General features: G+C 37.9%; 7 protein-coding genes, 1 long non-coding RNA gene and 1 pseudogene across 9 annotated transcripts; 6 read left to right on the top strand and 3 right to left on the bottom strand.

Annotated features, from left to right (window-relative positions):
- The first annotated feature begins 44,631 nt into the window (after window positions 1-44,631).
- LOC125242206 (zinc finger and BTB domain-containing protein 43-like) lies at window positions 44,632-48,730 on the top strand. 2 transcript variants are annotated; one of them, XM_048150928.1, is made up of 5 exons: window positions 44,632-44,761; window positions 44,847-45,074; window positions 45,199-45,344; window positions 45,840-46,407; window positions 48,108-48,730. In XM_048150928.1, the coding sequence occupies exons 2-5, from the start codon at window positions 44,870-44,872 to the stop codon at window positions 48,413-48,415; spliced, it is 1,227 nt and encodes a 408-aa protein (XP_048006885.1). In that variant the 5' UTR covers window positions 44,632-44,761; window positions 44,847-44,869; the 3' UTR covers window positions 48,416-48,730. The 2 variants fall into 2 exon arrangements, with proteins under 2 accessions (XP_048006885.1, XP_048006884.1); XM_048150927.1 differs by lacking the exon at window positions 48,108-48,730 and adding an exon at window positions 46,739-47,982.
- A 56-nt stretch (window positions 48,731-48,786) lies between these two features.
- LOC125235765 lies at window positions 48,787-53,743 on the bottom strand (annotated as a pseudogene).
- A 580-nt stretch (window positions 53,744-54,323) lies between these two features.
- Window positions 54,324-69,597, top strand: LOC125238196 (gamma-tubulin complex component 3 homolog). The gene is made up of 18 exons (XM_048145472.1): window positions 54,324-54,500; window positions 54,771-54,937; window positions 55,214-55,327; window positions 57,146-57,290; window positions 57,650-57,841; window positions 58,006-58,088; window positions 58,652-58,769; window positions 59,960-60,091; window positions 60,439-60,529; window positions 60,689-60,846; window positions 62,137-62,332; window positions 62,864-63,003; window positions 63,353-63,559; window positions 64,859-65,076; window positions 67,616-67,757; window positions 67,997-68,111; window positions 68,393-68,567; window positions 69,160-69,597. Exons 1-18 carry the CDS (start codon window positions 54,434-54,436, stop codon window positions 69,190-69,192), a joined length of 2,493 nt encoding a protein of 830 aa, XP_048001429.1. The 5' UTR covers window positions 54,324-54,433; the 3' UTR covers window positions 69,193-69,597.
- Window positions 69,598-69,661: 64 nt separating this feature from the next.
- Window positions 69,662-70,546, top strand: LOC125241941. Its single transcript, XR_007178800.1, has 2 exons — window positions 69,662-69,882; window positions 69,925-70,546. It is a non-coding gene; the product is annotated as an uncharacterized LOC125241941 (long non-coding RNA).
- Window positions 70,547-71,381: 835 nt separating this feature from the next.
- Window positions 71,382-86,077, bottom strand: LOC125237603 (splicing factor 3A subunit 3). Its single transcript, XM_048144758.1, is given in 12 exon segments — window positions 71,382-71,587; window positions 74,995-75,196; window positions 75,772-75,964; window positions 76,182-76,270; window positions 76,272-76,311; window positions 76,745-76,905; window positions 77,504-77,725; window positions 77,973-78,064; window positions 78,678-78,750; window positions 84,811-84,969; window positions 85,218-85,265; window positions 85,871-86,077. Coding segments are annotated over 12 exon segments (1,509 nt in total). The 5' UTR covers window positions 85,967-86,077; the 3' UTR covers window positions 71,382-71,453.
- A 313-nt stretch (window positions 86,078-86,390) lies between these two features.
- LOC125237601 (glucosidase 2 subunit beta) lies at window positions 86,391-88,595 on the top strand. Its single transcript, XM_048144745.1, has one exon. The coding sequence runs from the start codon at window positions 86,458-86,460 to the stop codon at window positions 88,033-88,035; it is 1,578 nt and encodes a 525-aa protein (XP_048000702.1). The 5' UTR covers window positions 86,391-86,457; the 3' UTR covers window positions 88,036-88,595.
- Window positions 88,596-89,361: 766 nt separating this feature from the next.
- Window positions 89,362-102,121, top strand: LOC125236564 (probable ATP-dependent RNA helicase pitchoune). The gene is made up of 9 exons (XM_048143411.1): window positions 89,362-89,887; window positions 90,335-90,484; window positions 91,325-91,489; window positions 92,193-92,331; window positions 92,935-93,097; window positions 95,609-95,761; window positions 98,317-98,484; window positions 99,487-99,664; window positions 101,640-102,121. Exons 1-9 carry the CDS (start codon window positions 89,638-89,640, stop codon window positions 101,681-101,683), a joined length of 1,410 nt encoding a protein of 469 aa, XP_047999368.1. The 5' UTR covers window positions 89,362-89,637; the 3' UTR covers window positions 101,684-102,121.
- A 66-nt stretch (window positions 102,122-102,187) lies between these two features.
- LOC125236554 (probable ATP-dependent RNA helicase pitchoune) lies at window positions 102,188-118,735 on the bottom strand. Its single transcript, XM_048143398.1, has 11 exons — window positions 118,551-118,735; window positions 118,171-118,251; window positions 117,861-118,013; window positions 117,427-117,687; window positions 116,650-116,799; window positions 116,137-116,301; window positions 115,634-115,775; window positions 114,679-114,838; window positions 110,764-110,916; window positions 109,944-110,114; window positions 102,188-102,564 (listed from the first exon to the last, which is right to left on the bottom strand). The coding sequence occupies exons 1-11, from the start codon at window positions 118,639-118,641 to the stop codon at window positions 102,235-102,237; spliced, it is 1,857 nt and encodes a 618-aa protein (XP_047999355.1). The 5' UTR covers window positions 118,642-118,735; the 3' UTR covers window positions 102,188-102,234.
- A 146-nt stretch (window positions 118,736-118,881) lies between these two features.
- On the top strand, window positions 118,882-124,829 carry LOC125236543 (WD repeat-containing protein 36). Its single transcript, XM_048143387.1, has 8 exons — window positions 118,882-120,064; window positions 120,270-120,439; window positions 121,090-121,326; window positions 121,663-121,851; window positions 122,235-122,430; window positions 122,612-122,690; window positions 123,335-123,494; window positions 124,108-124,829. The coding sequence occupies exons 1-8, from the start codon at window positions 119,127-119,129 to the stop codon at window positions 124,809-124,811; spliced, it is 2,673 nt and encodes an 890-aa protein (XP_047999344.1). The 5' UTR covers window positions 118,882-119,126; the 3' UTR covers window positions 124,812-124,829.
- Window positions 124,830-144,179: the final 19,350 nt, after the last annotated feature.

The following is a 144,179-nucleotide window of genomic DNA, read 5'->3' as shown; positions in this document are numbered from 1 at the left end:
AGGCATTAAACCTATATTGTGTAAGCTCTATAGGGCTTGTGGTTTGTTTGCAATCTAAATGGTGTTAAATCTCTCATTTATGTGTACATCACAAAGTTATTTAGTCGAAACCAAGTGAGGCCGATCTTTGCTATAAAATTATGTTTATACAACTACAAATTTCTACTAATATTATAAATGTAAAAATTAGGAACTATTTCACATTTGTCTATTAATAAGAACCGATTTAACACTAGCACATTACATACATATACCTGTATTGTATAACTACAGTTCTCACACTTGAACACATTAACCGAAAACTAAACTCACTCTAAAGTACCTTCTCTCAAATTCTAGCACTCGAGAAGTGTAAGGTACACGGATAACCAATATAATAGACAGAAGATGTACGTGCAGCATCAAATTGCAAATGTATTTCAATATAATGTGTACGCGTTGGTTCGTGGGACTGAGCCCGCGGCGCTAAGTAATATTTGTTCAAGTGCAGAGCACCGATAAACTTGCCGCCAAGTCGGGGCCTCTATTCTGTCATCTCCTTGGGTATCTGTTCAGTATTCGTTCGTTCATGTATGTTCATGTATTCGTGTTTGCATGGCTGTAACGTTAAGTGTCAATCATGTCCCTATCGATATGAGTTTACCTACCTATGGATAAATGAATGCTTAGGAAGCTTATTTACGTACTTGTATAACTATTTATCAGTTGGATGTTTGTCTTAATCAGTATTAAGAAAGTATCATTGTTATAACAAATACTAACAAAGACTTATGAACTGATGGTGATACTGATTTCTGAATTTTAAACCCCACTTTAACCAAATGACAAACTTCACTCGGCAAAAACCGAGCATCAGCCGATCGGTGTCCGAGACCATACTCTACAAAAACTTGCGGGGTTTAATATGAAGAATTTTCAAGTCCTCGATCGGGCGGGGGCACAAGTTAAATGTAGTGTAAACAGCGCTAGTTATCGCGACACAGCGCGCCAGTAAATCTTTCAGTGCTCTGCTTGCGCTGTTTCTCATGTCAACTACCGTCACTGCACTATGCCCTGGCACGGACAACCCGATTTCTTCAGCTTTAATTCGCTTAACTTGCCAGTGCAGTAACTAATCGTACTGCAATTTAGCCTTTTCACCGAACGTTTGCGTTGCTAGATTTTAAGTTTACTTTGCTCAAAATATGGCGCATTTAAAACGACTGCTCTTACTTCGCTGGCTAAATAGGTCATGGAGATCAACTTGTACTACATATATGACCCTGACCAACCCTATAATCGAACGATATTAATTTAAACGATCCTTAATAATTCTTCTTCATAATTAAACCATGATAATTAAACCAATCTAAAATAGTTAGCTGCCTTGTTCTGCAGCATATTCCCGAGAGGCCTATCACAATCAGACCCATAAAAAATATGGGCAGAGAGAATTTGAAAAAATCATTAAGATTGTCTAGCTAGCCCCAAATACGAGCCCCAATATCTTTTACTATAGATATAGTATGGATAGAAACTACTTCATCTAATATTTAGGTGCAAACAAGAAATCGGAGCTAAACTAAAACAACTTGCCGAAAAGTTTCAAAGTTAGTGCCCATAAAATACGAATCACGATACTTTTTGTTCAACAAGTTTTAACTTCACGCAAAGAGGATTATAAGTGAGCAACCACGTTCGACATACATAACATGGTTATGAGATTATTAGTGCTCCATATTATTAAAAGACTGATCAATCTTATCATTGTGGAATCTCACACACTTATTATTGCTGCTAATGTGTGCAGACTAAATGTGCATTTTTTTTCTTACGCCAATTTATGCCTTCCTGTTTCTAACATTTGCCAAAACGCAAAATAGTTAATAATATACGTATAATATATTCTATTGAAACACTTTATTTCAAATTGATTCACTAACATTCCACATTTTACAAGACTCACACAAGATTTACAGCCTCATTCAAAGAACGTCGAAACATACTGTCTAAAACTCTGGATACAATCATATATAATTATATCCGATTCACATCGTATTTATAGTTATTTGTTATACAAGGGGGCAAAGTTGTATTTTAACGCCGAGTGTGGAATTGAAAAACGAGCAAGTGAAAGGATTCTATAGTTGAACCACGAGCGAAGCGAGTGGTTTGAAAATAGAATCCTGAACTTGCGAGTTTTTTTAACACACGAGAAGTAAAATACATTTGCACCCGAGTGTAACACAAAACTTTCCCCTTACTATAGCGAGGAAACTACAACGCAAAAAATGCGTTTATCACTGCTTCCAGTAGTTCCACAGGTGGTAAATCATCTTTATTACTAGATTCACCTACTTTTATCAATTTTAAAGCAGTTAATTTGACTTTATTCAAGGTTAAATTACTTTACCCACTAGTGGATAAAATGCGTTTTTACCCGCTGGTATTAAAGGACAAAACACGTGTTTCCGAGCTAGTGAGGGGAAAAGGTAATTTTTAACGTATGCTAAGTTCAAATCAGGCAGAAAGCAAACTATGTAGTAATCTATATTTCACAGAGGCTTACAGCTAGTCAAATATAGTTAGTTATCTACATACAGAACAAACAGGGTGCTACGGTCTACGGCGTAGGCGTAGCGTAGTTACAACGCTACGCATGCAACATTGTGTCTGCCTTCCATGACACTCTTGCTAAAAAAAACTCAAAATATATACAGCTATATTACAAAATCACCCGTGATCGCATCTCCTTGGAAATAAGCAATATCTACTGTCTAATAAATATAATAAGTTAGGTTCGGGCAAACTATCCTACCAATTAACCTACAAATTAACTGTCATCCACTACTTTGTATTGTTCAATCAGTCTTGAAAAGAGAGTTGCTTAATCGATACTAATGATTGTTCTTCGCTCATAAATGCTTTAATATTAGCGGGTAACAGCTGTAGCGGTTTTAACTTCTCGTCGGATACCGTGCGATAAAGCCTGGCTTGTTACTTGAATCGCTTCGAAAATCCCGGCGAGCTGGCTGCTCAGTCAAACCAAAAAGTTCATGCGCTCTCTGACTATGCTTTACTATAGAACTATTAACTTACTGGTGCGCGGTAAGCAATGGGCACGTCGGCCCACTTTAGTCGAGAAAAGTTAATCTATGAACAAATATCGAAGCTTCTACTATAGAACTAAAAGCCAATATAAGTTCGTAATTTCAATGCAGCTTCATTAGTTAGGATATGCCAGTAGTTGGTTAAATCTTTGTACTCAGTTCGAGTATCATGAGCATTAACCAATAATACTTATATTTTCATTTAAATGTAGGTATCTACAATATGTTGCATAGATTACAGATACAGGGTGCTTGTTTATTCATCACTCATCTACAAATGTATGGAGTGAATATGTTATGTATAGCTCATACGGAACAACTTTGAAAAATAATTATTCACCAATAAAAATATTAATCTTGAAAAATAAATCACCAATAAAGAAAAAATCGAGTTCAAGCAGCCAAAATGTATGGATCAGCCAACGTTATTCGCTATTTTAGGCTAATCATGGAACAATAATTTACGGAGTGAATATATGCTTATATACTGAGCAACCATAAAAATTACTCCATGTTTACTACTAGACTTAGTTGAGTCATCCATGTGAATTTCTTTTTAATCAAAACATACTTTTTCGAAGCGACTCCACTTCAAACAGCAGTTTGAAAACATTTGCAATGCATTAAAAGCTCAACAGCGTAACATTTCCAATTGTGGACATGCAGCGTGGAAAAGGCTCGAGATTGGTACATAATATTGCAATCTCCGTGTGCAAACACTCGGTATGCGTTAGGAAGCAATACTTGCCGGCGCCCGCGGTACGCGGTTGAACCGGCTGCGAGGCTGTCTGCTCTCATAGGTCGCAAGAGCCTGGGAGAGTCGCTTACAGTACAGACGATTATTGGTTTCTATTTGCTCTTCTGTGAGAATATGTCTGTGGTTGCGTTTTGACAAAAAATTGACATGGCCCTTTTCATATATTTATTCATATAAGACGACGAACCGCGGCATTTAGACCACGGAAATATTTTTAAAAATGATCGTAACAATGTCACCTATAAGCTTTCTGTTATTACGCAATGTACGTGCCTCACGCAACTATCCGTAATGATTTCAATTTTACTCATTATTTTCATCTTCCCAGCGCTCTTTAACAAATTGGAATGACTCCATGCGAACACCAATCCCCTCTTTCGTATTTAACCACGTGATGCCGCCTAGTTTCCGCGTGCGTGGACATCTATAGTAGGTAGTTGAATTATTTATCTACCCCCAGTGCAGTCTTATGAGGTCTTTGAAGACTACAACTGATGAGAAGACGACAATTTTAAAAGAATTGTATCAAAATGTACCTACTAACTAGCCAAATGTAAATTAACGTGGTGTTGAAAGCAACACACGATTTTTTTATTAAATCATCAAATTTCACACAGATTACTTCGTAATGCAATTCAACATCGAAAAAAGTGGCCGTTGTGTGAACCAAGCAACCATAAAAATTGTTGAAATAAGTAACTTTTTTTACCTTCATTTATAGTTTCATGGACAGTCCAGTCAATCTAAATACGAGCGTAAAAAATCAGTCCACCCAAGAAATACACTCTTATTTCCCAGGATACATCAAACTTGTTATTTGAGTCGTCGATCCATCTTCCCGTTAACACCCGCGGCTAAATTCGTATGAGTCTGGCGCTCTATTAAACTTAGTGCAGGGCTGCAGCTGTGCGTAGCCTCGCTGGGGTTACTATAATAGTACCAAAGATTTCTAAAGTGACATTAAGGCAATTTACTAGATATTTTGACGACCGCTCTGGCCCAGTGGGGGACCCTGCCGGCTAAGGCGATGGTCAAGACTCGAATACCGGTAAGCATTTATTTGTGTGATAAACACAGATATACAGTAGCGGAAAATAATATATCATATTTTTTTCGGACTCATTTGCATATTTATTTCATAAATTTTAAAAAAACGGCTATTGGGATGTCGACGAAATTTACATTATAGGTGCGTAAAAAAGGTTTGGGCAACAAAAGGTTCATATTTAAAACAATTCGTAAGTCTGAGTTATGTAGGGTAGCCCTGTAGGTCTCCAATAGTAAAATAATGATGTAGTGTAATTTTCTTACCAACGACTTCTGAGATTGATAAATCAATCCATCTATTATTTTATTATATTGTTAGTTAGATTCGCTTTTTAGTGTTTTTATAATCCCGGTAAGGGCATTTATTTGTGTGATGAATATCTAATTAATTATATTCAATTCTAAGTACATGTCATATGAGAAATAATAAATAACAACGCAATTGGTTGATGAGTTTGCATCACGTGCATTCGTGCACAGCGGCACTGACACCGATGATCCGGCACCATTTTTTGTGCCCACGTGCCAGGTCCTTCCAAATTAATATATAAATCAATGTATAATACCCTCTCATTTGCCCATTAATTACCCGCCACTTACCCGCCACCCCGGTCTGTTGTGTCGCACAGCGTACCGGTAATTTCGGATCAATTCCCAATACATATTTTAATGAATGCACATTTATTACCATTATTTCAAAATGACAGTCAGTTTGCATAACTCTCTCTGTAAACCAAAAAGTTTGATTATTTTATCCCCTAAGAACCGTTGCATTCGTATTACATGATTTATAATCTTGATATTGTATAAAATGTATGTGCGGAATGAGTGTAATGTTTGGCGCCCATTATGTGAACGGGCTATACAATATACATGGGTAAACATAACGTCATTGGCGGTTCAAGAACGTTTTTTTTATTCTCAAGTCACGTTTATTGACGACCGGTCTGGCGTAGCGCGTAATGACCCTGCCTGCTAAGCTGCGGTCCCGGGTTCGAATCCCGGTAAGGGCATGTATTTGTGTGATGAGCACAGATATTTGTTCCCGAGTCATGGATGTTTACTATGTATATAAGTATTTGTATATTATATATATCGTTGTCTGAGTACCCACAACACAAGCCTTCTTGCAATCTGTGTAAGAATGTCCTATAATATTTATTTATTATTATTTATTTACTTACGGGTCGATCGCGGTAAAATATCATTAAATTAAGTACCTATTTACATTTTTCCCACGTTTAACACAATATTTTTTATTACATAGGTACAGGTATGTAGGCACTCGTATTGTTACTTATACCTAACAAGCACCGAGATGTAGGTACGGGTACAAACGGCTTTGCAAAGGCAATTGGATCAACGTTCTCGACAGAAATCAATTTCCATACCCCCTTATCGTAGGTCTAGATCTTGAAGCCCACTCGTAGTTAATTAGGTGCGAGTATTCATTTCCCTTGTTCCCGTTCAATTGACCCGGGCACACAGTATGCGACGGGGTCGGAACACCCCACCACAAGGCGTCATTTCTCAAATAAATCGTTTATAATCAAGTGTTGACGTCATCAACAACTGTCTACGGGCCGACGTGTAATTTCCCGCGCGTCAATTATCAGGCCTCCTTCGAGACTCGACTCGAGACGTTTGTTATCACCGCATTTCAACTTCTCTTAATATAATTCAACTGTAACTGTCAGTTTTCAGAAAAACCGCTTATTAGCTAAATTAGCGACCCGTCTCACTTCGCAATGGTTACAACTAAAAAACCTTAACAAGTTATTATTATTTTTTAGTTTATTATTCGGAAGAGAAAAATGTGGTGGGGACTTTTTTAACAAGTGATAGAAAGCTATGTAATTATCTCGTATTATTATTAGTTCACGTCACAATAGCTTTCGCTCCGTAGCGAACCAAACGGAACTGTAACTATTGCACTCATATGAAAAAGTGGAAATAGATGCATCCTTTTCTTTAGGGTGCTATAGAAAAGGATACCCATTGTTTTCTTTGTTCTTATTTACTGACAGACTTGTTTGACAGAGTTTATATAGAGACACAAAGCGTTTCAATATCGAACCGTTGCGATACCAGAGCAGGAATGCAGTCAGTAACTGATGAAGATTTAGTTCGGTAGGTATCTCATTTACCTACATTTTTAGGGTTCCGTACCATAAAGGTAAAAAAAGAGACAGCCTCTCATGGTGACACTCTGTCCGTCTGTCTGTCTGTCACATTATTAAATATCTCCCAAGTTTACCTATCTAAATTTATGTTTTTTTTTAATATAATGAATATTTCTGGAAAAATAAAATCGTACACGTATCTTGAAAAGTAAAAATAAAATACCTTTCAGATTTACATTTTCAATTTCAACGCCCTTGCGGGTGTTTATTGTACCTTTTTTTTTTAATACTACGTCGGTGGCTAACAAGCATACGGCCCGCCTGATGTAAAGCGGTCACCATAACCTATGGACGCCTGCAACTCAAACAGTGTCACATGTGCGTTGCCACCCTATTAGAAACTTGTACATTCCCTTTTGCTGTGTTAAGTACGCAGCAAAAAGGAGTGCACAAGTTCTAAGGAGGGTTCGGGTTGCCGACGACTCAGAGGACAATAGACGGAACAAGTTAGTTCCGTAAATTCTCACAACACTATGAGTAGGGTCTAGTGCTATTTGGCTGCGGTCTTCTGTAAGCCGGAGGTACTACCCCAGTTGGACTGCTCTAGATTCGAGCGAGACGATATCCGCTGTGCTGTGCCCTACCACACAAAGCGGAATATCATTCGCTATGCCCTACCTCCTACAAAAGTTTCCTCCTGTATTTGTTACATAATAACAATGAAAGTACCTGCTTTCAAATAGAGGAAAAATGGTTTAAATCGGTTCACGCAATAAATAAATAAATAAATAATTATCGCATAAAAATCATCGTACATGAACTAGGTTACGCACATTATTTTACTTTTACTTAATGTGCCGATAGATGTCGCTGTACGTTGAACGCTCATTTCCTACATCGCGTTTTTCTTTATATCATAAATTAAATATAACAAGATCATACCATCCCATACATTAAAATGCGACCGCCTGAGACCGCGCTTACACTCCACCACACATAGATGGCGCCACAAAAAAAATGTCTTGTAGCTTTCGATTATTCTTGTAGATGGCGTTAAGTGTCACTTTTGACATAGATTTACGGCTCGGAATTGACACTTAATGCCAATCTACAAATAATCGGTGGCAACAAGGCATTTTTTGTGTCGCCATCTATGTGTGGTGGTAAGCGCGTTCGTAGGCGGTCGCATTTTAATGTATGGGATGGTATGATCTTGTTATATTTAATTTATGTTTATATAATGAGATCGGTTCAGGAGCGTCCTTACGATATTATGTCATTAACTATTGAACTCGAATAGCCTTGATTTCTTTTGGACGTTGTCTAACAATAAAATTGTATATCAAAATATTACTTGTTATGTGGAAAATTGAGTCTTGAGGGATTAAGTTAAGTTTATAGAGGTATATGAATACATTTGATGATTCAACTATTGAAAGTTTGTACGGAACCCTCAGTGAGCGAGTCCGACTCGCACTTGGCCGATTTTTTTAAAGAGCCTATTAATACTTGTTTCGACGTTCATTATAAACAGTATTTTGGTAAGCCTCTTTTGTGGTACTGGGCGGCCATCAACTAATATTGTATTATGCGTAATCCACACGGATACATATAACACTGAATGAATGCTGATATTATTTTTAATGATAGTAGTTAATTATTAATATTGCAAAATTTGTAATTATTGCAATATATATTTGTATTTATTTATTTAAAATTAGAAATATTTTTTCTAGTTACTGCATGGAATAAGAAGTAAAACTAGAGCCGCGGCGAATGCCGGCATAACGCTAGGAGGATGATGACTGGAATAAGATGTATATATGTAATAACACTGTTTCAAGCACGTTGCCTGACCTACGCAGTCTTAATTTAACCAGATAGGTCTGGTAGTACTCGTAACTCCAAAGTGAACGAGACTCTTCGCGTTGAATGGGTCGAATAGAATTAGTACAGTCGTATCCTCCGGCTCTCATTATCGGTTTACGACCCCTACTCTCGAGAGCCTCAGGCGACACTGACACCAACAAATCTGTAACCTCTTATCTTCCAATCCGCTCCCAAAGGAACTTAACCCGAATGATTTCCGAGTCATTAAGCCACTTCCAAGCGCCCTAAGCAAGATAGACAACATCTGACTTAGATGCTTATCGCTGAAGCTGGCTTACAGATTAACCAATCCCGCAGCTACACCGAATTGGAGTTATCAGCTGCGTACACCGAGAAATCGTGCTATCTCTCCGCAGAACAGGCTTACCCTTACTCCAATCAAACTAAACAAATCCTACTAATCGTATTTCTATTCTGTATATACAGAGAGTTTCGTAAGCGTGGGATTATTCCGAATCCAGACAAGACCGGAGTTATGGTCTCGTTACCTCGAATGACTCCAAATGAACTTGCTTTTAAGATTACAACTAAATACAAACTAAGTAAGTTTCGGGCCGTCAAACATCAACATTGCCTTACACAGTAGGTAGAATTTTGATTCAAGAGGAGTGATGGAGCTTCTTGGGATTTTATTTTTTTTCCATTCTGTAAAAATACTGAAAAAATAAGTATACCTACTTTGTAATCGAGTTATATAAATATAGACGGAACCCATGGGCCGTAGTTCGACTCATCCTTCGGCTTTTATTTAATACGTGTATCTGTAACGGGCATTCACTAAACTACTTTTATTGTGCACCGCAATTGCTCGGCTGCGCCGTTAGGTGAGCAATAAGAGCATCAGTCCCGACGGCCAGACTATTTATCTTACGAGGTATGTTATCAGTGCACTGTTGCAGCTGGCTGCATTCTTCAGGGCGATTAATTGCGCCGCCACCCTCCATTTATAACGCCATCTTGATTGGGTAAGTACAGACATTACAGATTGTATGAACATGTTTACTTGGAAGTTTATACGAAGAAGAGACTTTTTGGATTCCGTACCTTAAAAGGAATAAAAGGGAACCTTCCGTATGTAGAGACCCTTCATCTCGAGAACGCGTGTTGGTATCGAGTTAAAATTAAAAACATAGCCAATTGAAGGTACATACTACATAGGTTTACAATTCCTTGAAGCTGTAGAAAAAAAATAATTTATATGCCGTGATTTTTAGGGTTCCGTAGTCAACTAGGAACCCTTATAGTTTCGCCATGTCTGTCTGTCTGTCTGTCCGTCCGTCCGTCCGTCCGTCCGTCCGCGGATAATCTCAGTAACCGTTAGCACTAGAAAGCTGAAATTTGGTACCAATATGTATATCAATCCGTGGGTCCCACTCGGTAACCATTTTGGCCCACCGTTCAGGGTGCATGCGGCAGACATGTCCAGCCCAGTTCCACTTAAGCGCAGCGGTCTTGACACCTACATCTGCAACTCGAGTTCTGGAGCGCAGTTCCGTGTTTCTGATTCGATCAGTTCTGCGAACACCCAGTATACTGCGCTCCATCGCTCGCTGGCAAACCTTGAGTTTGGACTTTAGAGCTTCAGTGACCACGTTTGAGCGCCATAGGTTAGGATAGGCAGGATACACATGTCGATGAGTTTGCGCTTGAGACACAGAGGAAGGTTACCCTTCATTAGCGCCTTCATGGACCAGAAGCTCTTCCAGGCGTTATCAATACGTCTATTGACTTCTATGATTTGCCTGTTTTCGAAGGAAGCTATCTGGCCCAAGTAAATGTACTCATCAACATACTGTATATCCTGCCCATCTACCGTGACCCCATGTTTTGCCCGATTGGTCATTAACTTAGTTTTTGCTCTGTTCATTGTGAGTCCAACTTCAAGGCTCGCTGTGCTGAGATCAGGGTGGAGGGTGCAGGCCGGGGTTCAGGCAGACCGAAAAAGAGATGGCGGGACGACTTGAACGCATTTTATCCAAGCTGGCAAAATTACGCACATGACAGGGTTGAGTGGAAGAAGCGAGGGGAGGCCTTTGCCCAGCAGTGGGACACTACAGTAGGCTAATAAAAAAAAATGTATATCAATCACGCCAACAAAGTGCAAAAATAAAAAATGGACAAAAATGTTTTATTAGGGTACCCCCCCCCCCTACTCGTAAAGTGGGGGCTGATATTTTTTTTCATTTCAACCCCAACGTGTGATATATTGTTGGATAGGTATTTAAAAATGAATAAGGGTTTACTAAGATCGTTTTTTGATAATATTAATATTTTCGGAAATAATCGCTCCTAAAGGGAAAAAAAGTGCGTCCCCCCCCTCTAACTTTTGAACCATATGTTTAAAAATTATGAAAAAATCACAAAAGTAGAACTTTATAAAGACTTTCTAGGAAAATTGTTTTGAACTTGATAGGTTTAGTAGTTTTTGAGAAAAGCACGGAAAACTACGGAACCCTACACTGAGCGTGGCCCGACACGCTCTTGGCCGGTTTTTGTATCTACACTGGGCATCAATACTTACCTACTGTGAACTATGAAATTTGGAAAATAACACCTTATTATATAACATAACCAGGAAAATAACCAAAAACTGTATATTAAATTAATAGAAAGCTAAGGTACAGCGGGGCAAATCTCGACTGGGGAGCAATTGTAACTGATCCATTATTACACTATGATGTTGAGTTCTACATGTATCCACTGAACACGCCTACCATATAACCGGTGGACACTCTATTTAATAATGCAAACATTGTAAAACATGGAAAAAATGGACCAGTTACATTTGTCCCCCAGTCGAGATTTGCCCCGCTGTACCTTATTAAAAAAATCTCGACCTTGGTCGGTTTTTTTTCGACTTAATTACCTACATTTATAATTACTAAGTTAAGATCAGAACAGCCAATGAAAATGGTGTTCAGTTGCGATACAGAAATTCTTTGAATATAACAAAGCGTCTAGACTACTCGTAGCATATATCAATTTGTTTTGTTAGTTATACTACCAAAGACCTTTACAGGGGACAGCTCAATCACATTTTTTGCCATACGAAATTAAACCTTATTACTGAAACAGAAAGTCGATCGTATCAGACTAGCGAAAACGGTCCACATGAGAGGGCATTGTTTGGGCTGGTGTCCCTCTCGCACGTGTTGCCAGTGTTAATGAGGTTCCCATATTAGTAGTATTTTTATCTGTATATTACCTGACTTTATAACTTCTTATTTTATTTTAATGTTATAATCAAACTAGGGTTTCGATATATTTCAATAAATTTGAAAATAATTATAATGTAATTATTTTGATGCCGGTAAATCAAAGATTTGTATAATTAAAAAATACTTTCAATTGGCTGTTAGTAGATTTAGTAGTAACTTTGAAAATTGACTGGTATCCCCAATTTATGACAGTGATGACGTCACTGAATAATGTTGACATTGTCAGCAAGTGCGAGAGGGACACCAGCCCAAACAATTACCTCTCATGTGGACACACTTTTTGACCTAACTAAACAATCTAGTTTAATAATTCTAAATCTATGTATACTACATAGTCTGTTTGCGGAAGGTAAAGTAAATAAATACAGCTAAAACATCACTAGCGCAAATTTCCTAAACAAACCACAAAATTGTTAAAGTTAAACGAAGGTAGTTAAGTTTTATTCAATTAGTAGATTGTTAATCTACTCGGAGTTTGTGAGAGGTTCCACACATTAATTATCTCGCGCTGGCATCTTGCAAAACGGACACGGGTTTAACAAATATCGGAAGCCCCCAAACAAGGTTTCCTTTACTTGGAGAACACTTAGTCAGCCCCAACTTGGAACAAAAGAGATTATTTCACGAAACACACGGTCTATTTTTATACTGCTACTGTTTGGGATGAATAATTTGAATCCCGACAAGGGCATCTATTTGTGTGACGAACACAGTCTTTTGAGGAGTGTGGGTGTTTTTATTTAGAGTATGGGTATTTACTATATTATATACTCGTATTTTTTATATTCATTATATAACAGGTACCTACAGCGGGGCAAATCTCGACTGGGGAGCAAATGTAACTGGTCCATTTTTTCCAAGTTTTACAATGTTTGCATTATTAAATAGAGTGTCCACCGGTTGTTTATGTATATGGTAGGCGTGTTCAGTGGATACATGTGGAACTTAACATAGTGTAATAATGGAAAAAATGGATCAGTTACAATTGTCTCCAGTCGAGATTTGTCCCTCTGTACCATATATTGTACGTAATTGTAATACATACGTATATGTCGTCCTCTAGTGCCCAAAGTACAAGCTTTGCTTAGTATGAAGCTAAATTGCTTTTTCTACTCCAGCACTTAAATCTGTCAATTAGATTATTGTCAGCGGTATCCAAATTAAGTTCATTTGAGTAACGATAGAAAAGTCTATTTGTCTATAGGTTCATATGATAACTGCTGAGCAGTATTCATATGAATATAGGAGTTCTGTAAGTTTATTTTTAAAAGTACAACTTCCATTTATCAGGTATGTTTTCATTTGCAATACTTAATAAATAACTCTTAATAAATAATATAATATTTAGGTTCATAATTTAAATCAAGATGAAAAAATAAACTGAAATGCGTTTTACATATTAGATATTGCAAAACAAAGGTAAAAATCATAAGTTTATCAAATAATTTTACATTTGACATTTAAATATTCTTGAACGCAACCACATTTTTCGTAATTGAAAACCGGCTTATTTTCTATTTCTCTTGTCTATGGCATGAAGAGTTCGGTTAATGTACGACCCAGAAATGTACAGCCCAAAATCGGCGTCCACTTTTTTGGACGCGAATTACGGGGTCGTATAATACTGCCGCCCTGTAAAAAAAGTGGCTTCGAATTATCGCCCGGACCAAACGTGTACAGCCCGGGAATGCCCAACCCATCAATTCACGGCCCAAGAACTCTCGTACATCATGGACGCCAATTCCTGGGTCGTAAATTCTTGGGTTGAGCATTCTCTGGCTGTGCATTATTGGTTCCCGCATTTGTAAACTTTTTAAAAAATTATTTGAACTATTTTAGTGTTTTATACTTTATTTTAAGTCGACGTTGTGCAAAAACTTAAGTAATTATGAGTGATTCTGGTGAACAATATACTCCCCAAGAAATAAAGGCTATGGCGCTCAAAGTGACTGACAATTTGTTACATGAAAAGTCGGATACAGCGTAGCAAAAATGTTATGATTGTTTTATGACATGGAAATTGCAAAAAAATGTTTCAACTTTCTCTGAAATCGCATTGTTGGCATATTTTGAAGAATTGTGCAACAATATCTCACCATCAACATTTTGTGGACAGAATACTCAATGCTACGACGATCCACACAAATATTCCCATTCATTATATGAAGTAAGTAACTAACCCATTTTATTATTCTTGAATAGGTATTTATGTGGCTGTCGTAGAAAAAGTATAGTATACAATCGTAACATTATGAAGGCTATAAAAGTCTCGTACCTTACTTAGGCCACTCGGCAAGCCTTCGTGGCCTAACCGCGGTACTCAACTTTTATAGCCTTCATAACGTTACCGTTATATAATATACTATTGTGTTAGATGAATTTTAGTTTATTATTTAATTAGGGGAAATATGTTGAAAACTGTTTTATGTTCTTCTACCAGCCATAAAACTACAAAGCTCTCTAAAGTATCAAATACAAACGTTTCACTTTTAAATTACTTTTACTTGTAACTTTGTTGTGTGAACGTAACAAAGTTCTGTCGTATAATTTTTATTGTCTAAACGTCACGAGAGTAGAACACTTGCAGTTACAGTTGCGAGTTCGTCGTTCGTCTTGAAACTCGAACCGCGGATCTCAAACTTTCCTCTCGAGACATGAAACTTGACTCCGATGATAAGATTAAAATATTACATCGGCTTCAGAAACTCCAAGCGATGTTACTCCTTTGACTTACTGACTAGTCGGAATTCGTCTGTAAACCGTTTCAGACAACCCTGAGGTAATAAAGTGCGTCAATATTTTATGCTACCTGTTTATTAAAGCATTTTTTATACATTGAACGATGGTTAAAACAAAGCTGTTAAAAATGTATCTCACTGTATTTTTCTCTGTCCAGTGCAGATACAGAATATAAAATAAAAAAAAACTGAACGCTTTTATAGACACATGTAACAACGAGCTATTTTATCGCTTTTGTGGATGACTTACTCCGTTAATTCAACTACCTACTTAATCCATTTTTAACCAAAACCTTGCATACTCACATTGTTGCAGTATATAGAGTAGGTAAGTATTGTTCAACGTTTAAGGGGCACTAAGCTAGTTTTATACATGTAGAGTGCACTACATTGTAACTCTCGAAACAACAAGAGACAAAGTCTGGGACCTGAAGACCCGGGGCGAATACTTGCTCTTAGCATTCAAATGTGTATCCTGATTTATTCGTAGCTACTGGACTTGCAGCTTCATTATGGCGAATACACCACGAACGGCTCGTCAATTATTAAATAGGGTAACTAATTTGGCTGTAAAGTGCACCAGGCAAAGAAGCGTACTTACAGGAGGCGGCGGGGGAGGCAGGGCGCAGGCCTGGGGCGTTCATCTAATGAGCATCCTGCCTCTCACAATGTACCGAGATGATATTCCGCGGTGCCCCGACGACTATTATTATATTCCGCCAAGCGACCCGCCCCAGGCGTCCCGCGCCGTGCAAGCCTTTTAAAATTAATGTCTGCGTCTATATTTGTAGTCTTTAAGCTAACCTCTAATTTCTAATACGGTGATGTTTGTCGTAAACATGACCTGGTTATATTATATAGAATAAAATATGTGCATACATAATATGAAAACTGTAAGATGTACTCAACTATTCATAATATTTTAGACTCGAAACCCAAAGAGCTATGGAGAGCTATGGGGCTCAGCTCAACTAGTTGGCTTTTGTAACAATTATGCCAGTAGGTACTTAAAATAATCTCAACTTAGTACAAATTGTACAAAATCAAAATACCGTTTTTTTGTAAAATGCGTAACTGAGTGTAATAAGTAGATTAATTCAGCTTTATCCATTGTGAATTCATGTTCAAAGAGGAAACTTGTATCTCGCATTCTTTTCCGTGAAAGGCAACGCGTGTCAACTGGCAGACATTTATTAAACGTCGCTCGAAGTTGCAGTAATGTTTGAACAGAAAGAGTTAGTTGGCCATTTGCGATTTATTCCTAGGTTGTTAGTCTACCCAAGTGCAGTTTAATTTTTTATAGAATGTTTTTTTTTTGCCGACAATACGGATTTAATAAAATAAAGTTAGTAACTGAAACGATTACATGCAGATATATAGATTGTGCAAAAAATTGTTTTCGTTGAAATATCTACTAAAAACACAGTAACCGTTACATAAACACAATCTTTCAAAACAAAACGAGGAACTCATAGTACTTAACTGCGATAAATATTAGTTTCATAAAAATGTCTCAGAAATGCAAAATATAATTCATATTTTTACTACATTTAAAAGCCCTTTCGCAATCTTTATTGAAAAACTCTAATAAGGTGTCCAAAGTAAAATCCATTGACTTGTCAAAGGCACTCCCTTCCGCTCCAATAGGCGGTCAGTTATAAAATTACAATGGCACGTCACTCAGCTTTAAAAACCGATGACAGTTGGTATCCATTAGATGGTGCCGAAGTTTCAAAGAGGAAGCCAATAGAACGGTGGAAATAAAAAAGTTCGCCCGAGTTTGTCCGGAGTGTCAGCCGAAGTTAGACAATCGGGGGTGGAGGCTGCCTCGAATCCTTGCCGGTTATATCTACACCTGAACACTCCGCGCTGTCACTAGACCGACGCTGCGCCGCACTTTCTTCGAGAAAACAATTTTATTTCAAATTAAATTTGGTTTAGATTCTTTGTCTTCAAAATTTAATTGATTCTAACAGGGTTTTCTCTCATAATTTATAGAAATGAACCGGGACTTAAGTAATCGCGTAATACCTACGTTCGTCATTGTCTTGCGTGATGATATTAATTGGCATGAGGTTCACCATCGCTACGTGCCACTAGAGGACGCTATGTCACGTTCCAAACGACAACTAAATAGCAAACGTAAGTGTACGCTAGTAATTATCGAATCATATTTACAAATGATTGGGACAAAAATACTAGTTACCGTAACCGGAACTAGTGTTCTAATTAAATTATAAATCAGGGCTTGATCGCATAAGTACATTGTATTTATAAATTTGGATGACAACGATATTTCAACGGGCCAACGACAAAGACTACGATAAACGTATTAAGCGAGTTAATTTAATAATGAGCGAAAATCGTGTTAATTTTTAGGGTTCCGTACCTCAAAGAGGAAAAACGGAACCCTTATAGGATCACTCGCGTGTCTGTCTGTCCCTCTGTCACAGCCGATTTCTCCAAAAGTACTGGACCGATTTACTTGAAATTTGGCACACATATGTAAACCTGTGGCCCAAAGACGGACATGTAATTTAATTAAATGAAATTTAATCACAATGAAATTTAACCTTTTGGGGGGTAACATTGAAAATTAAAAATCAAAGTTATTAAAACTATATCGTGTTACATATCAAATGAAAGAGCATTTTATAAGCATTTGAAGTATAATTTTTTTATTTTTTTATTTTGGTAATTTAGAAGTAATTTAAGAAAATACGCAAAAAATGACCATTCCCCCCCCCCCCCCTTATCTCCGAAATTACTTAGCGTAAAATTTTCAAAAAAATACACGAGATAGCCCTCTACCTGTAGATTACAGGAAAACCTATTAGAAATCTACAGTCAAGCGTAAGTCGGACTTAAGAGAAAAAACTCAGATTACGAATTTCACTCACTGCCGCTGCAAGTAGTTACTAAACGTCTTAAAATGTTGTAATCGCGTTGGACAGGTATAAAGAAATTAATTTCTGTTTCGTTTGTTATAGAAATTGTTAAAAAAAAAAAAACATTTTCCAAAATGACTTAAGTTCCTAGTAAAAAAGAGGCACTTAAGACCGTTTAGAACTTCACTGACCATAACATTGCCCACATAGGTCCAAAAAAGGTGTATATATACGAAAACAAAAAAATTGTGCCATCGACAACCAAAATCAGAAGTCCATTTTGCTCTATCTCTTATCGTTTCCGAAATATACGCGAAATCTAAGTACGAAATTTAGTGTACGTTGCCATTACATTTCGTCAGGCGCTCATGACCTGTTTGTATGGAAATGTCGAAATCCGACTCGCACTTGACCAATTTTCATAGAAAGTTGTGTTTTATTATAGTTTTGAAGGAAGTTTCTTGTTTTTAACCACCAACGCAAAAACGACGGAGTGTTTTATAATAATTTAAGGTTTGACGCTTGACATGTCTGTCTGTGGCATCATAGCTTCCGAACGAATCAATCGATTTTGACTTTGTTTTTAATGTTTAAGGTGAATTCGTCGACAGTTTTTTTTGTACCACGTAGGTAGGAAACAGGCATACGGTCTGCCTGATGGAAAGCGGTCACTGTAACCTATGGAGTATGGACGCCTGCCACTCAAGGAGTGGCACATGTGCGTTCCCGACTCATTAGAAACTTGTACAAACCTGTACTTAGAAGGGGCCTGGGTGCCGACGACTCAAAGGACAATCTATTGTCCTAATTAGTTCCGTAGGTCCTCCCTCGTTGAGCTCTGGCTGCCTTAGGTACTCACCGGCAGGAACACAACAATGAGTAAGGTCTAGTCCTATTTGACCGCAGTCTTTTGTAAAGCGGAGGTACTTCCCCAGTTAGACTCTGCTCTACCTTAGATTGTATTCAATTTAGTATTAGAGTTATCAGTCAAGATATTCAAATGCAGCGTCATCTATTATTAGTTTCGACAACTTTTCATGTAACTTTCCATGCCTAAAGATTCACACAAGTCTCAAGTCGCGTAAATTACTTAGTAAATTTTGCCGAGAGATGGCGCTAAATACAATAATGCTCATTAGAGTACCTATTATACTTCTAGCCAAAGACATTATATAACTTGCCGTCGCGTCTCATCGCATCGTCTACTTCCATATCGATATAAGGTTTGATTTCGTATGCATCGCATCACCGTCGCGCGACCATCGCGCAACCGTCGCCCACGCAAGCCACGGCGTCAATGGTTCGCATGGAATGGCTTAGCTTTAAATCTCAAAAAGACTCACTTTGTGCATTTTAATCTTTCGGGCCGCATGACCACGCCGTTGATAGTTCATATTAATGGGAAAATACTTGAATAGTGTGGAGCGTTAACAGAGCATTAGTATGAATGTATAGTCCCGTCTGGCAGAAAGCATGAAACTTGGCATGTATATAGCTTATAGGGTTATAAGACAAAATTGAAGTAGAAACACGCCGAGGTGTCAATGTTTCCCCTCCTTCTCCCCACTTTTGTATGCCTGTTTTCAGTTTTTTTATATTTCCATGAAAACCGTAAAAGCTACAACAATAACGTCTAAGAGAAGTATATTCTGTATAAAATTCTCTACAATATTGTCTTTGGAAGTATATAGCTAGAACTTATAATTTTCAAACTATGCTCATTTTCCCTTTGCCATATTCGTGTCACCAATGACCAGTAGGATAAGTAAGGCCAGCGACTTTGCACTTTTGCCTGTGGCGATGCTGCTTGGCAAAATTGTTCCTTGGGTCAAACTGATCCGATTTATCCCAATAGTCATGAAATCGCACGTGACTACTCCCTACAAAGAGAAGGGCAAGGGGCCGGTTCCCTCGATGAAATCTATGCAATACTTCTTCTTGCTCATAGTGTGATGGACCCTGCCGTCTATAATAAATTGCCGCAATATGTGGTTGAAGTACCTAGAGTGTCGAACTTTAAGTATTGCTTAAAAAATTGGCTGGTCGAGCACCCGTTCTACACTTATGACAATTTTTTTATTACCTAATTAGAAAAATATTTTTGTTAATTTTTTATGTGAATATTGCATTGAGGTATATGTACTACGTAGTACATATACCTCAATAGAATATTGCCTAACTTTTTGTAATTTCAATCTTCTGTCTATTTATTTTCTAAGTATTATTGTTGTATGAATATTATTTTTTTAAATCAAATCTTGACGTGTAAAATGGCGTTACAAATAAATGAGTATGAATGAGTAGTATTAGATTATTTTGACCATTAAAAGTTTGTACTAGGCTTATGCCGTTTCGTTCGTTGATCGGAGCGCTCCGATCTCGTTCAATCGCTCCCATGAACTAAGTAGTTCGCTCTTTTAGGTCTTTTGCTCATTTAGTTCAGCCAGACCAGCGACCACTGCGGTCGGAAAGATCAGAACGAATGGGACCGAATAGTGTCAAAATTATACAAATAGTCCACAGATAGTAACATTCCGGGCCGAAAGGTTGTAAGTAACCGAAGTTTAATATGAAAACTTGACTTTTTTTGTTGCTCTGCTAAGTAGCTCTCGCTCTCGGTCGGCGCAGTCACACATTCGTTCTCGATCCAAACCGCTCGCGCTCGCCGATCCTATACTGAACTAAATGAGCAAAGACCGATTCTCAGACCACGGAAAGATTCAGTTCATTTCGGTCATTGATGGGATTTTATTCCTAACAGTTCATAGTTCGTGAACGACACAAGCCTAGTTTGTACGGAACCCTCGGTGGGCGAGTCCGACTCGCACTTGGCCGGTTTTTTATCAATATACTTACTAGTGTATTTGTTCTCTTTAAAAAAGGTAACAGACTTTTAAATTAAATACATTACTTATTGCTTAATAAATTGCTTACATCACACTGATCAAGTGATCACACATCACTACTAAGTTCTATTAAATAGGTACGCCAGTAAGTATAACTAACTCAAACCTAAATACCCACTGTAAATACGTTACCACGAAGCGTGGTACATTACATTTTGTGGTTCTATGTATGCTTTAATGGGTACCGTCGTACCAACCTACATAATTAATGATGGCAGTAATTAAAACACTGTAAATATGAAACGTGTAGTTATTTTAAGAGTAGGGAGGATAGTACATAATATATAATGAATAGATTTGTCTAAAAATGTTTTCTAATATTATTATATTCTACACCAATCAAAACTTATGATCATGACATTCATGATTCTCAAAAGAAAAAACAGTGCGTGGAGTCCTGGAGTCCCTCCGCGCGGAAGAACTGAAACTTCATAAGATAACCCCGAAAACATTTTTCAAGTGACCATCACGTTTTTGCGTTTATTAGTTATGTCCATATTTTACTGTTTTAAATATTTTACATTTCTATTTGCTAAAATCATTTTGCACTCGATCTAAATATAAAACACACGCACATTCGGGTCGCTAGTTAATGAGTAAAACAAATTAATTATTCACTAGGCGATACCGTTAAGATGGTGCTATTGGTGCCCGAACCAGATGTCGCACATTCCAACCATTTTGTCAAGTGACCATCACGTTTTCGCGTGTAGTTACGTTTATTTAAATATATAACACACACATTCCAACCAACCATTCCACCATTCAAAATCATTCTGGGCATTCTGTTCTGTCACTGACTGAGTGAATAAGTGAATGAATGGAATGAGTGAGTCGCTTTGAGCGAATGTTACGCGCACAGACAGAATGTTACGCGCTGAGTGAGCGGTATTTCACGCAATGTAACAATGACTGAGTGTTACGCGCTGTCAGTTGGAAGTCAAAAACTTCAAAAACTTCAAAATTTTTATTTGCTAAAATGCACGTACATCATAATATAATGGTGGAAATATATATCAGTGCATTGACCCATATGGCATGCAAATCATAAATATACCTACCTAAATTAAAACATTCATATTTACAAAACTATTTACATCATATTTACACGACAAAATTAAAGTTAGAAATAAAATGCTATAAAATTATCTGAGGTCAAAATAAATAATTAAATTAGGTAATATTATATCAAGTAATTAATTTAGGCGAGAGGCTGGCAACCTGTCACTGCAATGTCACAGTTTCGTTTTCTTTCAACCCCTTATTTGCCAAGAGTGGCACTGAAGCTTTAGTAGTTTCATGTGTTCTGCCTACCCCTTTATGGGATACAGGCGTGATTGTACAATGCTCATGACATGTAACCTGGTGTTATTAATAAACTATCTGTATCTGTATGTATGTAAAAGTCATTCCTTAATATTAAAAAAATCCTTCATTGATAAAAACAGTGCTCATGCAAAAACTTAATTAACAGTTTCTTAAAAACGACTTCATCATCTACCAACCTTAATGATTTAGGCAAACCGTTATAGATTTTCGGCGCCATTGAGAAAATGCTCTTCTGGAAAAGAGCTGATTTGCCAGGAACAGGGTAAAGTTTATCACAATGTCTTACGCTTGCAACACGTGTGTAAAGGTGTAAATTTTTTCGTACAAACAATACTGTCTCTAAAATATATAAAGCAGGCACAGTTAGTAGGTGTAGTTGCTTAAAGTGTGGTCGGCAGCTGGCATTATATCTCAACTTACAGATCGATCTTACGCATCGTTTTTGTGCTTTGAGAACATCGTCGGCTTGGCTAGAGTTCCCCCAGAAAATGATACCGTATCGTAGTGCAGAAGATACATAGCCGTGATAGGCAGACATAACAGCATCGCGATTTACAGTTTTACTTAGCATATATAGGGTACTGATTTAAACTTTCACGATTATTACACATCATTATTTTTAAAAATCGGGACTTAATCGCGTATAACTACATATTAAACTGACCTCCAACGTTTCAAGGACGGCGTTGTCCCCGTGGTCTCGGAGAAGACTGGCTTGAAATGACATCAACACCTTCTGACAGCCGCGCGATTTTTTCGAACTACCCGCACTTGGTTTTGATTATAAACTTGAACTGTTTGCGCACTAGGGATGTTACTCTGTCGACATACAACACTGACGATATTTGATTTAACGACTGTCGATATTATTTTCGGCTTACACTTATTAATGACAGGATTCCATGTGGATGAGATCCTAAAACCTGACTGACCAAGTACTGTACCAACCTTATCCGTCACACCTTTAACATACGGCAGAAATGCCGTTAAAGGTGTGACGGATAAGGTTGGTACAGTACTTGGAAAGTACTCTATAAAGATGGTGTACACGCCATTATCCAAAGTTGCAGGAAGCCTAAGATCACCTAAGGACGTTATACCGTTTCAATCACCTGGCGTTTATAAAATTGATTGCAGTTGTGGTAGCTCCTACATTGGAGAAACTAAGCGCACCATAGAAGAAAGGGTAAAGGAGCACATCGCGGCTGTGAAAAATCGTCAGGTCAACCAGTCTGCCGTGGCTGAACATTTGTTAGAGTCAGGGCCAAACCACTGGATCGAACTACATGACCCTAAAGTCCTTTCCACGGAACGCCATTTCTACAGTAGAAAAGTGCGTGAAGCCATTGAAATCAAAAAACATCGCAATTTCAATCGGGACGAAGGTTTTAGGATCTCATCCACATGGAATCCTGTCATTAATAAGTGTAAGCCGAAAATAATATCGACAGTCGTTAAATCAAATATCGTCAGTGTTGTATGTCGACAGAGTAACATCCCTAGTGCGCAAACAGTTCAAGTTGATAATCAAAACCAAGTGCGGGTAGTTCGAAAAACTCGCGCGGCTGTCAGAAGGTGTTGATGTCATTTCAAGCCAGTCTTCTCCGAGACCACGGGGACAACGCCGTCCTTGAAACGTTGGAGGTCAGTTTAATATGTAGTTATACGCGATTAAGTCCCGATTTTAAAAATAATGACATATATAGGGTATACGAATATTTCATTGGTTTGTTACAGAGACTATCAATCAGTATGAGTCGCCCAATTCATTTTATCGTCTATGAGTCGTCAAGAAGTCGCATTAGAAGTTTCACTTCAATATTGAGTTACTACACAATACACATCTATAAAATAGACGCAGATATTTGCACATAGTTGAGTAGCTTTGACAACGTGACGTGTCTCGCTATATCGTAATACTGCAAAGGATTCGTATAGGAGGTGCAAGCACTAATTGCTCGCCCTTAGAGTTGGTCAAAGGCGCCTAGCCTTATCAGAGATAACATACACTAGAGAAATTTCGTCGGGTACCACGGCGGGCGGGTGGTCTAGTGGTGAGGGCGTTAGCCGCGTAAGCTGAAGACCCGGGTTCGATTCCCGGCTCGGCCACCAGTGGGCCCTGTCGTTTTTTCTTTTGTGTATGATATCTATTTAAATTTATAACGTGACTACTTACATAGTCAATTCTTAGCCTTTAAGAACAATCACTGTACAATTATGTTTTTATTAATAAATTATTTGTATTTGTTGTTGTTGTATAGTTTGACACCGAGACCAACATATAATAACTAATCTCGTCTCTATTTCCTTAGGACTCGTATAGTGTCAGACCCGTCTTATGTTTAAGGCGATTACAGGGCCGCTTAAGCCTTAAGACCTTCTTGTTGACACTTGATTGTAGGTAGGTACTGTCGAGTGCTGCCAGCAAACAGATCGCCGGCAGCTTTCACGCCGAGAGGCGCTAAGCGCAACCATTTCATGAAGTAATCCGCGCTCCGAGGGGCATTAGCGCGCCTCCCTTCCCGCAAACCCCTTCAATGCAATGCTGTGCTATTATTACACTATCTGCTATTTGTATGAATTTCCGGTAGACGGAACAATTGTTTAACAAATATTTGGGAGGCGTACGAGGAGGTGCACCCAACATACAGATATCATTTCAATGTTTTTCATTAAATAATTATAAGGTGTACACCAATTCAATGCTTCTTTTACCTATGACATGAACCAACTCAAAAATTACTGAACAGATAAGTATTTATGTCGCTATTACTTATTTACTCTTGAGGAATGTTTAGGTACTTAGTAAAACGCTGTCCAAGCCGTTTGAGATATACAACACAATGATAAGTCATGATGTTGTTTTCTGGTTCATTGGTCTACAGAAAAACCCACGTGGCATACGCCCATTGTTTAAGGAAAACTTACCATACCCATTTTTATGTAGAGAAAGAAAAAAAAACCGGCCAAGTGCGAGTCGGACTCGTCCACCGAGGGTTCCGTACAAACTTTCAGACTTCAGTTAAAATAATTTCAAATTTCTCAGAAGTTCTAAGGCCGGCAACAGACAGTCTTAAAAATTCATAATCTTAAAAAAAATTTGTATGCAAATTGACAGTTTAAACTGACACTGACAGATCTGTCAGTGTCAGTTTGCATAAATTTTTTTTTTAAGATTATGAAAATTAAGACTCGTCTGTTGCCGGCCTAAAGACTGTATACAGTATGTACTAATGAGGGTTTACTGACGATTCGCCAAAAAACGTTTCCCAAAGGTTCACATCCCAAACTATTATTCCCAAATTATCATTTCCCAAATAAACGTTTGGCAAAACAACTTATCGCAAATTGACATTTAGCAAAACTTTTTTTGGCAAGTATTTGTTTCCCAAAATATTTACTTGGTCAAATTTCATTTTACCAAATATTATTTAGTCAAAGGTATTGTTAGGCAAAATTTCCATTTCCCAATATATTGTAATTAAATGGCGCACTAGAAATTTGTTTGTTGATTTTATACTTTTGTGTCCAAGATTTGTGTGAAATAATGTGTATGTCGTATTTTTTTTCCTCCTACTGCAAATGTCAAGGATGACATTTTCGCTTACATGTCCGGATACATTTTATTAAAAAGAAACCTTATGTTTTCAAGACCATTATGTTCTATTAATTTTTAATTACTTTAAAAAGCCATTTCCAGTTTGCTCACTGTCAACCTAAGGGACCGGCCACATCAGAGCGTCGCGTGTCTCGGGGCGCGCAACGAACGTCCGCGCCACGCCGCCTCAGTGTAATTCAAAAAACGTCTCCTCAGTACATTTTGTATAGGAAGCACGTAAGACGCGCCGCTTGACGCTCTGATGTGGCCGGTCCCTAACACGCTCCTCCTCGCTTCGCTCGTCGTCGCACCTAAACTGACCCTGTCGCACACGACTTTTCTGTTACAATAGTAATAAAATTATTACATTACATTTATGCCTTATAATATTTATTGTCAAACGTGGTTTTGCATGGTGTAATTTGTAGAAACATTTTTTGACAAAAAAATAGTTGACAAAATAGTTTTGTCAAGTAATCAATTTGACAAAAATAAAGTTGAGCAAACTTTTCTTGTCCAACTGAAGCCTTGGGAATAAAACTAAAATTATCATTTGACAAGTTAAAGTTAAATTTGGCAAAAAAATCTTCGGTAAATTAAATTAATCCCGTAGGAATGAAAATGCAAATGCCTAAATATTTTCGAAATTTGCAATGTGAAATTTTGCCATTAAAAACGTAATAATAAAATTTGACTAAGTAAAATTGCGCCAAATGATAATTTGACCAAACAAATTCATTGCGAAACATACGTTTGCCAAACAATACTTTGGGAAATGAAACTATTGCGATATGATTATTGGGAAATGAAATTTGACGAAACGTTTTTTGGCGAAACGGCAGGACACCACTAATGAGTATTATTGTGTATAGCGCCATCTCACGGTGAATTCGCTAACTAATTTGCGCGATAATTAGTATGTTGGTTTTTCAGGGATAATTCTTTATAATGTTAAAAGATTTCGGCAGTTTTTATTTTATTTGAAACAAGATATTACGTAAAATACAAGGGTGGTTAAATTGAAAGCGAAAATCTGAAAAGTTTTTAGTTAATTAAAAAAAACGTTTCTAAAATACAGACATGCTTTTATTTTTCCTGTAATATTTAGCATCAAACCAATGTTTCGTAAAATTTTGATAATTTTTCGTTGGTAAACTTCGGAGATAAGGGGGGAACGGTATTTTTTTTACATTTTCCTTCAAAATTCTTTTTTTTTATTCAACAAAAAAATTATAACAATCAGTTTTGATATGTACAATTTGAGTTCTTTCTATCGATACCCCACTTGACCTAGTAACATGGCATTTATAGTTTGCCCCCCCCCCCCCCCCTTTTCATTTTGGCCATTTTCTATAATTAATATTAATAAATTTAAAACAATTATATCTTCAATTTGTAGAGGTTAATAATGTTCATAACTATTCCAAATTTCAAATCGATAGCATAAGTAGTTCTCGAGATATTCAGAAATGTGACAGACGGACAAAGTCGCACCATAAGGGTTCCTTTTGTACCTATTTGGTACGGAACCCTAAAAATATACTTGAGGTGCGAAGTAGAGACGACTAGCTAGTTCTAGATTCGCTAGTAAAATTAATAAAATACTGTCGCGTGTCATGAATCATTTTAATCCTTTTATCTCCAACTTTTAACCAGCAGCAAAACAAAAAGCAGTTACTAGAGCGTGTCTGCCGCACTTACAAAGCAGGTGGCAGGAGGCGATGGTGGTCTAGAGGATAATACCTCTTTAGAGAGGGAATTATGCCGCAGAACGATTTTGCTTATCACTGCCTGCCGTCTCCGTTTCGGCGCCTAGCTATTTTGTTACCGGCATTACTACGCGTCGTGCTCTCTAATATACGAGTATAGTGAGGACCTTTACAATAAACAGTTGCTATTTATAGAGTTCACATCAAAACGTCTCAACGACTGCGAAGTGAACTGGATGGTTAAGCACCATGTCTAAATGCTAATGACTAAGATTAATAATATACCGTAATTTGGGGTGAGTTGGGTCAAAACTGACTATCAAACATAGATTTTAAAATGTTTTTTTTACAAATTAGGTTTTTTACATAAAAAGTCTTCCGGCTGTATGAAATTTAGTTTGTCTTGGAATATACAATGTATCTGCATTATGTAATTTTAAAGATGTTCGTAAACTAGTACCACCCCGAGTTTGGGGTGAGTAGAGACGAGAATGAGGTGAGATGGAAAATGCTAAAGGTGATACTTTCGGATTTTAAACAAAGCCTGACTTATCAAAAGCGTATTTTAATTATTTACCTTTAAAAACACAGGCCTAAAGTGTAACAAGTCTAGGAATTTTATTACAATAATTATGATAATTTGAGTTATATTTACACCAGTCCGAATAGGTTTTATTTTATAACTAGGAGGAGGAGGAGGAGGGATGTTTTCTGGGGTTCTGATTTCAAACTCAATGAAGGACCAATTTGGAATGACGGAGATGCACTTGACAAAATTCGTCATAAGTGTTGTTTTATAGTTTTTCAGGGGTGCTGATTTGGTGAGCGACAAAATCACCTTAGCTTATTTACTTCATATTTAAAATCACAATCAAATTTCTACCGTCAATCAGAGCAGATTCCGTATTAACGATAATTAAATACCTCTGTCAAACTGAAATTATATTTCACACTTATTTGTCCAAAACAAATTCCTCTGAAGCGAAACCCTTCAGCCAAATATCTAAAGTAAATAAGTAAACAGAAATGTTGTCATAGGATTCTGTGGAAATACCTTAAGTAGCGCCTCGGTGACGTCTCCTTCACGGCCATTACATCTGGTAACCTTTAGGAGGGATTTGCCGCAAAAGCTTTTTACCTAAAAACCTCTTTAGAAATGTCCAAAACAGACAACGTGTTGATGTAGAAATCAGACGGGATCTTAGAACACTTTGTACTCAGAAAATTGCTTTAGAATCTTAAGTTGTTTATGGTATTTGCTTTTGAATGAAAGTGTAACGCATTTACGCTTTCGTACCACACTAAAGACCCAAACGGTGTTAAATCGTTATTTTTAAACAGATTTCTAAAAAAGAAGAATAAAGCTATTTCTATTTCTATTTATAGACATAGACATAGACATTTTATTAATAATATTATAAATATTACACGTTCATCAATAAAATTATTTAACAGATAAAAGAAAAAAAGAGATAGGTATATTCAAACCAAAACATGGAATGTCATTCCGAATGTGAGGAAGTACCTCCACCTTACATAAAACCCCAGCCAAATGACACTAGACCTAGAGTGTAGTGTTCCGCCAGTAAAGTAAGGATGCCAGAGTTCAACGACAACCGTACGATGTTAGGGCCGACAACGCGCATGACCTCTGAAGTTGCAGGTGCTACGGAGACAGCTTATAGTAGACAAACCGTATGCTTGTTTGGCACCGGTGCAGTATAAAAACGGAGTTCTGTAAATCTAGTTCAGATGAGAATCCAGTGATGCTGAAATGCATGGAAGAATGCAAATAGGACGGAAATGGAAAGTAGAGCGTTTGGATAAAAGGCACTTTTTCACCACTTGGTGAATATCTCCTTTCGGTAATAATTAACCTCATGTAGATTAGCAGACAAGATTTTTTTTATCGTATGCCATAACAAACAGAAAAATATTAATCTTTAATACTGTTGTCAAAAAATTGTAATACATCTGAGCAAATCTGATCCAAAGCATACCAAGCACATGTGACATGTGTAAACAAATGTAGGTATATTATATGAAGGTTTAGTTCCCGTCGTCATCATTTAGCTAAAAGCTGCTGGCCATTGTCTCTTTGGATCCTTCCCAAATGCCGGTTTGAATGACCAATATGAAAACAAAAAGCCACTAGATATTGATGGTGCGAGTACACATATTGAAAGAGACCATTAAGAATATGACAACCTACCTACATAAAGTCAGTTCAACCTTACTTGTCCAATATAGTAAACAAACGAAACGTCAAATATGGCCAAAGACAAATTACTAGTGATTGGAAGTGTCGATAAAATGATGTACTAACGATAATTTTGCTGCTGACGTCATCAGAGGATTTTCATTTTTACGTCACACAATATCTATGTTAAAACCAAAATTTAATTCTTTTTCGTCACATTTGCAATAATCCTGTGAAAAAAGCTTGTCTCACTTTCGCTTTCTTCAGAAACATGATTAAACTCGGGTCTCGGAGTCATCGGTGAATATTACATAAAACATAAACACGAAACTGAATACAGAACCTCCTCTTTCTACGTAAAGAAGTCAGTTAAAAAATCTGATAAATTATTGTAGTTAATATCAACGCATTTTTTCCAAGCTATACAAACTCAAACGTTAATATCGATCATTCATAACGATAAGTTGTCATCCCAACATTACGACTCATAGATAATCTAGACTTCGTAATGTCAGTAGTTTTTTATGTCATCCTTTCGTAATTACAATTATTGATGAAAATCGTTTTATAAATGATATTATTCAGTGGTTTTTTGATTGATTTCAATACTTTGTGACTTTATTTAAGTGTATAATAACATTTTAAGTGATGGTTAATGTGTAATTCCAGAGAAAAGTGAGATAATGTTTTTCAGCAGTGTTTGTTGACATGATTGGACAAGTAAGGCTGAACTGAGTATACACTGTTCCTCAATATCTATAAGTGCAGTCCAGACAAAGCTATTGTAACAAGACGAGTGTCTGTTTCTAAAAAGAGGCATTGATGTACATTTTGCAACCCTAAAGTCCTCATGAATATAAAAGACCTGATTACAATTCAAATTTATCTTTATTAATTTCATCATCTTCCTCTTATCGCGGCATTTTTTTTATACCACGTCGGTGGCAAACAGGTTACAGGTATACGGCCCGCCAGATGGAAAGCGGTCACCGCAACCTATGGCATTTGCCACGGCTCATGGGAGCCTGGGGTCCGCTTTGACAACTAATCTCAAGATTTGGCGTAGGCATTAGTTTTACGAAAGTGACTGCCATCTGACCTTCCTTTATCTTTATTTAATGTCAAATATTCGGTCTGATTAACATATGGATCTCGACAACGTTTTGACATCTTAACCAGAAAGACAGATAGATTGTAGTACTTAGTTGTATCGGTGTTGAAATTTGTAATAGCCTAATATATAGATATGTAGGTAATCTGATATATTATATTGTAGCACGCATTCTCAAGATTAAAAATGCCTTTTGCTTTCACTGAATTCAATCTACAGGCGTAACTCAAGTGTCGACAATCGGATTATAGATTTTCTTAGAAATAATTCACAAAATCCATCTCGGGTGGAGATGTAATCTACATTTCGATTGTCGTCTTCATTACTTTCGTATTCTGAGCAGTAGATTTGTTCGAGGTTAGGATTCGAGGCTTAATTGAGGTCCATTCAACTGAGTTATTGATAATAAGCGGTCACTAGCCGCTGGGCGGGCGCGTCTGCATTCAACTTTCTGTCATTTCTGAAGGCAAGTAATTACACTTTTCGTTGGCTCCCTTGTGGGTAAGCTAAACGAGGAAAATACCTATATTTAGGCTTGTGGCATCATTTTTTATTTATTTATTTGTTCAAAAAAGGCAACGAAATACTACTAAGAATACGAGGAAGGACTAGACCAAAACATGAATATTTAGGTATTCCGGCTCATTTCGCCGCCTCAGATATTTCATGCCTGTGTAAAGTACCTACGTACTATTAATGCGTACAAATACTCGCGAACAATAATAACCGGCAATAATTTCTCATGATCTAAATATCATATAATATATCAAACTCGAAAAATTATACAACTATAGCACTTTTATTTTGGTACTTGTACTACTGTAAGAATAAATTTAATGACTGAATTTAAAGACATACTGTGTCGTCAGACACTTGATACTATCTTGTATTTAGATATGTGTGCACAAAAGTACGTGTTACCTAAATTATTTATTTATTTTATTTCATTTATGCAAAAAAATATTTTAATACTTAATAATTTTTATTTGAGATAACAATATACTAAAGTACCTAAATAGTCATTTTATTTCAATTAAGTACTTTAACAACCATCACAAAAATCAAAACAATCAGTCGCGCAAATATATGTGCCCTTTGATGTGCAGCCAACCGCAAACGCTTGTGGCAAAGGTAAGACGAATGGAAGCATGAAACGGGCGAGTTAGCGGTCTGGAGATAGACTATTGAGGCTCACAATGGAGCCAATCACGCGGCCCTAAGACCTCAAGAGGCACGTCCTCGCACTTCCGAGTTGAGACTTCGTTGGATTCGGTCACAAAAATACGATATCAATTCCGGGTGTGATAGATCCATAATAACGTAGTTAATCTCGCGGGAACGTGCGGTGACTTAAACAGTGTCCCAATAACAAAACAATATTGAATTAATCAAGAAAATATTCATTAGGAAAGAATGTGGAATCAAAAAGAGGCCGTGACCGGCCTAGTTTTAAGCTGACTATATTACTTAGGTTTTGTAGGATTGACCTATTAGGGAAGACAATTTCATGACCACATTTTACGCTCATCGTGGACAACATGAAGCAAAAGCTTACAGATTCAATTTAATGTGTTTATATAAAGCAGTATCATATCACGTAAGCCAGTCACCGATAGGATACGTGAGTAAACGGGGGGTAACGTAATCATCGTAATCGAATAGCCCTCGACTCATAACCATATCGAGTTAGGGATATCGATTAGATCTATTCGATACACGAGAGCGGAACCGATAGCCAAATAAACTAGCGAGCCGCATCGATTACCTGTCACCGGCAGCCCTGGAGTGGACGCTGGACTCACCGACTCACTGCCCCGCCAGGGGATGCTAACGCGTTGATTCTCTATTTATCTATGGACGTCGAGGTTTTACAAACTTGCTCTTGTATGCATACAGTTTTATTTAAGTCAAGCATGCAAATGCCAAACATAATTCGTGGATGTGGATGCACGCATCTTTGTGAAATCTTAAATTTAGGTAAGTAATAGATACCTACTTACTTGCACTTCAAATTATGAACAATATCTGGGCGACCGAGCTTCGCTCGGTTCTATTTTAATATATCACGTCTTTAGATAAAAAAAAACTCTTATAAATTTAATTTCTGGCCGGGATTCGAAACCCTGACACCTACGATCTATCTGCGTACATTAGACCGACCTCGTGCGACTGAGCTAAGCGGAATCGATGCGCGCGCGGCGAAATTAAGGACCATATTTTACGTTTACAAATGCGAAAGAAAAACTCAAAAACTCGAAAATTCGCGTTTTCCGGGATTTAAGGTTACGCTAGATCGATTTTTCACCCCCGAAAACCCCCACAAAACAAATTTCAGCGAAATCGTTAGAGCGGTTTCCGAGATCGTCGGTATATATAAATAAATAAATAAATAAATATACAAGAATTGCTCGTTTAATAGTATAAGATATGTAACGTTATAAATTAATATGTAGTTAACATTAGGAACAGTCGTGATCAGAAATATCAGAATAGAAAACTTATGCTAGAAAGTTTCCTCGGCTTTTAATAAATGGCCCATTCACCGCATACTTTCCTTTGCATGAAGGGGACTACTTTATCGTTATAACTCGTGACACCAGAAAATTAAAAGTGCGGCGTCATGCTAGGGCTATCTTGTAGGAAATAGGGTGACTGTGCTCTTGCAGAACTTAATTAATTGGTGGTCGGGACACGTCTCTCAATCGATGTGGAAACTTTACTGCCGTTTAACTTTTTTGCGATTCCAGAAGGGTCTTGGCATTCCTTGTTTGTTGAAACTTTATTTTAAGTAAGTGATCAGGTTTCAAATACTCGTAACTTTGGGCATCACTCTCTACTTTGAGACATATACAGGGTGTCCCAAGACTATGGGACATGAACGGAAAGTACCTTAAATATCTTAGATAGGGTATTTTGCTACAAGAAGACTTTATTTTATTTTTAAAACTAAGTAAAACTCCATTCATAGATTTTTAAATAATTACATGGTTAAACCGGGAATCAAACCCGCTACACGAGAAAAAAAAAACATCCTGTAATTTTGTCATACCGATCGATAGGCTTCATCATAAAGATTATCTTTCTCTAAATAACATAGTGTGGAGATAAAAGGAAGACCATGAATTTTAACATTTTACATGGCAGACTCCTTAGCCTTAAAATTTGTCCATACATTAAAAAAAAAAAAAAAAAAAAATTTTTTTTTGAATGCAGTTTACCAAGTTTTAAAAATAAAATAAAGTCTTCTTTCAGCAATATATCCTATCTGTGATATTTTAGGTACTTTCCCTTCATGTCCCATGGTCTTGGGACACCCTGTATAATATAATTCTATCCAAATTATAGAGTTTTGTTGTGAGTTTTATATTATTTGGCCCTGTTTATTTTATTTATAAAACTTTGTAAGTCTTACTTTATGACTAAAATTTTAAAATTTTAAAAAGACATTACACAATTACATACATACATACATACATATAATCACGCCTGTATCCCATAAAGGGGTAGGCAGAGCACATTAACTACTAAGTTTCAGTGTCACTCTTAGAAATAGGGGTTGAAAAAAATCTAAATTGTGACATTGCAGTGACAGGTTGCCAGCCTCTCGCCTACGCCACAATTTAACCCATGTAAGACATTTCTCTGAAACCATACATTTTGGATGAACGCATATAAGAAGGCAAATCGGTAGCTCTTTGTTATTGCCAATAAATTATTGGGTTGCTTTTGATCCATAAATAAATAATGATGTAATTATGCATCCAACGCATACACCTACGTACTACAGTAGTAAATGGATAGGTACGTGACATCAAACAGGAGAGGAGTAATGAGGATAAAATGTTCTTTAAGTCACCGATTTCCATATATGACTACCCAAATATCAACCGACTTACTATTCTTTACTGCAAATCAATAAAAAGGGAATGAGTCTAAACGCTTGCCTTTAAACACGTAAAGTACACGTAAAGTAGCTACGTCATAAAAATCCCAGTTGTAACCCTCCGTACTTGCAAGTTTTATAACCATTCATTGAGAGTGCTGACAATGCTCTAGCGGTCCCAATATGACGACCTGCCGGCCTAGTCGAAATGAACTTCGTTGACGCTAGACGCCGATCGAAACGCAGTCTGGCTCTGTCGCGAAAATATGGAAGTGCGATAGAGATGGCTAACTACGATAACGATATTATCATGAGCGTTTGTGCATTTGGCTACGAACCCTGACGAGATTTCTCTCGCTAGACTTTCAACAAACGTGTAGCTCACAGAAGACTACCCCCTCAGGTGGCAGAGCTACAAGTTGCATAGGGGAGAAGTGGCGCGGTCATTTTATAAAACATTCCGTTAAGTGGCAGGCGCCGGGAGCCGGACTCTGGGAAAAACAAGCTGTTAAGTGGCAGGGACCGGCTCCCGGACCCCGTGCGACGATATACCTAAATATATAAATAAAACCGTCTAAAACTATATCTAGCTTACTCATACTTGCACGAACTATTCGTCATTAAACAAGGACGGCATTCAGTAAAGGTTTAACACCTTCAACTTCAAAACAACTTGAAAAATGACCCAATTTGATTGGACCACCCGCCTGCCATATTTGAGACACGTGTTTAAAAACCGTTTTTTTCGCAAAAATTGTACTGTAATATGTTAAAAAAAGAGATATAAGTGTAAATAAATGTATATCTAAGTCCCTGGATTACCTTTTTCTACAATCTACTGTTTTTATACCTAAATAAAGTTACTTTAATACATGGAAGTGGAAAATGTAGCCATCTGATATTTGATCGAGTCCGTCAAAATTCACATAAATGGAATGTATTTTTTTGCTATGGAATAATTTTCGCCGTTTCATAATGAATCCAGTGATATATGGTTTATGCACAACATCCCTACATTTTTTGAGTAATTATAATTTTTGTAACATAAGTAACATTCGCGATGACCACCCGCGAGGGCCCCGCCACTCAAGGGTAAACTTTTTCTGTCATTTTATCGGTATCCTTGCCACTCAACAGCTTTTTATTTCAAGTCCGGCTCCCGGTTACCTGCCACTTTACGTGCGGTCGGCTCCGGGATTTCGCCACCTGAAGGGCTACAAGACGTATCGCGATAAAACGTCCCAAATAGTGCGATAGGGACGGCCAGATGTTTTAACATTTATCGCGCGACCATGCTTGCCTGCCTGGATGAAATGATGTACAATCTTAACGAGCGAATTTACACTTAATCTTATTTCATTGATTATATACCATGAAGGTGGCAAACAACATACACAGCCCGCCTGATGGTAAGCAATTACCTACTGTTTAAGCTGGGATAAGCAGCTTTCCATAAGGTAAACTGGACTAAGACTAAGGTGAGAACACCGTCTAAATTAATTTTAAAGCAGTGTGCCTTACGTTCAAGCCTGTAACATAGTCAGCGTTAAATTGTTGCCATTTAACTGACTGATGTTGAACTACTAAATCTAAATAAATATATATTTAGTTTGACTTACCTTTCCTCTGATGCAGTCGCTATAGATTTTTCTTAGACGTGAATCACTAGCACTTTTATATACACTAAAACTATATTCTCAACTAGCTTTTGCCCGCGGCTTCGCTCGCGTTAGAAAGAGACAAAAGGTAGCCTATGTCACTCTCCATCCCTCCAACTATCTCCACTTAAAAAATCACGACAATTCCCTCCGTTTTGCCGTGAATGACGGACAAACAAACAGACACACACACTTTCCCCTTTATAATATTATTAGTATATGGATGTATTTTTCGTCCATATTTTAGTAGAAATTTAACCATAGAAATAGGATCCGAAAATGCGAAATAGGATGCGAAATGATAGGTCTGTGAATTTCAAAGAGTAATATTAGGTGAATTTAACTAACAAATGACACCGCGTCATAATAATATTTCCTCGAAACTGACATTTTAAGAAAGCAATGAGTAACTGTCATAGATTCTTTACTATTAAGCCGAAAGAGGTCAAAAATGATTATTTTTAAATTCAATTATAAAAACTTAAGTAGTCGCGAGCGGTATTTAAAACTTTAGACACCGCGGCACGACTTGCATTATATTTAAGCGCTATTAACATGCGCTAGCGAATAAAGCAATCGTTTCACAAGCACTATCTGGTGCAATGAGGTCGCATCGCACTGACTAGATTAGGCTCATTATGCTATATCACACTAACATGCTAAGCCCGCTGAACATAATATACAATATGATGTTTAGAAAAAAAAACGATACAATAAAGGCTGCGTTCGAGGTTGGTTCGAGGTGACGCAGCGCTACATGCTACATGCTACGGGGACTACGGCGTAGCAGTCGTAGACTCTGAAATCTCTGAATACGAGTATTGTAAGCTACAGACTGCTAACTTCTTATCTTCGATTGAAGTAAACAGTCCATTATCATTTTATAAACCGCTAATCAAGATGTGCGGTCTAATGACAACTGTGACATCATTTAGTAATCAAAACGGCGCGGCGATAGTTGTTCATGAAATAAAACTATGAAAACGGATAAAATTGCAGAAAAATAGTAATAGGTCATTTCTAGTTTCTGTCCACATATTCTCACTTGCGTTCACGGGCAGAAAATATATAATATTATAATTTTATTAACATGATACTTACGAATATAATATTAATCAGTAATCAGTAATCATTTATTGCTATCATAGGTACCTACATAGTTGGTACATTTCAGTATAGCACAGCTATGAACCCTGTAAGGGCACTGCAAATATAATTCTTAATACCTATAATACGTTACATGTTTGCTTATTGCTATGTGATCATTTTGATGTTGTAATATAGGCATTTTCGTTTTCAAAGAATTCCTTCATGTGCAAGTAGATACGCAGGTATATTATTTAGGCAATAAGGATTAAGTACCGCAAAGAAGATGTAATATTTCAAATTCCTCAAATAGTCGTAAACTGGCGTTGGAAAGAAACTAGCACACCTTTAGCACACCTTTAACATTGACAGATTCCGAGACATATTTAAAATTACAGGCAAGAATCAACTTCAATACAAAATTTGACACGCTCGGCCCCTATACAAATATATGACTTTGTTTCTTCTATCTAAATTAAGTTCTGACAGATCAGTATCATACTTATCGGAAATCTTATAAGAATTGTTTGAATCGGGCCTTAAAGTTACCTACACTTTTTCCTTTGCAAAAGTTTATACTTACTCGCTCATTATTAAAAGTCCCGTCACCTATTCAGAATAACAGTGAGTCTAATTTAAGGTTTCCGTACCCTGAGGACTGAAAGGGGTCCATTATAAAAACTCGCTGTCCGTTTCTATGTTCACGCAGTTTAACCATTAAAACCATTAACTTTTAGGAAGCATAAAAAGTTAATTGTTCATTCAAATAACCGAATCCTAAACCCTTACTTGAATTGATTCCATAAAACCTTTTTGTGGTACATATTAAAGTTATGTAAGAACATTTCGCAAAACTTGCTGGATTATATTTGTATTGTATCTTATACTATATCGTATTGTTAACAAAGCGGGTTGTTAGTAAATGCCAACTCAGCTCAGCAATATGATTAAGACTGATAATGACATTTAATCAATATCTCGAAGACATCCATTGAAACAAAACAATAGTTGACTAGCACTGTCAAAAACAGAAGTATCTAACTATCTACTATACGATACTACAAGCCCCTATTTGAACCCATTTCGAAGTCGCTTATTGTAGGTACTTTTTATCTACACCTTTTTTTTTGACCGAGTGGGAATGCTGTTACGCACGAGGTGTGGGACTCGCCGTTTCTTTCCCCTCCCCTAGCGAGAGGGGGGAAACTTGGCCCTACCCACTAAACCCACTCCGGCGTTCCATCCTCTTTGCCGTTCGTGAGGGCGCGCTGGGATCGATGTATGTGTCATCACATCATGTCATTAGTCACCACGGCGCCCTCCAGCATTTCCCGGGCTTGCGGCCAAGGCACGCGCATAAAGAGGGGGATCAGAGACGCTTGATCCCCCTCGCTGGCATCAATCAGGGGGGTAATACCCCTTACGGCTCGAGGCGAGCGTACGCTCTTCGCCTTCGACCCTGCCGCCTGCGTCGTAGCGGAAGAGCGTCTGCGGCTGCTTCTCGCTCCCTCTCTGCTTCTTCCTTCTGCGATATGATCACTTCGCAGAAGGAAACCACCGCATTCCAGTTTCTCTCGCTACCCAGCATAGCTTCTACTACGCTGCGTAGAGAGAGGTCCGCCATCCCCGTCGCCGCCCTGAGGGAGGCTCTTTCAACAGCCCAGCGACCGCACTCTTCCAAAGTGTGCTGGGCTATGTCGTCCGCTGCGCCGCATTCGTGGCAGTGAGGCCCCGGCTCTCTCCGTATTCTGTGCAGGTAATGTCCGAAACAGCCGTGTCCGGACAGCACCTGCGTCATCCTGTATGTTAGGGCCCCCCTCCTGCGACTGAGCCACTCATCCATCACTGGGAGAATAGCACCTATGGTTCGGATTCCATAGGCGCTATTCTCCAAGGTATCCCCCAATTTTTCTATCAGGCGCTCCGCGGCAGCCCGCTCCCTCCTCTCGGCTTCCTCGGCGTCCGGGACCTCTCCCCACTCCCTGGCTTCCACTTTAAGCCGGTACCTCTCCGCCAGCACCCCCGCGTCCAGCTCCCAAGGTGGGGTGCCGGCAAGAAGGCATGCCGCTGCGTGAGAGGTGGTGCGGTAGGCCCTCACCATCCTTTGGGGCACTAACCTCCGTGGCCGACAGAGCAGTGCCTTTGCGCGTGTCGTCAGTCGTTCAGCCCAAATGGGCGCTCCGTAGAGCGCCATGCTCCTGACGATTCCCGCATATAGGCACCGACATGGGGTATTCGGCCCTCCCAGATTAGGTAATAGGCGGCCCAGAGCCGAGGCCGCCCCCACGAGGCGAGGAGCCAGTTTCGCAAAGTGCTCTTCGAACGTCCACTTTCTGTCCAGGACAAGACCCAAGTACTTGATGTGGGGATTGAGCTGGACAGATTCACCCCCCACCCTAACTGCAGTGCCCAAAGGTAACCGGCCCCACCCCCTCGTTCACCCGAGGACCATAGCCTCGGTCTTTGGTAAGGCAACCCGGAGCCCCAGGAGTCCTATGCGCTCCACCGTGAGCTCGGTCACCACCGCCGCCCTCCTGAGTACCTCATCTAGCACTCTTCCCCGCACAGCCACTAGTGTGTCGTCTGCGTAACACACGGTGATCATGCGGGGAAGCTTTACCCCGGATTACCCAGTCATAGCCGAGATTCCACAGGATTGGACCCAAGACAGACCCCTGCGGAACCCCGCACGCCGTAGCCCTCGCACTCCTAATACCCCTCTGTTCATACAGCACTACCTACCTATTACTACCTACTATTAAAATTCACCCAACTCATCAGTGGGAAAAGGCACAACATTAATGGCGTAGCGTTAGCATTCCGCTCGCAATCCGCGCTCGTTAGTTCCCGCCAGCGTCCGCTGGGCGCAACGCCAGCGTTCGTCCGGCGCACTGCTATCATTGCGTTTTGCGTTCCGCTAACGCTCTGCCTATACGCTCTCAAAGTACAAACGGGCGTTCGTTATTTATATAATAGCGCTCATCGGCTCGGATATCCGGTCAAGCAGATAAACTAGAAAAAAAAAACCGGCCAAAAGCGTGTCGGGCCACGCTCAGTGTAGGGTTCCGTAGTTTTTTTAGAAATTGTTCAACCTATCAAGTTCAAAATAATTTTCCTAGAGAGTCTTTAAAAAGTTCTACTTTTGTGATTTTTTCATATATTTTTTTAAACTTATGGTTCAAAAGTTAGAGGGGGGGACACTTTTTTTTTGTACTTCAGGAGCGATTACTTCCGAAAATATGATCATTATCAAAAAATGATTTTAGTATACCCCTATTCATTTTTAAATACCTGTCCAACAATATATAACACGTTAGGATTGAAATGAAAAAAAAATACTCCAAAGTTTACGTGATTGATCATATTGGTACCAAATAGGCTAGTTTCCTATACTGAAAATTGCTAAAAATAAAATATTTTATACAGTGCACGAAATGAAGCGCCACAAAATTAGAAAGAAAATATGGACAGTTATGTTCAAACATAATTTCTATTTAATAAGTCAATATATTAAGAATTAATGATTAAGAATTAATATATTGACCGTGAGGATATTCTTTGCCGTGACGTCACTCCGCAGTATGACAAATGGGGGACAAATGTTATTCGCGTCCGCAGGAATAACCTACCACAACCCTGCACGTGTCCCCTGGGTGGTGCTAAAGAGTAACAAACACAGAGGCGAATAAAATAAAATAGGCAAATTATACTTATTGCGATGAATGCGAACACAAATGCGATCAGCTCACAGAGCACCATGACTAGAGATGTCGGACCTTCAGTCCGCATCTTGCAGCTAAACATAGAAGGGATAAGTGCCGCTAAAAGCGACTACCTGCTTAAACTATTGCATGAAAACAAAATAGACGTAGTCAATATTCAGGAAACACACAGCAAAGATGACGCAGACCTCGAGAAAAGAGGCAAACTTCCTGGGTATACGTTAGTGAAAGCAGTCCACCATCCCAAATATGGCATAGCAAGTTACGTGAAATCCAGTCTTACTGATGTACATCTAGTGAACTCCAGTAATCAAAATATGATTTTCTCCATAATTATACGCATAGGAGACATGACAGTCACAAATATCTATAAGCCTCCGAGGGTAAACTGGGGAGAAGATCTTCCGACGAAGCAACCTCACCCGTGCGTGTATACTGGAGATTACAACAGTCACCACACTAACTGGCGCTATCGGCAATCTGATGAAAACGGAGAGATTCTGGCTCGGTGGGCAGAGTGTTGCGACCTCCATCTGGTCTACTGTGCCAAAGACAAAGGTACCTTCCGCTCCGCCAGATGGGGTAAAGAATACAACCCAGATTTAACTTTCGTCTCTAAAGACCATCTCCAGCAACCTTTACCGTGTCACCGCACCCTGCTAGCAGTATTCCCTAATAGCCAACATAGATCAATTGTCTTGCACGTTGGTCTCAAACTGCCACTTATAAACTCGATGCCCCTACCTCGTTGGAATTTCAATCGAGCAAACTGGAAAGATTTCCAAAAACAGTTGGACACCGAACTTGCAGCAACCCACTTAGAACCAACCGCTACAAACTATGAAAAATTCGTAGAGTTAGTACTGAAATCAGCTAAATCAAACATCCCTAGAGGCTACAGAAAGGACTATATACCCGGCTGGAATCCAGAAAGCGAGGAACTATACCAGCAATATCAAAAGTCTGGTGACCATAACATAGGGTCTGAGCTTCTGAAATCTTTAGATGCTACACGGTACAACAAATGGAGGTCAACTGTTGAGGACATGGATTTCAAGCGGTCCAGCCGCAAGGCATGGAGAGTTCTAGATAACCTAACTGGTAAACAACACCAAAAAAAGCAGACTGGCAGTGTTAAGCCAGACGCTATCGCCGATCGTATGGTTGAAGTAACCAGAGCCAAACGTGATAAACTTTTTACTAAGAAAATAAAGAAGGACCTCAAGGCACTTAAACATAGCGCGCCAAGAAACCATCATCTCGCCAGACCTTTCGAACTTAGTGAAATAGTTAATGCCATTAAAACACTCAAAACAAACAAAGCTGCTGGTCCTGACAAAATGTTCAACGAGTTTATCCGTCACATGGGCCCAAATGCTGTGAGCTGGCTATCTGCGCTGTTTACTTATATCCTCCGGAACAATAAACTGCCAAAACAGTTCAAGCTGTCCAAAATAGTTGCAGTACTAAAACCGGGAAAGCCCGAGGATCAACCCGAAAGCTATAGACCAATTGCCCTGCTAAGCTGCACACTTAAACTGCTTGAACGTTTAATATTAGCTAGAGTCGAACCGTACATAGAAGCTGCTACTCCACCTGAACAAGCTGGGTTTAGAAGTGGGAGAAGCTGCACGGACCAGGTACTGGCCCTTACGACCCATATTGAAGCTGGATACCAATGTGACTGAAGTATGGAAAACTGAATGGACTACTGCTTCCGCTGGCTCCCACATAGATCCGACTTCTAAACCATTAGGTTTCAACCTCCCCCGTAAATTGTGGTGTCGCTTAAATAGACTGAGAACGGGTCACGGCCGCTGCAATTACTGTCTGCACAAATGGGGGTGTAAAGACTCTGCAATGTGCGAGTGTGGCGAAGAAGTCCAAACTATGGAGCATATAATTCAGCGATGCCCTCTGAACTCATACTCGGGACCACCAGAAGACCTGCTGCGCCTAACACCCGACGCAATTGCGTGGCTGAGCTCACTGAATGTTGACATTTAGTTTAAATTGTAATTGTATTTTAATGTGTATTCTCTGACATTCATATAACTGCCTGTTTTTTGTGTATGCCATACGATTAAATAAACTCCGCAGTATTTCATAGTAATTCCATATTAGTAAATCGTTTTGACCACGGTTTTGACAGTTCTTAAAAAGAAGCTGATTTGACTAACTTAGTAGGAAACTAGCCTATTTCAGCTTTCCAGTTCTAACGGTCACTGAGATTATCCGCGGACGGACGGACGGACAGACATGGCGAAACTATAAAGCGCGAAATTATTTTTTTTTTGAATTGCCGCTTTTATGGAGTTTAGAAATATAAGGAGCGAAAGCTTTAAGTATCAGAAGTGCACATATAAAAGAAAAGATAGGTGGCGCTGCAATAGCAGGGAGATAAGGGTTTGACAATCTCTTAGCATTATCGATAGTGACCCCGCCTACAGAGCAAGAGGTCCCGGGTTCAAATCCTGATGAGATCTTTTTTATTTTTTTCTACTAATATTTTTCTTCAATTTTTTTTTATTTTTTTAATGTCCAAAAATATTTTGTTTTGTTACTACTTTTCGAAATTTCATTCGCAAGACTTACAACATTACCTAAGAATCCTAACATGGGGCAAACAATGTTAAAGGGCTTAAATTAACATTTGTCTGAATAAAACAATAAATAAACACAAATAAAAATACACAAAAAGAAAATTAATGTATAAAAAAAAACAAAAAGCAAGAAGATCGCTGTCAGAATCGAACCCGAGAACATCTGCGTATGAAGCCAGCGCACTACCACGGGACTACGTCTTGACTTGCTCAGTCTGACGAAATCAGCCTAGAGAAAAGAACGTCTAATGTCATGTCACATCGCTGAAACATTGCTAATACACGTAACACGATCACACCGCGGAAAAATTAACTGTCTCACTCTCACTTACAGGTGAATTGTATTAATGAATTGGTTTTGAATAAGAAAGGAAATGTATTGAAACTTGAATTAAATATATCTCTTACAGGTTAATATGTGGATGACCTTGGTACGGAGTAGTCGTGTGTTAAGTAGCTAATAATCGATCGCACCGTACAGCGACCATGGACTTTTTTTCACCTAAGTGTGAGCGAGAAACAAATAACTCTTTCTCGCTCTTTCGTAGAAGATTGTATGTGGATGACAGCCAGACTTTCCAGACTGTGACTTTGGTCCGGTCCGAGGCATGTTCGGTCGTGTATAATGTGGTCCGCTGGAAAATAATTAAAGCTAGGAACATACTACGCGGACGTCCGCCGTCGCGTGACCGCGGACGCGAATCTAGACAATGAATATACACTTAACCGTGCAAACTATCGGTCGTCGGTCGTGGATATGGCCTTGAGCGCACGGGCGTCCGATCGAAATCTGGCTCGCTGGATGTTTTGGTCAGCTGAAGCCACGTCCCGAAGACCGTGCACTAGTGAGTATTATATTCCTTGCCGCGCACACTGATCGGTGGACGTCCGCGTAGTATGTTCCTGGCTTAAGTCTATCAACTTTCAAGCCATTTCCATGAGTCACCTGTAAGATTCTTTCTAGTAATAAATAATAATAAAATAAAAGTTTTTCATGTGGATAGGCCCACAGATAGCGGGCGCACCGTCTTACAGCGTACTGTAGTGTAAACTATGCTTAAATGATTTACCACAGACAAAGCAAAAAGCATAACCAAATTAAAAAGTTAAAGCATCACGACAGACGACCGACGCGCTACGCGAGATGTCAGTTTGCTTCGCAAAATTAAAATTGCTGAATTAGATTGCGAATACTGCCGAGGAAGAGTAAATACCATTTTATAACTAGTTAAGTGAACAGTTGGGGTTAAAGAGGATTATAATTATCTCCTTAATATCATTCTTATTTCAGATGCAATTTGAAACTAAATAAAAATGGATCAACAATTCTCATTGTCTTGGAACAACTTTCATGGAAACCTAACAAAAGGATTCGCCGGCTTATTAGGAAACGGTGAATTTGTGGATGTGACTATTGCGGTAGACGGTCATTTACTACAGGCTCACAAAGTAATCCTATCGATATGTTCGCCTTACTTCAAGAAGATGTTTCAAGTAAATCCGTGTCAACATCCAATTAGTAAGTTTTCATTTTATTTATAGACAAAGTTCACGTACTTATTCATAGCAGTATGTTTCTTGGTCGAGTGTTGTGTACTTTTTAATTTTTGATGTTTGAATTCATTTGAGATGTTTTGTTGCAGTTGTCTTGAGGGATGTTACTCACAAAGCCATGAGGGATCTGTTACAGTTTATGTACAATGGAGAAGTCAGTGTAAAGCGAGAAGATCTCACTAGTTTTTTAGGCACAGCAGAGGTTCTGCAAATCAAAGGATTGACTAATAAAGAGGTTTGCTTTTATATTTTGTATGTTCCCACTCATAAACAAATAGTACCTATAGCTATAGTTTTAATTTAGACAAAGTTAATTGCTTGAATTAAGCTGAAATTTCCATAAATCCTATATACAAATCAGTTGATCTGAGGATGGCCAGAGAAACACTGATAAAATGCAACTTCATTCTAGTCGAGACTGATACTTTTCCTCAGGGAGATATTGCTCCTGTTGCACAGGCCATAATAGAATTAGATGATGTGTCTAGCCCATTGCACATGTGAAAGTGCTAAATAAGCACTGGTGCATTTTGTAAGACAATATGCATAAGGAGTATAAAAACTGTAGTTCTTATTAAATTCTTTGTAATAAGTGGTTCTTATTAGAGTAGTTAAGTCTATTGAAAGGATTTGTTTGTTTTGGGGCACCAACAATATTTTTATTTTTAGTTAGTCTTCTCTTTCCGAATAGACTCTAACTAGAATTTTTTCATATAATATTACTTTACAGACTGATGAAGAAGACAATGAGAGAGAACAAAACTTATCTAAACATGATAATGAATTACCCACATCCACTCCTGAGCCCGAGCCATGTCCTACAGAATCCTTTGAAAACACTAGAAGTGATGACACCTCCCAAAATGATGTACAGGATATTTTTAAACAGCAACAATTTATGGATAAACTCCAGAGGCTAAGCAATTTAAAAAGGAAATCTGAAGAGTTTCTTCAAAAAAATTACTACACGGAAATGCTTAATGTAGAAAAGAAACCCAAAACTAAAGAAAAACAAAACATTCATGTGCATTCCAATAACTATGATAATATAAGAAATATGTATGATCTACCAGTAGATGCCACGTCACCTTTCAGCACACATATAGCCAGAACAATAAAAGATGTCAATGAAAAGAGTAAAGAATCTGAAGGTGCATTAGATCTAAAAACTGAATGTGATGACAGTGACATCATAGTCACTGACCCAGCAATTTGCAATGATCCAAAGAATTATGATGCATCTCTGGAAGGACAAAAGGATTTATCAATGGGACTAGATTATCACTCTCCACAAGATAGTAAGTATTTTGATATTTTATACATTTCTAAAGTATTTGTAAGTTAAACACTTAGTTATATAATTTCCACCTACATATTCATAAACATTTGTTTTTAAGTTATGCTTACCTACTAATGCTTGTTTGTTTATTTATGGGTGTCTCAAATATTGGGACATCCATGATTGTGTTGAAAATGCAATCATTTTTATTTTCACCAACATTATGCCAATTTATTTTGCAATGCCTTCATACTGTGAAAACACGATGGCATTTTCAACATTACTGTATAACTGCTGAAGTCATTTATGTTTTGCAAATGCTGTAATGAAAATGCCCATCGTGATTTCAGATTGTCCCAGTCTGAACTCACTATTCATCGATCTAAAAAACTTAGTAAATGGTAAAGTGGCTAACAACATGTTGAGAACTAACCCACATGAAGAGTACTCGAGCCACAGAGTGGAACATCGACTGGTTACCATACCACAGAAAGAAGATGGCAAAAAGAAGTACCCCCAGAGATCTTGCAGGCTATGCTGGAAAATCGGGAAAAGGCGTGATACCAGATTTATGTGTAGTGCCTGTGAACTACCATTTTGCAAATCCCCATGTTTTGAAATACATTTTAATGATATACTCAAAGTATCACAGTTGCAAGGAGACTATTATGCTCCATAGGCATCAAACAATATTTTTACTATTATATTTACAATATTAGACCTCTAAAGAGGTGTCTTAATTATGTAGTTTAAGAGATAATTGTAACGTTTTAGTGATATTTTTATTGAAAAAGATAATTGAATCATAGATTCTAAACATTTCTGATTTCTGGGACCAAGAAATTCAGTAAGCATATAAAATTAATTCAGGAAACTCTTTTAATAATATTGAATGTTTATTCTTAATGTTAGGTTTTAAAATATATAATTAACGTAATTGACAAATAAAAGATAGAAAACAATGTTTTCTCCTGAAGTACCTAACTAAGAAGCACAATAAAATTTATGTAATTGACAATTAACTGTGATAGTGAGCTTCTTCAGCTCTGAAGTGCCAATTACGCTAATGTAAAATTAAAAAGCACTAATGTGCGAGGAAATTGTTACAATCTTCCTATATGCATTTATTTGTATGAAAATTCATACTGTGCCATTGTTTCTGCCATCTCAAAAGTACGTCAAAGACTTAATTGCTCATATTCTAGTCTAACGATTATTTATTAAAAATAAGCTGCCCAATTGTTTGCCTTATATCAAGAATATTTTGATAATAAGGAGACTTGGTTTAATCTTAGTATATTCTTATCTTAAATCTATGATCTCTACATTTTAAGAAGATAAATTCGTGTTTTGTGACTGAAATAAGATTCACATTCCTACTACCTATTTGAAATGATTGGTTTAACATTGTCAGGTAACCACTGTAAACCTTAATCAGCCAATGTCAAGGAAAGCAGGCTTGTGAGTTGTGATGCTATGATATCTACATTTATAATTTTTTATCAATGTGTGGTTTTGTATTCAAGTGTGGTTTGAATTTAAGTGAATGTATTTTTATATCGCATTTTCTACAAATAAAACTTATAAACGACAATTTGTCTATATTTTTTGCGATCATAAAATTTCCAAAATGCTTAAATTATTTTGTCATGATAGAATGCCTATTTTATAATATATATTAGGAGTTGGTTGAAAATTTATTTGAATCTATTATTTCAGGTGCCCTGTCTCTGGTTGTGAATGATACGTGCGAAAATCAACAGTTACCGGTGCGATATAAGTACATATATAGCCGAAAAGGACATAAACAGTTAGTGCATATGAACTTTGTGTATACAAAACACTCGACAACGCACGGTAAGACGTCGTGGAGGTGCGTCCAATACTTCTCATTAAATCGATGTCCAGCTACTGTCGAAACTATAGACACTATGATATATGCCGTCAATCATCAGCATAACCATGAAGATTGTTATGAGAAACTATCAAAGAACAGCATATATGAAATGAACGTTTTGCCGAAATAAGAAGTGAAATTGATCAAGGTCTCCTGTGTCAAACTATGTGTGAAATTGTATTTTACATCCTTGGAATCTAAAAGATGAACTAGTAGGATGATGTTATGTCGACATTCTAACATAGTTACTGAACACATCTTGATACGTAGGTAACCTAAATATTTGATAAAATTACGAAGTTCCTAAATTAATTTATTTTATATTACATTAGTTAAAAGTTTTGACTTAGATTTTGTACTTATACATAAGTAAGTATATTCAGAGTATCTCCCATAGAATAATCTAGTCAAAGATTTATATTTAATTCTTTATCGTAAAATCGACCCGAAAAATAAGGAAAAAAAAACATTATATAATATACATTATTCAAAACATAGTCGTTTCATTATTCAAATAAGTAGTTTAATAAATATTTCTCCATCTCTGAATTACTTATACTCTACAGTTTAGCGTGTTTCGTGTTGGCTGCACTTTGAACTGCTAACATAGCTGCTTTTCTTTTTCTTGGTCTGTGCTTTTTATTAAAACCCACATCTGAAAAAGAAAATGAAAGTAATTTATCACGAATCTGAAAGAAAGAGTATTCGCGCCAAAAGCCACACGTGAAACGTCACAAATTTATAACGCCATCTAGTTCACCAATCTAATTTTTAAAATATCGAAATATATTCAAATTAATCTCAATTTACTGCGTTTCAACTTTGAGCAGCAATAAGTAAGGTCGAGTTTTCACATTTATTATTATTAAGAGCCCATATTGTCCCACTGTTGGGCAAAGGCCTCCCTCAAATTCCTCCACGCATCCCTATCCCCTGAAGTCTCCCACCAGTCCTCGTCAAAGGCGTCAAGCTCGTCGCGCCATCTCTGGCGAGGTCTACCGCGACGCCTTACAATTTGTGGTACCCAATGTGTGGCTATCTTGGCCCACAGGGCATCCGGCATCCGGCAGACGTGTCCCGCCCAGTCCCATTTAAGCTTGGCAGCAGTTGCAGCTACGTCAGTTATTCCCGTTCTGGAGCGCACATTTAGGCTAGCAAAAATATCTGAACACATTTTAAATTCCTAGGTTGAGGAGGCTGCAATTTAGACAGCTGAAAAGCTCTCTTTATCATACCTAATAGCAAGCGCGGATCCAGCTTCGTGCCCAGGGGGGGTCACGTGGTAAAGGCCCGGGGCCCCAGGGGGGGTCACGTGGTCTATTTGTATGGCCAACTTAGGCTCCAGGGGGGTCATGACCCCCATGACCTCCCCCCCCTGGATCCGCGCATGCCTAATAGGGAACTTGACTGTAGTTAAAATAAAATATTTTATACCGTGCACGAAATAAAGCATCAGATAATTATTAGAAAAACATGGACAGATGTTATTTTTAAATACAATTTCTATTTAATAAGTCGGGTAAAAATATATAAAATAACTGAGTTGACTGTGACGTCACTCAATGCTATTGCATATAAATTCTATATTATACCAAGTCGGTCATTTAGTAAAAGTTCCAAAACATTTTTCTAAAACATGTTTTTTACAATTGTTCAGTTTTACTTGAAATATTTTTTTTTATTTTCGAAGCTGAAATTTTTTGACTTCTTAAAAAGAAGCTGCAAAGTAGCCCATACTTGTGTTTTTTAGGTTAGTGCCTAGAGGTCAAAATAAATCAAAATACTTACGTATATCGACATCAGGCTTCTCTTTCAATCCAAAAGATCTTGCAGCAGCGTTAAGATCTAAGGTCAACAAGTTGAATACGTGTTTCAGCTTTCTGACTTCGAAAGATCTAATGTAGCCTTCCATAGCGTCTACAGCTAGCTGGTGGAAATTGGGATCGCTGAATGCTGCGTCTAACTGCAAATAAACAAATCTTGGATATTAAGAGTCAATAGAGAAATCTACGCTGATGAAATTCAGTCAAATCTAGACTGTACCTTTGGCTGTAAGTTATAATAGCGATTCCATGATTCAAACTTGTCCATGAAAATTTTAGCGTCTTGTAAATGATCCACAAATTCTCTTTCTTCTGGCCGCAGTAACAAGACTGCGTTCCCGGCAGCTCCTATGCCCCTTGCAGTTCTTCCAACTCTATGAATGTATTCCTGGAAAAATAACAAATAGAAGGGGTAAATATGTAAATCGACCGGCTTTTTATAGCCATAGACTTTGCCTGCTTCATGACGTTAATGTGTGTGTTAACTGTGGTTGATATGATGACTGTGATGAACCCATATGGTTTTCAGGAAAATGCAGCATTTACACCTACAGTACAGTCCTATAAGTACCTTACCTATCTATGAATTTAATAAAAATACTTACATTTGTATCAGCTGGAGGATCAAACTGGACAATCCAGTCAACTGCTGGTATATCCAAACCACGGGCTGCTAGGTCTGTGCAAAATAATGCCACATTCTTGGAATTATAGAAATTTGTTATTGTTGCTGTCCTATCAGCTTGGTTCATTTTCCCCTAAAACACAAGAATGCTTTTAGATACTTCTAAATGACAACATTAAGTTTGGAGCTCATTAGACAGATTTTAAGGGAGACTGCAGTTACTGGCCAAAGAGGATTGAGTATATAGAGTAATTACTGTCAAAGTAAAAAGTAATGACTTTATTAGCTTCATTTCAATCATATGCCCTTTGAGCTAATAAATGTTCACTGAGAATGTACAAGATTCCCAAATAGATGAATGTGGTGCCATCTAATGAAGATATCAGAGTTGATAAAACTCTTTTCCCCTCACTAGCTCGGAAACACGTGTTTTGTCCTTTAATACCAGCGGGTAAAAACGCATTTTATCCACTAGTGGGTAAAGTAATTTGATCTTGAATAAAGTCAAAATATCTGGGCGACCGAGCTTCGCTCGGTTCTATTTTAATATATCACGTCTTTAGATAAAAAAAAAACTCTTATAAATACAAAAACAAAAAAAAAGACAAAAAACAAAAACTTAATTTCTGACCGGGATTCGAAACCCTGACACCTACGATCTATCTGCGTACATTAGACCGACCTCGTGCGACTGAGCTAAGCGGAATCGATGCGCGCGCGGCGAAATTAAGGACCATATTTTACGTTTACAAATGCGAAAGAAAAACTCATGAAAACTCGAAAATTCGCGTTTTCCGGGATCTAAGGCTACGCTAGATCGATTTTTCACCCCGAAAACCCCCACAAAACAAATTTCAGCGAAATCGTTAGAGCGGTTTCCAAGATCGTCGGTATATATAAATAAATAAATAAATAAATAAATAAATAAATAAATAAATATACAAGAATTGCTCGTTTAATAGTATAAGATTAACTGCTTTAAAATTGATAAAAGTATGTGAATCTAGTAATAAAGATGTTTTACCTCCCGGGGAACCACTGGAAGCAGTGATAAATGCATTTTTTGCGTTGTAGTTTCCTCGCTACAGTGAGGGGAAAAGTTTTGTGTTACACTCGGGTGCAAATGTATTTTACTTCTCGTGTGTTAAAAAACTCGCAAGTTCAGGATTCTATTCTCGAACCACTCGCTTCGCTCGTGGTTCAACTATAGAATCCTTTTACTTGCTCGTTTTTCCATTCCACACTCGGCGTTAAAATACAACTTTGCCCCCTTGTATAACAAATAACTATTGTTAGATTTGCTTGTCTGTTATTGTTGATATTCTATCTTGTGTTACCAAAGACAGGTATAGGAAAGACTGTCAACGTGTGCTTGTGGTTTGCAATTTGGACAATGTTAAAAACTACTTAAAAACTTATTTTTGTTGTATTTATAATGAATACTTACATGAATACACAATACTGCTGCTTGACAATATTTACTAAAGAATTCATAGTGGAAAATAACAGACTTACAACTGGAGAAAAAGACCATTACTTTTGAAGATGCTGTTTTCTTTAGTAATTTATGCAACCAGTGTAATCTGTATTCTGTCTCGCATATTGCATACCTGCAACACAAAGAGTTAATTTCTAAAATTGTTACAAATGTAAGCAACACCTTACACGGGCACGTGACTCATAAAAGTTTCTAATTTTGGAGGTTTATGCAATATGGGTTGCAGTTGCATCACTGCCAAGGAAGGCTATATTTATATCACTACATTACATTAGAATAGTTACCAACCCCTGTTTTAATCCTTCAACAGTTGCCCTTGTGTTATCTTCACTCATGTTAATAGATTGGACATCATCTTTCATGGCTGACTTTATCAAAGCTTGTGTTGTTTCTGCCTCTGTAGCACTAAATAACAATGTTTGTCTTTTTCCTGAAAACCAGAGCATGACATTTTAGACATTTTGTAGGGACTTTTCTTATTTTTACAAGCTTTTTATTTAATTTAGACCTGTCTCTTGTCTGTGTGTCTGATTTAGTTAAAACTTTGCATACTTTTATTTTGAATATTATGGAAACCAATTAGCTGATTAAAATTATGGAGACTGGACACAGCCACAGCCGCCATAGGATCTGATACTATATTAGAATGTATATAGTAGATATAAAAGCCTCTACCAAAACATAAACAAAGAGATTATTGGTATTTTAATGTAAACATCATTTCAATACTCACTTGGAAGTCTGCCAATAATTTGTTTCAAATCCTCTTCAAACCCATACTGAAATATTTTGTCAGCTTCATCCAAGACCAAGCAGTTAACAGTGTATAGTCAAATTCTTTTGTGCGCATATGGTCAAATAATCTGCCTGGAGTAGCAACTACTATATGAACACCTGCAAATTTAAAAAAAAAAGGTTTATTGTCTTTATTCATCACAAAAGGATGACCGGGTCACCAATCATGAGATCACCTCACAACCTTGATACTGGCAACAGTCTCAATAGACATTAAACTGAGTGGCATAGTCTTCTGCTTGTGCTTGCTTTTGCTCTGCTTCTGCTGTATGTCTGAATGAATTGAACCATTATTTTATGAATGTTAACATAAAAAGATGACTAATCTACCTGTCGATAGTTCTGCACTCTGTTTTTTCTGTTCTCACCTCCTATTACCAAACTCGATGTAATTGTGCTGTGATATGAGAGTAGGTCTTGCAAAACTGAATAGGTCTGTGTAGCTAACTCTCTGGTGGGTGATATAACAATACACAATGTACCTAAAAAAAAAATTGGGCAAATATGAGTTGTCAGGATTTCTTTCCTAAAGAATTATTTAAAATTTAGTTTCAAATGAGTCTCACTGGCGATTGGACTATCCATAGTGTGTTTACTTATAGATTCCACAACAGGAACCAGAAAAGCCAATGTTTTTCCTGAACCTGTCTTTGCTGTGGCTACCACATCGCGACCTTCGAGAGCTATGGGTAGTACTTCTGCTTGTACCGCAGTCATATGCTTAAATCCCATATTTTTAATGGCCTTTAAAGTGGTTTTCGAAAGTTTATCGCTTAAGCTTTTAAATTTTGGATATATTTTTTCTTCGGACATGGTAATTTATTTTAACATGAGCAGTGAAAATCTGATAAAGTTAATAGAGATACTTAAGGAGGAATATTGCACTAGATATTAACTTTTTTTGAAAAGCTTTTTGATATAAATTGGTACCGCGAATACAACACAACACCATGTGCGTGACAGTGACACTAGTGACAGTCTGACGGACAGTACTGACCATTTACCAATGATGTTCATTTTTTTACAGTTTCGTACAAAGTCCAAATTTAAGTAGACATTTGAGAAGCTAAAGTTTATAATAGGATATACTTATTATATGATATTAGGAGCAACTTGCCTAAGGAAAGGATTTAGTTATTTTATAAGTTTAAGTATTTAGAAGTCTTAAATTTCAGGCAATATTTACTACGAATATAAAATTGTTTTAGAAATAAGTACAATTTGGACCTGTCAAAGATTCTGACAGATCGTGTAAGCCACCCTAAATTCTCTATGGTATAAATGGTTGTATTTGGCATTATAATTTCGTCTCAATCAACATTTTAAATTAAAATAACAAGTGAATTGTGATGAATTTACTTCTCATTACCACTCCAATTGTTATCTAAGATTATAACTACTAGAAATATGGATTTATCAAGTAGTATAAGTGAAAATCTACGCAAATTATGCGTGGTATTATCATCAGATCCAGGTATGATTCCATTTTCAAAATAATGTTATAACTGTCAATTAAATCCACAAACTTGCTATCTTAATTTTTATATCTTTTAGAATATTATCTTTATCGCAGTATCCTATGAATAGTATCCAAGATTACTTTAGAAGTCTGATTACATTATTCAAAAGAGGTATTGTGTACATATTTACTGCTTCATTGCCTATGGCAGTAGACACATGAACATTAAAAATGCAATTACTAAATGTTATTTAACACTAAAGAACATTGAGTTACTATTTTAAGATGCGGCTCATGAGTTAGCAGTGACATACCTCACACCTACTGGTAAGAAGATTCGGTCGATTCGAGATGAGAGGCAGCTGTGTTCCAAGATACACTCTCATCTTTTGTCAGGATCGGCCAGAGATGCAGAGAAGTTTGATGAATGCTATTCTAAATTGAAGCAATGTGTAAGTTATTTTTGGTTTACTAATCTTCCTTAAAATAATATTGCTTGAGCAATAATAATAATTTCTAGACAAAAATTGTATGTGGTTCATTTCCAAGTTAATAATTTACCATACTTTTCAACTGAAGAGGTGGAAATTGGTCTTTCAAACAAACAGTAAGATGAAAAGTATTATTACAATAAATGAAAATTCCAATGGTTCCTCATTTCATAAGTTGCTGAGAAGTTATTGAAATTTATGTGAACCTTTATTTTTTAATAATTTGTAATATTTCAGATGGTTTTCAAACAGCGGGCTGCAGTACTAACTTTACTTCTGACATTGTCAGAGTCAAAGCAAGACAAACAATCCACCCATCAACTTTTTCCCATTCCAAATTTGCCTCCATTAGTAAGTATTATGGCTTTCTTTCTCAGTTATGTTGTATATTATTTTTCAACATAAAAACACATTTACATGCATGACATACCTATCAGTAAAACCAATGTGTCACGAAACTTATTATTATTATTATTATTTTGCTAATGCACAGGCAGCTTATATATCAGGCAGGTTAATATTACCTAGTCCAGTAGGCCTAGCACATGATTGCCACGAGAGTATGTTGCCGCGAGATAGACTACCCATCCTTATGTCATTAACCCTTTAACCGCCAGAGTCTGATATACACGGTGTTTCCGGTATCACTCAAAACCTCAGACACCCCAACTGATTTTTATTTTTTTAAACTCATCTAGAGTATTCATCTTTTAATCTGATCGTTACTTTTTTTTTAATTGAATTTTTAATTTTCTGTACAGCTCTACTTGACTTTTAGCTCTACACTCAATAAAATAATTGCTAACTACCATCATAAACCATAAGACTATTTATTTGTGTACGTTACTGCAACGACATAAGGTTTACCAATAGACAGCTAAGATGTCACTGTAAAACACTTTAAAGCTTTGTCACAGTAAACTTCAAATTGGACAGGTAATCGCAGTAAGCAAATTAACTCAATATTCAAAATGACAAGGTTGTAATTAGGTACGAGTTCAATTTGTTATGACTTATGATAAACATTAAGATTAAACTGACAAACAACGTCAAACTAGTAGCGGAAAAAATAATCGTCCAAGTAACCGGCCAGTATTAATACCCCTAAATACTGAAAAAAGGTAAACAACCTCTAGCAATGCGATATACACAATGTTGTATTACGAGTACAATAGAATGGGCACGTAAAAAATAACTAATAATACTAATTTAAATAAAAATATTACCCCCATCAAGATATAGCTCAATCGATTCTACTCTCGATTCTGAACAAACTGTTTTCAGGTTTTTAGTGTTAAGTGAAACACGGTGTATAAGACATCACATATCCAGCTCATTCCGCCATAGTCTGATAAATAAGACAAAGATCTGATTTGGTTTTTACAGCCCATTTATAACTCCCATAACTATGCCAACCTTACTCTGCGTGGTACAATACCTGTCGGTGGCGACACGAGCACGCTCGATCAAAAATTTCTGGCGGTTAAAAGGTTAATACAGTTAGAAGAAGACGTGTCATCTATCTCGCGGCAATCATGTGCTAGGCCTACAGATGGGATAAAATAGTTTTATACATATGTAATTTCTTGGGTATTATTAGTTGACAGATTGACTATGGTGGGGGGGTCCTAATATCTCATGCAAAGTGTGCCGGTGTGCGCGGTGTGGGTGGAGGTTCATTTACATGGTGTGGGAATTCGCACATTATTTTAGTTACACTGTGTACTATTGTGGTTATATACAGATCAGAAAAATCAGTCAAATACCACAATGTAATGAAAAGCACATCACAAGTAAAAGCACCATGAGAATGGGCCCTTACTGCTAAAAGTTGTTTTAAAGTGTCACACCCATTAAATTTTAATAGATTTATTAACAGCTTTCGTAACCAAGAACCCGCCTAGTGGGCAATCCTGAACTTTGCTTGGCATCTGAACAAATAAAGCCACTGTGCATGTTCTCGCCATACAAGTAGGCGGTTATAAATTACGATCGGTTTCTGACGTAGTGCGCCATTTTTAGTCTGGTAGTAAATGTGTTAAATTATTTCCCAGAAAATTATTTAAATGACAAGAAATCGCGATTGTTATAACTTGTTGTGTTCTGTATTATATCCTAAAATGATAAAGATAAAAATATTATTACTCATTGTTATTTTTTTGTTCTTAGCAATCTGGTAATGGCATACCAGCTTCCGGTACTAGCAGCAAAATAACTGTATCATCAAGTTGGGACAACAATGTACTAAAACAGGGCTCCAACCAGAGTCTTCCATCAAACCCTAGCAACATGGCATTAGCTCTACCAACATCAGGTAGGTATAGTTATTATTACAGGTATTCCTTATTTTACCGCATCTTATGTCCACAGCATATTATACCATTAAATAAATAAATATTGGAGACACCTTACACAGATCAACTTAGCCCCAAACTAAGCAAAGCTTGTACTATGGGTGCTAGGCGACGATATACATACTTAAATAAATAAATGCATACTTATATACATAGAAAACATCCATGACTCAGGAACAAATATCTGTGCTCATCACAGTCATCACACAAATAAATGCCCTTACCGGGATTCAAACCCAGGACCGTGGCTCAGCAGGCAGGGTCACTACCGACTGAGCCAGACCGGTCGTCAAACATTATCTACTTATTTAACTTTCAGATGCATTAGCTCTCGAGCGTGATCGTAGTTGCATCCGAGACGTGGTGTTAGCAGCCACCGGGATCAAGTCCCGCGATGCGTGCAATGGACCCCGACCGATGCAGATGCTGTATGCTCGCATAGCGCACCTTGGCTTCCTCCATGACCGGCTCAAAGAGTTCATTGACCCCAACTCTGGCTTAATGCCTCAAGGTATTAAACTTCTGAAAGTTTTGTCATGAGAAATTGTTTCAAGTTCAACCTTAATGGCTATCAAAAGAGTTGAATAAAATAACTGCCTTTTCTAACAAGCAAAAATTGTAATGTTAGACAAAATATCCATAGTAGTAATACAATGAGAAATTGGAAATTTTCAGGTCTAATGGGTGAAGGCTTAGTGTCTTCAATAAGAGATGAGCTTACAGAGTACTATCGCAGTGTTGCTCTCCTCCAGTCACAGGTCAGTATTCAATCATAGAAATAATTTGTGTAATTTATGATCCCACTGCTTAGATCAGACAACACCAGGCAAAAGCTTTTAATATATGTATAACTAGACTCGGACTTTCTCCAGCGGCACGTGGGCCTTTTTATCAAGAACTTCAGTAACCAAAAATTTAAATTTTGAAAAAACCCCCGACTGCGACATAGTAGACCGATTTTCATGAAACATGGCTAAGAACACTCCCGATTAACTCAGCTTTCAGACAAAAAAAAACAATCTAAATCGGTTCATCCCTTCGGGAGCTACGATGCCACAGACAGACAGACAGACAGACAGACAGACACGTCAAACTTATAACACCCCGTCGTTTTTTCGTCGGGGGTTAGTTAAGCACTTCAATAAAATTTCCTCCACTCAGTAAATAACAGTAGGTATTTAAAATTACTGTAGCCACTGTCGAACTATTCGGCTATACTCGCATGGCACGTTGTATCCGATTCGCACGTCTTTCTGAGTGTACAGTGATACAGTGGAATCTCAGATTTTGGAATGAAATATTAATGTTCTGTACATTTTAGGCAAGTGAAGGAGATGGCGGTGGAGCGACTCTGCGAAGGATTGCAGTGTGGGCCCAAGAGCCTTTACATCGACTGACGTGGCTTGCCAACATTGCCCATACTGCTTACCATAAAAAAGGTACATATCGATGACCGTAGTCTCAAAGGGCGTAAGGGACAAAATGGCAAAAATGAGTTATGCTCAGATTTTTTTTTCTCTATCGAATGGTATATTTAACGTCTCGATACTTTTAAAAAAACGTCCGATACGCTCTAAAAAACATCGGCAGTTCTACCAAGTTTGAAAGAGCATTTTGCCGTATCCACCAAGCTAAAAAAAAAACTGTTGGTACGTTTTGGCGTAACTCCCCAACCTCATGTACGTTATAGGGCGGATCATTTTTCTAAACTTAAGAAGTCTTTTAACGATGGGTGTGGATTTGGTGCTCTATAGGGTGCTAATAACATAAAAACTATTAAATAATGGAAGTGTCTCCACAAAGTTATCGAAAATAAATTAAAAAGCAATGAGAGACAGACAGACACGCCAAACTTATAACACCCCGTCGTTTTTGCGGTGGGGGTTAAATATAAACGGATGCGGTAAACAATCCGACCACCATCTCGTATTTTCTTGGAAACATTTGACGTATTGTATAGGTCGTGCTGTTTGAGTCTATTTTTTGTTATAAAATATAAAGTAATGACGACTGTATGAAAAAGAGTTAAGTTTAAAATAGCGACTATTATTAGTAGAGATGGGCCGAATATTCGGTAAATATTCGGTATTCGGCATATTCGGCAAGTTTTTCAATGTTCGTATTCGGCCGAATAATTCGGTTGCATTGCCGAATATTTACCGAATAAACAAAGTAAATAACTAATGAAGATCTTACGTATTCCACTGGATAATAAGCTCCTATTTTAGTAGCTTTTTAAGGAACTGCTAAAAAGAGAGAAACCTGTGTCAAAATATAAATACAATTGTTTTGTAAAAAAAGTTGAAAAGTTGAGAGTTGAGAAGAGCTCAGAGTCGTTTTAACTAAGTTTAAGTTATCCTCTAAATGATAAAAACATAGTTGTGGTAACATATGTAACTATTATCAATCATTTAATAGTTTAAATTAACATCCCCTTTAAAAATATGGCGTAACCGAATATTCGGCTTAATGTTCGGTTCGGTAAGAGCTGAACCGAATGTTCGGCCGAATATTCGTATTCGGCAAAGTCCATATTCGGCCCATCTCTAATTATTAGCTACTACCATTAATAGCGAGTATTGTCAAATCAATAAATTGAGAAAATTACAATTGTAATTATTATCTTTAGGTGGTGAACTGGCATCTTGCGTACACCGCTTCGTGAGGCACGGGGACGAAAGAGTAGTGGTCCTGGCGCGGCGCCTGCTCACTGCGCTTACTTATCCTCTGCTGCTGATGCTCACAAGGTGGCTTTTACATGGTAAGTTCTTTTATTATTTATGGACATGGTGAATTTTCTGCGCAATCAGTCATAAGCCATGCTGAAAACGCTGTAGTGCTTAAAAATTTATCCAGTTATCAGTATTTTTATATGTAACCTTTAATTCTTCAAGAAAAAAAGAGTATTCCCATCATAAAAGCCGGCAACACATTTATAACCCCATTTGCAGCAGGGCAATCATGGTCGCGCTCACTATTTGTAAGTGCGATAGGGACGGCCCGATGTTTTATCATTTATCGCGCGACCAAGGTGTCCATGGGTTTCGGTAATCTGTTGTGTTTGAAAAAACTACTTCACTCTGTAGTTTTCAAAGTTTTTTGTTTCAGGTGAAATTGACGATCCCTTCAATGAATTCTTCATCGAGAGTAGAAGCGGCGTAGAAATAGAAAGAATGTGGCATGACAAATACAGAGTCAGGTGAATTTTCTTGATTAATTACTGAATATCACTTGTGGCTCCTTCCAGTTTGCTTAAAGCGACAAAATTAAGAAATACAGAATAATTAGTTGATAAAATAGCCTTCGTATTCCATTGAAATAAACATAAATAGCACATTCAGTAACAAGTTTGTTCCAGGGAATGGATGATGCCATCTTTCATATCAAAGGAGCAGGCGGCGCAGATCCTCGCCACTGGCAAGAGTGTCGTTTTCATGCGAGAGGCGTGCCCCAAGGGCTCAACAGACCCCACCGACCACGCGGAGTGCTTGGAGGCCTTGTTAAAGCATACCACTGGTCAGTAATTTTGCTTGAATTTTGTCGCCTAGTTCATTCCATCGATCAGCTAAGGTACAGCGGGGTTTCGTGAGGCGGTCTCACGTCATCGTATTAGGAATAAGGTACAGCAGGCAAATCTCGACTGAGGGGCAAATGTAACTGGTCCATTTTTTCCATGTTTTACAATATTTTCACTAAGTGTCCACCAGTTATGTATGGTAGGCGTGTTCAGTGGAGACATGTAGAACTGAACATCATAGTGTAATAATGGAAAAAATGGACTAGTTACAATTGCCGCCCAGTCGAGATTTGCCCCGCTGTACCTTATTCCTAAAACGATGACGTGAGACCGCCTCACGAAAATGGGGCGCGAACCGACGCAGACGTCACAACGCATCTGCGTAAAAGGGCTACACCCAGAGGTATATGGAATAACATCCACGACTTCTAGTTAACGACCCCCTTTGATCGCCAAACATTCCAAGTGACGCGTGCGGCTGCAGCATCAACCTTCGTGTAGTTGACAAGATTCAGGATGACGCACCATTCACGATGGATCTATGGTCGGAATGTATTGGGCTGTAATTGTGGGCCTAAATAAGTTTGTCTTAGTCCGATTTCGCATCATCCGATCCGATATCGGATGTCGGAAAGATTTCAACGGAATAAATCCAAGATGGCGCCTGTAATGTATGGGATATTGGTCCTACATCTGATATCAGATCGGATAATGTGAAAACGCACTTAGTATATATTAGGGTGGAGCGGATGTTAGGAATGAAGAAATTTTCAGCTTTTTAAATCAACATCTTCTGGAAAAATTTTGAAAATCTCATACAAGAAAATTCAACTTTTAAATAAAAAATGTTTTTTGCAGTATTATGTTAAGTATACATTATTGATACATATTATTACAAGAAACTACCAAAAATTGCGAAAATAGTTAAAAATCGCCGATTTTCAGTATTTTAGCGGCTATTTTGGCGAATGTATAGACAAACTTTGGCGATTCGTGACGCTATTTTCAACTTTTTGTAGTTTCTCATAATGATATGTATTCAATAACATATACTAAACATAATACTGCCGAAATTTTTTTTTTATCTGAAAGTTGAATTTTTAATGAGATTTTCAAAATTTCAACCCTAATGAAAGATGTTGATTTAAAAACCTGAAAATTTGCACTTAGTTGATTGATAACTATTAGGTTTGCTAATTCAAGAAAAGTGTTTTTTCGCTATATATGTGGCAATTGTTACCGGGATGAATAGTTCAGTTCTATACCAAAACAATAATATCTGTTCTCAGAATCCAATTCGACGATACCATGGTGGGAAGCGGAAGGCTTCCGGTCATCGGTAGCGGACGCACACTCGGCCGTGTCTCTACGGTTACTAGACGCACTTACTACACACCACCACATAGTCGACCACTTAGTCGCACATCGCCGGTACCTGCTGTTCTCGCAGGGTGACTTTGTTCACCATCTCATGACGCTGTTAAAGTGAGTATTAAGATTAAAACTAAAACTTAAATATTTTTGTACAATAGGCTGTTTCCTACTAGTCAAATGAGCTTCTTTATAAGAACGGCTAATACGATTTGCTAATACGGAATTACTATGAAATACTGAGGAGTGACGTCACGGTCAATTCGTTTACTTTATATCTTTCTCTTTGACTTATTCAATAGAAATTATGTTTAAACATAAGCACTGTCCATATTTTTCTTCTAATTGTGGTGCTTTATTTCGTGCACTGCAAAATATTTCATTTTATGTGTAGGAAACTAGCTTTTGTTTTACCTCGAGACGCAGTCACAACCGTCAACACACCATCATCAACAAATCTTGAAGCATGTGGTATCTGTTCTCGCAAGGTGATTTTATGAACATGAATGCAAAATTATGCGCCCGTAAAAGAGTGTTCTCACCCTGATCAAGTGTCTTACGGCACCGTTATGCGTGTACTGTAAATAAATAAATTTGATTTGATTTGTATTTGCTGACATATCAACGTGTTTTTTTGTGATTCAGGGACGAGTTAAACAAGCCTGCGACGTCTCTGTTCGTCCACAACCTCACTTGTACGCTGGAAGCGGCCGTGCGCGCTACTTCTGCGCAGTACGAACCGCCGCATGTGTTGGAGAGTTTACAAGTCAACTTGTATCACAATGGTACAGACATTTTACAGTTAACATGTCAAATTGATCCTAAATATGTGCAGTTTAACGTTTTAGGTCATTTTAAAAATGCGTATTTTTCTTTGTTGTGATTCAAGAGTAGGTAATTGACACGGAACTAAAAAATATTGTAGTCTTAGACTAACGCTTGGATTTCGCTCACCAAATACTATTTACTACGACTATGTCTATCTGTGGAACCTTGTTATTGGCTCATTGTTTCTATGTTATAAGCCTTATTGTAACTTTAGCTGTAACTTTTCCTTACAAATAAAATATAATGTATAAGTATCTCCCTCTCCTCTGAGTAATTATGAAAGTATAGTAAGTAAAATATTCACAGGCGACGGGCGCGACGAATGCGGCTGGGACGTGTTCGCGCTCCAGTATCACGTGTCGGGCCCGCTCGGCACTCTCTTCCCGCCTTCTTGTGCTGCGCGGTATCGCGCTTTGTTTAGCCAGTTATGGCGCGTGAAACGGATAGAACAGAGCCTTTACGACGCGTGGCTAGATCACGCGATATTGCAGAAGAAACTCAAGCATATGCCAGGTAGGTACTATTGTGTAGAGATTTAGGTGGCCCCTTCTGACACGCGCGCTGTTCAGCCAGCTGTTCAAGCTGCCAGTTTTACGATCATCATCATCAGCCTATCGCTCCACTGCGGACATATCGCGCGATCTGTTCATCCAGCCAGCCATCCCGCGCAAATCGTCGCTCCACCTTGCCTGAGGCCGTCCTACACTACGCTTGCGGATCTCCACTCAGCACAGTCTTTACGATGCGTGCCACTTCAGCTGGATCGATCACTTTGCCATACTGCGATCCCGAAGAGACGCCGAGCATCCCTTTCCATAGCAGCGACTTTGAACTTGTGGACCAGCCGTACCGTCAGTGTCCACGTTTCGGCCCCGTACGTCATGACGGGTAGGACGCACTGATGTGGGATCGACGATGTAAAAACTCGACGTGAATATTCTTCTGTTCAATTAATGTCTTTAATGCTTCATGTACTGCAGAAGAAACTCAGCATATGCCTGGTGAAGGCTCTCGGAACCGGTTTATGTTTTACCGGTTTATTTCGATTTTACTCCGAACTTTGTAAAAAACGCGAACGTTATGAGAACTTTATTTTAACCGAAATAAACCGATTTATTCGACGAGCGGCGAGACGCACCGGCGCCGCAAAATGCCTACGTTCACGCAGCGACTTTTTTGTTTGGTTAGAACAATATTACCTATCATGCTGCGGAATAAACCCGTTTATTTTGTTAATCGAACGAAACCTTTATGAAAGCGTTCCCCTAAAAACCGGTTTATAAATAGCGGTTTTTCGAGCGAAAAAGAAATTTGAAAATTTAACCGGTCTCCGAGCCCTGTTGTGTATTAGAGATCTACATTCGGCACATAGTTCGTCTCGAGAGTATTCTTTAGTGATGTCCATACCCAACCACGAGGATGCTCTAGAATAATGTGGACATCCCTAAGCTTTTACTAAATTAACGAACAGGCTTCTTACGCACTTGTCGCCAAGCGGACTCCAGGGTCTCATGAGCCGTGACATGAGCTGTGATAATAGGGAACTTGACTGTAGTTAAAATAAAATATTTTATACCATGCACGAAATAAAGCATCAGATAACTATAAGAAATGCATGGACAGAAGTTTTTTTTTAAATCCAATTTCTATTTAATAAGTCGGGTAGAAATATATAAAGTAACTGAGTGGACCGTGACGTCACTCAACTCGATTTCATATAAATTCCATATTAGCAAGTCGTTCAAATTCGTTTTGACAGTTCTGATTTGACTAGGAGGCAAGTAGCCTATTATATCCACGTTGTATTCGCAGAGGTGTGGGGCCTGATGCGGCGCGTGTCGTGCCTGCGCGCGGAAGCGCTGCGGCTGTGCGGCGCGCTGCAGGAGGCGAGCGGCGTGGCCGTGGAGCCGGCGTGGGAGGCGCTGCTGAGCGCGGCGGCCGCGCGCCAGCCGCTCGACACGCTGCTCGCGCTGCACCGCGCCGCGCTCGAGCGCCACGCCGTGCACGCCATGATACACCACACGACGCAGGTACAGAGTTCGTTTACTCTTGAACACTGAACACCACTTTCATATTATGGAACATAAAAAGTGGTCCGATCGATTAAATCAGAAAATGTGTCGTAATTGTGGTAACACACAGACGCCATGCAAGGAAATTACCCTGCAGCAGCTTGGACTGTGTATGTCAGATGTATGCAAAAGAGTACCATACTGTCAAATTTTCTATCTCTTTCATTTTGAGCGTGACGTCAATGATTAGTAATATTACTTTCAATATATTTAAAATTTAGATTTTAATGAGGCCATTTCGAACGGTGTTTATGATAGATATCATGTTGACAATCAATCTCCTGACCGTCTCGCTCATACCAATCCTATCATATATTTGAACGAGTGCGACCGAAACAGTTGAGTATTATTGAAGATTTTTGAATGTCTAAAATCTTATTGGTAGTTGTCGAAAACCCGCTTTTTCCATAAAGTGTTGGCGCGACGTCAAGTGGGTGATAGGCGTACGAGCAAGTACGCGTTGGATGGTCGACTACTATGCGCAGCGGTTTTTACGCGTACTTACGGTGACACACAATCGAAAAAGGTCGTCGAGCCATAAGTACGCATACCTGCTCGTATCGTACGTTTATCACCCACTTCAGTTCAGACTGTGTTTCGATCGGCGTTTAGCGACAATGATTATCAGCTCGGCTTCATGGCTTTACGAACCTTAGCTCGGACCATCGAATATGAAACTTATAAACTTCTTTATATACAAGGGTATTAAAGAAGTTTATAACCAGGTGCTCCATGACACCATTGCACCAATCTGTCGCCAGCACCGCTACACTTCAACGGCCAAGTCACACAACATCCATACTAATATTATAAATGAGAAAGTGTGTGTGTCTGTTTGTTTGTCCATCTTTCACGGCAAAACGGAGCGACGTATTGACGTGATTTTTTAAGTGGAGATAGTTGAAGGGATGGAAAGTGACATAGGCTACTTTTTGTCTCTTTTTATATCCCCCCACTTCCTTAGAATGGAGGGTGGAAGTTTGTGGAGAGATTTTCGAATTTAACGCGAGCGAAGCCGCGGGCAAAGGCTAGTTAACTATAATAATAAAGAAATCGCAGTAAGGAACTTTATGTAGATTTCATTACTTTTTAGAGATAGACAAGCAGCTCCATCAAGACGGCTATTTTGAACAGACTGTTTTTGGTGGGATATACATAGGCATAGGTATATAACACTAACAAGGTATCTATTGTCTTAGTCCGTTTTCACATTATCCGATCCGATATCGGATGTCGGAAGGATTTAAATGGGAAAAATCCAAGATAGCGCCTGTAATGTATGGGGTATCAGTCCTACATCCGATATCGGATCGGATAATGTGAAAACGCATTTAGTCTCATTAATTATTACTTATGTCAGAGTTTCACTAATTATTTCCTTTTATTCATTTATTATCTCAGTTTAGGTTTATACGAGTACCAAACGAGTAGTATACGAGTAGAAAATATATTACCAAAACAATACAAACTATCATTAATTTATTATAAAAACGTAAAACGTAATCCAAAGTGTCACACCTGGCGGCCTAACTATCCGCGTTGTGTCCAAGACTACATGTTACACATGACTCTCTACATGTTAGCTGAAATACTGTCAAACCATTCACTGTGATTACTCAGATTATTATAAGCAAAATGATTATCGAATGAACTTTCTGGACAATTGAGATGCATGGGCGCAGTCGAAACCAGCTCGCCTCTTCAGCCGTGTCCCGTTGAAAATCGGAAAGATTCTTTTCCTTAGCACATTTAATGTTTACAAATTGGATTCGCCTTCTGTCACCTAAACTGGTAATTTTATGTATGAGGTCATTGGTCATACAATTATTAATTTATACAGTTATTAATTCTGTATCTCTACTCGCATTGCTGCTGCGATTCTAAAATATTTAATATCCATATTATGAATATTCAATAAAGCATACAATGACATTTGTGATGTGACATGGATGTCACATCTGTTGGCACAATGATTGCGTTTTGTTGAACGTATTTGAGCTCAACATATAGGTTTATTATCACTAAGTATATTATATTAATGAACAACGAAACGGATGTGACATTTTCCTAGTCCACCAACGTCATCTAGTAATTTTATTTGGAAATAATTAGACAACATGCGAATTTTTTGAGGGGTGCCTCGGATGAAACGCGTCTCTTGCTATTGAGAACTTTTCCCTCAAAACACCCATGACATTACATTACATTAGACATAGTTCAATTTTAAAACGGGTCGAACAAAAACAATGTCGTGCAAGTTTTAGCTTACTCGTGTACTTAGTTTTACTCGTGTATAATTTCAAGCAAACCTTGCTCGACATTTTACGCTCCGTAACGATAAGCACTATCGAGAAAACGAGAAGTACGCGTTAGCGGACCCCGCGACCGAATGTACCTATATGCCGTGTAAAAGTGCCCCTGTGACCTATTTGCTGAAAAAAATATTTAGATTTTTTGAATGCTCGACTTTTTAGTAAATAGTTCATGTTCTTTACAGGAGCTGCAGTCCTACCTTGGAAACGTGCTAACAGAAACCCTAGCGTTACGGCGGTTCGAAGCGAAACTAAACGCTGGAATCAACGCGGAACTAGACCGGAGGGACAGAATTGAGCAAGTGAAAGCCGAAAGAGTAGCAAGAGGTTAGTTCAGTATCCTTTTGGATTAGATTACTGCCTGTATTGACCACTAGCCCAATGTAATCGAACTAAAATAATGAAATGCCTATGTAGATACATTACAGTACGATTATATCAATTAACAATTCGGGTTTTATATCTATCTTGCTCGCTTAACCGAAGCCGAAGGGTAAAAGCCGAATCGTCAACTGATTTTAAACGCACTGTAAGCATTTTTTTCTTAACTTCAATTACTGTTTTAGGTGAATTCGCTATCACGGCCGCAGAAGAAGCAAAGGATAAAGAAGAGAGGAAAGTGTTCCACCAGTTTTTGACGAGTAGAAAAGCTGATCTGAATGTTTGGGCTCGGACTTACAGGTAAATGGGCTAATCAAATCTTAGACTGATACCTTTCATATCTATGGCGTTACTAAAATTATTTCTGGAGTTACCAAGACAATATATTAAAAATTTGTATTTTGTTATAATATCAGAGATCGTTAGCGCATTGGTCACGTTCTCCATAATATTAATTGGATTCCAAATAAAGAAAAGCTAAACTCTTAAGAACATATTAAATTACTTTCATAGAAAATATTAGAATTAGTTGCTTAGTTTCGTGACCTAAGATTTATTAACATCCCTTTAATCTCTTTCAGGGTACACGTAACATCGCTGATCCTTAAGCTGGCCCTACACGGTGAGGTGTCACTTCAGACACTCGCCTTCCGGCTCGACTATAGCGACTTCTACAAGCGCGGCGACGCCAAGCTGCACCACCCGCTCACCTACCAGCACAAGCGGCTCAGCGAGATCGGCGTCAGCTTGGCTAAGGTACCTACCCGCACTTGATTGTCATCAGTCACTTTTACGCTAGGGTTGCCACTCTGCCTACATACAACACTCACGACATCCGATGGTATGAGACGGGAAGTTTTCTCACGTTTACACTTGCTAATCACTGGATTCCACGAAGATGAAATCCCTTGCCCTTCATTTTGATTGAAATTACGATGTTTCCTGATTTCAATCGCTTCACGTACTTTCCTGCTATAGTAAAGACGTTCAGTTGAAAGGACTTTGGGATTATGCAGTTCAATCCAGTGGTTCGGTCCTGACTCTAGCAAATGCTCGGCAACCGCAGACTTATTTATTTGTCGTTTTTTGACCGCCGCGATATGTTCTTTGACCCTTTCCGCTATGGTGCGTTTGGTTTCTCCAATATAAGAACTACCACAGCTACAGTCAATCTTATAAACGCCTGGCGTCTGATATGGAATAACATCCTTTGCTGACCTTAGTTGCCCCGCCACCTTCGACAACGGCATGTACACAGTCAATAATATATTGACAGGCAATAAAAACCTCTCATATTTGCTTGAACTTCTTGATGATTTATTAAGTATTTAAAATGTTTTGGTTTCAGAGTAAAGTGATAGATCGGTCCAAGAAGAAGTGACGTTTCTTAATCACGAATCCAAAGACAGCGCCTCTGGGATGCTTGCCGTGTCCGGAGTTGTTGTCTTCGGATCAGCTGACCGGGACCTTACAATTAAAACCAATATAACAAACTGTTAGACACATCAACGGTCAAGCGTGAGTTGGCCTTTGGATAAATATAAGATAAATACTTTGTAAATCCTGACCAGAAATATATGTATGTATTGTCAGGAGGGCGCTGTTATTCTGATGTATGGGGTGACAGTTCAGTTTAGTAACTTTAGTATGAAGATAACCTTACCACAAAATTAAAATTTTGAAAAAACCCCGACCGCGACATAGTAGACCGATTTTCATGAAACATGGCTAAGAACACTCCCGACTAACTCAGCTTTCAGACAAAAAAAACTAAATCGAAATCGGTTCATCCGTTCGGGAGCTACAATGCCACAGACAGACACACACACAGACAGACAAACAGACAGATGGACAGACAGACAGACACGTCAAACTTATAACACCCCTTCGTTTTTGCGTCGGGGGTTAAAAATAGTTCTAATGAAATTCCGCAACATGGCTGTAGGCATATATTTCTGGTCAGACTCACACTTGACTGGTTACTTTGTGAATCAGAAAACCACTTTTAACTAATTATGAGTATTATGATTATGACGCACTGACTGATAAATAATGAACCTCCAGCATGAAGGTCTTATAACATTTATTTAATGTCGATACCAGAACTTGAAAGTGTAATTTACCAAAAGACTATTTTAGGTTGTTGTCAACTTGTTTTACTGTCACAAATACTAATAAGAAAAGTCGTAATAATGAATTGTTTGATAAAATTGTGACATGGTCAGTGACTGTCACAATTTAACATAGGGAAACTTTTTAACTGTTGAATCATTCCTTTGGTCTTCCTATAATGGGTGTGTAAAGGATGCTTGGTCGTATGTTGATATTTATTGTGTCCTTAAGGTTAAATTTTATCGCCAGCGTGAATGTGAGATCTTGTTCGTAATCGACTTTACGGGTAACGACCTAACTACCAATATGTTACATAAATGTAATTCTCAAATAAGTTGCTATCGAACTTAAAAGCTTCACGGTGCTTGCGTAACGACGCTTTCACAGACTATTCGTAGAGTTCTACATTAAAAAAAAACTAGTCTACAGTAAGCGGCTAGGACATTTGACACAAATAATTTACTAATTTCCATTTTGAATATGTTGCGTTAACCCACCTTATACTTGCCATAATCTCAAATAGCTTTGAATAAATATGAATCTCTTAAGTGCCATTATTATTGCATTTAATTTATTCTAATCTCACGCCCTTAATAAACATGACAAATCGTTACATAGTATTACTAAACTTGTTTTATTTAATCCCCACGAATCTACTCCGTCCACGCTAAGGTTTCGTGCCTGCATGTTTTATTTCATTGCCATATCAGCGCGCTTGCGTATTGGCGCGACAGAGCCAGCGGCGTATCGCTTTCGTTTGGCGTCGGAGAAATGCCATTCGGCTACGGGGCCAGCTCTCAATCTAGCGTGGTCAGAATTTTGCTAATTGGCTATAGCGATTATCACAGAATAAATAATAGATATAAGCCTGCCTACATATTTTTATTTCTTTTGTAAACATGGCGTGATCAGTTACGGGTCACCCTATGTACACTTTTGTATAGAGTTCAATTTCTCAGGGCCTTTGATGATAATTTTAGAACAAAACGGGACTCAGTCGCTTAATGAGGGACAGGGAATTTCTTCTTCGTGGAATCCAGTGATTAGCAAATGTAAGCGTGAAAAAACACCGAGGGACACACCGGCTGATGTCGTGAGTGTTGTGTGTAGGCAAAGTGACAACCCTAGCGCAAAAGTGAATAATCAAGAACAAGTGCGGGTAGTTCGAGAAACTCGCGCGGCTAGAAGATGTTGATGCAATTCCTCGCCAGTCTACCCGTGACCACGAACATAATGTGATGTTCGAAACGTCGGGCCTAATATAAATGTAAGTGTTTACGCGATTAAGTCCCGTTTTGTTCTAAAATTATGAGTGCAAATCGTGTTAGCCTTTGATGATGCTTTGATGCTTATTTATGTTAGACAGTGAAATTTTCATGAAAAAACAAATACCTTATGGATGATGATTCAGATCGTTTTCAGGCAGGTATTTACATTTTAAAATAAACAACAATTATATTCACTCCATAGTGTTTGCTATTTATTTACTTAACGTAGGTATAGGTATAGTCAATATACTACACATGATGTTCAAAGAAGTCCTTGCCTCTTCAAGTCTTCGTAAGTTTTACGGTTGACAACATTTCCGAGGGAATCTTCAAATTCTTCGTCATTTTCCGCTACAAACCTCTCGTTCTCTTTTTGGTGCTTGATTTTCTCCCATACTAAAACAAATAAAAATTGAATTATAGCCAAGAGTAGTCTAAAAACTAAAACAAACCTATTTCAGTGTTCGAAAGCGGGTGGGCGGCACTTTCAGCGGGGAGCGGGAGTGGCCATACTGTACAATAGTACTCTTTACTACTGTGGTTAAGATGCCATAATTATCAGGATTGCAATTTCTTACATTAATTTCGGAAAATCAGAAGCAGTGTGGTGGAAAGTGCAGCTTGCTATTAGTACGGTCAGAATATTTCTATGAAGATTGGTCATTACTCATTACTATCATACTTACTGATAGTAATGACCAATCTTCATACCTGAGTACTTAAGTGTTCCCTTCTGGCCGTGCGCGTGGTGCCACTAGGCGAAGTGCCGCTAACGTAGTAGTGTAGTACTCACGTGCGAGAGCGTCCTCAATTCAATTCAATTCAAAATATCTTTATTCATGTAGGCCTAGTTACAAGCTCTTATGAATAGTTCATTACATATATATTATGATCTTAATCTAACCTAATTATCAGAGCAATTTATTGTTGTAAATTATTGTTCATAATAATATTGAGTCTATAATATACAATTTCATATAAAAATAATCGTTAAACAAAAAATATATAATTAGGTATATGTATATATAAAAATACATGTCTAGAATATTTCTAGGAAAAATCCAATGTCCAAAAAAATACAATATTAATTTCATCAACAATAATAATAATAATAAACGTAAAAATAAGAAACCATTTCGAATAACAATTAATCCCACGTTGTTTTATCATTCATGTAGTCTTGCGTTGTATAATAAGCTTTGGAAATGAGTACACGCTTTACATGATTCTTAAATTTATTAATTGACAAGTCAGTAATATGATTCGGAAGTTTATTATAAAATCGAACACAATTACCCATGAATGATTTTTTAATTTTACAGAGCCGTGTGAAGGGCACCGCGAGTTTATGTTTATTTCTAGTATTTATATTATGTACATCACAGTTTTTCTTAAAATTACAAATGTTTTTATGTACATACATAATATTCTCATAAATATATTGACAATGCAAAGTAAAATACCATATGACATAATGCTGTGAAAGTAACTAAAATAAACTAATCGAGCTGTTTTCACGTCTGTTAACTGACGGATCTTGCTCACTGCAAAAGCTGCAGAACTAAGTCTATTCGAGAGGTTAACAATATGGGGACCCCACTGAAGTTTAGAATCTAAAGTTATACCAAGAAAAACTGTACTATCTACCAGTTCTAATTCCTCATCCTTCACAACGACACTTGTTTGCTCATTCCTTACGTTACTATTAGTGACAAACTTAATACATTTAGTCTTTTTTTCATTTAATAATAAATTATTAGCATTGAACCAGTTCACTACTTTAGAGATAGCATTGTTTACATCACTGTGAGCTTGTTGCTGTCGTTTGAGTTTGAAAATAAGTGAGGTGTCGTCTGCAAACAATACTATATCATGGTGGGTCTTTACAAGGAATGGCAAGTCATTTATGTAGATAAGGAACAGGAAAGGCCCCAATATTGATCCCTGTGGTACACCCATAGAGACCAATGACCCAGTTGATCTCTGTCCATTGACATCTACCCTTTGTATTCTACCATTTAAGTAGGACTTGAGTAAATCTAGTGCTGATCCTCTGACTCCATAATAATGTAGTTTCCTGATCAATGTTTCATGACAAACACAGTCGAAGGCCTTAGATAAATCACAAAAGATACCTAAAGCATCTTGTGACTCCTCCCAGGCATCGAAAATATGCTTAATTAGCTCAACACCAGCATCGGTTGTCGAGCGACCCCGTGTGAAGCCAAATTGCTTATTATGCATTAAATTATTAACGTTAAAATGTCGTACTAATTGAGAAAGAACTAATTTTTCAAATATTTTACTGAAAGTTGGCAGCACAGATATTGGTCTAAAGTTAGTGGGGTCAGAGTGGCTGCCGGATTTAAATAAAGGAGTTATTTTGCTATGTTTCATTAGATCAGGAAACTCGCCGCAGTCAACACTGTTGTTGAATATAACTGCTAAGTCAGGCGCTACAACCTCAACTAAGGATTTTACGGCATGGACGGAGACCCCCCAGAGGTCACTAGTTTTTTTGACATTAATTGATTTAAATGCCTTTACTATATCTGAGGTACAAACATGTTCAAAATAAAGGTCTCTACAACACTCAGGAACGTTTTCCTCTAATAATGTGACGGCAGATAAGGGTGATGAATTTAAATCCTTAGTTGTGAATGCTGGTATCTCGGTGAAAAATTTTTCGAACTCTGTTGCTACTTCAAAATTGGAATCTATAATTTTGTTATCAATATTCAGTTTAATATCTTTTACTGCGTGTTTCGAGCGACCAGTTTCCACATTAATTACTTTCCACGTTGCTTTAATAATGTCAGAGCTATTTTTTATTTTATTACTAAGATAATTTCGCTTAGCGATATGACAATCTATCTTGAACTTCTTCGAATATTGCTTAACATGTTCTTTAAATTCATCACTCGTATTAAACCGCCGTTCTTTATACAAGGCATACAATGCACGTCTTCGTTGATGTAACTCTGCAGTAGCCCACTCACTAAAAACTGATGCACCACTAACTACGGAATTATACATACTATTAGGACTCATATCGGAAGACAGGGAGGGTAGCGCCTGAACCAAACTTTGCTTCATTCGTTCCACGCGGTCGGAGGTTACTGGTACAAAAGTTATTTGTTTTCTCAAAGTATTTTTCCTTAATGTCTCAAATACTATCAATTGGCCTAAATGGTCTGATTCTAAGTTGCTAATTACATCTTTAGTAGTAGGAAAAATATCAGTGAAAATATTATCTATACAGGTGGCACTAGTGGCAGTCACTCTAGTAGGCTCCATAAAAATATGATTGAGATTACATGATTTGAAAAGATTCAACAATCTGATACTTATTGTTGAATTTTCCAAGATATTTACATTAAAGTCGCCGCATATAAGTATCTGCGTAACGTTGGCGAAGTGAACTGTGTAGGGTTGCCGAGACAGCGCATGCCGTGCGCGTAGCACTTCTCAGCTGGGCCATTTTTTTTAAAGTGGTCCATCCCACTTTTTTTGGATTTGGATTTTTTTCCGGGTTTCCACTCAGAATCGCGAGCTCTTTCAATCTTAATAGGAGAAAAAATGTCCCAAGGTCTTTTCCCATTCCGTTACCATTTTTTCATACGTTTTGTATGGCGGTAACGGAACGGAAGGTCTGAAATTTCTTTTTCTCCTATCAGGATCGAAAGACCTCGCGATTCTAAGTATCGCGTAAAAAATACCCATGTTACAAAAAAGTGGGGTGGACGACTTTGAAAAAAATGGCCCAGCTAGGACATGATAAGTAGTGTTACTGTAATACTCACGTGCGAGAGCGTCCTCGATCTGCGTGACGTTGGCGAAGTGCGCGGTGTTGGGGATGCCGAGACAGCGCATGCCGTGCGCGTGGCGCCACTCGGCGAAGTGCCGCTGGAACGCCTTCGGGCCCTTGTACGTGAAGTTGCCACAGATCTCGCACGTGTAGCTGATGTTGAGCCCGTGAAGCTTGTACAGCCAGTACGGGATTGGCTGTAATGTGAAAGGGGTAAAATTGAGAATAAGAGATGTTTTGTGATAAAGAGGTTTATAGATTGGTCGTGGTCACAATCAACAGCATAAGCCATAAAAATAGAGGAGAAACAAGTATAATATAGTAGGCGACGCGTCGCTTGGCGCTCCAAATGACGTCCCTTGCGCGTCCTTCCTATACAAATTGTACTGAGACGTTTTTTAAATTACATTCAGGCGGCGTGGCGCTGACGTCCGTTCCGCGTCGGCGGACATGCGTCTCTTGAGTGTGGACGGTCCCTAATAGAAGAAAAAAGTGTCCCAAGGTTTTTTTCCCATTCCGTTACCATTTTTTCATACATTTTGTATGGCGGTAACGGAATGGAAGGTTTTGAAAAATGAATGGTTATTTTGGGACATTTTTTTCTCCTATTAGGATCGAAAGACCTCGCGAGTATGAATCGCGTAAAAAAATGGCCCGTTTACGATTTATTTTTCTATTGTCGCGAATAATCGATGTCAAGTAGGCGTTTAAATTTAAACCACAGGTAATAATACCTTCAACACGCAACCTTCACTAATATACTATAGTTTACCTTTCCATCCCAGCCAAGTGGCAGGTTCTTCGGGTTGTAGGGCACCTCATCGTCATCCGAGTCCGGGTCGGGCGCGGCGGACGCGTCGCTGTCGTCGCCAGAGTCGTCGCGCCGCTCGCCCGCCGCGCGCGCCGCACGCCGCGTCACGTTCTCCACGGTGGCTGCACGAGTGTTTGACACGATGCTCGCGAACCTGCACCGAGATAAGTCTAATTATGCTCTGTTGAACTAGTACATTTTTGAAGAGGGCTGACGCTAAGAGGAGTGCGGGGAAAACCTCGGAACGGAAGCAATTTTATATTCTTACCAGTTTTAACCGACCAACATATCTTATACCGACTCAATAAATTACAGAACCAATATACACCGTAACATCACACGCATTATTTAATCATCGTATCTCTACTCACTTGTAAACCTGCGCTTCAATAGCCGCGATATCCTTGTGTCTCTGCTGAGTGGAAGCCTTTGCCTTGTTGCCTCCCTTCTTTGCGACCAAGAGACTTGTCCAGAGCGGTCTGACCCTTAGTGCTGAACAGTCTGAAATTTAGTAGAGTAAATACAAATTATTATGAGAAAGAAGTCGGCCTTCAGGATTGATCTCACTAGCATTCTCAGCAGTCACGGTGGTATGAGTCCATTTACAGAATGAATCAGAAGAGCCCAAATAGCACAAAACATTGTAATGTAAATCCACTGCCCACATTGCTAGTGATGCGCTGTGCTGGTTCCTTTCCAAAATATAAAAGTTGAGTATGACACAAGTGGAGTTATGGAGATGGTCACACATCCAGTGACGAGGCCTGGCACTAGCAGACAAAAAGTTCCCTTGTCAGCTGTGTGATGTGACAAAGTATGTCTTTTTCGAGTTAGTCTATTTAACCACCAAACACGATGTTTCTTGGACCTTGCGCCAGCGATTGTTTGAACTACAAGCTATTTTACCAATTAACCATTAGTTGTTGAAAGTTACCTCTGAGCTCTCTCTTCGAGTGTGCCTCCGCACTTGAGGCCTAAAGCCATGAGCGCCGATTTCAGCCGATCCAGACCCAGTGACGCCAGCTCCTCCCAGGACGAGAAAGCTGACAGGTCCAAGTGAGCACCGACATTGGTTAGCGCTCCGCCGGTTTCTTTCTACAATAAAAAACATATAAATTCACAATAATAGATTAGAACTCACACGATTTTCTCACATTTTAAATTAACAGACGCGCGTTTGACGAAGCCTTCGCTGTGGATTTGGATGATGGTTTGTATGTTTTAGATATTAAATAAATTTGATGTAATTAAAAGGGGATTTAAATCAGAAAGATCGTAATTTTAACCAAAATAAAGAGCAACGGATTTCATCTTCGCGGAATCCGGCGCGGCGGTTAGCAAGTAAAAACTTCTTGTTACATAGCATCATATGTGTGCTGTGTGTCGGCAAAGTGGCAACTCTAGCGTGAAAGTGACTATAATGCAAATCAAGTGGAGGTAGTTCGCAAAACTCGTATAGCTAGATGTTGATACGTCTGCCTGTGACCATGGACGTAATGTCACGTCCGAAAAGTCGGACCAAATGTAAACGTATGTATGTGTTACGCGATTAAGTAAGTTTTTTTTAATACCATATGCAAACAAGCGTACGGCCCATCTGATGTACTGTACTTGCAACTCCAGTTGCCACATGTTGCATTGTTCCTATTGTAGAAGTAGATATGAGTACTATGAGTAGGCATGTGATACTTACAGGCCACCCAGGGAATGTCCCGGCCTCCCACTGCTTTACAAACTCCTGGTGCGCTCGCGCCATCTCCTGCGCTTGATCGTGCAGTGGTTTCACGCGGCTCACGAAGTCCTTCAGGTAGGTGAGCAGCGCGCGCACGTAACTGCGGTACTCGCTGTTCTTGCGCTCGCGCGGAATATCGAACAGGTGATCGAAGATGCTCAGGTATGTTATGTAGTCCACTTTCTGTTAACAGATTATAGTTTGATTGTAAGAAAAACTCGTGCCATGTTAACAAACATGTTCATGTTCACACAACATGTGTTCTTTTAACACATTCAACTCATGAACCCATGAAGCCTTGTGGGCACTTGTGAACTTTGCTTAGACATAGTTTTTGTCTGGTAGTGAATGTGTTAACTTAGGTTCCATAGTGAATTAATCTTTCCTGTACAAAAATATAAGATTTGTAAGTAATATTACTAAACCTCACCTCAATCCCCTTCAGGTTTATGTATTTTTCATAGCACTCATGTAAATCTAAATACTTTCCATATCCTTCTTCATCCGTGAATTCCACTGGAGCTGTAATCATTAGGAAAAACTAATTAATTTGCAATTTTTATACAAATTATCTATTAACAGTTTCTAAATACATTTTTAGGGTTCCGTAGTCAACTAGTAGTGACCGTTATCACTAGAAAGCCGAAATTTGGTACCAATATGTATATCAATTACGCCGACAAAGTGGTAAAATAAAAAGTGAAAAAAAAAAAATGTTTTGTTGGGGTACCCCCCCCCCCTACATGTAAAGTGGGGACAGATTTGTTTTTTCATTCCAACCCCAACGTGTGATATATTGTTGGATAGGTATTTAAAAATGAATACGGGTTTACTAAAATCGTTTTTTGATAATATTAATATTTTCGGAAATAATCGCTCCTAAAGGAAAAAAAAAGTGTGTCCCCCCCCTCTAACTTTTGAACCATATGTTTAAAAAATATGAAAAAAATCACGAAAGTAGAACTTTATAAAGACTTTCTAGGAAAATTGTTCTTAACTTGATAGGTTTAGTAGTTTTTGAGAAAAATACGGAAAACTACGGAACCCTACACTGAGCGTGGCCCGACACGCTCTTGGCCGATTTTTTTATTTTAATAAATAGTTATGTATTCTAAATTTGAACTATATAACTTACTTGTGTAATCTTCCGCAGGATTCTCTCTCATCTTTGCAATTTCTTCAAATTCTACAGACATGGGCACACAAATCTGAAAAAGAAATAATGAAGTATGTTGTAAAGCACTGAAATCTAAGTACTTCAGATAATTGAAGTTTTCTGTACCCATTCATTTATTAATAATTTTACTCAGTAAGACATTAATTTCATGTTATATATTATTTCAATGTCTGTTTATCTACTTACAATAACAACTCAGTTACCATTAGGGACCGGCCACATCAGAGCGTCGCGTGTCTCGGGGCGCGCAACGGACGTCCGCGCCACGCCACCTGAGTGTAATTCAAAAAACGTCTCCTCAGTACATTTTGTATAGGAAGGACGTAAGACGCGCCCCAGGTGGCGTGGCGCGCGCCGCGCCGCTTGGCGGCGCGTCTTACGTCCTTCCTATACAAAATGTACTGAGGAGACGTTTTTTGAATTACACTCAGGTGGCGTGGCGCGGACGTCCGTTGCGCGCCCCGAGACACGCGACGTTTAAGTGGGAACGCTGGCTTAGAGTTGCCTAATGCATGTTACAATGAACTGACCTTTAAGTTAAGGACACTTTTAAAAATTTATTTCCCTACTTTGATCAAAGGGCAAGCTTACAAATCATACATTAAAATAAAGATTTGACATCATCATCATCATCATCATTGGCCACGACATCTATTGCAGATGATTGTAGCAGCGTCCAGTAAATCATGTGTTGTGGGGAAGTTGATAGCAACGTCTTCGGTGGCTAAAGAGACCTATACCAGAGCGGCATCTTCTGCCACAGCGATCGCAGACATGATCAGAGTTCAGGGGAGGAGGTCTGGCAGCGCGTAGTTTTTTCTGCCTGAGGCTTTCTAACCAATCCTCGTCATGTTTGTCTACCCCCGCTTTAAGATCACGGCGCCACTCTGGTCTCATCTCGGCCTTAGATTCCCAAATGTGAGGTTCAATATTAAAGCAGATCAGGTCCCTCTTACAGCAATCCTTATATCTAAGCATAGGGCGCCCAACCGGCCTCTTGGCATTTGCAACTTGACTCAGCATGACTTGACGCGGGAGTCTGGTATGATCCATTCTATGCACATGACCAAGCCAAGTGAGCCTTCTTTGCTTTAACATTGCCGTTATAGAAGAACAATTTGTTTTAGCTAGCACAGTTTGATTACTTATATGGTCTCTCCACGTCACTCCCAGTATGGATCTAAGACAACGCATATGGAAGGCATTTAGTTTTCGTTCTTGCTTTGCATAGGTTATTAGGGTCTCTGACGCGTACAGAAGAACACTCAAAACGCAAGTCTTATACACAAGAATTTTGGTGTTAATGGACAGCTTTCCGTTTCTCCAGACGCGCGAGTAAAGCTTTCCGAATGTTGTAGATGCCTTACCAATACGAGTCTCTAGCTCTTTGTCATTGGATAGCGTAGGCGTTGTAGTGGAACCAAGATAGCAGAAATGATCCACGACTTGAAGAACAGAGCTACCGAGCATTATAGATGGAGGGCGGACATCTCCTTGTACCATGACAACGGTTTTCTTTGCATTTACAGTCATTGAAAACTGACGGCAAGCACGATCAAACCTTGTAACCAGTTCCTGCAGGTCTTGCTCAGTGTTAGCGATAAGTGCAGCGTCATCGGCGTATAGGAGTTCACGTGCAATGATATCTAGACGCTTTTTCTTGGATCTTAGGAGTCTGATATTAAATAATTTCCCATCGTCTCTGGTATGTAGATGCACTCCAACATCGCAGTTTCCAAAAGCAGATATAAGTAGGGCTGAAAAAAAGATTCCAAAAAGTGTTGGTGCCAGTACACATCCTTGTCTTACACCACGATTAACACAGAAGGGCGATGAGGAATCGCCATCATAGACAACGGAACCACGCATATTGTCATGAAAGGCTCGAACAATTGAGAGAAGCTTTGGCGGACATCCAATTTTCTTTAGTACCTCATAAAGGCCGTCACGACTCACTGTGTCAAAGGCTTTATTGAGATCAACAAAGGCAATATACAAAGGAATGCGTTGTTCTCGACACTTTTCCTGGATTTGGCGCAGAGAAAATATCATGTCATTCGTGGAACGACCTCCACGAAATCCACATTGTGTTTCTGGGTAAATACGGGCAGCTAGTTTTCCAAGCCTTTTCAGTACTACCTTTGCAAAAGCCTTCCCAGCAATACTGAGCAGCGATATACCTCTGTAGTTGTTACAATCGCCTCTATCGCCCTTGCCCTTGTACAGTGTGATTATATTTGCGTCTCTCATTTCCTGGGGTATTGTTTCCTTATCCCAACAACGCAGCAATAGAGCGTACAGAGGAGTGGAAACACATCCGAGTTTCACGAGTTCAGCGGGAATGTTGTCGCTGCCAGTGCTTTTGCGTAGTTTCAGGCCCCTGACTGCAGAATGAAATTCATCGCCAGATGGAAGGTCATCAAGTTCATTCATGATTTCAAAGAACGGTATATCATTCAGAGCCTCAGGTCTAATATCCACCGGCTCGGAATATAGGCTAGCATAGTGCTGTGCCCACCTCACTAACTGGTCCGACTTATTGGTGATAGGATGGCCTTCGCTGTCCTTGATTGGAGCACGTTTCCTACACGTCGGCCCTGTGGCGCATTTTATACCCTGGTACATCCCTCTAAAGTCTCCAATATTCCGGCAGTGCTGAATTTTTTCACAGAGGCTAGTCCAAAACTCGTTTGCACAGTGGCGACTGACGCGTTGGAGTTCAGATTTTGCTGATTTATAAGCTGCCTGTTTCTCACGGTTCTCTGGATCACCTAAGAGACAGATATGAGAAGCTCTTTTCTTTTCAACAAGTGGAAGCAGGACATTTTCATTCTCCGAGAACCAATCTACGTCATCCTTACTTTTCCTGCCAAACACCCGCAAAGCAGCATCTGTTACAGCATTTTTTATCAGGAGCCACGCTTCTTCCACGGTCTCTGTTACATCAATGGCATCTGTAGTAACTTTTTCCTCTACTTCTACCGAGAATTGAGCATACAGGTCCTTATCCAGCATAGCTCTTGTGTTGAGGCAGAGCTTGCGGCAACTCGCCTTGGCCGAATGAATTTTCTTTGGTGAAAGACGAGTCTTTGCCATAATCATTGAATGATCTGAATCGCATATTGCACTATGGTATGTACGAGAATTTAATATGTCACGCAAATCTCTCCTACGAGTAATTATATGGTCAAGTTGGTGCCAGTGTCCTGAGCGCGGATGTTTCCACGACACTTTATGCATGAGCTTACTCTTGAAATAGGTGCTCGTAATACAGAGAGAATGAGATGCACAAAGCTCCAATAACCGTTGCCCATTGTTATTTAGATGTCCTATTCCATGACGACCCATGCACTCCGGCCAATCATCAGCACTGTTACCTATTCTGGCATTAAAGTCACCAAGTAAAAGTAGCTTATCAGAAGCGCGGACATTATCGAGACAACAGCGCAAATCGTCATAAAAGCTGTCTTTGACATCAGCTTCCGCTTTCAATGTTGGTGCATAAGCGGAAATAACTGTGACAAAGCCGGCATTGGACTGCAATTTTAGCACCATTATGCGTTCAGATACACCAGTAGGAGAGTCGATGCAGCTAAGAAGAGAGTTCCTAACAGCAAATCCAACACCGTGTTCACGTCTCTCACAGGCGTCTTTCCCTTTCCAGAAAAATGTATAATTGTCCTCACGTATGCTGCCCTCATCGGCGAGACGGGTTTCTTGTAACGCGGCTATATCAACTCTAAGCCGCAGTAACTCCCTGTCTATAATAGAGGTTTTTCTGAGCAAAGGGACACCATCTGAAGCTTCGTCCGAATGTGTTAACATAGTTCTCACGTTCCAGGTTGCGAATTTTATCATAATATTTGTATTGACAGGTGCACAGATTTCCCAATTTTTTACAGATGCTGTGATACACCCGCTGCTCCATACACCTAAAGGAGCTCAAATTGGGGGACGGACCAGTACCTTACTGGCCGGGGGCTGCCCAGCTTCGGCAGGCGGTAACTGGTCAATTAGCCGCGATGGACTATCCTACCGTCGGGAGTTACCCCTGGCGTCCGCACATAACGCCCATTAGCGCAGACTTATCACCGGTGACTGCAACTCCCCGTGTTGATTTCCACACCTTGTTAAGGTGCAGGTGAAGTTTCCTCTTCACAGACGCTGCATCGCCTGGGACACAGTTTGAGGACACGAACTTGCCCAGCGTCCGTGACCCCCTCTCGGCCGAGATCAGCTTGATCCACAGGAATGAAACTAGTCATTACGTGCAGAGTTGACCCAGCTGCAGGAGTTGCCGACTTGTTCAGGTTGAACCCTACTGTCGCCTACGGTACTCCGGATCCGTTGCCCCGTCCGCCGATGTACACCGTACCGAAGTCCTTCCTCTCCGATGACACCACCGTTAGGGTCTTCACCCGTAACCCCGGGCAGGGGACCGCGTTATACCCCGCAGCACTGGGTCCCCGACCGAACTTCGCCACCCGCACACCTTGGCCTGCTAAGGTGAGGGGCGCCCACCCCCGCGACTGGGACGCGCCGGACGAGTATTGCTTAAGTGAGGAATAGAGAAGGTGACTCTACCCCTCCAGAAGCCGGGTTAATGGTCAAGTATGAAGCCAATAGCAAAGATTTGACACTATTGTAAATATTGACAAAAACTTTTACTGATTGTATACATATACTAAATACGTAAGTACATATTTTTTGCAGTACATATGGTGTTTTTTCCCTGCACTAGTTCGCAAAGTAGAACATGTCTTGACAGGATGATTCAAAGGGCCATATGATATGTACTGAAAAACATTGTATGATACATGCGCAAAGAGGGAATTCATAATTTGTGTCAATTTAGAACATCCCTTTGGTTGTGTTTTAATTTGTTGTCCTCCTTTCCACACTTGTATCATAATGTAATACTAATTGCTAACAGTGTATTTACAGTAATGTAACAGTGTACAGGGTTGGGCGGATTAACTGTCCTATTGTAATACATGTCGTTATCTATTTCAATATAACAGATTTCTATTCCCTGTGTATCATTTTAAATCCACAATTTAATGCCCTTCACGGATTCTAAAAGACACTTCTATTACAGTCTGTTTAATTATTTTTTTATAACAAAATTGAAAAGTATTTACAGTTGGAAGTTATGACAGCGAACATTGCGGATTGGGCGAGATATTCAACTAACTGAAAAAAGTTAATATCCAATATTGCTTTGATATTGCATACCAAAAATCGTTTATAGAAGTATTTTTCTTCTGAAATCAAGTAAAGATTTTGTAGGAATTGGATGGTTTGTGTCAGTAAAGTAGCTACAAATAACCATGGGCGAATCATACAAAATTGTGCTTAAAATTATAAAATATTCAATAACATAATATAATTGAAGAGGGGACAACATTTTGCATACTGCAAAATAACCATGAACTAAGGGACCTAAACATAAAGGATAATTTATGTATGTACGCTGTTTCTTTTAAAAATGTGAGGGCTAGATACAAAATGCTATTTACGCGGCACGATGGCCATTTTGCAAAGAAAATGCATTTCGATTTCAGGAGTTCAACAAATGTCAGACTGATGTTGAGTATGGTGTTATATTAAGGGATAGAAACGAAGATATTTTAGCCATAAATTTATTCAAAAGAGAAACTCAGTCAGACCACATCTTCATGAGGAAAAGTGCCATTTTCGTCGAAATTTTTAGGCTGATATTTTATCTTGAAACGTACGCTACGCATCTTTAGGTAACTGATAACTATTAATATTTACATATAAAAATAAATGCAAAGTTTTATTGAGATGGCAAAAGGCTAAAACTGGCATTTATTTTGGGGTCGGGTAGTCAAGTATTGCATGACTTAGCAGATGAGGTCGTGCGTGCCGGGTCAAACTCCTTCTACAGCAAAATGCCTAAAATTATGCAAGTTAAAGAAAAGCAAATAAAATATATTACATAACATTTTAAAACTTAAGATGTTATGGATATAAATCATAGCACTACTTTTCACATTATCGTGTTTTTAAAATTTTTTACCACTTTTTAACTAGGACAGTTATTCTGCCCAACCCTGTATGTATTTACCTCATTGGGATGTTTCCTATGAAATTCTTTAATCTGTTTGAGTCGTGCATAAAACTCTTGAAATTCATTGGGTCCTGACAGGGCTGCAATCTCCTCTTTTCGCAAGCCATCTTTATCCTCATACAGGTCCTTAAGTCTTATTGTTGCCTCTATGTATCTCTGAAATTGTACAAAGTATTTAATTTACCTGTAAAATACCTAAAAACTCCTTAGAAAGTTTCTTCTGGTTTTGTTGTGTGTCATTGTGTATCTAAAACAATTACATCTTACCCTTTAGAGCAGTGGGCCAAGAATTTATTATATTTTAATTACTATAATTTTATTTTTGATAGTTGTTTATGTATGTTTATTCTAAAAAAAATCTCATTGTAGCTTTGGGTTCTGTAAAATCAAAATCTTTTACTTACATCATGCAAGTTCTTCAAGCGGTGATCACCATTAATTGTTTCTCTGTGCTGTAAAAGACATTTATTTAATAACTTTAATAATATTGGATGTGAATTATTGTCTCTTTCGTAAGTATTAAAAAATCAGTTGGCCCAAACTGGATCAAACTGTGGAAATCGATGGAGGCCTTCACCCAAAAAGGGTCTAATGCACCAGCATAATTAAACAAAAATTAATGTAAAAAAATTGTAATAATGCAATTAGAATAAAAGGCTTTTTTATTTTATTTTATTTATTATTGTCCTCTTTCGTATGTTAGTGGGACCCATTACTTTATACACACAAAATTAAATAGTGAATATCACTTTAATCTCACCATCTCATCACCCGAATTAATCTAAGTAAATAAAGGTTTGGGACTCGTAAATAACTAGACAAGAATTGATTATTGTTTCTTTTACAGCAGCTTAAAATAAATACCACAAAGATTTTCAAAAGAAAGTGAGTTTTTTTAACTCTTCCTATGAATAATAATATATACAGAAGCAAGGACAAATTCTGAATGATAAAATATCTATGCACAAGCAAGAGACTGGTGAGCAAATGTTTGAAATTGGACTTTTCTTTTGTGGTATTTGTATTCACCTGCAAGAAAAATAGAGCATCAACATACCCCAACTTTCTTGTGCAAGATTTCTTTGACCATGGCATCCATAGAACGTTCTCTTTCCTCGTGATAACTCCTTTGCTGCTCTAGTAAAGTTTCCATTGTAAATCCTTTTAGTCAATTAAACCATATAACCACACAATTTTGTATTTTATTTTAATACAGAATATGAGAATATTTAACCTCTTTCTACAAAACAAGCTACGCTATGCTATGCTGTTTCAGACATAGACTGATGATTTTTACTTTTATGTCAAAATGAAAGAATGTGTTACATAAATAAACGCTTGAAACTATCAAACAACCTATGCAGTTTGATCGTGCAAAACAGTTGCAATAAGACATACATGTTCCTAATACATTGCGGCTTTTGATCGATCGATTGAGTTAGTTACACCTACTTGGCAAGCAATGTATAAAAAATTATGTTTCCACTTGTTGCAATGTGAATAGCTGGCTTTAAGCCAAGTTGGCACATTATGACTGGTAACACTAAAATAAATGTCAGTTTGTCATCTTATCTTAATACACGTTACCCTTCACGATAACTCGATAGATTGACCGGTATTTAGGAATATTATTTTAAATTAATAATGATACTTTCCTCGTATCATAGACTAATGCATTTGCTCGCGTTTATTATTTGTTCTTTTCTAATATGCGCTCATTCCGATGTGCCGAGACCTCGCGGGGTTTCTCTATCGAAAGCGTCGTTGTATTCGCCGACGAAAGACTTTACCTGTTTCGACGGAACTGTTACAATTCCGTTTAGCTATGTAAACGACGACTATTGTGACTGCTTTGACGGCAGCGACGAACCGGGAACCTCAGCTTGCCTGAACGGTGTATTCCATTGCACGAATGCAGGTCATCGGGCGCAAAACATTCCTAGCTCGCGGGTCAACGACGGAGTGTGTGACTGTTGCGATGGAACCGACGAGTACGCAGAACCCGATTCGTGTCCGAATACCTGTGAGGAGCTTGGCCGAGAAGCCAGGGCCGAGGCTCTTAGGCTATCCGAGCTACACAAAGAAGGAAGCCAGATCAGATTAGAACTAATCGAAAAAGGTAACAAAAGAAGAAACGAAATGGCAGAACAGTTAGCCCAATTAGAAAAAGATAAATCAGAGGCTGAAACTATCAAAGCAGAGAAAGAAGCCATTAAAAATGAATTAGAAGAGAAAGAGAATGAAGCACTTAAAGTGTACAGAGAGGCAGAGGAGAAAGAAAAACAAAGAAAAGCAGAAGAGGAAAACCAACAAACCATTAAGGATGCCACAGAACAATTCAACAGGTTTGATTCAAACCAAGATGGCCAATTATCTGTAGAAGAAATAAAAGTTGTTAATGTTTTTGATAAAAATAAGGATGGTGAAGTGGACCAAGAGGAATATCAATATTTCTTTGGGGATAGTGAGAATGTTAATCTGGAGCTATTCATATCTACAGCCTGGCCCATGTTGAAACCACTGCTGATGATGGAACAGGGCATGTTTAAACCTGCAGAAGAAGAACATGAGTCTGTTCGAGAAACAGATGCAGATGACCTCTCCAGGGAGCTCGAGAATGAAGACTTGGAAGGGGCTGAGGATGAGAACATGGATGATTCAGAGCTGCCTCTGGAAGAAGATGACCATGATCTGGAACAAGATCATAATAAAGGGTATGATGAGGAAACTCAAAAATTGGTAAATGAAGCCACTGAGGCAAGACGCCAGTTTACTGATGCTGAAAGAGCCGTACGTGAGATTGACTCTAGCATTCAAAACATACAGCATAATCTTGAGAAAGACTATGGATTGCAACAGGAATTTGCAACATTAGATGGCCAGTGCTTTGAATATGAAGATAAAGAATACATTTATAGACTCTGTATGTTCCAGAAAATTACACAAAAGTCCAAGAATGGAGGCTCTGAAGTTGGATTAGGTAACTGGGGAGAATGGGGAGGTGAAGAAAACAAGAAATATTCTGTGATGAAGTACACTAATGGAGTGGCCTGCTGGAATGGGCCAAACCGAATAACCACTGTGAATATACACTGTGGACTAGAAACTAAGATACTGTCAGTCACCGAGCCTTTCCGTTGTGAATACAAAGCGGAGCTAACTACCCCTGCAGCTTGTGACAATAATGTGTCCCAAGCACATTCTACTCATGACGAGTTGTAAGCTCCTGGTGAGCTACATACACTGTGTTTGTTGTAAGTTAGATGTATACATTTTTCAGTCAATAGTTTTTTCACTAAGGAGAAAATGTCACAACTCTACTGATGCATGATTTTTCTTCATAATAAATGTTCATAATTAAAGTACCTAGAAGTAGATTTAAGTAGTAAGAAATGTTTCATTAGTATAAAGTAAATTATTTTTCTCAAATCATGATTCAATTCATTTAATGTATTATTTTTCTAAAATTTATTACTTAATTTATTTTTTTCTTGTGAACAGATTTAGGATTGCATCAATAAAGGCCAGTCCAGATGGGAACAACTTTCCGCCATTCTAATTAAATTAATAAAATCAGGTGGACTGTATATTACTGTAAACGCAAATGCTAATTTGGCTTGCCTATTTCATCACAGATTAAACCGAGTGATTGGTTTATATGATCATCCTTTCTAGACAGGCCTTCTATTTTCACACATTCCTCATCACTTAAGGCTGTTTTATGTTAAAAGGGAATAATGAGTGAACAAAAAGTAATTGTGATTAAATAGATTGTTTTAAAATAATTCGTTTTATTTAGTCTGCCATTGGTCCACATCCAGTATACAGTGAATTCACTTTTACTTGTCTAATGATGTAAACAAACAGGTATATTTCTAAGTTCCTCACTTTTTAGTTGACCGTTATCAATTTTATTATCATCATTATCACTAACATTTATGTTTAATAGATATTATTTATTTAGATATTTGTCCCTCAGTCTTGAATGTTTTCTATATATTTTTATTTAAGACTTATTTTATTTATTTAGGATTACCAACAGATAATACATCTTACATGCTCTTAAATCTAGTTACAAAAGTCTTAACTGATGCTTATCTAATTATAGGTAACCACAACTTACATAGGTGTCAAGAGTAAGTAGGTATTAAAATCGTCTATTGATCGGAGACGATCGGTCTGGCTCAGTCGGTAGTGACCCTGCCTGCTGAGCCGCGGTCCTGGGTTCGAATCCCGGTAAGGGCATTTATTTGTGTGATGAGCACAGATATTTGTTCCTGAGTCATGGATGTTTTCTATGTATATAAGTATGTATTTATCTATTTAAGTAGGTATATCGTCGCTTAGCACCCATTATTCATTTTTCAATACCTATCCAACAATATATCACACGGCCATAGTACAAGCTTTGCTTAGTTTGGGGCTAAGTTGATCTGTGTAAGGTGTCCCCAATATTTATTAATATTATTATTAATTAATATTGATGACGCCTTTTTTTTCTGACAATATTGACTAACGAGAGTATATGCAGTTGTAAAGGACCCGAGTTTAAGTGTTTTACCCAATGGTTGACTGGTAGAGAATGCCTTATTACGTTAAGTCCGCCATTTGTGCTTAACATTGTCAATTAGTACAAATACTGATTGCTTGTAACTAATAGAAATATTCGTTGTTTTTGAACGTTACTCTTTAAACGTCAATGTCACTTGTCATTGTCAGTGTGGTTACTGTGGTTGTGCTCTTTATCACCTTCTATTCTAATGTTGATGTTACAAAGTTTATTTGTTCTTAGTTTATTTATTTAGCCATTGTATTAAATTAAGGATGGAAGTTGAAGATATTATCAAGGGTTCGAGTTTTTCAATGTTAAAAGGCAAACTTAGTGACCAATTGTTAAAAAATTTAAGCCTTATGGGACATGCAAAGCCAACTCGAATTCAAGCGGAATCTCTCCCGTGTATTTTATTAGCAAAGGATATTATTGGCACAGCAAAAACTGGAAGTGGTAAAACCCTAGCTTTCTTAATACCTGTGATTGAAAGATTAATTAATTTAGGATTCTCCACCAAACATGGTAAGTGGTAAACGTTTGTAACTTCGTTGAAACATGGTATAAATTCTATGAAAGCCAGAAATTTTCTTAAATAGTACTGTTAAATCAAGCCATTCAAAAATATTATAAATTTTGCCTGATCTAGTTTGGTTCTAGATGATTTAAAGAAAACTTTTTGAGGTTAGAAATTGTTGACAACATTGGCTGGTTCCATTCAGAGCGAGCACCCTTGATCTGTGTGACCCGCCTAATATTTAATTTTATTCCAACACCTCTTAGCAATATACACAATGTCAGATGTTTATCAAGCAGACAATGAAATATAGTTTGAGATAAGTAATAGGCTATGTGTGAGCGTGACATTGTAAAGTACCAATTTTGCTATACCCTTTCAGGGTCCATGTATTGTATGCAAATAAATAACTATTGAAAATATTATGCTGTTAATATTTTAAATCTCTATTTTAGGCACAGGCTGCATTATCTTAACACCAACCAGGGAATTAGCACTGCAAATACATCATGTATTGAAGAAATTGCTTCTGAATATCAACCTAACATGTTCCTTAATTGTCGGGGGAGAGAAAAAAGCTAAAGATTTATTAGTTTTGAAAAAAGGTAAAACAAAAACTGAATTATTTTTAGTGTAGTATGTTGTAAACAATAATAAAATATAAAAAAACCGGCCAAGTGCGAGTCGGGCTCGCGCACAAAGGGTTCCGTAGCAGCAAATATAATAAACCAATAACTTAACCAAAATTACAGTTAAATCAACCTATCTCAAAAACTATAAGAGATACTTTGATCAAACCAAAAATCGTTGAAAGAGTTAATTAGCATGCATCACCTCTATTTTTTTTAGAATTTTATACCCCGTAGTTATAAAAATAGAGGGGGGGGGGGGACATACTTTTTACGACTTTGAGAGCTGATATCTCAAAAACCGTTCACTTTAAGAAAAATGTTTTTTAGAAAACTTTATATCATTTTAAAAGACCTTTCCATTGATACCCCACACGGGTATGTACATCGAAAAAAAATTTTCATCCCTCAGTTACATGTATGGGGGGCCCCACCCCAATTCTTTTTTTTTACTATTTAGTGTCATAATTTTGTAGCGGTTCATACAACACATATTCCCATCAAATTTCATCACTGTAGTACTTATAGTTTCCGAGTAAATCGGCTGTGACAGACGGACAGACGGACAGACGGACAGACGGACAGACGGACATGACGAAACTATAAGGGTTCCGTTTTTGCCATTTTGGCTACGGAACCCTAAAAATGGAAATATTTGGACTGACTCCATGAGACAGGCCTGGCACACTAGGCTAGGCCTGTCTAACGTCGGTGATGAAAAGCATTTTTTTTAAATATTTGTACTATATGTTCAGGTGTTTTTGAGCCTTCACTATTTTTTTTAATTAATTGTATTAATTGCTTCATACATTTTAGGAGTTAACATAGTTGTGAGCACTCCTGGGCGTCTATTTGACCATCTACAAAATACGGAATGTTTTAATGTAAAGAATTTGAAATGCCTAGTGGTAGATGAGGCTGACAAACTGCTAGAAGCTGGCTTCGAAAAACACATCACTGGGATAGTTAAGCTGCTTCCAAGTATGTATAAGCTGCGCAAGCCTAAGCATCAATATTTTATTATGTAAACTAAGCTAACATTTTTTTTTGCCAATTTCACCCCCTTCCTCATATAAAAATGAACAGGCTTCTGTCCCTGTTTGATATTTATTATATAAGAATCTAAAGTTTTTTTTTTATATTTTGTGTTTGCCCATTATTTTAACCAAACGTAAAGAAAGAAGGTAATTATTAATTTAAAACCGAAATAAATTACACATATGAAAGAAAAAGTGACCAAGTCCTCTGGTGCCTGAGGCTGGAATCGAACCAGCGTACTTTCCAATCGCGGGAAATGCCTCTTAATCCGCTCGGCCACCCAGGTCACAGCTGTCGAGGTCGAAATTATCTCTCATATGAGTAATCTATACAAGGACTCGTAGCGCCCTCTGTCCACCCCTAGGGCAGAACGGACAGCACAAGTTGAAATATTTTCAATAGATTATAATTCAACTTGTGTTCATTAGAATTATTAATTTAGGTTTTATTTCAAAGTTTTCTGTTATCATTACAAACAGACTGCTAATTGCTATTACAATAAAATTACTAACTATATTTTGTAGTTTGTTCCAAGGCATACAACATTTTAGATGATTTATTATTTTTCCTTAAAAATTTGGTTCAATGGTCTCTAAGTAAAAGTTCCACTAACAAAATTAAATTCAGTTTACATTACCTTTTTTAGGAAATAGGCAAACTTTACTATTCAGTGCTACTCTGGACAGCAATGTGAAGAATCTAGCAAGGTTAGCACTAAGGGAAGATCCAGTCATAATATCAACAAGTGACCAATCACAGTCCACTGTCACTGGACTAAAGCAAGGGTGATTATATTATTATACTTAATGAGGAAAATATGAATATAACTAAACAGAACTGTACAAAATTTCTTATCCCCTCGTATGCTTAAACACAGATCCGGCATCGTTAACCTATTGTTTTCAATGGTAACTTTTCAATGTTTAAAACTAGGCATCTTGAGGGATTAAGACTATTAAACTAATCCAAAATAGGTAGAACATGTATTAATAGCCAATAGCTGGGTCCACACAGAGCGAGGCAGGTTGCTCACATGAGCAAAACCCGAGCACTGCTACGGCCGAGGCACGTTGGGTCTACATATTACGTTTGCCGCGCGAGGGAATTGCCTCGCGACCTGCCTTGCTCAGTGTGGACCCGTCTTGTCTACTGATGTGCCGACGGAAAGTTTCCAAAATTCAGAAATTTTCACATAGGAAAACTTCGGAAACTTTCCATACTTTGTATGGATGGAAACTTTCCATTTCATAAATTTAAATTCCCTTTATTTTTCGTGAAAGTTTCGTGAATTTTTCAAGAAATTTAAGATGTTTTTGGAATATTTCCGCAACTTGCACATCATTAGTCTTGTCTAATGATTAGTCTTAAATCTCTTTTACTCATTTTAGGTATTACATAACTCCTGTAGAACAGAAGCTCTCTTGGCTGTACAAAATGCTACGAAAAAGCAAGAAGTTGAAGGTCATGGTGTTCTTTTCATCATGCAAGTCAGTAGACTTCCATTACGAATTCTTTAGGAATCATTGTAAAGCATCAGTTTTAAGTATACATGTGAGTAACCTGCTTTTGTGATATTACTTTAAGGTAGTTAATCTGTTACGAGGGTCATGCCAAAAGAAGTTAGATACTCCATGGTCATTTGATTGATACTGGCCAGTTATACACCAATGTAAAGGTAGGTTATCTGCTTATAAATTTAAAAATGGAACACTTGGAAATTCTTAGGATTCCTATTTTTTTTTATAAATAATTTTGGCGGGAATTTTTCGCAACAATGGAGCTTACTCGACGTGATTTTCGTGTTATGATATATTATGACTTTAAAAAAGGTTTAACACCTCAAGAGTGTTTTGAACTTTTAGCACAGTATAATAAAGAGTACTATCGTACAGTATGGCCACTCCCGCTCCCCGCTGAAAATGCCACCCACCCCCTCTCGGTTACCTCACAGTTACCGCCTGTCAAAAACGCGAACAGTCGATCTGTCATATCTCACTCATACTAGCTCAGTACGCGTTCACCTACACGAGCTTAGACTGTGTGCTAGGAACGCGCCTCTTTCATATATTTGATCGCCAGTGTCCGAGGTGTGCTTTTAGTCTCGACTTTTGGAGAGTCTGCGTGTTCACGTGCAACTGTTTTCAATTGGTTTGCTGAATTTAAAAGAGGACGGGAGAGCTTTGAAGATGAGGCGAAGACCGGACGGCCGCCAACCGCAGTCACTGAAGAAAATGTAAAGACTGTGGAAAAAAATATTCGCGCGAACCGACGAATTACATATGTAGAGCTCGAGCGTGAACTGGGCATTGGATCAGCAGCATTGCAAACTATAATTCATAGTAAACTGTCTCTTCATAAGCGTTGTTCAAGATGGGTGCCGCACAAGCTCACCGATTTACAGAAAGACCGTCGCGTGGATTGGTGCAAATTTATGATAGATAAATTCGACGCAGGCGAGAACAAAAACGTATATGATATACTTACAGGTGACGAAACATGGCTATATAACTACGATCCCGAAACAAAGCGACAGTCCACAGTATGGTGTTTTGAAGATGAGCCAACAAAATGTCGCCGAACCCGAAGCACACAAAAACAAATGGTTGCCTCATTTTTCTGCAAGACGGGACATATTGCTACAATAGTGCTAGAAGATCAAAAGACAGTTAATTCAGAATGGTATGTGACAGTTTGTGCCCCAAGAGTACTGTCAGCTTGGTGTGACAAGCGGCCGAAGTTAGGAACCCGGCACCTGCTCTGGCACCACGACAACGCTGCCCCGCACACTTCCGCTAGAACACTTGACTATTTCAGCTCAAAAAACGTGACTATTCTGCCCCACCCCCCATATTCCCCTAGCCCCCTGTGATTTTTATCTTTTTCCTAAAATTAAAGAAAAATTAAAAGGAAGGCGATTTGAGAACAAAGAAGATGCGTTGGCTGCGTATAATTACGAAATTTCTGAGGTGTCTAAAGAAGAGTGGTCATCGGTATTTTCTAAGTGGTTTAGACGGATGAAAACGTGTATACGTGTTCACGGTGAATACTTCGAAAAAATAGATAGCTGTAATAAAGAATAAAGTATGTAAATTTTGAGTATCTAATTTCTTTTGGCATGACCCTCGTATTTACAATTGCGCAAAAGTCGGAAAAATCGTAGGTTCCTGAGTTCCCATAACTTAGCCCCTATTCAGGGTAGATCCTTTAGACTATATGTATGTAAATCAACACACATGTTTTAAAGCTATGTGCCCTGACGTTGTTTACGTCCATGGGCAGCGATGACTGCTTCCGATCAGGCGGCTCTGCTATTCTATAACTGACATGAGTTCGGTTGTTGGTAATTGACCCACCTTACCCACCTACCTATACTAATGTCCACCCTACCACACTGCAATAATGTCCAAAAATAATTATGCTAGTGTTACGTTTAGCTTATGAGGGCTAAATAGTCGAAATACCTACGTAAATACATAAACCAAACCTACACCAGGCAGACCGTCTTTTGTGCATGCGCACTATTTGTAAGCGCGATAGGGATGCACAGATGCGATAAAGTTTATCGAACTATTGTGCTGCGCCCGCAGAAACACACATGTATCTACTTACCTAGTTGCAGTCTGGAAAGTAAAAACACTGTTGATACAGCTGAGCTTGGTAATCTACATAAGCAAACAGTGCTTATATTACATTCATTAGCTACATATACAATAGATTTATAGTTCGATCGTCCTCGTCATGGTCATTACCCCACTGTGTTACGTTACGTTAACCCACTGTTTCGGGTCTTCTACGCCGGTAAGAAGAGGTGATTGAAATGTCATATCATCCATACTAATATTATAAATGGGAAAGTGTGTGTGTCTGTTTGTTTGTCCGTCTTTCACGGCAAATCAGAGCGACGAATTGACGTGATTTTTTAAGTGGAGATAGTTGAAGGGATAGAGAGTGACATAGGCTACTTTTTGTCTCTTTCTAACGCTAGTATGATATATTTGTAGAAAACTAGAGGCGTATATAAATATCTTGTAAGATGAAGTTTCAAGGATAACCATTTTTTAGGGCCGACAAAGCCAAGCCAGAAGGAAGGAAGCATACCAAAACTTTGTTGAAGCTTCGAGCGGAGCCCTATTTTGCACTGACGTGGCGGCCAGAGGATTGGATATACCGAGCGTCGATTGGATAGTACAGTATGACCCTCCTACGGATCCTAAGGTAACTCGCCATTTCTTTACACGAACTTTTATCGGAGTACTTTTCTTTAGGTATCGGATTATCTAAAATCAAAATAAAATATCCTTACTTAAATTCAATTTAATAAACCGTTCGAGTATAACTCGCCGATATTCTTTTCAAATAGTTGGTCATCCCTAATATTGCATTGCCATTAGATTACGCTGTAACTGAATTCGTATTTTTAACCGCCGCCTCAAATCTCTCAAGGAAGGACGGTTCTCAATTCGTCTGTATGTTTTTTTTTTTCAATGTTTGTTCCACGATATCTCCGTCGTTACTGGACCGAGTTTGAATTTTTTTTTTTGATTGAATGTATATGCATACAGATTGGTCCCATTTTTCTCAGAACCCAGTTCTGATGATGGAATCCTGGAGAAATCGAGGGAACTCCTCAAATCTGAAAGGCACACATATGGTGATTTTTGTGTTTTTTATTAAGGAACAGCATGCATTTACGTACGGAACAGTGACATTTGGTGCAGTGGAACTGCTGATGATGGTCAGAACGGAACTCCTCAAATCTGAACGGCACGCTTATAGTGACTTTGGTATTTTTATAAGAACAGCATGCACTTACGTCTAGAACAGTGATATTTGGTGCAGTGGAACTGCTGATGATGGTCAGAACCGAACTCCTCAAATCTGAACGGCACACTTATAGTGACTTTGGTAGTTTTATAAGAACAGCATGCACTTACGTCCAGAACAGTGACATTTGGTGAAGTGGAAATGCTGATGATGGTCAGAGCCGAACTCCTCAAATCTTAACGGCACACTTATAGTGAACTTTGGTATTTTTATAAGAACAGCATGCACTTACGTCCAGAACAGTGACATTTGGTGCAGTGGAACTGCTGATGAAGATCAGAACTGAACTCCTTAAATCTGAACGGCACACTTATAGTGACTTTGGTATTTTTATAAGAATAACATGCATTTAAGTTCAGAACAGTGACATTGATTTAGTTATGTTTGTTAAGAATATTGAGTTTTCAAGTCAAATTTTGTCAAGCTTCGATTTCTTATAATCGGATTCATGAGGAATTGAGGAAACTCCTCAAACCTTAACGGTATACGTATATTCATTTGTGTTGCCATCAAATCATCATCATCTTCCTTGCGTCATCCCGGCATTTGCCACGGCTCATGGGAGCCTGGGGTTCGCTTTGACAACTAATCCCAAGATTTGGCGTAGGCACTAGTTTTACGAAAGCGACTGCCATCTGACCTTCCAACCCGGAGGGTAACTAGACCTTATTAGGATTAATCCGGTTTCCTCACGATGTTTTCCTTTACCGAAAAGCGACTGGCAAATATCAAATGACAAATGTGTTGCCATCAAATAATTAAAGTATTAAAATCAGCTTTAAAAACCTACATTTCTACATAATCCAACATTCGCAAGTAGCTTTCATCAGAACCCCAAAGGCGGCGGTTTTTTTTTCTTAAAAATTATCTTATTTCGCTTTACACAAAAAAATAGTGGCTAACCACTATTTATTTATTTTAGCGTCTAAACGCTACAATAATTTTATAAACATATATGAATATTATGTAATGTTTATTCAAGAAAGACATTGAAAATAAATACTATTGTATTGTTATCAGTGTTATAAATTTACGGCAAATGACTACACGAGTATTGTGATTAAATATAAGTCATAACCGTTCAGTGCGCCGGCTATTACGCGTCATAAACTTCTAATTGCCCTATTTAGCCTAATTAGCGACTATTACTATAGTCCATGTGCAACCTTTCCAGCGACCCGGTACTAATACTCGCAATAGCTTAGCCTATTGAACTAGTCATTATACATATTTGACATTTTGAAGATAAAGGTATTATAAAGGTGCCACATTGCCGCTTACCATAAGGACGAAATTGCGTCGTATCTTCATGCGAATGGCATGTTAGATTGGCCTTACGTTTATGCTAATATTTGGTACCTTTTGCTCGAGAACGGCACATATAATGAATATCGTCACACGCATCACTTCAACAAATAATGACATATTATAACAATAGTTATTTGTTTTACAAGGGGCCAAAACCACGACCGTAGCAAGGGTTTCGGTGGAATCTTGAGCGTTGCGAGGGTTTTAATGCACAAGGACTAGAAACAAAAGTGCCAATTTGTTAACTAATTTTCATAATTTAAAAGTCGATTCTACCAGTCAACATAATTTAAGGACACAAGACACAACTCAGAGTTATTAGCGTAATCGTAGTACGAGTTGCGAATTTTTTAATGGAAATTAGGGTCCGATAATTCGTTCGCTCCGTAAATTCTCATACCGTATTTGCAATGTTATGGGTGCTACCATACGCATGTATTGTCCAGTTGGTATAGCGTGTGTAGAGTCTATTATGCTCATAAAATATTCACGTTGACGGCTGGCTAGCGTGGTTATGTCATACGCCAACAGCTAGTATCTACGAGTAACACCGAGTAGATACTACGACTTATCGTTTGCCTTTTTATATCAATAAATAAGCTCCTATTACTTATATATTGTTTTCCTTGTTTTTTTAGGAATATATTCACAGGGTTGGCCGGACAGCGAGAGGCCTAAATAACACCGGAAATGCTGTAATACTATTAAGGCCAGAGGAAGAAGAATTCATACGCTTTTTAAAAACTGAAAAAGTATACTTAGATAAATACAGTTTTGAGGACCCGTCCGATGATATTCAGAGAATGGTAGGTATTTTTTTTGCGAATAGTTACATCAGCATCCTTGAAAATGTGTCATTTTCCAAATCAATGCGGTCTCAATTGGAATTTTATCTTGACGTTTATGAAACATACTTACAGTATCTACAATGTTGTACAAATCAGGTCAATACACGTCGTACAGATATTTCGATAACAAAGTGTTATATTAATGTACGCTGTTTTATGCGGTTAACGCAGCGTCAAATGCAATGCCTTTGTCGCACACCTGTTTTTAATCCGGCGATAACGTAATTGCAGTATCGTTTAAATGAAAATTGTATTGCCATTTTTCAATATGTTGCATGATGTGTGAAACGATACCTACGTCTTTTGCATAAAACAACCGCGCTCAAGACGGGTCGATGCAGTTATTTTATTAGTGATCTAACCGAAAAACCTGGCGATGATAGGGACAAATCCCAGTAGATATATGCACCATGGAGGGGAAATGCCTACATAAAATGAGTGCATTCCCACTTGTCACCGCTCTAAGTGATGGCCGCAGGAACAAACGGGAATGATTGAATGAACCTACTCGTATTCCCACCTGTGCCAGGCCTCTGGGGCACACGACTAGGCGTGGATATTACCTATAGGTGTTTGCATATTTGTCCTATCAATTATGATTATTGCAACAGTAGACAATTTTTATTTCTATGTATATAGATATTGAATAACCACTTTACGATATGATTGTGTACTAAGATTTCTCATTCTCAAAAGTCATAACCATGTTAATGGACCTTTTCTATTCTATCTTAGCCTCGTAAGGTCTACTCATAGTTAGATTTCCCATTTTGAATTTGAACCTTGTTCTATAAGTAAATTGGTAAGATTTTCGTTTGTTTCAAAAAGCAATGTAACAAGGGAAATTCTACTTTATTTGGTTCATGAAAGATTCAAATTTGTTTGCAACAACTATGTACAGTGTAATGTTAAATGTACATTGGGCCTTACGAGGCTATTAATAAGAAAATTATTTTCCAGCTTGAAGATTTGATACTCAAGAATGGCGTAATGAAACTCTTGGCAAGAAAGGCATATCTATCTTTCCTGAGGTGTTACAAAGCTCATCCACTGAAGAACATTTTCAACACCGATACGTTGGATATCAACTTAGCTGCCAAAGCCTTTGGATTTTTGGAAACACCACATAACGACTTTTGTATCCTTTTAATTACACTGTAGCTTTATGCTCGTCATAAATTTGAAAACAAACCCTCTTATTCTAAAACGTTTAATACTAAGGTTAATAAGCCGCTAATACTCGTTTGTCCCGTTCCGACTTATTGGCTGCTTGTCAACTTTAGCACAGTATAAATAAAGGGTAATATCGAACAGTATAGCCACTCCCACTCCCCGCTGAAAGTACCGCCCACTCCCTCTCGGTTACCTCCCAGTTACCGCCTGTCAAAAACGCGAGCAGTCGACCTGTCATATTTCACTCATACAAGCATAGTATATATTGAAATTGGTACCCTGTCGTGTATAGTTTAGGAGCTAGATGCTTGTTAATACCTACCCCCGTTAAAACAAGCCCCTGTCTCCCCTACGTGACTACGCGTTCACCTACACGAGTGATAGACTTACACTGTGTGCTAGGAACGCGCCTCTTTCATATATTTGATCGCCAGTGTCCGAGGTGTGACTTTAGTAAGCGTTTATGAATAAAGTATAGTACCTATGAGCAGCGCAAACTATCTGCTAGAATGCGGCGTCTTCATGCAACAATGAATGGACAGTCGCTGTCAGATAAGTATATTATTAGAGGTGCCAAAGCTCTCACAAATATCGGAATACGCACTCTAACGTCTTGACAATAGACGCGTGTTCTACTGTACTTGTTTTACAACACCGGGGAAGTTCGCCATGCCGCCTTGCCATCAGCGGGCGTAGCACACTGGTGTGATACAGCTTACCACGTCGATGCGTCCCTATCGCGTCTCATACTTTCTAGCTGTGACGGCCTGGCCACGGACTTGGTCTAAGCGGCGAGCGGGGCGGCGCGCGGCGCGGTAGGGAAGCGCGGAGCGGGAAGCATGCCACGTACTTCGCAGTCGCGTCAGCGGCATCGAGCGGAGGGGACGGATTCAAAATGGTGTTATCCAAAATTGCTCGTCAGTTTCTCGAAAGCAGCACATATTTCAGGCAGGATATTTTAAATCTGAGAGAAGACTACACGAAACTAACAGACGTACACATGGCGAATTTACAATTTTGTATGAAGAACACAGAAAGTACCCGGAGAAATTTTACGAGTACACCAGAATGAGCATCGAACCCTTCGATTACATATCTCAATACTAAAACAACTATAAAATTCTCAGTATCAAATATTTAAAATAACTAAAAACACTACTCTCTGTATATAATAATTAATGGCACTTACTAGTATAAAAAACAGCCTTTTGGTAACGTCAAAATCACATTCAAAAATGTATACCTAATCATAAGTTACCTATCTAATATTTCCGGGATAAGCGCTTCCGCGAGTCCATTTCGCGAGCGAATCGTCTAATATTTTTTGGTCGGTAGCGAACCGCCCGATACGTGCCGCTAATATCGCTGGTCGCGCCGCTGTAAGTCGTGGCGTCGTCCACTAGCGCGGTACGTTTGTTTCCCCCGCGCGTCGCACCGCGCGCCGCTGCCGCCCGCCGCTCGACAAAATTCGCGCGCGTTGTCGCCAGCGGCGGCGGTTCGTGGCATCCTAAATGCATTTTTAGGCTTTTGTTTCTCCCGCTCACCGCTCGCCGCTGCCGCTGCCGCAATTCGCGCGTGTCCGTGGCCAGGCCGTGACATGGTATCGTACGGAATCCAAAGTCACGTCAAAAAATGTACGAGAATTGTACGCTAATTTAAAAAAAATGTACTACACGTATTTACAAGTAAACAATGATCAATATGTCACCGCTAGGAAGCATACTTTTTGGCGGGCGCTATCTATTTCACTATGTAACAGTCCAATTTTCAACTTTGTTAATCAGAAAATATGTACGAGAATTGTACTACATTGTACGCTAATAAAAAAAATGTACTACACGTATTTACAAGGACGGACCCTGGCGTGATAGACTTTATCCAGTATAATACTGGTATGAGTTCGATTGTCATACTATAATACCTTACTACAGATTTTACAGTAAAGAAACCAAAGAAGAAATCCAAGAAGAATACAACTTCATGAAGACTGCAGTTTCCCGTATTTACAACCACTTCGCTGTTATCATACAAGTAACAAGATGTTGTTATAAACACTGAACTTTATCCGAGCATTAACAGCAACACTGTTGACTGAGATAAGGGATATCAAGTCATATGACCTATGTCACAGAAAACAGGAAAATGATTTATAGACTTCGTCATATCGATTACTGTGGATTGTTCTATCAAGTGTAATTTCTACTCAATTGCAAATATTATGACACAAATTAATTATGAGCGATATTAGCTACGATTGGCTTTTCGGTAAAGTTAAAATCTAGATATAAAACAATGGTATATGTGAGGTTCCTAACCGCGTTAGGTTAGACTAGTTTGAAATGAGAGATATGTGCCTGTATATTGGAATTGATAACGATCAATAATGTTGTCAAAAAGTAGGTATATTGTTCATATTGTATATTGTTACCTATTAGTTAACTTTTTATAATGAAATTCCAACATTTTATTAACCAATAAAAGATGTTGGTGTAAATTACAATGTTTTATTATAACTTAAAATAGTTAACATACATTTCAGCTCACTGGTCTCTTATTACCGCCTTTCTGTCGGTAGATCTTTGTTTTCTCTGCCTTATTCTTCTGGCTCATCGGAGCATTCAGTGATTTGAAATATCCATACCCGCCTCCTCCCTTGCGCTTCGTCGGAGGCCCTTTCTTCTCAACTTTGAGCTCAACTGCGGGCGGTACGGTGAAACCGAACGATTTTGAGACTTTAGCCATATCAATAGTGTCTATGTCGAATATAGTCTTCAGATGGTGCGAGTCATACGCCCTCAAATAGCTCTTGAATGCTTCCTTGGCGGACTGATTTAGGAAGTAATTTCTTGATATCAGTTTTTCCAGCTGAAACAAAAAATTGTTGATATTAAATACATACACACACTAAACAAATACCGCTATGTAGCGAAAACTCACATGGGCATTTATTTGTGTGATAAGCACAGATATTTGTTCCTGAGTCATGGATGTTTTCTATGTACGAGGGCTGATTGGAAAGTTCGCGGCCTGACCATTAAAAAAAAAACTTAGTTTCTTTTTTCTGCCGTCATTTTGAACTGTCATTATTTAGTTGTCATCCCGCGAAATTTTAATTAAATGCAATATTTTAAAATAAGTTTTTCCTTTCATTTAAAAATACGTGTAAGCAGTTTTTTCACAATGGACAATTTGGAGCAACGTGATGTAATTAAATATCTTCATAAAAAAGGATTGACTGCGAAACAAATTTATGAAGATATGCAGTGTACATTAGGGCAATCCGGTCCATCATATACGATGGTAAAAAAGTGGGCAGCTGAATTCTAGCGGGGACGAGTCAGTATCGCAGATGACCCTCGCTCCGGGAGGCCAACTACTGCGACAATCCAAATAATGTGGCAACTGTATGCAAAATGGTAATCCAAGACCGACGGTTAAAAGTGAGAGAAATAGCCGACATCGTAGGCATCTCCTATGAAAAAACTCAAAACATTATAGTTAACGAATTAGGGTTTTCCAAGGTGTCGGCGAGATGGGTTCCAAAGCTCCTTTCAGTGGAACAAAAAATCACTCGTCTAACAATTTCACGCGACTGTCTAGACCTGTATGAAGCTGACCCTCAAGACTTTTTGGACAGATATGTTACTATGGATGAGACATGGGTCTACCACTATACGCCCGAGACTAAACAGCAATCAAAACAGTGGGTTCGTGCTGGATCTCCGCCACCCAAAAAGGCAAAGGCCATTTTGTCGGCAAATAAAGTTATGGCATCAGTGTTCTGGGACGCAAAGGGTGTAATAATGGTTGACTATCTCCAAAAAGGTACGACTATAAACTCGGACTATTATTGCGAACTTTTACGTCGATTACGTCGACTTTTACGTCGACTTTGAAAGTAAAAAGACCTGGAGTGCTGACAAAGAAAGTTCTTTTCCACCAGGATAATGCACGCGTGCATACGTCACTAAAGTCAATGGCAGAAATTCATAATTGCGGGTTTGAATTATTGCCGCATCTGCCTTATTCACCCGATTTGGCACCATCGGACTTCCATTTATTTCCAAAATTAAAAAAAACACATGGGTGGTAAGAAATTTTTGACCAACGACGAGGTCCAAGCTGAAGTGGATACCTATTTTGAAGGCCTGGAGGATTTTTTTTTTAAAAGTGGTATAATGGCTTTGGAATCCAGATGGAATAAGTGCAAAGACCTTAAGAGCGTTATAACATTTCGGCGTCGGGCGAAATTAGGTATTTTACCCGCCGCGCGAGCCCAATATGCCGACCCTTTCTAGCACGTCTTATCACTCGCTCGCACTACAATAATGGACAAAACAATCTTGATCCTTTCTATGGAATTTTGATAACAACCACAATCTACTATCTCGATATAAACTTTTGATTTCTAATAAACATTATTTTGTACGAAAATACTAGAATGTAGCGCAAAATAATATCAATTATGTTAAAATTTATTTAAAAAATTAATTATAAAAGTAGATCCCATCCCAAATATTTGCTTTTGTTATATGAAAATTACTGTAATACTGTATTATGATTACCTCTGTAATCCATTCCTTTGGAATCGGTATAATATAGATTCCTGTAATATGGATTCCTCGGTAATCAAGTACTTAAGTAATCTGAATTCCACTTTACTTCGATTCCAGGCTTATTACTTTACTTCTATATGTCACTCAAATTGTTTTTGGTTTACATGTCATTCTAGCATTTTCACTTTCACATTTCAAGTGCATATACCACGAGTATAGGTTTTCGGGTGTGCTGATTTAAAAATTAATGACCGATTTGGAATCTGACATTGCTGACTGTCACTTTGACACAAAAGTCGTCATGGGTGTCGTAAAATAGGTTTTAGGGGGTGCTGATTCCAAAATTAATGACCAATGTGAAATCTGACATTGCTGACTGTCACTTTGACACAAAAGTCGTCATGGGTGTCGTCAAATAGGTTTGCGGGGGTGCTGATTCCAAAATTAATGAACAATGTGGAATCTGACATTGCTGACTGTCACTTTGACACAAAAGTCGTCATGGGTGTCGTAAAATTGGTTTTAGGGGGTGCTGATTCCAAAATTAATGACCAATGTGGAATCTAACATTGCTGACTGTCACTTTGACACAAAAGTCGTCATGGGTGTCGTCGAATAGGTTTCCGGAGGTGCTGATTTGAAAATTAATGACCGATTTGGAATCTTGACATTGCTGACTGTCACTTTGACACAAAAGTCGTCATAGGTGTCGTCAAAAAGGTTTCCGGGGGTGCTGATTCCAAAATTAATAACTACTAGCTTTTACCCGCGGCTTCGCCCGCGTAATAAAAGTATTCTTATTGAAACGTTTACAAAAAATAAGATTTTCATTTGGATCCGTAGGTTTCTTTGTAGGTACATCTGTCCGCGATTATTTCGATTAAGGTAAAGCGGGGCAATTCTCGACTGGGGGGGGGGGGGGGCATTGTAACTGATCTATTTGCTGTACGGTCCGGTTTTGGCTGACTGTACCTTACACATATTACTATTGTTTTTAAAGAAATTCTTGCAATGATTGTAGAATTGTTACACAGCGACCACAGCGTAGGTAGTAGGTACGAATATGTATGTATTTTACCTATATAAATATTTATACTGGGGAAACTTCATACGACCCACATAGCCAGTATCTCGACGCTATGGTCGGTAGGGTAAAAAGTACTTCCTTGCATTATCGCTTACAATTTTTTCCATTTTGCTTATACTTATTGCAAACGTAAACCTATAAAAGGCAAGCAAAATAACGATCTTCTTACAGCACATTGAATGTAATAGTTATTACGGATGCAGGATACTCGCCGATGCCTACTTACTAATCCCTTCCCACTGAGCCACCTGCATTTTACACTGCCTAGATATCGATTGCCGACCGATTATTCCGACCCCAATCCCTATTCTTACGGCCCAGCCACGACATTGGTCTAAGCGCGTCAGCGGTGAGCGGCAGCCATACGTGCGAATGAAAAATACCATCGCTGTGTCTCGCTCCAATGTATGGCCGCCGCTCACCGCTGTCGCGCTTAGACCAATGTCGTGGCTGAGCCGTTATCCCCGTCCCTATTTCTATCTTTGTCCCCGTCCCGTCCCGTCCCTGTCCCCGTCCCCGTCCCCGTCCCCGTCCCGTCCCTGTCCCCGTCCCTCCCCTATCCCTATCCCCGTTCCCGTCCCCTACTTTTATCCCTATTTCTATCCCTTTCCCTATTTCTATCCCTATTCCTATCCCTATCCCTATCCCTCTCCCTCTCCCTATCCCTATCCCTATCCTTATCCCTATCCCGATCCCTATCCCTATCCCTAACCCTATCCCGTTCCTGTCCCTGTCCCTGACCCTGTCCCTGTCCCTGTCCCTGGCCCTGTCCCTGTCCTTGCCCCTGTCAAATTATCATGCTAGGAGGTGAAGTTTGAAAAATCCTTTCTTAGTGCTCCTCTAAGGAACTTCCGTGTCAATTTGAAATCTCTTGAACCAGAAGTAAAGATAAAAACTAAAGCTATACTTATGGCTATTTTGGATATTTTAACCCCATTGCACAACAACAGGGGAGAAAATTTCTTTTCCACCTCATTAGATTTTAAAATCGTTGTATTTATCGTGATCAGCGACCCGATAAACCATAAAAACGATACCCATATTGTGTTTTTGACTTTACCCCCTTTGCACCCCTTTAGGGGTCAAATTTACAAAAAACCTGAAACATGTATTTAGTCATATGTCTTTAGGAATCCGCCTGTGAAGTTTCGAATAAAATAGTCAAACTAATTTTGTTTCCCCATACAAACTTTGAACCCTTATTTCACCCTTTTAAGAAGAGAATTTTGAAAAATCCTTTCTTAGTGCTCCTCTACGCCATATAAGGAACCTATGTGCCAAATTTGAAATCTCTAGGACCAGCGGTTTCGGCTGTGTGTTGATATGTCAATCAGTCAGTCAATATCTTCTTTTATATATTTAAACCCCATTGCACCACAACAGAGGAGAAGGTATTTCACTTCCGCCTCGTTAGATTTTAAAAACGTTGTATTTATCGTGATCAGCGACCCGATAAACCATAAAAACGATACCCATATTGATTTTTTGACTTTATCACCCCCTTTTCACCCTTTTAGGGGTTAAATTTTCAAAAAACCTGAAACACGTATTCAGTCATATGTCTTAAGGAATCTTCCTGTGAAGTTTCGAATAAAATAGTCAAACTAATCTTGTTTCCCCATACAAACTTTGAACCCCCATTTGACCCCTTTAGGAGGTGAATTTTAGAAAATCCTTTCTTAGTGCTCCTCTACACTATATAAGGAACCTACGTGCCAAATTTGAAATCTCTAGGACCAGCGGTTTCGGCTGTGCGTTGATATGTCAGTCAGTCAGTCAGTCAGTCAGTCAGTCAGTCAGTCAGTCAGTCAGTCAGCTTCTTCTTTTATATATTTAGATTTTGGAATCTCACAGTGCTAATTGTCATTTTGACACAAAAGGAATCATGGGTGTAGTCAAATAGTTTTTAGGGGGTACTGATTCCAAAATTAATGAAATGATTTAAAAAGTCATGACCGATTTGGAACCTGACATTGCACAGTACCCCTGGAAACCTATTTGACGACACCCATAACGACTTTTATGTCAAAGTGACAGTCAGCAATATCAGATTCCAAATTGATCATTAATATTGAGATCAGTAAACCTATTAGAAGACACCCATGATCACTTTTGTGTCAAAGTGACAGTCAACAGTGTCAGATTCCAAATTGGTCATTAGTTTTCAAACACCCTCGGATACCTATTTGACGACACCCATGACGACTTTTGTGTCAAAGTGACAGTCAGCAATGTCAGATTCCAAATTGGTCATTAATTTTGGAATCAGCACCCCCTAAAACCTATTTTACGACACCCATGACTACTTTTGTGTCAGAGTGACAGTCAGCAACGTCAGATTGAACATTGGTCATTAATTTTGGATTCAGCACCCCCTAAAACCTATTTTACGACACCCATGACGACTTTTGTGTCAAAGTGACAGTCAGCAATGTCAGATTCCACATTGGTCATTAATTTTGGAATCAGCACCCCCTAAAACCTATTTTACGGCACCCATGACGACTTTTGTGTCAAAGTGACAGTCAGCAATGTCAGATTCCAAATTGGTCATTAATTTTGGAATCAGCACCCCTAAAACCTATTTTACGACACCCATGACGACTTTTGTGTCAGAGTGACAGTCAGCAATGTCAGATTGAACATTGGTCATTAATTTTGGAATCAGCACCCCCTAAAACCTATTTTACGACACCCATGACGACTTTTGTGTCAAAGTGACAGTCAGCAATGTCAGATTCCACATTGGTCATTAATTTTGGAATCAGCACCCCCTAAAACCTATTTTACGACACCCATGACGACTTTTGTGTCAAAGTGACAGTCAGCAATGTCAGATTCCACATTGGTCATTAATTTTGGAATCAGCACCCCTAAAACCTATTTTACGACACCCATGACGACTTTTGTGTCAAAGTGACAGTCAGCAATGTCAGATTCCAAATTGCTCATTAATTTTGGAATCAGCACCCCCTAAAACCTATTTTACGACACCCATGACGACTTTTGTGTCAGAGTGACAGTCAGCAACGTCAGATTGAACATTGGTCATTAATTTTGGAATCAGCACCCCCTAAAACCTATTTTACGACACCCATGACGACTTTTGTGTCAAAGTGACAGTCAGCAATGTCAGATTCCACATTGGTCATTAATTTTGGAATCAGCACCCCCTAAAACCTATTTTACGACACCCATGATGACTTTTGTGTCAAAGTGACTGAAAGTAATCAAGTCAATAATTTCAGTTATTTTGAATCGACTATGATTCCGAATTATTGGTAATAGTAATTATTGTATAGATGATTAGTGATTCCTTTACATGTAATGGTAATTTACCGTTTCACTTGATTACATTACAAGTAATCTGACACCCAGTAGTGGATTACAAAGTAAAATCAAGTAATCGTGTAATCCGGAATCGATTACGATTTCCCCATCTCTGGGTTTAGTTATATGGTTCATTGGTACTGGTGACCACCATCTGGCTCCATCATCAGACCCTGAGTACCACCTCTTGTCAAAGGTCTTGTTGAGACGAACCCAACGAGCCTAAACACGAAGTCGTTTACTTACATGGTTCACTGGTACTGGTGACCACCTTCTGGCTCCATCATCAGATCCCGAGTACCATCTTGATGTGTCTTATCATCTTGACCGTATTGTAATTTTTACATATTTATCATCATAACGTTGTAATACTTTAACATTCAAACATAACAAAATATTACAAAAGCAAATATTTACGGATCTAGGATCAAATTCGTTGGTCGCTGTTTACACACACACAATGCGAGGATAGCCCGTGTATAAACAAGGCGTCCGACCCACACAACGATAAATATTCTCGACGTTTGCGATCAAAACTCGGAGAGCGAAGTGACATACGTCTCACCTCTACGAGCTCCGGCGCGGCACTGAAATCGCAGGCGTCCGTCGCCGGTCAAATAGCGACAGGAAGGCTAGTTTTCAAAAAATTGGCAAAAAATCATTATATAATATTATAACGACAAATGGATAACAGCAATTTAAGCAGATTGTACAGATTATTTATATACTAAAATAACTTCGATAACATGTAGATTTTCGGAGAAATGATCACTTGTTTCAATGTATTTTCAAGACAAAATTGAGTTCGTTTTACTTTCAATTTCTCAATTTCAAAGGATTAAATGATAAATATTGTTTAATGGGCGTTAAGTACAAGATATTTGGAACTTAAATTTACCGCATTTATGAGAGTGAGCTTATCAAATTGTAGATAATAAGAGCTCCGAATTCTGTGCTTCACGCGGTTTTTCCTAAACGAGCATCAGGAAAACAATCATTACTAATTGAAAAAGCTTTTTTTTTCATATCTTAACGGGGACTACGTAGAGAAATAAAAATATTATAAAAAAACTTTGGTTTTGATTTCATACTTAAGCCGCGAACTTTTCAATCAGCCCTCGTATATATGTATTTATCTATTTAAGTATGTATATCGTCGCTTAATTATCTTCGCACCGTGTCAAATGAAAAGTTTTAACTATAAAATTGATGCGTCAAGGGGGTTTGTTTCTACCGGTGGCAAAGTATTTAAAAATAGCCAAGTGACCAACCTGGAGCTGAATATCGGCCACCTTGTTCCACGAGAACTCGAACTCGTTGAGCGTGACCTTGGACTGCTTCAGGAAGCGCAGGAAACCGAGCTCCTCCGGCCGCAGGAAGAGTAGCGCGTGTCCACTGGTGCCGAGACCGCGCGCTGTTCTGCCCACGCGGTGGATGTATTCCTGAAGAGTGATGTAGGAAAGTGATTACTATGAGATCAATGAAAAGATTCAGATTCATTAACAAATGTGACCATAATTTGATACTAAATTTAGAAATTATGAAGACTGTTTAGATAAAATAATTTACATTTTCTTTTAATAGACACGAGTCTGGTCAACACTGCTAAAGAAGACTTTTGTATTTTACTGATTTTAATTAGATAGGTAATTAGGTACATTGATCGGTATATACCTACAAAAAACAAATAGGCAATCACGATCTATATCTCGGTCAATATAACTATTAATGGGAATCGTTTAACTGTAACATCAGTAATTTCAAGTTGGTAACAAACTTACAAACGATGAAATCGGAGGTTACTTTGCGGAAATTACTATTCGCGGATTAGAATAGTACATTTCGATACAAGTGCGAAAAAGAGGAAGTTCGAAACGAGTGGCGATAAATTAAAACACGACCGAAGGGAGTGTTTTAAATCGACACGAGTTACGACTTCCCTTTTCGCACGTGTATCGAACGACGTTTTTCAGTACAGATGGACCTCCGAAGTTTCGACCTGACATATAATGAACCACTTCTCGCTCTAGTGCGTAAAAAAAACATCACCTGTACTGAAAAAGTTATTTTCTAGACTATAAACAAACATACCTTAGGATCATCAGGTGGGTCATACTGGACAATCCAATCGACAGCCGGGATGTCCAGCCCTCTGGCCGCCACGTCCGTGCAGAGCAGGATACCGCTTTCGGCGTTACAGAACTGGAAGAAGGTTGTGGTTCGCTTCGACTGCTGTTGTTTACCCTGGAATATGAGATAAGTGAAATTAGCATTATAAATACGTTCCAGTACTTTCTTTATTGACAGTGGGCGAATGGCTGTTCGTTCAGTCAGTTACCCATTGCCATTTCATTTATGAATGATAATTTTAAAACTTATTTTTGTCCTTACTGAATTTTGAGAACAAATAAAATTGAATTTATCAAATATTTTGATTTGCGTTTTTAAAGTCTACCACTCTACCTGGCTGTTTAAATTATTGATCCTTATTATTGTATAATTATAATTTGGTATATACACCGTGTTTCACTTAACACTAAAAACCTGAAAACTGTTTGTTCAGAATCGAGAGTAGAATCGATTGAGCTACATCTTGTTGGGGGTAATATTTTTTGTTTTAATTTGTATTATTAGTTATTGTTTACGTGCCCATTCTACAAATTTGTAATACAACATTGTGCATATCATATTGTTAGAGGTTGTATACTTTTCAGTATTTAAGGGTATTAATACTGGCTGGTTACTTGGACGATTATTTTTTCCGCTACGAGATAGACGTTGTGCGTCAGTTTAATTTTAAAGTTTATCATAAGTCATAACAAATTGAACTCGTACCTAATTACAACCTTGTCAGTTTGAATTTTAGGTTTAAATTTGCTTACTGAGTCACCTGTCCAATTTGAAGTTTACTGTGACACAGGTTAAAGTGCTTTACATTGACATAGCTGTCTATTGGTAAACCTTATGTCGTTGCAGTAACGTACACAATTAAACAGTTTGAAGGTATATGATGGTAGCTAGCAATTATTTTATTGAGTGTAGAGTTAAAAGCCGAGTAGAGCTGCACAGAAAATTTAAAACTCAATTTAAAAAAATAATAATCATCAGATTAAAAAATGAACATTCTAGATACGTTTAAAAAAATAAAAATCAGTTGGGGTGTCCGAGCTTTTGAGTGATACCGGAAACACCGTGTATATATATTGACTTGTTGAGTACATACTAGTTATGTATTCTGTAGAATTAGTTGGAGATTGCTAGCTTAACAGTCTCTTGACGTGAAATTTGTATTTCATACGCATTTTTTTTTTCTAGTTCTTTTGACACTTGGAGAACCTTTACACCTCCAAATTTTTATTTTTATTGAAATGAAATGAAATGAAATGAAATATTTATTTTTCAAGTAGGCATATTACAATGCGCATATGAACGTCAAATAAAGCTACGCCGGCTCTAACCCTACGCCTCAGCCTCGAGAAGATTTCAGTCCCCCCTCAGTTGGGAGGGGGGTATCCACTATGGGACCGGCAAGAAACTCGGCGGGCAACTTCTTTTCAAAACATTACATCTTATAATTAACATGCATTAAATAACAACATACAATTTAACATGCAAAAGTATTCATCAAAGAATATGAACAGACTAGGTACTCTATGGAAATCAATTTCAATAAATTATATTATTGCTTAATAATACGTCGTTCTTCTTCAGAGAAAACATATCAAATTGTCATAGAAGAAAAAGATAATATGAATCTCAATATCATTAAATATGTAATTTACCTACACAACATAAAATATAAAATATTTGATGTGCTTTCTTATCTGAACTGTGTCCTCTATACATAATACAATTATTTTAATTGCTATTCGTTTTTTGTAGTTTCTGGTTCGGGCCATGCATGTTTGTCTGTCAAATAGTCCTCGACTCTGTAATAAGCCTTTAACATCAATGATTTTTTTAAGTAGTTCTTAAGAGCTGGGAGGGGTAATCTCAAAGCAGTGTCAGGTAACTTATTATAAAAATGAATGCATTGCCCAACAAATGACTTCTGTACTTTACGGACACGAAACTTCTTTATGGCAAGCTTATTTTTGTTTCTAGTGTTATAATTATGGATATCAGAATTCTTAGTGAAACAGTCTAAATTCTTAACAACATAAATTATACTATCATAAATGTATTGGGAAGCTACAGTTAAGATATTAATTTCTTTGAAGAGTTCTCTTACTGATTCACGTGTTCCTAAGTTGTAAATAGAACGAATGGCTCTCTTTTGTAATACAAAGATAGTCTGTATGTCAGCTGCTTTGCCCCAAACCAGAATACCGTATGACATTACACTGTGAAAATAACTATGATACACTAGGCGAGCTGTCTCAACATTAGTCAGTTGCCTGATTCTCCTAACGGCGTATGCGGCTGAACTTAATTTGCTTGCTAGTTTCTTTATATGAGGACTCCATTGTAGATTTTTGTCCAATGTTAAACCAAGAAACAGTGTTGTATCTACCATCTCTAAGCATTCATCATTCAAAAGTATTTTTGTATCGATTGGTTTAACATTCGGCAGAGAAAATCGAATACATTTGGTTTTCTTAGAATTAAGAAGTAAATTGTTGACAGTAAACCACTGCAGTACATCAGCTAACGTGCTATTAATTACATTGTAATCCGTAGATTTTCGGTCAACATTAAAAAGCAGTGATGTATCATCAGCAAAAAGTACTATTTCACAAAAGTTTTTCACTATTCTTTATTATATCCCATTAATTATAATTGACTGTGGGGACCTTTTACATCTCCCAAGATCTTGTTTTCAATTAAGTCAATTTAAACTATGTAACATACAAGCACGGAATGTTGTGTCTTACATCTAGGTATACCGTATTCACTTATTATTGGAATATTTAATACAGCCCGGACAGCTTGAACATGTCATGCTCGCTAAAAAGTCTTTGCTTACGGTGACGTCGTTGATCGGGTCGCCACCTTCCCGAATGAAGGTTGAGGGAGGCGATGGCTGAGATGCGCGCCATATTCGTGAACGGGTGCTGTTTGTGAAGACCGGTCTGTTTCAGCTAATAGGGGCTATTCTATGTAACATTAATTTTGAATGAGATTACGTTGAGGCACTCTGTTCGGTCCTTGTTTGTTTATTTTCTTTCTGACTCTTGGAGACCATATACATCTCCAAGGAAAAAAGTAGATTCAGTATACATATATATATTTTTTTTCCTTTGCTTAAGACAACAACAACTCTAAAGTTATTTTAGTTATTCGTTTTTTTCTTCATGTATAATTTTTTTAGATGTACTTTGACACTTAGAGACTCTATACATCTCTAACATCTCTTATTAATAATCATAATAGCTTTGTACTTTGTATAATTTCTTGTGTTAATATTTTTTTTTATGAATACTTTTGCTTATTAAATTGTATCTTGTTTTTTTTAATGCATGTTAATTATAAGATGTAATGTTTTGAAAAGAAGTGGCCCGCCGAGTTTCTTGCCGGTCCCATAGTGGATACCCTCCTCCAACTGAGGGGGGACTGAAATCTTCTCGAGGCTGAGGCGTAGGGTTAGAGCCGGCGTAGTTTTATTTGACGTTCATAAGCGCATTGTAATATGCCTACTTGGAAAATAAATATTTCATTTCATTTCATTACCTACACACTCTACATTACAATTATCGAAGAAACGAAGATATTATATAAACAGTAGTACCATTCAGATTTAGATATTAAATTCTAGATGAAATTCAAAATAAATTGCTTGATGAAAAATAAAAAATAAAATTTTGAAGAAACCCCCGACCGCGACGACGATGGCTAAGAACACTCCCGACTAACTCAGCTTTCTGACAAAAAAACTAAATCTAAATCGGTTCATCCGTTCGGAAGCTACGATGCCACAGACAGACACACACACAGAGAGACAGACAGACACGTCAAACTTATAACACCCCGTCGTTTTTGCGTTGGGGGTTAAAAAATGATACTAACATGTATAGACATGACGGGCAGATCGATGTAGTTGAACAGTTCATGGTGGTACTTCACGGACATGCAGGTGGACAGGAACACCATCACCTTCTTCTTTCGGTTCTTTTTCAGGAATGTGAATAGGACCATCATGCGCTTTTCTGACGGGCATACTATGTAACTGTAAAAATACAAATTTTATATTAGATAGGTACTTAAGATCAGGTTACCAATTTGAGTATGGTAAGAATATGTGCAATAAATTTTACCCTATGTAAATGTTATCATTGTTGCTTTGGATTACCATGGTATAATATCAGCTAAGTATAAAGTATTTTTCTACTATTCAGATAATAATTTGCTGTTATAGCTATAGCACAGTATAATAAAGAGTACTATCGTAGTATCGTACAGTATGGCCATTCCCGCTCCCCGCTGAAAGTGCCGCCTACCCGCTCTCGGTTACCTTACAGTTACCGCCTGTCAAAAACACGAACAGTCGGCCTGTCATATCTCACTCATACAAGCATGGTATGCATTCACCTACACGAGTTTAGAATGTGTGCTAGGAACGCGCCTCTTTCATATATCGAGAGGTGGTGAAACCCAATACAATAAATCGAGATAATTTTTCTTTGAAATGAGAACATTGTGGAAATTGCACATAGTTCGAATTTCAAAAACCAGTTTACTCAACTTATCGGGTTTCACCAGTAAACCCTCGATATTTGATCGCCAGTGGCAATTTAAACGGGACTTAACCGCGTAACATTTACGTTTATATTTGGCTCGTTGTGTCGGGCGTGATGGTAGACGCGTGTAGCGCAGACTGCGAGAGAAAAGTTGGGGAGTTGCATCAACATCGTCGGGTTTGGCCCCATTAAAAGTTTTACAGCCTGCATATCTAACAAAGTATAGATAGGCAATATAAATCCACATTAAAGAGTATGAAAGCAATTTATATTGATATCCTTACCCTTGTTCCAAACCATCAACAGTGGCTTGCTCCCTGTGGTCATCAACTCCCACATAGGCAGGCTCGTGTTTGACAGCCAGAGCTGTCAATGCCTCCGTCTTCTTGGTCTGCGTAGCACTGAACAGCATAGTCTGTCGGCGTTCTGTGGAGATAATTCCGTTATTAGGCAGGCTGACACAGAGCGAGCAGCGTTCCTAGGTCACTGGGCGCAAGAAAACGCACACGCTGCCTGGGAAGAAGTACATCTACGATGGACATTTGGCGCGGTAGGATATTGATTACTAGTTAATAAATAGTACATTTTTCCACCTTCAAAGACACCCTACAGCAGTCAAGTTAAAGGCAACACAAGTGATGGTTGCATTGTAGGTCATTATTTTAAAATAGCATGAGACTGCCTGAAGTGTCACAAAACAGGAATGCAAGATTGGCAATTTAATTTCTATTTTATTTTTCAATGTTCATAAATATGACATAAGCTTGGTTTTACACTGTTTACTTACTGGGTAATAATTTTATGATTTGTTTCACTTCTTCTTCAAATCCAATCTCCAATATCCTGTCAGCTTCATCAATAACTAGGCACTGCAGATTTTTGTACAGGAAGTCTGGAGTATTCTGCAAATGATCCAGCAGTCTCCCTGGGGTGGCTACCAGAATGTTAATACCTGAAAACAAGATGATTTTTTATGTTTATTTTACAACAGTGTGCAAATTTCAATACTTCTTACAAAGATCACTGGTTAGTTATATCCTTGAATTCTTGAATCATAAGACTCACTTGTAAACTTAATTGTAAGTTTTTTTTAAATATTTAACAATATACATAGTTTTGGTGAATGAAAACATTGTGAGGAAATGATTTCCATTTCATTAATGTCAACTCAAGGGATTTGTTGCCAAGAAGAGCTCTCAAGACAAGAGTCATAGCAATATTCCAAAATAAATGTAAGAAAGACAATAATTTTATGTAAATGTAATTACTGGTAAGTAAGTGGTATAGTGTAATTTCATACCTTTAGACAACTTTTGAGCTTCTGTACTTCTGTTAGCACCACCCATAACCAACCCGTAGGTGTGGTGGTGATACTTCATTAACTCCATCAATACTCCAAAAGTTTGCATAGACAACTCTCTTGTTGGTGACAGAATTATGACTCCTGTGCCTGTAGAATATTATGTTAAGATTCAGTAACATTGTTACATTACAAATCAGGCAATCTTAATGTGAAACATAATCAGATATCCATTCTGTGTTCATGAAACAACTCTGGACATACTCCACCAGTGTTTGTATTGAAACCAGTCCTATGTGCCTCAACAGTTTTCACCGGAGACTCTTAGATTTAACTTCAACACAAACATTGGTTTTGGATGTATGGAATCAGTTTTCATATTCGCCTTTTTGTCATCATTTGAATGTAAGACTTCTACATCTGCATGAAACATGCAGCTTGCAGGACTTAACAATTAGTCCATGTGTATAGTGTAATAATAGAGGGTTTTGCTGGTAATATTGAGCTTGATGCTTAATGTTCTTAACAATGATGGTCTAAAAAGCAAAATAACTAGTCTATGTTGGTATTAGTCTACATTGCAAACAGTCTCAATGCAAAATTACCACTTTTTATATAGGTTAGGTTTATTAGCTATCTTCAATTGGCCAAAGTCCAATCTGCACAGAATAGGACCTTTCACCATGAAAAATAATAGCAATATAGGTAAAGTATTTCGCTAGTCATTTTGAAATCTACACCATCTGAGACTGACCCCAACAAAGTTCTAACACTTACCATTTCTTGGCTTGAATTTCAGCTTATAAATAAGGTCAATAGCTGGTATTAGAAAAGCCAAAGTCTTTCCAGAGCCTGTCCTGGCTGCTCCCACAAGGTCCCTGCCTTCGAGCAGAGGCGGTATGGCTTTAGCTTGAATCTCTGTCATAGTTGTGAAACCCATATCTTTTACACCCATGAGTGTTGCTTCACAAACTTTGTCCTCCAATGCAGAGAAGCTTTGAGTAGATAAAATACCGAGGCATAAGCTGGATCCTGGAACTGTTGATAAAAAAAAACAGTTTTAATAATAAAGTTCCTTAAAGATGACAAGTTCATATTTATTTTAGGCAAATGTGATTTTTTGACTATTAACACAGTATCTTTTCAGCCACAGTTATCACAAGAAAATTATGTATATTAGTGTAGTGTAATTTGTAAATTAATATTCTTACGTTGGCTTGAATCTGGGTCTGGCTTTTTCTCAATTGTTTCCTTCTCATCATTATCATCACTCTCATTTCCATCATTATTGTCCGAATCATTTTCCGTGGTTTCTTCTTTCACTTCCACTGGTTCTTGTTGTACCTTCTTCTTCTTCTTTTTTTCTATGAAATATATTTCATTATATTTCACATACAATAAAAAATGTGAAGTTGTAAACAGAGAAATAGTAACAGCTAGCTTTGAGGAAACTTCAATAGATGAAATTTAATGTTACAATGCAAATGTGCAGCTTTGAGAGGTCCAACTAAAAGTACTTACTTTTTGTTATGTTTTCAGGGACATTGTTTTCATGTGGCCGTTTCTTTAAATCTTTAATTGGCTCTGGCTCAGATGTTGTCTCTGAAATTACGTAAAGTAAAAAATTAAGTGAATAGATAAGTTGTAGGTTAGATGAAGCATGAGTAATGTTTATATTAGCACTATTTTAATACCAAAGTGTTTATAACATTAATAGCAAGACTTCAAACGCAAATGGTAAGGAAAAATTGCAGCAAAGAAAAGCTTTTAGCACCACCAAAAAATAACCTAAAATTAATAATTGCAATGAACACTTTACAAATTGTGAACTCTTATGTTTATCACATTTTTCTAGAAGCGAAAATCATGTATTGAACTGAACTAAAACTAAGGTTACTTACCTGGCACGCTTGACTTTTTCTCGGCTAGCTTTAATTTATTTTTTTCGCGTTTCTTAATTTTCCTGAGAAGAATTTTGTCGGGCGTCGGCATTTTGATGAAATTAATCTATTAGAGTAATTTTAGAACATCTCAAGCTGTGGAAATAAATATCACACGTGGTTTTCTCGCTTTCGGCTTGTTGACAGTGACAAGACGACTGACTGACGTGACATAAATGTAAAAAAAAGATTAATGATTTGTTTTTGTCTATGATAAGGGCTCAGCATAATTTGCGATTTATCACAACATTTTTTGCTGTGCCAAGGTACGCCCGTCTGTACGGGCTTTAAGACCTCTGATTATTGGAAGATAAATTGTCATATCTGCAGAGTACTTATCCGTTACGTGGCAACACTGATTTGACTGTCATACTCACATTGCTTGCTACTGTCAAACTGTCATTCATTAGTGTCTTAAGAAATAGCAGCATGTATTTAAAAGTTGTTTATTTTAAAAGAAATCGGGATATTCAGTGAAACAAGTGATTACCATAACAGACAATGTGTTATTAATTACTACTAAATACAACCTTAAATATGGCAGAACAATCCAGTAGTCGAATATTTACCGGTTCGAAAGTCCTAGGTTATGTTAGTACACATGTGCCCTTCGTTGCAAGATTTATTAAGAATCGTGGTGAAACGCTGCTTTGCACGAGTGTTGGAAAGTGGTTCCACACATACGGATGTAATAAATTCCGTCTACTAAGTATCAGCGGCCAACACCCGGGTCCCATAACTTGTATGAGCGGGGACAGTTTTCATGTATATTCTGCAAGTGACAACAATGTTTACGCATGGAGACGTGGCTGTGAACTCAAACATGTGTACAAAGGCCACAACGCACCGATTCACTTAATGCTCCCGTTTGGTACGCATCTAATAACAGTTGATAAACAAAATCATCTAAAAGTGTTTGATATAAAGGACGAGTCTATTTATCTAGAGTTCAAATTAGAAGGCTTTACGGCAACAACTATTTGCCACCCGCCTACCTATTTAAATAAGGTTTTGCTTGGCAGTCGACAAGGGCATTTGCAGTTATGGAACTTACGTACTTCGAAGCTTGTCTACACATTCAAAGGATGGAATGTAGGCGTTATGGTGTTAGAACCTGCACCGGCGGTTGATGTCGTGGCGGTCGGACTGGCAAACAAAAAAATCATTCTGCATAACATACGTCTTGACCAGACAGTTATGGACTTTGTTCATGACTGGGGCGACATTGCAACTCTATCTTTTAGAATGGATGGTGTGCCTGTAATGGTGACAGGAAGTTCATTGGGTCACATTGTGATGTGGGATCTTGAGGAGAAGAGGGTAATGTCAACAGTAACATCTGGTCACTCAAAGAGGGTGGCGGGCATGCAATGCTTGATGTCTGAACCATTGATGGTAACCAACTCTGCCGACAATTCCCTGAAGTTGTGGATCTTTGACATGCCTGATGGCGGAGCCAGGCTCCTAAGAGTCAGGTAAGTCAATAACTAAATAATTGTAAATTTTGATATGAGATTATGAAATAAAGTATGGATATTAAATAATCACTCAAATCTTTATAATGGAATAATTATTGTATTAAAATTCAGGGCTAGAGTAACCATTATTTATAACAAAATAGACATTTAATTTCTTAAGGGTTAATAATGTTTTTATATCATGTAAATCTTTATGTTACAGAGCTGGCCATACACACCCACCAAACTTGGTATGGCACTGTGAGCCCACTGGTGAGAACTTGCTAGCGGCTGGCAATGACAGCACGCTTCACGTCATGAACACTGTCACAGAGACTTTCAACAAGAACATGGGCAAAGCCACATATAACAAAAAGGCAACTAAGAATAAGAGTAAGTCAAGAATTTGCTCTTTCATTGATTTTCTTCATAACCTTCTGAATTTGTATTATATTTGTATTATATAATATATATATATATTGTATTAGATATCACAAAAATTAAAAAACATATTTATATTAATATGAAAAATTAATTTGATGCTGGAATAATAATTTAATTAAATTTGATGTAAAGGCAATTTGAAACCCATTCACAAAATTTACCGGATTTGATGAACATACATACATACAATCACGCCTGTATCCCATAAAGGGGTAGGCAGAACACATGAAACTACTAAAGCTTCAGTGCCACTCTTGGCAAATAAGGGGTTGAAAGAAAACGAAACTGACATTGCAATGACAGGTTGCCAGCCTATCGCCTATGCCACAATTTAACCCATATCCCATAGTCGCCTTCTATGACACCCACGGGAAGGAAGGGGGTGGTGAAATCCTTAACCCGTCACCACACAGGCAGGATTTGATGAATAATCTGAATAATCCTGTAATAATTATTATCCCCTACAGAAGTCACAGCTAGCGTTTAAAATGAGATTTCTTAACTAAACATGGAAGACTATTTTATTGAATTCACTGTTACAAAAAATACTTTGCTCTTTGTTTGTCTGCTTAGATTAATGATGTTAATTTTCATTTTAGAAAGACTGGAAGTAGATACCAAGATCATGCCACCCATAGTAAAACTCAGCTCATGTATGCAAAGGGACAAGCAATGGGACAGTATAGCAACACTCCACCGTGGCAGAAGTACGGTCACCACCTGGTCATACAATAAAATTAGAATGGGTGAATATAAATTAGGACTTCCAGATCGCCAAAAAGGAGTGGTAGCCACTTGCCTTACTGTAACACACTGTGGTAATTTCGTCATCATTGGTAAGTATTTTTTTTATTGGAATCTGGAGTTAGGTGTAAAACAACACACAGATCGAGGCATTTCGCGCAGTAAATGTGCTTGTGAGTCAAACGGCAATTAAAGTTGTTTCTCGGTCAAGGCAGGTCGCTCGGCCTAGCATAACGCGCTTTCTGCCTCGTACGAGGTACCTTGGACGTTTGCCGTGCGGGCACATTGCGTCGCAACATGTCTCGCTCTGAAAGGACTCCCCTTTTGAGATAACTCACGTCCAAGAATTATATTATTGTCTAAGAGATGTTATAATTGTTTTGATTGATTATTCATTTTGCATCCCTAATTAATTCATGAATTTTCAGGATATGACAATGGCCAGGTCCACAAGTTTAACATGCAATCTGGTATTCACCGAGGTCACTATGGCCAGGTTTTAAACAAAAACATAGCACATGACGGTGCCGTAAGAGGAGTGGAGACAGACCTTTGTAACCAGAGGGTCATCACTGCTGGTGCAGATGACAAACTTAAGTTCTGGCTTTTTAAATCAAGTAAGTCTTCTGAACTGATAAAAACATAAACCTGTAGTAACAAAAGAAATCGAAAATTAAATTGATTCAAGTAACATATTCTTCTCTTCATTGAAATACAAATAAATTACATTATTTTATCATAAACAATATAAACTATTTAAGGAATTATAAAATACACCATAATATTTACGTATACAAAATATATTATTGTTGCAAAATGATGTTGTGCATACTACAAGAAGAGTACCATCAGAATACAGTGCTATCAAAACCACTGCCACACAGATTGGTCCCACTCTAGTTTTTCGATTGTTGGCTGTTATTTAGTCAAATTACTAAAGGTGTTCATTTCACTTACAATTGAATGTAGGTATACTTACTAAAAAGTTATACATTTTCAGCAAATATGCCATTCCATGTAATGCAGCTGGAAGAATCAGTCAGCTTCACAAAGTGCCACAGAGAGAGTGCCCTGCTAGCATTAGCCAATGAGGACTTCACAATTACCCTTGTGGACATAGACACTACGAATATTGTGAGGCGATTTGACGGACACCAGGGTAAAATTAATGACATTGGATTTGATTCTCAAAGCAGGTAAGCAGAGTTTGATGGTATATAATACTATACCGTATAAAAAAAGATAAAGAATACATATAAATCATCGTCAAAAACTTGTCCACATTCTACTCTCAGGACACTATTTTCTACTACTACGTTCTACGGACTATGTTCCATTATTGTAGTAGCTACTATATATTTGTCTTCTTTTTCGTAGATGGCTGTTTAGTGCATCAATGGATTGCACGCTCTGCACTTGGGATATACCCAGTGGCCATTTAGTAGACATATTTGCAGTAAGTATATGTTATAGGTCTAATTATTTAAATTCGCTCGATAGAATAAACACGAGCAATGGATCTCAAATGCTGTAACAAATTCTCCACAGCAAAAGTTAGAGATTTGAAAATTGTTCCTAAAAATTAACATTGTTATGTTCGAGCATAGATAAATAAGGGAAGAGTTGGAATTCCATACATCAGTAAATGAAAGTTATTTGTAGTGACATCTAGCGTCATTCAGGCGTCAATCACGCGTCAACTAGCGTAAATTATCTGTACCACTACTCGACACTAGGTGTCAACAGTGTCTCGTCTGCCAAAAAATGTAATATTAAAACAGTTTACAACTTATATTACAAGCAGAAGGAATTGAAAACAGAGTACTGATTGATACTATTGTAATATTAGCTAAAAATTATTGGGCATTAGACTTTTTGTTTGTCGCGACATCTTTTGACAAGTAGCAGAACTGATAATTTACGCTAGGTGACGCGTGAACGACGCTAGATGTCACTACAAATAACTGTCATTTACTGATGAACTCATCTGTAACTCTACTTTTTATATACAAAAATTAATCAAGCACATCCATTTCACTAACGCTTACGCTCGGTGAAAGTGACCAGAACCTCCTGGGCTAAACATAGACAATATTGCAGACGGAGCAGCCGATCACCTGCCTGAGCATGTCGCCGACCGGCGACTATTTGGCGACGACGCACGTGGGCCAGCTGGGTGTGTTCCTGTGGGCCAACAGGATGCTGTTCGAGAAGGTCTACCTCAAGCCCGTCGACAGGGCGAAGGAAGTGCCTAGGATCAGTGAGTGCTTTTTTTTTGTTACCTCATTGTATTTGGTTATATGATGTTCGTCTTAGAAATGTCTGTCTGATGAGAAATACGTTTAGTTAGTAGAAAGGCGTAATTTATGATACAAAAATCACATATATATAATTTCTTGAACATATAGACCGGAACGATAGACTAAGCGAAATTAAATTATGTGACGCACTTTAGTCGCTTCTCGCTTGTGTATTTCGAATAAAGTATTTACGATACTTGATTGTGTGCTTAGTCATAGTCATTTATTTTTTAAAACCAATTTACAAGTCAGAAATAAATTTACAAATACACTATTTTACAATACAGTAAAATTAATCATAAAAATAACATTGAACATTTTCAGTCAAAAAATTGTAATTATAAATGTGCATTAATAAAAATAACATAATCATGGCTCATAAAATTATACATTAAAAATTCATTGTAGTTATAGAACGGGCGCTCAATAAGCCAGTGTTTAATCGGCGCTTAAAGTTGTGCAGACTTGTTGCGTCAGTAACAGAGCTCGGCAACTTGTTGTAGATCGTAGGGTTAGGGATATAATCTAATATGCTAAAAATTCGTAGTTATTAAATTAAAACTTGTTTTACAGAGCTTCCAGAATCTACAGTATCTGAGAAACCGAGCATAGACGACATAGGCACAATCGATCTCGGAGAGCCAGAATACATGTCACCTGAGCAAATCAGCAGCGAGCTCATTACGCTGTCTAGCCAGCCCACTTCCAAATGGCTCAACCTGCTACACTTGGACGTTGTCAAGAAACGAAACAAACCGAAAACTCCTCTGACGGTCCCTAAATCAGCTCCGTTCTTCCTGCCCACAGTCGCTAGTCTCGACCTACAGTTCGACTTGGAAAGTGAAAAGGACAACAATAAAGAAACCAAACTATTAATACCCGAGTCTCTCTCAACACTAAGCCTGTTTGCCAAGAAGTTAGTGGAGTGCAAAAGTGAAGAGAACTTCGAGAAGTGCATAGTGAAGTTGAAGTTACTTTCGCCGGCCGCCATCGATTCCGAAGTGTCGTGTATGTCGCCGGACGCGGGAGGAACTGTCGAGGTTTTGAAACAGTTTCTGGCCATGTTGGACGTTATGTTGAGAAGTAATAGAGACTTTGAGCTGGCGCAGTCGTATTTAAGTTTGTTCTTGAAATCGCACACGAAAACTATTGCGGAAAACGAGGAGCTACGTGATGCGTTGCACTCGGTAGAGGAAGCGGCGACGCAGGCGTGGGCGCGGCTGCAGAGCAATTTGCTCTACAATATTTGTGTAGTGAAAGCCTTAAAAGATATGTAATAAATTTATAAAACCTCATGTATATTTTTATTCAACATTTCTTATCAGTAAAAAGTACCTATATTAACATTACTACTTAGATTAAGGTCAGTGTGGATAAGACCGTCTACCCGGAAAGACCGTCTATTGACTATAACTTTTGTGTTTATATATCTACGCCTCTCACACCTCCGAAGGTATACCAGTTTTTCATCCTCAAGCCATTGGTCTTCAATACATATCCCTAGGACGAACACTAGTTAACAATAATCTTGATTTGTGTTTCGAACTCGAACACCGAGTTCAACATGGTTCCGCAAAAAATTAAAATAAAATAGAAGCAGTCGGAATATTTGTATATTGTATATGTAACGTAGTCATTTAATAACCGTTCTTTCTGACTAGTACTATTAATCTACTCAAAACGCGCTCAATTTGTAGTTTTATGTTCTGAAATATGTAACTTAGAAATTGTGCCTACTCAGAAAGTCGCCGCATAAAAGAGAAAGGCAAGACCGGCATATGATAAACAAGGAGTTGCCAACCTTTTTTAGGCTTTATTGGAAATAAGTTTAGTGTAAACGATATCAATATATAAGTACGTTTTTGGCTTATGGTAGTTGTACCGTTTTTGATTTTAACTCCGAAATACAGTTTTGGTAATGATTCGTATGGTGTTACTAAAATCATTCGAAAGTATTAAGTAAAAATAAAATATATGTGACATGGTTAGATTACGAAGAATGATAAGAGGTGAACAGAAGTAACCCTACACTGCATTATTCATCATCATATTTAAGTTGGTAGAATTATCATAAGTTCTACCCGTTTTTTATTATTTTTGTTATGTAGATTGTGCAAAATGCGGCGACAAATATTTCAAAAGAGAGTAGGGTTTCAAGTTGGTCATTATTTTTAAAATCAGCATTACCCAACAGGGACCGTATAAGTACCCTTAAAAACGGTTTTGACCGACTATTTTACGGCTATACCCGACCCTTAATTGACATTGCTGACTGTCACTTTGACAAAAAGTAGTCATGGGTGTGGTCAAATAGGTTCGCGGGGGTGCTGATTCCAATAACCATTACAGCCAAAAAACTGTTTGATGACACCCATGATAACATTTAAATCAATGTGACAGTTAACTATGTCGAATTCTAAATTGATCATTAATTTAGGAATCAGCACCCCCGCAAACTTAGGCCCCCCACAGACGGGAGACAAAACTGTTTTGTCTCCGTCGCTCGGTCTATGGGCTAGTATGAAGGTGCGCACACGAGGCGACGCAACTTTTCATACAAATACGAAAGTCGCCGAGCAACTTTGTCGCCCGTGTGCGCGGAGCCTTATTTGACGACACACCAGACGACTTTTGTGTCAAAGTGACAGTCAGCAATGTCAGATTTCAAATTGGTCATTAATTTTGGAATCAGTACCCCCGAAAACCTATCTAACGACACATATTACGACTTTTGCATGGAAGTGACAGTCAGCGATGTCAGATTCCAGATTGTTTATTAATTTTGAAATGAGCACCTCCGAAAACTTATTTGACGACAACCATGACGACTTTTGTGTCAAAGTGACAGTCAGTAATATCAGATTCCAAATTGGTCATTAATTTTGAAATCAGCACCCTTGAAACATATTTGATAATGTCTGGGACATTGCTAAGAAATGTTACCAAACTATTTCACGTACCTAATATCCTATTACCTTTACTTAATAACCAAGTTTCAAAAACAAATAAGTAATTGGATTTATATGAGTCTGTAATATCGTGACTAAATTGGACCTGAAAAGAAAAGGTTATGAACCATCTACGGGACATATAAATGCCGGTCTTGCCTTATAAATGGAAAAATGCTTATATGTTTACAATTTCAACGTTATTTTATTAATTATCTAGCACATTCTGCCCTGTTATTACGTAAAATAACAATGATCATGGTTTTGGAACCTAGTCTCATATGAAATTACGGGACAGCAAGCACTAGACGGTCTTTCCGTACTCACCGCGGGGGGACGGTCAACCCGCCGAGCCTTAAAAAATGTGATTTTTATCACTTAAAATTACCATATTTCGCCAACATATTATAAAAGCTTTGTAAAATATAATATTTGTTATCCCATAGGACCATGCGCATTACGCCAGACTACATTAATTATAGAGTTTTATCCACTCAAACTTTATTTCAAATAAACTATGCCGGTCTTGCCCGCACTGACCTTAAATACATATGCCTCCCTGTACCTAGGTAATAGCTAAGCCATTCATCACGGAATCTTATTTTGTGGTGTAATTAATTGCTTAAATATAAGCGACTTTAGTAAAACATTACACTTTATCGATTGCTATAAAGCCGATGCACGCTGTGTCTGTTTATTCATATAAAGATACAAACAAATATCTTGTTTAACGTTAGCGACAAAGTGGGACGTTTTACTAAATACTATCACAAATATTAACTGATTTACTGGGGACGCTATTGCTATGTCTTGTATGGGAACCCTGCATTTTATGATTAAGCACTGAGACTTGGCACAGTTGTTCATTGGGTGGCCCTGAGTAGATAAAGATCGGGAGGCATCGAGAGCCCCCCTTAATTTAGGAGGGAGGAGGGGGGGAAAGCTGGCGCCTCCGCGCTTCCTTTAAAACCATATTTCTCTAAAACTATACAAAATAGGGCATGCGATATATCATTTTCGGATAAATGAAGGACGAGGAATTCATTTTTGGAACAAAAAAATGTATTTTAGAACAAAAATACAAAATAAAATGGGAAAATCTGAAAACAAGATTTTTTTTTATACATATTATTGCACATTTTATGAAAACTGTAATGGTTTTTTCTAAATAAAAAGTATTATTTAATAGCTACATTTATCTAGTTTTAGAAAATGTATAATTTGTTATAGAAATATATTATACGACGAGTGATAAAAAATAATTTACATCGCCCGATAGGGTGATTTGAATGCTCATTTCAATAAGTTTTGTCAATGATTTAAGGTATAATCACTATTTTTAACACACGAAAGCCGTAATCATTGCCCCCCTTAATTTAGGAGGGAGGAGGGGGGGAAGGCTGGCGCCTCCGCGCTTCCTTTAAAACCATATTTTTCTAAAACTATACAAAATAGGGCATGCGATATATCATTTTCGGATAAATGAAGGACGAGAAATTCATTTTTGGAACAAAAAAATGTATTTTAGAACAAAAATACAAAATAAAATGGGAAAATCTGAAAACGAGATTTTTTTTTATACATATTATTGCACATTTTATGAAAACTGTAATGGTTTTTTCTAAATAAAAATATTATTTAATAGCTACATTTATCTAGTTTTAGAAAATGTATAATTTGTTATAGAAATATATTATACGACGAGTGATAAAAAATAATTTACATCGCCCGATAGGGTGATTTGAATGCTCATTTCAATAAGTTTTGTCAATGATTTCAGGTATAATCACTATTTTTAACACACGAAAGCCGTAATCATTGTATTTTATGGCAATTTTAGTGATTAATGTACTTAAAATGAAAAAAATACAAAAATTAAAAAAAAAATGTGATAACTTTTTTTTATAACATTATCCTATTTTGTTCTTTCTATACAATATATATCTAAAAGCAATAAATATGAATGAAAAGCCACATTTATGTAGTTTATAAAAATATATAGTTTGTTATATAAATATATTACGAAACGCGAGATAAAAAATAATGAAAGTGACGTGGCAGGGCGATCTTGATGTACAGTACGGGTCAGCTTGTATGATTCGATGAGGTGAGGTAAAGGTACTCAAAGCTCTCAAAAAGTGTAGTTATTTAGAGTAATTCAAATTAAACAACATACTTCTATATAGTCTGAATTTAACTATTTATATTACATGAAATGATCGATTGATATGATAGGTCAGATATATACATCTGATCCTAATACATCTTGTGAAATAGTAGTTATCTATATGATTTGCATAATTTATGGATAATTCTTACTTGACATATTTATTATTCCAGATCTGCGTCCTGTACTTTGGTTAACGAGTGCCGAAAATAGTTATTAACCAAAAAAGACCGCCAAATTAACAGCATTTCACCGACAAAAGCTGCCTTGCACCATTTTTGTAAGGGTTATAGGTATATCAAGGTGTCTATTTATGGGATCAACTAAACCCAATTCAAAATTTGCCATTATTTGCTACTTGTGGCTGGACGAAAGTCTGTAACAATTGGGATTTGGGAGCCTACTTGCCCGCAACGTTGCCTGTTGCTGCAGAAACATGCCTCGAAATTGTCGGATGCAGGTGTAATAAAAAACAGTGCCGCGTAAGGTGCAACCGTAAAAAAAGACTTTTTAAATTAAATGTTCGGAGCTGATGTGCTTATGCAGTGGATGTTGTGATATATACATAATTAAATTCAGACTATTCATGTTGTTTTATTTGAATAACTCAAAATAGCTACACTTTTTGAGAGCCTTGAGTAGTAGCCCCGATACACATGTTTTCGTCTAGTCAGATCATTTTTTGAGGTTCTCCTTTGTACAAAAGCAATGTCTTATATAGTTCAAAAATCATTAATGTTTAATGCTAATACGAATCTAGTTTATTTTTTATGGCACTATTGCGCAATAACTAACTATCATTGATACTGAAAGGAAGAATATGACGATTTTTATTTTATCTTTTATGAATGGGTAAAACCGATTTAAGGGGGCCCAAAGGAAGTAACTAAATTCTGCTAGTAAACTAAAAAATCTTCAAGCCTATGCATGCAGAACTGCTTTAGGAGAGGAGAACGTGATTAAGACATTTTTTTTGCAATATAAGTCACATGCAATTTTATTTTACAATCAAAATAAACTATATTATAGGACTTTTACAATTTTCTGTACTGGGTCGTGATATACAACCTACATGTGTAAACGTTATTAGAATAAGTATATTTCTGTATTACTAGACGAACTCCACTGCATAGCGGGTAGTACCTTTACCTCACCTCATCGAATAATGCAAGCTGACCCGTACATTAAAATTTTCATTTTCATTATTTTTTATCTCGCGTTTCGTAATATATTTATATAACAAACTATATATTTTTATAAACTGTATAAATGTGGCTTTTTATTGATATTTATTGCTTTTAAATATATATTGTGTAGGAAGAACAAAATAGGATAATGTTAAAAAAAATTATCACATTTTTAATATTTTTTAAAATTTTTGTATTTTTTTATATTTTAAGTACATTAATCACTAAAATAGCCATAAACTACAATGATTACGGCTTTCGTGTGTTAAAAATAGTGATTATACCTGAAATCATTGACAAAACTTATTGAAATGAGCATTCAAATCACCCTATCGGGCGATGTAAATTATTTTTTATCACTCGTCCTATAATATATTTCTATAACAAATTATACATTTTCTAAAACTTGATAAAATTAGCTATTAAATAATATTTTTTATTTAGAAAAAACCATTACAGTTTTCATAAAATGTGCAATAATATGTATAAAAAAAATCTCGTTTTCAGATTTTCCCATTTTATTTTGTATTTTTGTTCTAAAATACATTTTTTTTGTTCCAAAAATGAATTCCTCGTCCTTCATTTATCCGAAAATGATATATCGCATGCCCTATTTTGTATAGTTTTAGAGAAATATGGTTTCAAAGGAAGCGCGGCGGCGCCAGCCTTCCCCCCCTCTTCCCTCCTAAATTAAGGGGGGCTCTCGATGCCTCCCGATCTTTATCTACTCAGGGCCACCCAAGGAACAACCTGTGCCAAGTCTCAGTGCTTAATCATAAAATGCAGGGTGTTGTGCAATAGCGTCCCCAGTACTTTGCTCGGATTTTTTGGGAAATGTTTGTAGTGTTGCGGCTTGGCCTTAGCAAACAATGCAATGAGTATCCAGTTACTTTCTCTCCCCTTTTTCTGCTGCGCACATTTTGTCTCGATGAAAAGGAGACACTACTCAACGGGTTCTGCCTGTCGTTCAGCAGCGTGGTGCGGCCTTAGCTGTAATGAACATCGACTTACATTCCACCCTTTTTCTGCTACGCGTATTTTGCCTCAATGCAACGGAGGCACTTTACACAACTCTGTAAGGTCCTGTCTGTAGTGTTGTTATAAGACTAGTCTTGAAGACTTTTAAACCTTAAAGACTTGCAAACCCTAAAGGTTCACGCTTCAAAGACTCAAGTGTTAAAGGCTTTAGTACAGAAACGGTTCAGAACCTTAACGACTCAAGCTTTTTATGAGCTCTTAAGAGAGTCTTTAAGACTCGGGCTTCATAGAGAGCTCAAGCCCCCTAAACCTCGAAGGCCTGTGTCAAGCCTTAAGAGCTCAAACAACGAGCTTTATAGGCAGATAGTATTTATTTTTAACCCTTAATTTGACGGTGTCGATTTGGTAGATTTTAGGGTTCCGTACACAATGGGTAAAAACGTGTCTATTACTAAGACTCAGATATCCATCCGCCCGGTCACGTCACCACGCTGTATCTCATGTATCTCAGGATACTAAAAAGTACGGAGCTCAGTGGGCGAGTCCGACTCGCACTTGGCCAGTTTTTTTACTTCTGTTGACCTTAGGATCTAGTTTATTAAAAGCCCTTAAGACTTAAATGCTACAAACCTTATGGACTTAAAACCTTCAAAACTTAGGAGTCTTTAAAGCTTGAGGACTAAAGACTCGAGGATTTTGTGCTCGTAAGCAGTAACGCAAACTTATAAGGTTGAGGCTTATATGGTCGAGGCTTTAAGGTTCGAGGCTTTAAGACTCAGAAGTCGCGACTCGAGTTTTGTAGTTTACGCCTCAAAGCTTAAATTCACAACACTACCTGTCTGTCCTTTATCAGCATGGCAGGCAGCTAAGCACGCTGCCGCTTCTAAATATTCCTTTTGTGCTCAGTCATGCTTCAGGCCGTCCGCGAAGGCTTGCAACCAATAAGGCGTTCAATACGCCGGTGTCACGTCCGACGACCAGGGATGGACCCGTTGTCCTAATAAGGGATAGGATTGACAAGTTACGAATAGTTATTTTAAGGAAAATTCGGAACTCTGCGTTAAAATTTCGTTTGCATAAATAACATTTGCATGACGTTAGAACATGTTTGTTGAAATGGTAAAAACCTTTTATTTTATTGATAGGCATGTTTACCTACTCGTACATCTAAATAAATGTAAGTAGGTATGCACCCGAAAATCAGCATTTTCGACAGCTCTAATTCGTGTATTTCGTTGAATCATTTCACTAATAGGCGCATCGGCCCCCAGGTAAACTAATTTGTATACAAATATAAATACAAATCACTTCTGTGAAATGGTAATTATTGCATACCTACTTAATTAATGATATCTTCAAACAAATTACAAATAGAGCAATTTATTTAAAATCGATTGTATTTTCAGTTAATATAAGCTTTTATTTGCAAATAAAGAAAATAAACTGAACTAAGTAGGTGGTCTCGAACTTTGGTCTCGAAGGTTATTATTTGACTCAATTAGGGCCTCTTTACACAGTGCGACCTCTCGTATACGATTTTAGTTACATTACGAACTGTTGAGCTACATTATATTCAGCAATCCAATCAAATACCGCAATGTAATGAAAATCGCACGCGAGTTCTCGCACCGTGTTAAATGAGTCCTTAACTAGAAACTTGTATAATTTTTAAGAAAAAAAAAACCGCCTTCCTTTGGGGTTCTGGTGATAAATACTTTCAAATGTTGGATTATGTTATCAATTCGTCTGTATATTTTTTAATGTTTGTTATTCGATATTTCCGTCATTTCAGAACCAATTTTGAAATTGGATGATTCTGAAGTACTTACAGATGAGAATGATTATCAGAACGGAACTCTAACCAGGGGCGGCTCACTCTTCATCAGCAGTTCCACTGCACCAAATTTCACTGTTCTGGACGTAAGTGCATGCTGTTCTTATAAAAATACCAAAGTCACTATAAGTGTGCCGTTCAGATTTGAGGAGTTCCATTCTGACCATCATCAGGAGTTCCAATGCACCAAATGTCACTGTTCCGTACGTAAATGCATGCTGTTCCTTTAAAAACACAAAAATCACCATATGTATGCCTTTCAGATTTGAGGAGTTCCCTCGATTTCTCCAGGATACCATCATCAGAACTGGGTTCTGAGAAAAATGGGACCAATATGTATCCATATACATTCAATAAAAAAAAAAAATTTCAAAATCGGTCCAGTAACGACGGAGATATCGAGGAACAAACATTAAAAAAAACAGACGAATTGAGAACCGGCCAAGTGCGAGTCGGACTCGCGCACCGAGGTTCCGTACAAACCTTATGAGGAAATGGGTAGTAAGGTTAAAATTATTTAAAAAAGTTGAAAACATATTATGTGATGTAACTAAAAATTTATGGTTTTCGTAATTTTTCCTTTATCTATGCTATAAGACGTTGCTTCGTACCAAATTTCAAGATTCTGAGTTCACGGGAAGCACCCTGTAGGTTTTGATTCCCTTTTAAAGTGTCGAAAATTTGCGGCATAAACGGCTGTATCTTTTCATTGCGTTGGCTTAGAAGTTTGATTTTTTCACAGCTTCAAGGGACAGTAGACCTGAGTAATTGATATAAATTTCAGCTTCATACCTCCACGCGTTCCTGAGAAAAAGGGTCTTGACAGACGGACGGACGGACGGACAGACGGACAACAAAGTGATCCTATAAGGGTTCCGTTTTTTCCTTTTGAGGTACGGAATCCTAAAAATACAGACGAATTGAGAACCCCTTCCCTTGAGATTTGGAAGGAGGTTAATAAGTTGTATATAAACTAAAAAAAACGGCTAAGTGCGTATTAGTGCGGCCACGCATAATGAAGCGTACACGTCCTGCCCTTCGTACCTTGATTGCAAATTTTGTATATTATACCTACTTTCCGAGAAAATGGCATAGGTACCGACAGACGGACACGATGAAACTACAACTACATATAACTCATATAAGAGTTCAGTTTTGCTACTTTAGCAACGGAATATATTTCAGTTATATATTTCCTTACTCTTTGAACGGAACCCTAATAGATATTTCACATGTATACCTACTTTTAGAAATGGAGTACAGAAAAAAAAAACTTTTACGACTGTTTTGAACCAAGAATTTTATATATATCTCTGGATAGTGCGAGCCGACCAATGAGTTGAAGCCAGGTTCATTCACCTTTACTCCTATGTTCTATCTCATTCCAACACTGTGATGTATTGCCAGATAAGTTAATAAAAAAAACGTATAAAGCATTCTTCAATCAAATTGACTTACTTTTCTTTGTATTATACAAAAAAAAACTCAATCAAAAACCTTATTTCTCCGGTATTTACCTCCTGCGTACTATGGGAACACTAATAATAATAAAATATGCCCGATATGTCAGAATTGTCAAAATTCATTCACCGATTCAGAGATTTATTTTGCAAAATAAACGTTTTTCGACGATTTACTTAAGTTCTGAGCTATGTATTGCATAGTGAACCATTGTGGAAGTAAATGGAAACCGAAATCCGACGTAAAATTTCACAAGTAAGTACTTATTTTACCAAAATGTTCATAAACCTCACTGGCAATAAATTTTCTTCTAGTTTGCTTGTAATCTTGGTTAGTTCTTATCATTATATTGTTTTCATTGTCTCAAATTATATCAAAATTCCCACGAATAGGTTTAGAACCATAAATATGACCTTTAAAGAAAAATAATGCTATGTGTGGTTTTACGACTAGGGTGACCAATCTTTTTTCTTGCATGGTATTTACTCTTATTGAATGGAGCTAAATCTATCAACTTGGTACGGTTTCTATGTTCATAGTTCATATCACAGTATAATAATACCAACTTTATATAATTTATATCTTTACAATTAACATGAATAATATTAAACTTTTCAGTGTTCCAAAAGATGAAGGAAGGAGGCAGCATTGGCTGTTGGCTGTCGATTGTACCGATAAAAGGAAATGTTTCAGAGCGTTCGACAATTTGCACTTTAAGCCTGAAGATTATGACACAGAAAGAAATTTTAAAAATCAGTCCAGTAACGACGGATATATCGTGGCATAAACATTAAATTGAGATACATATATACATGCGAAGAGAATTGAAATACGTACGAATTGAGAACCACCTTCCTTGAGATTTGGGGCGGCGCTTAAAAATAAAGATACTGTTTTAAAACGTCCTAGTATTTCATTATTTCCCCATTGACAAATACTTCCCTTATATTTTTGTGGCTATTCCCACTAGTAACCACCAAGTTTTTACCTGTCCTAACTACTGGGATTTCCCCCACATTGTTAATTACCACACCGGGGGTTGATAGCTACTGGGATTAGTTTTCCCAGTAGTTACTACCAAAATATTATTGTGATGGTTTAAAGTGACCAAAACACTAAAATATATATTCCATTGCATGCTTTAATAAACACAGGTGTCAGTTAGTAAAAGACATATTTAAATGATGAATTTAGCGATATTTAGAAATATTATAGCAATGTACAAATTTATACTTAAGTCTAATTATAAGTGCCTTTCTCACTATATCTTGCTGCGCCCAACAGGGTACATAATGCGATCTGTATAAATATTATATGCCAACTGTGTAACCATTATGTGCAATAAATGATTGAGTATTGAGTATTGAGTATTGACAAATACTTATGTAACTCCGTATAGACAGATAAAGTCTAAGAAAAAAGTACCTCAAAACCATACAGAAAAAGGTACGGTGAGCTAGATGGCGATACACCTTTGGGGTAGGTACGCTCAGATAGATGGCGCTAATATTAATATTTGACATTTTAACACATATCAATATCATATCAAGCTGAGAATATTGTCAAAACGGAGGTTCAAAGGTTTTAAGCCTGTGTCGAGAGATGTAATACGTCAAATTCCGCGGGATATCCCTAATGTATGCTTAATCATGGACACCCTAAAGAAAGAGATGCAAGACCGGCGTGACGTAATTCAAGGTCAAATTTTCTGGCTTCAAAGTAATGTTCGGCGTGCAACATCCAGTATGTATATAAGATTCTTGTTTTGAACAGATTTTCCTCCTTTTCTTTTTTCTACACCACTTTACATGACTCAGATAATATGACTTGTCTGTCACTCTTGTCAGTGTCTACTAAAATCTAAAAGTTCGAGTGCTTTTGCGGATGTGGAACGTTTATAATTTTTGTGTTGTGTGGACATTAATTTGTGAATATTTAATATTGGTTATTGAGTACCTACACTACTATATACCAATGTCGAAAGTAAATCTAATTTTAACAGGTTTTATCGTTGACATCGGAGTCATTCGGGAGTTCTAAACATGCATTCGAAATTTGCAATATTTCTGCCGAATATTAATTTATTATTCATAAAAAAATAATGCTAAAAAAGTAGGCGTCTGAAGTTTAGACTCTAAACCGACTTTCCTTCAAGCTTAAAAAACTCGCTTTATTGAGTAATAAGGGCTCAGCAATCAGCATATGTACCTACTGATAGCAGTGATAGCACCGATTGCCGGTGTTTCAAAAGATCGCAAGTCCGAGTGTTACCGGCGGCGGTGGTGAATTTTCCACTTTTTTTTATAAAATATGTATAATTAATATATAAAATATGTATTCATAATTTCGATACAAGTGCGAAAAACCGGCCAAGAGCGTGTCGGGCCACGCTCAGTGTAGGGTTCCGTAGTTTTCCGTATTTTTCTCAAAAACTACTGAACCTATCAAGTTCAAAACAATTTTCCTAGAAAGTCTTTATAAAGTTCTACTTTTGTGATTTTTTTCATATTTTTTAAACTTAGGGTTCAAAAGTTAGAGGGGGGGGACGAAATTTTCCTTTAGGAGCGATTATTTCCGAAAATATTAATATTATCAAAAAAAGATCTTAGTAAACCCGTATTCATTTTTAAATACCTATCCAACAATATATCACACGTTGGGGTTGGAATGAAAAAAATATCAGCCCCCACTTTACATATAGGGGGGGTACCCTAATAAAACATTTTTTTCCATTTTTTATTTTTGCACTTTGTTGACGTGATTGATATACATATTGGTACCAAATTTCAGCTTTCTAGTGCTAACGGTTACTGAGATTATCCGCGGACGGACGGACGGACGGACGGACGGACGGACGGACGGACAGACAGACATGGCGAAACTATAAGGGTTCCTAGTTGACTACGGAACCCTAAAAAGAGGAAGTTAGAAACGAGTGGCGATAAATTAAAACACGACCGAAGGGAGTGTTTTAAATCGACACGAGTTACGAATTTCCTTTTCGCACGTGTATCGAACGACGTTTTTCAGTACAGATGGACCTCCGAAGTTTCGACCTGACATATAATGAACCACTTCTCGCACTAGTGCGTAAAAAACACCATCTGTACTGAAATAGTACATTACGATACAAGTGCGTAAAAAAGGAAGTTCGAAACGAGTGGCGATAAATTAAAACACGACCGAAGGAACACGACGAGTTTCAAATTTCCTTTTCGCACGTGTATCGTACGACGTTTTTCAGTACAGATGAGCCTCCCTTCGGTCGTGTTTTAATTTATCGCCACTCGTTTCGAACTTCCTTTTTTACGCACTTGTATCGTAATGTACTGTTATGAGTATTTAATTACTTAGTTAGGTATGGGGTTAACACATTTACTAAAAAATATCTTAGAGACCTATTAATGCGTATTTGGTTCTATCTAATTAGAGACAGAATACCTAAGATTGTTTTTGACTCGATATGGGTACTTATTTTCTGTCTTTGGGGCAGATCTCAGAAGTACAGAGTCCTAGATATGGATTGTGCCATCTGGCACCCTGGATTTTTAATATTACCTCACAAAACAGATGAGCAAGTTATTTGACAATCCCATAATTATAAGACACTGAACCCAAACTTAATACCCAGAATTACGATTGTTATTATGTACACATGAATGGCAGAAAAATATCAGATTTCATGAAATCCGATTCAGAGGTATAGGTACATAAATGTACAAAAATAACTTAAGAAGATGGAGGTAGGAATTTCAGCAACAGAATGTGTGATACTATACAGCACGACCACGGATGATTTTATTAATTCTGATGCGGTACAAATTCACGAAAAAAAATGTACTTTTTTGTACTGACGTTTAAAAAAAATGTACCCTTATGATTTTGGAGTTTCGACATAGGGCCCGTGGTCGTGCTAGGTAGGTACTCCCTGGCACGACCACACTATATTTAATATTTTAAATTTCTGTTGCAGTACAAATTCACGAAAAAAAATGTACTTTTTTGTACTTACCTTTTAAAAAAAAATACCCTCATGGTTTCGGAGTTTTGACATGGGGTGTGGTCGTGCTAGATAGGTGGTACTTCCTGGCACGACCACACTATATTTATGTTTAATTTGATGGTGAAATGAATACTAAACAAGTGTTTTGAAATTGTACTATGTAAATTACTTCAAAAACTTAGTGCGGTCGTGCCAGGGAGTACCTATCTAGCACGACCACAACCCATGTCGAAACTCCGAAACCATGAGGGTACTTTTTATAAAAAGGTAAGTACAGAAAAGTACATTTTTTTTCGTGAATTTGTACTGCAACAGAAATTAAAAAAATCATTAAATATAGTGTGGTCGTGCCAGGAAGTACCACCTATCTAGCACGACCACACCCCATGTCAAAACTCCGAAACCATGATGGTATTTTTTTTTAAAAGGTAAGTACAAAAAAGTACATTTTTTTTCGTGAATTTGTACTGCAACAGAAATTTAAAATCTCATTAAATATAGTGTGGTCGTGCCAGGGAGTACCTACCTAGCACGACCACGGGCCCTATGTCGAAACTCCAAAATCATAAGGGTACATTTTTTTTAAACGTCAGTACAAAAAAGTACATTTTTTTTCGTGAATTTGTACCGCATCAGAATTAATAAAATCATCCGTGGTCGTGTTGTATAGTATCACACCAACAGAATATGCAAAAAAATACAGCTAATATGTTAATTACATAGTACAATTAAAATGGTAAACGTAACGTGTGTTGCAAAACTTAAAACTCCAATAAATTATGGTCTGACAGTCAGTCAGTTGGTTTCCGTAAAAGTACCTACTAGAGTACCTAGATATTTCCTAGCCTGCGTATTCATAAATCATTTATAATTTTGACACTGAAAAAAAATGTACGTGCAAATTTCAGATAAGTACAAATAGTACGATTCATGACAGGATAGATTGGTAATTCGCCACCTCGACTGATTTCAAATACGAGTAAATATCTGACTTTGAAGTTAAGCGATTCATTTATAAGCTCGTACCCTATTTAGGTGCAAATCATAAAGCTCTCAACTCCATCAACGTGTACGCTAATTACAGCTTATCCTTCTTTATTGACTCAACCAATCCATTCAATCACGGTCGCATTAGGCGCGCCTGTGCGGATTAAATACAGATGTTGATTCGGGCATAGCATCGAGCTACTACATTATGTATTAAGTTGTTATGTAATTTCTAGTTAAACCTGATTAATAGTCGCTGTAAGTGCTGGGAAACTCGAGTCGATATAAGTCCACAAATGATTGTAGTCTATTCTTTGAAAATATCAACAAAATAAAAACTTTTAGCAGCGGGTCATTATTTATTTAGTCCAGGGTTTAATGCATATTATTATGATCTTTGAGAAAATCCGATTCAGACTGCAAAACTATGACAAAGTTTCTACCCGGTCTCGAAGTAATAGGGTCCATCAAAACCGATTAATAATATTAATATGGTTAAGCTCAAGTATACTTAAGTACCTACCTATAATCCAGTTGAGAATTGTTTGTTTGGTCGTAATTTGCACCTACTTGAAACGGCACAAAAACAACAAGTAATGTACGCTAGCTACTTTGTCGGAGTTTCCAAGTGCCGCGGAATTGGTTAAAGAATTATTCAAATTGTTTCAGATCGGAGTGCAGTGATTCCTGCCGGAGCTCATTCCTGAGTTAAACTTGCGCGGTAACATGCAAAGTTACCAAGCTAATGCTCCGCCTTGGCGTGGTTACCTGATTGTAAGCGTTTCATTGAATACCGCACCGCAAACTTGAAATAAAAAGTTAGTAATCTTTCTAGTAGTGTAGTAATTTGTATAGTTGGAGTAGGCGAGGTGTCGGGAGAACTAGTGGTATCTAAAGCTACTAGAGGACACAGTCGCTTTTTGTTTAATGTATGATATCTGTTTCAGTTTTTATGGCAGCGTGAATATAAAAAAAAAATATTTTAAAATATTTGGTTGAGGTATTTACATATGAAAATGGTTCGTTTACAATTATTATCAATATTATCATGTTTTTATTATGCATATTTTTCTAATTATGGAGAGATTCATGTATATATCCGGTAAATAGGTACTAAAAATCTTCTGTAAAGTAGTAGGTTATCCATTTTCATTTTGTAATAAAATCACGAAGCTAAAAAAAAATCATAGCCGATACATACTGAAGTAAAGTTACCTTTAATTACCTTTAAGCGGATGATGCCTCGTTGCTCTCGATGCATGTGTTCGTAATTTTAATAAATTCTGCGCTCATTAATAAACTTCGGATTACAGTCATAAACTGAATTCTGTCAATGCTTAAGGTGCAGTGGGTTACAAAATGGAGTTTTTTTTTTAATCGTACTTAGTGCTTTTTCCTATCAGTACCTAGATGGGTGCCATAAAAATAAAGAATCTTAATTGAAGCTTTTTCATCATTCTCTTGCCCTTATCCCAGTCACTTGGGGTCGGCGCAGCATGTCTTCCTCTTCCATACATCTGTATCACTCGTCATCTCATCATTAACTTGCTTTTGTTCCTCGATCCATCATGCCTCACATAGTCCATCCACCTCTTCTTCGGTTTTCCTCTCCCGTTACTTCCATCACCTTCCACATTCATTCGTAATATATTTCTCGTCACATGACTTTCGTCCCTCCGCATTACATGCCCATACCATGCTAGTCGATATAGCTTTTTTCGACCGATTTCACCTAATTAAATACAGAATTGTTGATCTTATTGGAAAAAATATGGGTGAATACTAAAATGAACTTTACTTAAAAATAAATTTATATAAAATAATTTAAGTAGGTACCTACAGGAACTCAATGAGAGCGAGAGAATATTACGAACTTACATGACCACTTAAGCAAAGCACTGTTGTTGGTCGGCAACAAATTCAATCTAGCGCCCTTCTATTTTCCTTCTGAATAACATTAATTATTAAAATAAATATGGCTAATTAATATGTGATTTTGGAAGTTATCATGAAACAATATAATGATGAATAAAATTATATGGTTATCGCCCTATTACGAGTAGATAAATCTTCTTCCTTGGACCTACATAATAATCTAATCAAAGACATAATAACTCCGTATAGACAGATAAAGTCTAAGAAAAAAACGTACCTCTGTACCATACGGAAAAAGGTACGGTGGCCTAGATGGCATTACACCTTTTGGGGACGCTCAGCTAGATGGCGCTAATATTAATATTTGACATTGTAACACATATCAAGCTAAGAATATGGGTCAAATTGTCAAAACTGAGGTTCAAAAGTTTTAAGCCTGTGTCAAGAGATGGCAGTCTATGCACTGTGATTACACATTTTACCTCGACAGTAACTCTCCGTCCGTTTGTCCTTTTCTATCACACCAATACGTCGGAAAGGGACAAACGTACTTTGTCGGTTTGATAGCTTTAGTGCGCGTTTATGAATAAGGGTACTAGTCTAGTAGCTACCTGCCGCAGGCAGACGTGGTATCATTAGTTACATGCGACGACTGCACTGAAGCGTCTTTTTATTTCACTGTATCAAGTTCCACATTTTCAACATTTCTTCGAAAAACCACATATAACTAGATTTGTCAGATTCCATCCGGCCACTCAATAAAGTCGATGCGATTCAGTTCAGAGAATATATGTACACAGAAATAATATAACCCAACCTCAAAATTAAAATTTTGAAAAAACCCCTGACATAATGAACCGATTTTCATAAAACATGGCTAAGAACACTCCCGACTAACTCAGCTTTCAAACAAAAAAACTAAATCTAAATCGGTTCATCCGTTCGGGAGCTACGATCATGCGCGGATCCAGGGGGGGGGGGGGGGGGGGGGGGATCATGGGGGTCATGACCCCCCCTGGAGCCAAAGTTGGCCATACAAATAGACCACGTGACCCCCCCCTGGGGCCCGGGCCTTTACGACGTGACCACGAAGCTGGATCCGCGCTTGGCTACGATGCCACAGACAGACACACACACAGACAGACAGACAAACAGACAGACAGACAGTCACATCAAACTTATAACACCCCGTCGTTTTAGCGTCGTTTAGTCGTCGGGGGTTAAAAATGACATAAATGCATTTATTTCGCGGAATATTATAAATAATTCGAATGCATCCATATAATAAAAGACCCTACACTAAGTAGGCATATTTTAGGAGCGAGACATCCAGTGAGTCAGGATCAGGGATGTAACAGAGCTCTGCTTCTGCTTCCGTTTCTGCAGAACTTCCGTTTCGTTTTACACATCCGCTTCTGTTCCGGTTCTGTTATTTTTCAAACGGAAGTTATAGCGGATGTCGGAACCTAGCGCGACGGTGGGACATGAGCGGCGTACATCAAAGACCAACAGGTCTATACCTGGGTGGCTAGCCGAATGGCACAATCGCTCACGAAACGCTCACGAAACGAAGCGCTAGTAGATATCTATCTCTATCGCGCTTGCGTATTGGCGCGACAGAGCCAGCGGCGTATCGCTATCGTTTGGCGTCGGAGAAATGCCATTCGGCTACGGGGCCTGTCATTCACTCATCTCTCCGCTTGCCACGTGCTACGATACTAAACATCAATCGCTTCATTCCATTGCGCGCCAATATTTGTCCTGTCCACCTAGTTCTGTAGCGAGTGAACAACTATTCAGTGGTGTAGGGCTTATCTAAAATCCCCTTAGAAGCAAACTGCCGGGAGATAAAGCTGCTAAGCTTTTGTTTATTAAATACAGTTTACTTCTTTTAGAATCACTCCATTTAATGTTGGATTGTATTATACTACCTAACGAGTAAGTTTTCACTGATTTAAACTTTCACGATTATTACACATATTTTTTTTAAATCGGGGCTTGATCGCCACGGGGTCAACGCTGTCCTTGAAACGTTGGAGGTCAGTTTAATATGTAGTTATACGCGGTTAAGTCCCGATTTTAAAAATAATTATAAGTAAGTTTTCGTTTCGTTTCTTAAACCTTTTACGGCATAATAAAGGTTTAAAAGGATTCTTATATGATTTTTAGTGAGTAAACAACTAAACATCTTAAAGTTCAAGGTGATTTAAATTTTTGAATTGTAACGATATACTTAAGATAGAATATCAGGTACCTTTTCTTTTCGTTTTTAAAACCTAAGTGGGCCTAAAGGCTAATTACAAACTGCTGTTTACAGGCTGAACAGTAAACATCTAAAAGTTCTGGGTAATTTAATTAATTTTGATTTATGTTATACCTAATATGTGGTATTTTTTCATTTCGTTTTTAACATCTATAACTTCCGCTTCTGGTTCCGGTTCCGCTTCTGCTTCCGTTAAACTAAATTCAAAACTTCTGCTTCCGCTTCCGGTTCCGTTAAAAACACATCCGTTACATCCCTGGTCAGGATAGGGCTTGTCCGTCCTCCCAGCAAATATCTTCTGCCGGCCTAGCCGAAGTGATAGAAGCATAGATTTAGAATTATTAAACTAGATTGTTTAGTTAGGTCAAAAAGTGTGTCCACATGAGAGGTAATTGTTTGGGCTGGTGTCCCTCTCGCACTTGCTGACAATGTCAACATTATTCAGTGACGTCATCACTGTCATAAATTGGGGATATCAGTCAATTTTCAAAGTTACTACCAAATCTACTAATACCCAATTGAAGGTATTTTTTAATTATACAAATCATTATCAAAATAATTACATTATAATTGTTTTCCAATTTTTTGAAATATATTGAAAACCTAGTTTGAATATAACACTAAAATAATATAAGAAGTTATAAAATCAGGTAATATACAGATAAAAATACTACTACTATGGGAACCTCATTAACACTGGCAACACGTGCGAGAGAGACACCAGCCCAAACAATGCCCTCTCATGTGGACCGTTTTCGCTAGTCTGATGCGATCGACTTTCTGTTTCAGTAATAAGGTTCAATTTCGTATGGCAAAAAATGTGATTGAGCTGTCCCCTGTAAAGGTCTTTGGATAGAAGTTGTCGCTATGTAGCGATCGAAACACATGTCTGTCTCTATCGCGCCTAGTGGTCTAGTCGCGCAGAAGGCCAATAGAGACAGT

The sequence above is a fragment of the Leguminivora glycinivorella genome, chromosome 2 (genome assembly GCF_023078275.1).
Source record: "Leguminivora glycinivorella isolate SPB_JAAS2020 chromosome 2, LegGlyc_1.1, whole genome shotgun sequence".
NCBI classification, from domain to species: domain Eukaryota; kingdom Metazoa; phylum Arthropoda; class Insecta; order Lepidoptera; family Tortricidae; genus Leguminivora; species Leguminivora glycinivorella.
The sequence above is the reverse complement of the archived record's forward strand: the minus strand, read 5'-3'. Positions and strand labels throughout refer to the sequence as shown.

Coding starts and splice junctions, on each gene's coding strand:
- LOC125236554 (XM_048143398.1), bottom strand. CDS start 118,641: ATGCCGACGCCCGACAAAATTCTTCTCAGGAAAATTAAGAAACGCGAA. Junction 116,302..116,649: donor AGCTCAAAAGTTGTCTAAAG/GTATGAAATTAC, acceptor TCTTGTTTTCAG/GTATTAACATTCTGGTAGCC. Junction 110,917..114,678: donor TGCCCGTCATGTCTATACAT/GTTAGTATCATT, acceptor CTCATATTCCAG/GGTAAACAACAGCAGTCGAA.
- LOC125236564 (XM_048143411.1), top strand. CDS start 89,638: ATGGAAGTTGAAGATATTATCAAGGGTTCGAGTTTTTCAATGTTAAAA. Junction 93,098..95,608: donor CATCAGTTTTAAGTATACAT/GTGAGTAACCTG, acceptor ACCATTTTTTAG/GGCCGACAAAGCCAAGCCAG. Junction 99,665..101,639: donor AACACCACATAACGACTTTT/GTATCCTTTTAA, acceptor CAGATTTTACAG/TAAAGAAACCAAAGAAGAAA.
- LOC125236543 (XM_048143387.1), top strand. CDS start 119,127: ATGGCAGAACAATCCAGTAGTCGAATATTTACCGGTTCGAAAGTCCTA. Junction 120,440..121,089: donor AAAGGCAACTAAGAATAAGA/GTAAGTCAAGAA, acceptor TTTTCATTTTAG/AAAGACTGGAAGTAGATACC. Junction 122,691..123,334: donor ATTTAGTAGACATATTTGCA/GTAAGTATATGT, acceptor ACAATATTGCAG/ACGGAGCAGCCGATCACCTG.
- LOC125237601 (XM_048144745.1), top strand. CDS start 86,458: ATGATACTTTCCTCGTATCATAGACTAATGCATTTGCTCGCGTTTATT.
- LOC125242206 (XM_048150927.1), top strand. CDS start 44,870: ATGGATCAACAATTCTCATTGTCTTGGAACAACTTTCATGGAAACCTA. Junction 45,345..45,839: donor AAGGATTGACTAATAAAGAG/GTTTGCTTTTAT, acceptor ATTACTTTACAG/ACTGATGAAGAAGACAATGA. Junction 46,408..46,738: donor TTATCACTCTCCACAAGATA/GTAAGTATTTTG, acceptor TCGTGATTTCAG/ATTGTCCCAGTCTGAACTCA.
- LOC125238196 (XM_048145472.1), top strand. CDS start 54,434: ATGGATTTATCAAGTAGTATAAGTGAAAATCTACGCAAATTATGCGTG. Junction 58,770..59,959: donor TACTGCTTACCATAAAAAAG/GTACATATCGAT, acceptor TATTATCTTTAG/GTGGTGAACTGGCATCTTGC. Junction 63,560..64,858: donor GAAACTCAAGCATATGCCAG/GTAGGTACTATT, acceptor TTGTATTCGCAG/AGGTGTGGGGCCTGATGCGG.